Source organism: Panthera pardus, unplaced genomic scaffold (assembly GCF_024362965.1).
Source record: "Panthera pardus isolate Hobbes unplaced genomic scaffold, ASM2436296v1 HiC_scaffold_11, whole genome shotgun sequence".
Lineage (NCBI taxonomy): Eukaryota > Metazoa > Chordata > Mammalia > Carnivora > Felidae > Panthera > Panthera pardus.
The window spans coordinates 12940339-13082218 of NW_026526666.1; the positions used below are offsets into that span (position 1 = coordinate 12940339).

A 141880-nucleotide genomic window follows, 5' to 3' on the forward strand; every position below is an offset into this window, starting at 1 on the left:
GGAAGCAGGCTCCAGGCTCTGAGCCATCAGCCCAGAGCCCGACGCGGGGCTTGAATTCACGGACCGCGAGATGGTGACCTGAGCCGAAGTCGGACCGCCCAAACCGACTGAGCCACCCAGGGCGCCCCCCCCACCTCATTTTAAAGCATATGGTGTTCTCATGGCATTCGTTGTCCTTCTCCACTTCCTCCCATGGCACCTAAAACCAGCCCACATCTACACAGCCTGCACATATCCCGCGTCCCCACAGAACTCCGTGGCAGTGGAGGCTTCTGTACAGGGTGTTTACCGGAGGGACTCAATGCATGGAGCAGTGCTTCACACGCAGTACAGACTCAAAACACTTTTTTTTAATGTTTATTTATTTTGAGAGAGCATACGTGCAAGTGGGGGAGGGGCGGAGAGAGAGGGGGACAGAGGATCCCAAGTGGCGTGCAGAACTCACAAACCGTGAGATCATGACCTGAGCCGAAGTCGGATGCTCAACCGACAGAGCCACCCCGGTGCTCCATCGAAACGTATTTTTTAGTAAATAAGGTGACAATTCTAAACAGCCCTGGGTAAACCGAGCAGCCAGGGGTCAGTGAGCAAGCATTGCTGGGGTTTGGAGGGTTTGGGTGAGGTGGGCATCAGGTGTAGTAGGGGCTCTTCTCAGAGGAGGTGACATTTAAGCTGGTCTTGAAGGATGAAGAGCAGTTCACAGGTTGGAGAAAGTGGGCGGGGCTCCAGGCAAAGGAAGCAGCATGAGCAAAGGCCCAGAGGCTAGCCCTGCAGGGTGCACCCTGCAGGGTGCAGGTATGGCCTTGGCGGAAGGTCAGACCCTCCTGTTCTCAGCAGGGAGCTGCTGCAGGCCCTGGCCTGTAGGGGCGGGTGTGGGGAGTGGCCACAACCAGGGCTCCTGGGCAGTGGCCAGGCCACGTCCCTTTGCCTGCCCCAGGCTGTCCCTCACCCCCCTTCCCATTGCCCACTTCCTGCTCTTATAGTGTGTCTCCCTTGCCTCTCTTGCTGCCCTAGGGCTTCCTGACATGGGGCAAACTTCTACCCCCCCCCCCCCCCCCCCCCCCCCCCCCCCCCCCGCCTTCAGTTATAGCCTCCCCTTCTGCTGCTGCCAGCAAGAAACCAACTGCACAGCTCAGAAAACAATCCATCATTTTGTCATAACATTTCCATTTCAAAGACTTCCTTTCCAAGCTTCTCTCTGGCCAAAGCTTCCTCTCATTAGCATGAGAGGAACTGGCTTGGAACTGAGTGACAGGGGAGGGAGAAGGACAGAGGGCGGGGGGATGGGGCTGCGAGCTGAGGCCTCTGCCCCTGTGTATGCGGGGGGACAGGGAGGGGCGCTGGGCCAGCACGTGTGCCTGACTGTGTGCATCTGTGCGTGCGTGTGTGTGCGAGTGCGCACGCTCGCATCCTCCTGAACTTGTGTTTCCCCGCACTTGTGGTTCATGCTACCAGAGCCATAGATTCGCCCGCTCACGTCACACAGCATAAACCACCCTTGGGCGCTTGCTCAACCTCCAAGATGTGCCCGGCGCCCCCGCCCCGCCCCCTACCCCAGGCACGGAGGACTCAGAGAGGAAGGATGCCCATGCTGTCCACCAGACGCTCAGGCAGAGACCGATGTGTAAGCGAATAAATACGACAGGACAAATCTGTTGTAAAGATCCCCACTGAGCAATCAGGAAGCTAGAAGAGAAAGTCTGGCGGAGAGGGGTGTCACCCTTCCGGGGGACACTTAAGCTGCTCTGGAAGGATGAGGAGCAAGTCATAGGTCACAGAGAATGGAAAGGAGAAAAACTGGCAAAGGGACGGCAGGCACAAAGGCCCTGAGGCCAGCTCTGCAGGGGGTTAAGGTGTGGCTAAGGCGGCCAGACGGTGGCGGGGACGGGAGCAAACACTGAGGCTTCCCCCAGCTGCGGTCTCCCTGCCTTGGCTTTTTCCGTGAGCAGCCGGTGCCGGTGGGGGGAGCGGGGAGTGAGCAGCTGGCCCCGCGGGAACCTCCGCCCAGCATCACAGTTCCCCCACTGGCCTCCAGGTGGCCCCTCTTCACAAGCAAGTAGCAGTTGTGCTGACAGCCCTTCCAAGGCCCCTTCATCACCTGCAGACCCTCCCCCCACACCAGAGAGCGGGCCTGGTGCAGAGCCCAGTGTGGACCCCTCCAGCAGAACCTTAAAGCCCTGGAAGCAGCTGCAGCTGCCTTCTGCCCTTTCATTGTCCCAATGAAGGTGAGCCATTCCCCAGGGACAGCAAAGAAGGGGGAGCACTGGGGGCTCAGCAACAAGAAGGAGAAAATGCAGAGAGGGCCCGAGTGTGGTGGGTGGGTGGGTGGTTGCAAGGATCCGAGAGAAAAGGGGGAGACCAGCAGCGAGCAGTGCAACTCTTGAGGACCTTACTGATTGAATCATTCATTCATTCATTCATTCATTGATAATATTATTCGTATCAGCAACACTTGATGAAGGCATTCCATGGTTTAGGTACCCAAGATATCAAAATGAGAGACGCAGTGTCTGTCCTCAGGGAGCCCCCAGTCGGTGAGGGGGACAGATGGAAAACAAGTGTTAGAACGCTAAGCACTGTGCTAAGGAGAGCACGGGGCACAGGGGGGCGCACAGGAGGGAACCAACCCAGCCTGGTAAGAGCATCCTGGAAAGATTTGCACTCAGCTGAGGTTTGAAGGACAAGTGAAAACTGAACAAAGGGGTTGGAGGGCGGAGAACCTTTCCAGCAGGGTATTCTCTGCAGTGGGGAGAAACCCTAGGGAGGGACTGGCCACTAACCACCTAGGACAGGGACCGCCACCGGGGTCCAGTGGGCTAGGGTCAGCAGTGGGGGGCCATTCAGTCTAAGCCTCCCATTTATGAAAATCATCATGTGGAGACTTTCCACATGATCTCTCATGGAAGTCTGGATGTTTAAAATGCAGTTTGCTAAGTGTAAGCCATTAAAATATGACACAATTTTCGTGAGCTTGTTCGGGACTTTTTTTTAATCTACAAGAAGCCTAAAAATAATGAATGTGGCCCAGTTCTGTCTCATGCTTGGCAAACAGACAGTATTGGTCTTGGATGAGAAAAAGCGAGGCTTGGCAAAGTCGCCCAAAGCCAGAACTCACTCCTTGACGCCATGTTGTCCTCCCTGACCTTGTAGGAACCAACCACCAAGGCCCATCCTCTGTTCTTGAAGTCCTGGAATGTGTTCCCGTAGCCTCTGCCCCAACCCACCCCAGGCTCCTCGGCTCAGCTGGGGCTGCCGCCTGAGCCCTTCCTCCTCCACGTAGGCCCCCACAGCCCAATCCCGCTCCTTTTCCTGCCAGAAACCACTGGGTGCTTCCGGGGCCCCGTGCTGGCTGCTCCTCCACAGACCCACAAAGGCACTGGGGACAGCATTTCCACTGCCCTGGGTTCCTCATCTTCTTTGGCTTTGCATACAGCTGAGAAAGACCCCAAGAGATGGCCCCAGGGGAGCCTGTTAACAGGATCCTGTCTGCCAAGCCCCTCCCCCCACTCCTCTTCCTAAAGCACAGTCTCCTTTGTCCTTCGTGAAGCGTCCTGGCCAAATCCGTAGCATCGAGCTCTCCGAGACTGCTGCGTGACTCGCTCCTCAGCTGTCTGCAGGGCAAGTGTGGTCAGGATTAGGAGGGGCGGGGGCGGGACCTAGATGCTAACCCGGCCCCAGCTCCCTTTCCGTGCCTTCTGAGAGTTCAGCTACTTACAGGTGTGACTTGAAGCCCAGTCCCAAAATGGGGGCCCAGACTGGCTGTGGTTTAGAAAACAGAAGCCTGATCAATTATACTGCCTCCTGTTGGGAGGCTGCCAAGACAAGGGGCCCAAAGAAAAAGGAAGGAGGGTCGAGGGAGCAAATGTGTGCAGATCAGCAGAGCACTGTTGCAGGGGGCCCGTCAAGGGGCTCTGAGCACTGAAATCCCCCCAGGAAGCTTGTCTGCCTGACCCCCCTATGGTCTCAAGGTAGCATAAGTGAGAAAACCACTTAAATCCACCTGGATCCCTTTGTTCTAACCCTCTGGTATCTCTATTTTCCATGTGGCCTCTCTGTTTCCAGAAAGAAGCCTCAGGAACCTGGGAGCAGGAGTGGTCTGGCCACCGACTGCTGGGGTCTTGACTGAGCACTAGGGGGTCTTCACTCAGCTCTAGCGGTCAGCACTGAGCACTGGCGTGAGCTTTGACTGGCAGCCTCTGAGAGCCCTTGAACGTGGGTCTGTCCCAGGGATGGAGCCACTCTCCACGTGCTGGTGGGTCAGGTTCAGAGCCTCTAAGACTGAGGATGGGACTCTCAGCTGTGGTTCTTCCCCAAGGTTAATGGCAACCTCAGGACCTTCAGATCTTCCCACGTGCCTTCTGTCTACCCCACTGTCTTCTTCAAAACACCCCAAGGCCCTTTTCTTAATAGACTTAGAGCTTTTCTCTCCCTAGCCCCACACCCCAAGCCCTTGCTCCTCAGGGACCAGCTTCGTCCTGCAAAGGTCTCCCCTACTGTACCCTTTCCCCAGAAAGATCTAGAGTGAGAGAACAGAGAGGCAAGACGTGCCTTGGTTTTACCTGGCCTAAGCTTGAAGTGGCCAATTCCCTTGTGAAAGTCTCCACCCACCAACAGGGTCCTGAACCCTCCCCCCAGTCACGAAACCCCAATGCTGCCAGACGTACCACATGACAGTCACTCCCCACCCCCACAACGGCGCAGGGCTTTGGCCCCACAGAAGCCACACTTTGCAGCGATATGGTGTTTATTGAAAACCATCTGCCAGAAAACCTGGTCCGTATGTGTGCGTGTGTGCGTGTGTGTGTGTGCACATGCATGTGCGCTTAGGGAGTGCATGCGTGTTCCACGGTCGGCGGTGCAATCAGATGGCCTTGGCCAGCCCCACGCGGTTGTTGATCCTGTCAAAGACACTGTAATACTCCCGGATGAAGACATCTCCCAGGATCCACAGCGGGTCGTCGCCCTCACCCTGGAAACCGCTGGCGCAGAAGCCCAGATCCTGGGAAAGGCAAGGCTGAGATGAAGCTGGTCCGAACCACAGTCACCACATCCGATGGCAAGCCTCCCCCACCACACCCCACAATTACTCTCTCAGTTATTATTTCCTGTCATCCTTGAAATCACCCTCCGAGGCAAGCAGACAAGTATCAGACTCATCTCGCTCAACAAGGTGAAAAACCCGATACTCAGAAAATCAAGTGATGTAATGCAAGATCACTTGGGATGGTCCCCTGACCCCGCTCCTCCTCACTTGTCCTCTCCAGCCTCCAGCCCTCCTCTTAGCACCTACTGCCCTGAGGACCAGCCAGACCAGGCCGGGGGGGCCCCAAGGCCTTACTAGTTGTATATACTCAAGGCCAGGCCAAAGCTGAGGCCAGTGGGTCAGGGGGGGATAAGGGCTGGGTCCCCACAAAACCCAGGCTATCCACAAAAATCCTGGACAAAGCTCCAGAGCCCTGGGCTTAGAAGCTAGAACAGTGGATGGAGGTTCCCACGGAGAGCTGTGGTCCTGCCTACCCCACCCTCCCTCAAGCTGCTGGGCTCTGTCCACCCCATGTCTCCCAGGATGAGGCCATAACAGCCACACGTGAGGCCCAAGGACAACAGGGCCCCACTCAGAAAGGCCAGTTGATCTACATGTACCTCCCACACTCTCCATCTGGGCCACGCCACCAAAGAAGTTCACTGACTTGCCAGGAGAGAGAAGGGGTGCCAGGTGAACCCAGGCTTCCTCTCCTGAGACTCATACCTGGCTGGTGTAGGCAGAGGGGGGCAGTGGGTACTTCCTGCCGTTGATCTCAAAGACCACCATAGGCATGCTGCTCAGTTGCCCGCAGTTGATGTCAAACTAAAGACCAGAAGGAAGTCCTCTTAGATGGGCAAGGGATGTGATCTGGCTGGAAGAGGCAGAGGAGGGCCGAGGCACAGCCCCTTCTTCTGCACTGGAGCCAAGCGGTGGGGAGAGGCTTGCCCACCCAGAGGACTCTAGGGAGATTCTCTCTCAGGCCTCAAGAGTCACAATGACGAGGACCTGCTGTCAGTCAGTGCAGGGACAGACCCCAGCTTGAGACAGAGGGACTGGCCTCAGTGTTTCCCCTCCAGTCTCAGCCAGGACACTGGGAGCTCTTAGCTGTCAAGGAGGAAGCAGGGAGACCCGTGGGGTGGTGAAGGAACAAGGAGGTGCAGCAGAGCTCGGGGATGCACGGCCCTCCTGGAGACCCGGAGGCCAGACCTTGGCCGCTGCAGCTGCATGAGACGTGAGAGCCTCAACAGCTGTGGTGGGCGGAGCTGGAAGGCCATTGTGAAGGTGTTCGGAGAAATCCCAGCCCCCCGGGGGGAAATGGGTCTGGCCTCACCTGGCCAAACTCATCCTGGGTGGCTCCAATGGCCGTCTGGATGTTGAGGATGTCGCTGCTAGGCCCGACCAGCATGGAGGTGCCTGTGTCCAGGATGGCCTGGCAGCCACCATCACAGGCCACCACCACGCCATTGACCGTAACCCTGCAGAGCGGAAACAGGACAGCCTCGCAGCACGTCCAGCATCCAACCCTCCCTCCCCTGCCAGGATCCTCGGGCGGGGAACAAGCCCAAGCACCACTTCCAGAGCTCATAGAAAAGACCTGAAACCATTTTCTCCCAAGTCATTAGCTACATCAAGGCTGCCCCACCTTCTGTGGGACAGAAACGTCAAAAAATTGTAAAATCACATGGCAAGACTTTGGAGTCGGGGCGGAATGAGTCCTGCACAAGTCGCCTAAAGATCTGGTTTCAAATTTTCTCCCCACCATCCACCTGCTGCAAATCTTGTACAAGTCACCCAGCCTTCCTGAACTCGGGCTTCTCATCCACAGAATGGGGTCACAACCCCTCCTTCCTTGACTTCCTCAAGGGATGGTCACGAGGTTCAGACTTGAGGTCAGTAAATTATAAAATGAGGATTACTAATGGCACCACCTCATAGGGTTTTTGCCAGGAATAAACGAGACAGTCTTATTATCACTCATCCCAATGCCTAGCAGGTAGTAAGTGCTCAGTTAGTGCAGCACTCTTAAGAATGAAGCATCGGTGAATGTCCAGCATGCTCATCGGCAAAGGTCATTGGCCTTGGAAGCGTCTAATTCAGAACCTGTTGTGATGGTCTTACAAGCTACGGTGTGCGGGCCTTCTCAGAGCCTCCCGGGCTGATCCCCAGGCCCTCCCGTCCCCACACCTGGAGCCACCCCGTGGCTGGGGCCCAGGGCTGCCGCTCACTCACCTGTCCACGGTGAACTGCCAGTACTCCTGCACGGTCACGGGCACCCAGTGCAGGGGGCCTGTGTAGTAGGAGGGGTCGATGGCTCCCAGCGTGAGCATGCTCCCCGGGCCATTCCTGAAACCAAGGAAACTGGTGACGGGCCGCCGCATCCCCACCCAGGGGCAGATGCCACTGAGACCTGGCCCTCCTGTCCGCCCTGCCCTCGACTCCCACCTCCACCCCGAAGGCTTCAGACGCGTTCTCCCAGCCTCCCTGCTCTTCGGGGCTTTTCCCTGATAACAGCTGCAGCATCATCTCTCTGAGTTCTGTAGCCCCCCGGCTGAGGCAGCACCTGCCTCCCGAGGGGAGGTCAGGAAATGACCACCACACAGGTCACATGACCACTGGGCTCTGCTCAGGTCACCCTCAGGGGTCCCCCTGTGCCCACCCCCTGCCCCCAGGCCTTTGGCTACAAGTAGGAGAGAGAGTCTTCAACAAGGTCCCACATACTCCGGGGCTCTTCTCTCAGCCAGGAAACATGGGCACAATGCAGTGTCACTGAATTCCCCCTCTGCTACTTGTTTTTTTAATGTTTATTTATTTTTGACAGAAACAGAGACACAGGTATGACTTAGCCACCAGTTCCTGGGGTGATCGTCCCTCTCAGGCCTCGGTTTCCTTCATAGTGAAAGGAGAAGACTGGACTCCTTTGGAGCCTACTCTAAAAGTCTGTGGGGGTGCCTGGGTGGCTCAGTTGGTTGAGCATCCAACTTCAACTCAGGTCATGATCTCATCGTTCATGGGTTCAAGCCCGGCGTCAGGCTCTGTGCTGACAGCTTAGAGCCCGCAGCCTGCTTTGGATCCTGTGTCTCCCTCTCTCTCTGCCCCTCTTCCACTTGTGCTCTATCTGTCTCTCTGTCAAAAATAAACATTAAAAAATTTTTTTAATAAAATAAAAATAAATAGAAGTCTATGAATCTCAGTGACACCCACAATGATTATGGAGGCCTGGCTACTTTGGAAAAAAGATGTTAAATGCCCCCATGCAGGGGTGCCTGGGTGGCTCAGTCAGTTAAACGTCCAACTTTGACTCAGGTCATGATCTCACACTTTGTGAGCTCGAGCCCTGTGTCAGGCTCTGTGCTGACAGCTCAGAGCCTGGAGCCTGCTTCAGATTCTGTGTGTCCCTCTCTTCCCCTCCCCAACTCATGCTCTGTCTCTCTCTGTCTCAAAAATAAATAAATGTTAAAAAGAAAAACTGCCCTCGGGCAGAGATGGGGTCAGGCTTCGTTTTTTAAATGCCAGAAATCAAAGTCACATGTTGGTCCAATGGACTCTGTCTGTATCAATGGCTATGTGGGGGACTTTGGGACAAGAAGTTGGGTCTGCCTGGAAACAAGGAGAGGTTTTCTTGGATTCTGGACACCACCCTTGAGTTGCCGTGTCCCAGAGGGGTGGACATTCCTCAGCCAAGAGACCTTGCTGGGCTGTGGACGTCTGACCCTGCCTGGGGACAGCTCCTACCTGTCCAGGTAAACAGAGAACAGGTCTTTGGCCACCAGGTGCTTCTGCATCATATTGTCAAACACAGGCACTGAGTACTCGGACGCTAGAGAGGGGTAGGCCAGCCCCAGGATCCCATCGAACTCAGAGTAGGTAAAGACGTTGCCAGGTTCCTGGGTGCTCAGGCCCACAGTCTGCTGGGGGTCCACGATGGAGGAGACCTGTAAGAGAGGCAGAGTGACCTCCACCAAGGGCCCCTCAGCCAGAGGCAGGAAGATCCCAGGGCAAGTGGGTATCAGGATCAGCCTTGGGGCTCGCCCTCCCTCCTCCAGGTAATGTAGTTACTCGAGCAAAGAAAAGCCCTCCTTTCCCAGCTCTGCGCTGTGGTTTTGAGGGAATTGGTCCAATAAGCCAGGGACTGAGGAAGAGGCTCCGGGCCACTGCTCCCTGGTGCTGCTGACTCTTGGGGAGGCCTGAGCTGCGTGGGCACCTGTCCTGCCTACGGGAGAGGCTGAGGACAGGACCGTCAATGGAGAAGAGCCGTGTCTCCCTTTTGGCTCAAAGCAAAAGAGCCTTCAGCCAGACCCAGAAAGGACTCAAGGAAGATTGAGGTGAAAATCATGGAGGGATGCTGCTTAATCTTGGATAGTGGGTGAGGAAAGAGACAAGGAAGTTAATGTGTATTGTGCCCTTACTGTGTGCCCACCCCTGTGTCGAGTACTTTACAAGCCAAAAAGTGGCAACAGACAGGGGAACCCTTGTCCAGAGGGCACAGGTGCTCTCCTACGCGAAAGAGTATGCTGTTCCATGACACCTGGGCAGGGGATTCGTCCTCCAGGGCTACTGAGGGAGGCCAAGCCAAGGGCACCACTCAAAGATTGGGAGGCGGGGTTCTGACACTCAGCTCCCAGCTGTGTGACTTCGGGCAAGTTACTGACTCCTCTGAGCTTCCGCTTCCTCCTCTGAACAAGGGGATAATAGCACCTTCCTAAGAACGACATTTCCAGTGAAATCACACGGGCGACACTGAAGAGAGCTCAGTGCTGGCACAGGCTGGGGATCCTGGACCAATTATGGCAAGCATAGATGGAGAAGATTGGGAAGATGGAAAGTAGGCATGGAGAAGCCTCTCAAGAGGACTCTGGGGGTTGTCACGGGAAGGAGAGGAGGGAGGAGGGAAGGTCGAGCCACAGCAGCTGCTGGCTAAAATCCCTCTCAGATTTTAAATCCCCACCAGGCCACGGTTGGTGGGGGGGAGGACAGGATCCAAAGGGCCTCTCAGCCGCAGCTGGAGGGACAGCTCACCAGAGCCTGGGCGTCTAGGTGGTGAAGCGGCTGGTTGGGGAGGAAAGGTGAGTGCCTGCTGACCCAAAGCCCCACTCACAGTGACGGTATCGAGACCCAGAAAGCCCTGCATGCTGCCGGTGCCGTACTGGATGGACAGGGGCTCGTTCAGGTTCTGGAAGGTGGAGGACTTGGATGGGTCAAAGCGATGATGGTTTTCTGAAACAGACCCAGAGTTAGTGAGGCCCATAGAATCTTCTCACCAGTGGACGGTGTCAGCCAGGGCTGAGACCCTCACCAGGCCCTGTAAGAATATGGTCTAAATACTAACCATTCTCTCTGCTGAAAATAAGCACCCATTCTCTCTGGATCCCACTCAGTTTAGTAAAGAAAATTGTTCTTTGGTTCTCGACCCACCTCTCTGACCCCCGGTGCTACCCGTGTAGCTTCCAAACAAAACAGGAAAGCAAAAAGCCATCCCTGCGGTTTCCATGGACATTTTACTTTTTCCAGCTTTGGCATCTTAGGCAAGACTCTTTTCTTCTCTGAAATTTGGTTTCCTCCTCTGGTAAATGGAGGTAGAGAGGGCACCAATCTCCCAGGATTGTTGAAGGAATAAATTAATAGCATGTATTAGATGTTTACTCATCATCAACAGTAAGACCCTCTCACTTCATTCTCCAGGCACCCACCGGCATATAATAGCCCCATTTTATAGAAAGGAAAACCGAGGACCCAGAAGGGTCAGCAGCTTGCCTTGGCTCCTGATGGAGACTAAATAAATAAGTAAATAAATAGCCTAAGCTTCTCTAATTTCCAGCTGGTGCTTTACACATTAGACCCGTGATTTGCACACCTTCCCAATCCATGGCCCGGTGGGAAGGGCTGAGCCAGGAGATGGGGCACAACCGGGAGGCTGGGAACATCAGAGCAAGCTCTCCTGCACCCACGTTCCCCCTGCCCAGCACCTTGACCGTGGCTGGCAGAGGGGCCCTGGGGTCTGAGCCCGGAGAGGCGGGCCAGAAAGGGAGGTCACTTACTGCAGGCATAACTCTTGCAGTCGACAGAGGGCACCCAGAGGTCCGAGGAGCCGGTGTCAAACACCACGGTGAATTCCTGGGGCGGGGTCCCAATGTAGATCTTCCCAAAGTACTGACACTGGGGACAGACAGCACGGGGTCAGGGGTGGGGAGCACAGCATAGGGGTGAGCGTCGATGTTTGGCATCGAGAAAAGGGGGGAAGGGGGAATGAGGGTCCCTGGGGAGGATTCTTCACCTCCAGCCACCATGCTGGCTCCCACCTGAGCCGTGATCTCCTGGCCCCTCCCACAAGCCCCAGACATTAGATCAAAATGTGGGCCCTTCTTGGCAGGAAGACTGGGCCCTCCTGCCAGGGGCAGGGACATAAAGATGGGGCACCAGCGAGGTACGGACCCCCACGTCCCAACCCAAGCTGCCCCTGCCATGCCGCCTTGCCAGCCTCCCCATGAGTCAGAACTAGGGCCGGTGAGGAGGGTGGGGAGGGGGGGTGCCAGCGTGACCTAGATAAGGAAATGAGAGCACTGGAGACAAAAGGCTGTTTACTGCAGTGACAGATGACAGATGAGGAAGAGACAGGCTCCAGAAAGGAAGAGGGCACAAGGGGCGTACCTGTCACGTCCTAGGCGGTGGCACATGGGTACCAGTACCCCATCCCTGCCCAGCCCGGATGAAGTCATGGGTTTCCTAAGGCATGGGGGTGCACCTGGGAGCAGATTATGTGCCCCCAAGGGATGTTTTCTGCAGGTTGCCTGAGCTCAGACCCTTCCGGGGGTGACATTCAGAGCCCTGCCTTTGCCGGGTCCGCTGGCCCACCGCAGAGCTGACTGAGGGGCAGGGAGATGGCCTCCATAGCCCACAGGGCTCCATGATTCCTCGAAGTGGGAAACAGGCCGGGTCCGGGAGGGGGCGTCCATCACACTCTGTGAGAAGCATTACCGGAAGGTGGGCAGAGCCACTTACGTCCAAGAAGTTGGCCAAGGGCTCGTTGGGCACCTTGTCTAAGTTGGAGTACTTGTTTCTGATGCCATATGGGTGTTCCTTCAGAAAGTCCTCCAGCAGCCCGTGCTCTTTCAAGGCCTTCCTCAGTGATTTGCCCTTGTGCAGAGGGACCCTGAGGAGACGGGGGAGAATTCATGATGCCGGGGGGCATCTCCCCAGGGCTGCCTGGCCTCCCAGAAGGTGCCCAGAGGCTCTGGGTTCCGTAAGCTACTCCCCCACTTTCTTTTTTTATATCATAACTCAAAGTAAAAATTGTATTCTACATCAGTTCACAAATCAGCGCCTACCCTTACTAAATACAACGCACTCTGATATTCCCTGTTCCTTTCTCTTTTTTAATGCTGCCAGAGACTCAGTGAATGTATTTCATAACTTGCTAGTGAATACTGTAACTCCAAGGTGTGAGAGACCCAATATCATCCAGTCTCCAAATTCTTACTATCTACCTACCATGTGTCAGACATTGTATGGGGCACAGGGGTACAGTCTCTGCCCCCCACCGGGACATGCTGTCTAGAGAGGAAATGATGTCCCCCACACCCTGCTAAATTCCGTGAGAGTGCTCTGCCCTTGTGACCCCTATGACTGGCTCTCTGGGTGGCCTGAAGTGTGTGGAAAGTCTTTGAAGGGTCTCAGTACAGAGCGTGGACCTCAAGGGAGCTTCTGGAGTTTAGGGGTTGGATGTTGGAAGCAAACCAACAGAAGAGAGTCTGGAGGGGAAACATGAAGGAGGGTTCTAGACCCAGCTTTACAGGCTGTGGCACTTTGGGTCGCTCCCCAAAACCCTCTGAGTTTCAGCTCGGTCTCAGCATAAGGGGTGAACTCCTTCCTCTCTCCAGCCACTCTCCAGCCCTGCCTTTGGCCAACCGTAGCTTCACTCTCTGGCTCCCAGGTCCCCCCTCCAGTAGCTTGAAGGAATGGAGCCAGATGATCCCGGGGTCCCTCAGTTCTAAGGGCCATGCGGTCCTCCTCTGTGAGCCTCGTCCTCTGAAGGACGAGTGGCGACCACGGCCATGAAAGTGCTTTGAGAGTAATAAAATGGCAGCAGTCAAATAAAACAAAAAATGGGTTCTCTCATGTTGTTCACATCCCAAACGGATCCCATATGGAACAGGCCTGTGTGTGAATTATGGTCTCTCCTCTGGTGCCTCTCTTCCCCAGCCCTCATGTGTGAATTCCACCCAACGGAAATAAAAGGTCCTCGAGATTGTTTCTCAGCCTTTGTCTCTGATGATAGAAAAGGACGTAAGCCCAAAAGGAAGGAAGTTAGTCTGAGCTCCCAAGACCAAGCCCACAGCTGCCCTTTCCTGTGTCCCGATGTCTCCACTGAGCACTTGTGTCCAGCACGAGGTCCCAGAGAGCCTCCCTCTGAGGGACACCTGCAGCCCACTGCCCCACACAGAGACCAGGAAGCTCACCGTGGAAACCCCCACTCCCCCAGCGCTGCCCCTAGTTCCCGCACTGAGAGCCCCCCCACCCAATGCCTGGCACTCAAAAGAGCCTCACTTTCAAGGACCATGAGGAGCTCCGACTGGTCAAAGCCACCCTGACCCCTTTTTAGGGATCCAGCTTCCCAGGGATGGATTCAGGTTCCCCCAGTCCCGGGGCTCAACAGGGCTCAAACCTGGGATAAGGCTCAAACCAGAGATAGCATGATTTTGTGGTAAGAGTGCCAGTCTGCTTGGGACCAAGTCCTAGCTCCTCCCTTTGACCCTCACAGTCTTGAGTAGCTCAGGGGTCCTCCCTGAACAACAGCTTCCTCATCTGTAAAATGCAAATAATACTATCTACCTAATCCAGGAGGATTCGCGGTAGCAGAGGTAAATATCCAACCAAGTTTCTGGCACCTGGTAGCAAGCAGCTCAAGAAATATCAATCATGGGGCACCTGGCAGGCTCAGTCAGGAGAGTGTGTGACTCTTGGTCTCAGGGTCGTGAGTTTGAGCCCCCCATTGGGTGTCGAGATTACTTTTAAAAAATCGTTTCAGGGGCGCCTGGGTGGCTCAGTCGGTTAAGCGTCCGACTTCGGCTCAGGTCATGAACTCGCGGTCCATGAGTTCGAGCCTCGCGTCGGGCTCTGGGCTGATGGCTCGGAGCCTGGAGCCTGCTTCCGATTCTGCGTCTCCCTCTCTCTCTGCCCCTCCCCCGTTCATACTCTGTCTCTCTCTGTCTCAAAAATAAATAAACGTTAAAAAAAATTTTTTAAATAAAAAAAATTAAAAATCGTTTCAAAAAAAAGTCTCAAAAAAAAGAAATATCTGTTATAATTTTTGGAGGAGAATTTGGGAACTTCCACCACAGAGAGAACTTTATTTCGTTTAAGAAATGCATACATAGGGGCACCTGGGTGGCTCAGTCAGCTAAGCATCCGACTTCAGCTCAGGTCACGATCTCACAATTCGTGGGTTCGAGCCCCGCGTCGGGCTCTGTGCTGACAGCTCAGAGCCTGGAGACTGTTTCTGATTCTGTGTCTCCCTCTCTCTGCCCCCCCCCCCCCCCCGCCGTTCATGCTCTGTCTCTCTCTGTCTCAAAAATAAATAAACGTTAAAAAAAAAATTAAAAAAAAAAAGAAATGCATACATAGCTCTCATCACGCGCCAGACACCGTTCAAAGCATTTTACAAACACCAGCTCATATAGTCTGCATGCCAACCCTGTGAGATAGATGCTTTCTGTTACCCTCGTTTTATAGCAGGAGAGGAAACAGGGCGCAGAGAGTCAGGTTACTGATGGAGCTGGGGATCAACTCACAGGCAATTTGACTCCAGAAACCATCCCCTTAATCCCACAGGCTGTCCCCTCTGGGCCCTGGTCCTTGGCCACCGCACCCTGCAGTGGCGGGGCTCACTCAGAGGAAAGGATCCCAGATGCAAAGGCAAGACCAGTGGAGCGCTTCTCCTGGGAACCTGCAGCATTTCCTCAGAAGATTCCCCAGGGCAAGGAGGGGAAGCCCAGGAGAGACCCACCGGAGCAGATACACCTGACACCCTTCCCCCCACGTCCCCCTGGGGCCTGACACACACCTGGTGATCCCACTGCCCTGGGAGAGAGCCAGGACTGCAAGTAGCACCACGAGACACTTCATCCTGGACGGTGGGCTGGCCACTGCTCGAGCCGGTGCCCGTTCCCACAGCCTTTATAGAGTGAGCCCCGTCCCCTCCGGCTGGAGGCCCAGGCTGCGAAGATAACCCCCTGACTTCGGGCTGTTCCCCAAACACATTAAGACAGGACCCAGAGTACCTAACACCCACTCCGATAAGGGCCACGAATTCCACCACCGCAGGGACTTCAAAGTGGAAGTGTACACATGCTGGGGAATGTCCCAGAGGCCTCCCTGACCTGATTTCCCCTTCCACAAGGGACTTCTCAAGCGAACCCAGGCAGGGCCACCCCCGGAAACCTGTGTCGCCTTCCACCTTGAGGGCTGTAAAGAGGTCTCTTTTCAGCAACCCCCCTCCCCCTGTCCAAGCTGCCTCTCCTGCCTGGGCCTGACTTCACAGACAGCCAGCAGCCTGCTCTGCCCGGGATCCTCCGGCTCAGGCCTCCCAGCCCCGTGTTCCAGGGAGCATTCAGTGCACTGCCCAGGCAGGGATGCTCCTTCAGTTGGCCACCCCGGTCTAAGAGAGATGGCAGGACCAACACTCCTACACCGTCAGGGCCGTGGCCCCCGGTTCCATGCTGGAAGGGTGTTGGGAAGGGCGGGATAGGTGCCGGATCCCCTGAGCAATGGAGGGCTGGCGAGGGTGAACAGGGGAGGCAGGCATGTGCCGCGCACACACAGAGGGCGGAAAATGTGGCATGATGGTCAGGTTTAGGCAACAGGTTAGGCCGAGAGCCGGCACCCTCGTCCACACAAAGGTCTAGGAAGAGCTTCTCCGAAACACACATGTGGGGCTTTGTGATGAGTAGAGGGCCCCTGAGAGAGAATGAGGGCCAAAAGGAAAAAAAGACTCAGCCACAGAAGCGGTAGAGAAGACCACACCTTGGGACGAGGGGAGGCTATAAACTGGAAAGTCAGGATCAAGTCAGAATAAGGCAGGGGCTTTGGGGCCACGGGTTGGCAGGAGAGCATGGGGCCGGCCACCGACAGCCTTCAGGACAGACATCAGGGTAGCAAGGCAGGACTGGTGGGGGTGGACTAGAGAGGGCAGGCTGGGTATCCAAAGAGGCAGGCATGTCGTGGGCCCTGGACACAGGGGCACGCTGAGAGAGACAGGCCTGGAAGTTTCCTGCATTTGACATGAGGGCCTCAGGAGGCCCATCGACGGGGGACCTGAGTGCTTTATGGAAGGACTTAGGAAGACAGCCAGATGTGATCCCTCCTGTGAGATGCCACACCCAGCCATCTACGTCCTGCTCAGAAGGCCAGGACACTGCTGCCCCCGGTGCCCCAGGACATGGCCAGGAGCACATCTTCATGGCACCCTCCCACCCTGCCATTCCAAAAGCCAGGGAAACAGAAAGAAAAAAACACCACTCAATGGTACCGCGTGTTTCCTGTTTCTTCCCTGAAGACATTTGCCCTGCCAGGCCGGGGCCGTATGTCCTGCCCCAGTGGCCCTGCCTCCGAGTGGTCTTTCCTCCCTCACCCCAGCACGGAGCATGAGGCACAGAAGAGGCTCACTAAACGTTTGGTCAAGCAAATGAGTTAATGAATGGTCTTCCTACCCTTCTGGAGGCACCACAGGTCACATCTTTATTATGAGCTACAGATGAGGAGACAGAGACTCAGAGAGGTTGAGGGACTTGCTTGAACTGCCACAGATCCCTGGTCTGACACCCTACACACTGCCCCACAGGGCCCGGCAAGCTATGGCAATTTCATGAATTTGCAATATCCTGTCTGGACCGGCTCTGTTCCTAGCTTACTCCTGCTGACCACCGGATACCCCTTGGGACGGCCATGCCCGTGCGCATCCTCCGGGGCTGGGACCCTCCAGGGTCAACACCACCAAGTGGGAGCGTTGTAGCAACTCTGCTCCACGTCACCAGGAGCCCAGCCCAACCCAGAGGCAAACAGTCCTGGACAATGAGCCTGGGAAGTCAGGCTCAGCCATCCCTCCCATCGGAAGGTGACCCTCAAAGCCAAAAACTAAAGATCCCTTAGCACCGGTTGTTTCGTGTTTACTCACGAGATTGAGATCATTCTAACAGCATTCAAGTGCACTCTATCAGGAACGTTGCCCCAGATGGCACAGAGCGTTAGAACTGCTTATCCATGGGTGCAGGCCAAGAATTGCAAAAAGCTTTTAGAAAAACCATGATAAGATTTCATCACTGGCTACCCAGCACCAGGTGGGGACAACTCCCCTTCATCTAGATTTTTTTCTAAGTTCCTTATTAACTTTGAGAGAGAGAGAGCACACATAGGGGAGGAAGAGAGAGAGAGAATCCCAAGTAGGCTCCACACTGTGTGTCCGTACAGACCTGACACGGGGCTTGAACTCACAAACCATGAGATCATGACATGAGCCAAAATTAAGAGTCGGTTGCTTCACTGACTGAGCCACCCAGGCGCCCTCCACCTTGGTCTACATTCTTTGTGCCTGGCGACTAACCAACAAAAGTGGCTAAACAAAATCAGGGACTTGGGACAACCTGTCCTGGGTGCCCACCCTGTGATCTCCACTCAGACATAAGCAGCAACAAAGCCAGTCCAACTCATAACTTGAGAAGTTCTATGTGTGAACCATGGCCACTGAGATATGGAGCTGGTGTCATCTCCACGCCTGGGGATCCCACAGTCGGGTGGGGACGGATCGGATCCCATGTGCGACCCTTCTGTGATAAGCGGTATAGGAGGAAATCCAAAGGGACACACATCTCCCACTGCAAGGTGCCAGTTGACAAGGGAGCATGGCTTCTGGAAAGTGCATGTGTGACCATCCTGGGCTTCAGTCCTGGGTCTGTCACATGGTCCTGTGGCCTTGAGCAAGTTCCTTCATTTCTTGATGCCTCAGTTTCCTCTTCTGACACTGAGATGCTCATGTGAGGATCAAAGGACAGTCCAGTGCTACCATGTGTTAGGACCTCTATATATACGAGTCATAAATGACTGCAATTGCGTGACCTTGAATGTTCCACGTCATTCCCCAGCCTTGGTGATATGTGGGATTTACAAGCTCATGTTGCTGGTCTGAACCTCAGGTCTGTACAAAGCATCTGTTCATCTCCTGCTCTAGAAATCAACTGAATTTTGGCATTGACCCTCCAGGCCGGGGGCAAGTTAATCTTGGTCTTTTTGCATAGTGCCCCACAGATATGCTTCAACACACATGACTCTCCAGCAGACCAAGCTTTGGGGTGCGCTTGGTGATCTTTCCTTGCCCCTGCCTGGGACACTGTTGCCTCCATGCCTCACCTGGGCCAAACCACTCTTCTGGAAGCTACCTGGGTCATACTCCCCGAGAGAGGCCACACATTGACTCCTCTCTGGTCTTGCCACGCCCCCTGGGCCACCACTAGAAAGCAGGCCCCAGGTCCCTGCCACTGACGACCCACCTGTCTCCCTTGCCTCTACCTTCTACAACCTCTGAGGAACCCTGAGTTCTCTTACGGGCTTAGGCTTCAGGCAACAACATCCTGACCTGGAAATCCTACACATTGCCTTGGCTCTCCACCCTGCCTACATCTTCCTCGAGGCAAAAAAAAAAAAAAAAAAGTAGTGACGTCGCTTCTTTTCCTGAGGAAAAGAGAAAGGAGAAAATGAGAGAATTTTTTAAAAGCGTAAGTCAGGGGCGCCTGGGTGGCTCAGTCAATGAGGCATCTGACTTGGGCTCAGGTCATGATCTCACCATTCGTGGGCTTGAGCCCCTGTCGAGCTCTGTGCTGACAGCTCAGAGCCTTCAGCTGCTTCAGATTCTGTGTCTCCCTCTCTCTGCTCCTCCCTGGCTCATGCTCTGTCTCTCTCTCAAAAATAAATAAACATCAAAAAAAGTTTTTAATTTAAAATACATCCACCCATTTCACAGATGAATAAACAGGAGCTTAGAAAGCTCGACCGATCTTCCAAAGTCACTCAGCTATTAACAAGGGATCTGGGATCCAAACTTGGGTCTGTTTGGCTCTTGACCACACATCCTCTCAGCCTGACCACATGGCTCTCACAGCACCAAAATTCCAAACATCGGCAAAGACAGCCACTTTGTGCCCACACTTGACAAGCCTCAGGCTGAAGATGAAGAAGTCCTGGGGTCCTTCACACAGGACAGAGGAACAGCAAAGGCTCACCCAGGAGAGACCTTGAGAGGGCAGAGACCTGGAAAATGCATCAGAAAAAAAAAAAAAAGGTGGGGGTGGCACATGGGTGGCTCAGTCGGTTAAGCAGCCGACTCCTGATTTCAGCTCAGGTCATGATCTCTCATGGGATCATGGGATTGAGTCCCAGCTTGGGCTCTGTGCAGACAGCTTGGAGCCTGCTTGGGCTTCTCTCTCTCTCTCTCTCTCTCTCTCTCTCTCTCTCTCTCTCTGCCCCTCTCCTGCTCAAGCTCTAAATAAATAAATAGACATTAAAAAACAAGAAAATACATCAGAAGCCTACCCTGAACATTTGTAAAACTCCCTACGCTTCTCCCTTCTTGCCCCAGGTGACCTCTGTGAGTGATATACTGGCCTGTCCACCAGTCTGTCAGCAGAACTTTGTGGGGAGAACCGCTCCCAGCCTCCAAAAGATGCACCTCTATTTGTTGTGCAGTAAGTACCCTGAGGCCTGGAAACATCTGTCCAACGCATCGTGGAATTGCCAGGTCCTCTTGGGAGAAGGGCAGGGTGGGGGTCCTGCCCTGCCGACAGCAGAGCACATTATTAGTCACAGCAAACTGCCCTGGGGAAGCCCATCCAGCTCCGGAAGGGGACGAGGAGAAGGAGGGAGGAGTCGAGGCAAATCTCCAGAGCACTGATGCAGGACTCTGGGCACTTGGCCAAATCCGGTCTCTAGATCACTGTGTCACACATCTTGAGATCACGTTTTGCTTTACACATACAGATTTAAGGCATCACTAGACAGTTAGGGAGGAGGACGGGGTCAAAATTTCAAGCGATAGTATTGTAGTGATGTCAGTTTCACCAAGTTCACAGCTTTGATATTCGTACTGATTCGTATTTTAGCAATGATAAGAAAATGCCCTTGATTGTTGGACACACTGAAGTAAAGGAGTAGTGTGCCTCCCAAGTTCTAACAGGGTTTCTAAGAGACCAGAAAACATGCCGAGAGGGAGAAGAGAAGAAAGCAAAGGTGGAGAGGTATCAACGTATGAGGTGTCTGGGTAAAGGTGTGCAGGACTTCCTTGCACGGTTTCTGGGTGTTTGAAATTATTTCCAAATAAAGGGATTTTAAAGATCGAGGTAACGCAAGTTCTTCTTCAAAGAAATTCCGTATTTATGGATTTGATACATGCCGTCCAGTGTGTCCAGAGGAAGAGGATGGAAACCGAACAGCAACAGAGCCCGCGACTCGGGCAGCCCGGGGCCATGTGCCAGGGGAAGCCATTCAGCTGAGGCTACAGACAAGTGGGGGCCAGCTGGCCCTAAATCCCCTTCCGGGAAGGTGAAAAAAGGAAGAAAGTAGAACAGGAAAGAGGAAGGATGGGATAGGAAGATTCTCTGGTATGGCTCAGGTCATGATCTCATGGTAGCTCATGGGTTCGAGCCCCAAGTCGGGCCCCGTGCTGGCAGCAAGGGGCCTGTTTGGGATTCTCTCTTTCCCTCTTTCTGGGCCCCTCCCTCATGAGCATCGTCTCTCTCTCTCTCTCTCTCTCTCCTTCTCAAAATAAATAAATAACCTCAAAAAACCAAAAAAATCCTCTGGTAGAAATCAGGCCTCTTCCAACTCTGCCTGCCTTCCACACGGGGCCTACGTATCATGACCGGGCAAGGTGGTGCTCAAACGGGACATTGAAGATGGACATGGGGACACGAGGCCACTGCAGGACAATGAAACAGAATCACAGCGTCATGAATCTTGAGAATGTTTTGCTTCATAAATACAGTTTTAAGGAATCTCTAAATAGTTAGGAAGGAGGACCTGGTCCAAAATTTCAACTTCAAAAACTTCATGACCTTGGATTTGGCAATGATTGCTTGTAGACGACACCAAAAGCATAGGCAACAAAAGAAGGGAAATAGATACATTAGACTACATCAAAACTGAACACTTTTGCCCATCCAAGGACACTACAAGCAGGGTGGTAAATGCAACTTCTGGGATGGGGAAAAATACTTGCAAATCAAATATCTGATAAGGGGTTCATAACCAGAATATATAACAAAGAATTCCTACAATGCAACAACACACACACAAAACAAGTAACCCAATTACAAAAAGGGCAAAGGACTCACACAGACATTTCCTCAAAGAAGATGTACTAGGGGCGTCTGGGTGTCTCAGCTGGTTGAACATCCAACTCTTGATTTTGGCTCAGGTCATAATCTCATGGTTTGTGAGTTTCCACACCACGTTGGACTCTGTGCTGACATACAGAGCCTGGTTGGGATTCTCTCTCTCCCTCTCCCTATGCCCCTCCCCTGCTCCCTTTCCCTCTCTCAAAATAAACGAACATTTAACAAATTTTAAGAAGATGTACATTGGCCAACAAGCATATGAAAACATGTTCAACATCACGGATCGTTAGGAAAATGCAGGTCAAACTGCGATGAGGGATCAGCTCACACATAAAATTCACAGGGCACCTGGGTGGCTCAGTCAGTTAAGCATCTGACTCTTGATATAGGCTCAGGTCATGATCTCAAGGTCATGAGCTCAAGCCCTGTGCCAGGCTCCGTGCCGAGCATGGAGCCTGCTTGGGATTCTCTCTCTCTCTCTCTCTCTCTCTCTCTCTCTCTCTCTCTGTCTTTCTTCCTCTCTCTCTCTCTCTCCCCCTTCCCCACTTGCATGCTAGCTCTCTCTCCAAATAAATAAATAAACATTGTAAAAAATAAATTAAAATAAAATTTACTTATAAGTAAAAAGAAATACACTCTTATGAACCAAACATGAAATGTGATATATACATCTCTTTAAAACTCACTGGATGAGGAGCGCCTGGGTGGCTCAGTCAGTTAAGTGACTGACTTCGGCTCAGGTCATGATCTGTCAGTTTGTGAGTTCAAGCCCTGCATCGGACTCTGTGCTGACAGCTCAGAGCCTGGAGCCCCTTCGGATTCTGTGTCTCCCTCTCTCTCTGCCCCGCCCCTGCTGGCGCTCTGCTCTCTCTCTCTCTCTCTCTCTCTCTCTCTCTCCTTCAAAATGAATAAACATTAAAACTCATTGCATGCGAGATGGACAACTTTACCTGTCACATCCTCTCTTTGAGCATCTGGAAAACCAGCCCCTTCCTGGCATGGTTCTTCAAGTCCCTGCATCCTTGTAGAACGGGAAGAATGCGAGGCCTGAGCCACAGGGTTTTCAGAACTGGAGAACGTGGCCCTCAGTCCTTTCGGCCCACCGTGTACCAGGCGCCCCTGCTTCGCCTTTGTTTTGTGATCACCAACCTCACGGTCCTCATCAGTAAACATCTCCCACCTCGTAGGGTTTTTGTGATGACCACTGAAGCCCCGCGAAGTGCCTGGTAGACAGCAGGCACTCAGGAAATGCCAGCTCTTAGTATTATTCTGTTCTCCTCTAACACCACCAAAAGTATTCAGAGTCGGTAGTGTTACCCATATTTCACAAAGAAGAGAAATGGAGCTTAAAGGGATTAAGTCGCTCACCCAGCTCCTGCGTCAGAGCGGTGTTGCCAGGATTTTAATCCAGAACCGCTTTGATTCCAAAACCCGAGAGCCTTCTACTCCACCCTGCTTGGGCCTCATTTAACAGACGAGAAACCTGAGGTTCAGCGACACCGGCAAGGGGTCGGTGTCAGACGCCGATGGGCCAGGCGGGTAACTCAGAAGAGTATGGGAGACGGTGCAAAAAACTTCATCTGCTGGAGAGTCTACCAAATAAGCTCCGGTTTGTTTGTTTGTTTTTTTCTTTTTTTTTTTTTAATTTTTTTTTTAATATTTATTTATTTTTGAGAGAGACAGAGACAGAATGCGAGTGGGTTAGGGGCAGAGAGAGAAGGAGACACAGAATCAGAAGCAGGCTCCAGGCTCCGAGCCGTCAGCCCAGAGCCCGACGCTCGACTCACAAGTTTGAACTCACGAGCTGTGAGATCATGACCTGAGCCGAAGTCGGACGCTAAACCGACTGAACCACCCAGGCTCCCCAATAATCTCCGTTTTTACCACCCTGCGGGTTAGGCGTGTAACATGACAGGAGCCTGTGTGGCACTGAAGATTGTTTCAGAGTCTAATTTTTAAAGTAAATATCAAAACACGCAAAGAATTTAATTCCCTTCCAAAAACTTTTTTAAGCATGATGCATGCTAACGCTGTGCAGGCCAAAGTATTTGCAGGCCCGATGCAAGCCCCAGAGGCAGGTGGAGGCCCGGACGAGTGGTGGGCTCAGGTATGCCTAAACTACTGTCAACTGGGAACCCAATCCAGAGGCTCCAGAACTTTCCATTTTCCAAGAGACATGGAACATGCTGCTTTGGGGGGAAATATATCGATTATCAAGTAAGGGTAAGGCCTTGTTTCAACACCATGCAAAGGAAGACAGGTCTGCAAGCGAGCCCCTCTGTGTTGGTCTCTAGTATGAGCCAGTGTTTTCTCCAGCCTGGACCAGCCCAGAACTGGAGCCGGAGGCACAGAGGAAAGGGTGGGCAGAGGGAAGGAAGTGCCGGCTGCCGACCCTGACAGTCTCAGCCTAAAGGGGCAGGTCTACAAGGAAGTCTTTGTAGGTGTCACTTTTTTTTCAGGATGACTTTCTCTTCTGCCAGATCTTTGCCGGAAGCTACGCCCAAAGATTTTTCTGCAAGCCCTCCTCGACCATGGGAGGACCGCCCAACATCCAGCCACGTTAATTAAAGAGGAATTTTTCCCTCTGAGGTGAATGTGTGTTAAAAATATCAAATATTCATCACTGGCAACATTAATTTATAATAACGCTTGTCTCCCTCTCAACTTCCAAGCCCGGCATCTGGCCTGACGGCTTTGAAACTGACACCCGCTCCATCGCGGGAATTATAAATAGCCTGAGTCAAAATCTTCACCTTGAACTGAACAGACTGGCTCCATGGGGTGGTTTGCAGAACGAAGAGGGCTGCGGTGTGCAGTGAAGTCCTGGGTGGGTGTATTTGGGGTGGTGTTTAGATTTTTTTTTTTTTTGTAAGACCGTAATTGTGGATTGGGAGGCAGGGTGATGGAGGGGCATGGGTAAAGGCGGGGGGGTGGGGGGTCTGGCCTGCTTCCTGCCGGTTTGGGGGGATGTGTCGGCCTCACTCCCACCTGGCCCATTTCACGATCTGTCAGAGGCAGGAGTGGGCATGGCTGTTTCATTCCACCCCAAGTTCTCGGTCCAGTTTCCATAGTTGCCCTTTGAGGACTGATCGGGACAGGCACCATCTCTCCTGAAGGGGGAAGAACCCATGTTACGTAAACAGAAGAGAAATGCATCCCAGCCGACGGAGCACTTTCTGTCCACAAGCCCATGCCGTAATCACAGTTCACACTGACCGTGCATCCACTATGTGCTAGGTCCCCACAGCAACCCTGCAAAGTAAGTTCTAGCGGGGACGCTGTTTTACCCAGGAGGAAACTGAGGGTAGGGAAGCTGGTTCCCTGAGGTCATTCAGCTAGCAAGCGGTGGGCAGAGTCCAAGAAGAGTGAGTCGCTGGGGTCTCCTTGCTTAATCCCTTTCCAAGCATTCTTGATGCTGCAAAAACCCCGGCTTTCCAGGCCCCCTCTCTGGCAATTCCCATCCAGAGGCTCTGGGATGGGGCACAGGACGCTCGGTACCCACCAGATGCTGGCCACCACCATGGAAGGTACTCTTCGTGACAACCCTGTGAGGCAGCGAGAATTATTGTCCCCCCACATCACGTATGGAAACAGACCCTGGGAGCTGCCTGACCCCTCAGGTAGCTGAGCTGAGAATCTGCAGCCTGGCCCTAGTGCCACCAGGAGGGATCAGACCACCAGCTGGAAGGGCAGGGAGAGGACAGAGCACCTCGTGGAGGCAAGAAAGCAGGTGGGAGAAGGGGAGGGACGTGGCTGGGAAGGAGGGCAGGAGAGGCTGGGGACCCCACTCTGATTGTCCTCAGCGGCCCAAGGGCTCAGGGCATCTCCAGGGAAAGCCAGCAAAGCCCCTGCTGGCCTACCCGCTTTGCCATCAGGCTGTCTCCGCATGTCCTGCCAGCCCGGGTCTCCTAGGAGGGCAAAGGCCGTCCAGGGGCATGGTGACCATAGGCAGGCTTTCCAATGCACAGAGGCACCCACGGGCCCTACGGAGAGGGAGAAAATGAATATCCTGAGAGCAAACCACTGATAGTGCACCACTGAGTAATTTCACAGCAGCCCCTTGCCAGTTAGGGGCCGGGGGCCCATCTTGTCCACACAGGACTGCAGCAGGGAGCAAGAACCTTCTCGCCTGTCTTTCTCCAGCTGGGGCCTTGCCAGAATCCAGCTCCAGCACGTCCAGGGGTTCCCGAAGGATGAACGACGTTAGCAAAAAAGTGAAAAATAAATAAATTAAACTAAAAATGGACACAGGCCACAGCAGTGTGTTGAACTGGCTGCTTTATTGTGGCAAACGTGACATTACATTTGCTAGCAATTTCCTTATAGCATGCATCATCTATGTTTTCTAGCATTACCTAATTCTATAAATGTTCCTATGTGTAATCACCCTTTAGGGAATAACATGGTTATTTTCTCACAACGTTTCCTCCTGCCCTTTGCTTATTGATTAATTTCTTACATTATTTTCATTATGTATCTACGTTTATCTATAATCTAGAAAGCATTTGCTTTGCCGTTTTCATGAAGGTCATCTATCTCCCAACACCTCAAGTGGAACAATTGCAGGGACATGACCTCTTAGTTGTTTCCCTGAACCACTTGTGGCTTGAGGAACAAAAGTGTTCGCCTCGGTCCGAGGTGCCAGGAGTGGGCCAAGAGGGCCTTAGGAACCCACGCCTCATACATTCTCAGAGAGACAATGCACCTAGGAACTAATGAACCATTCTGTACTTTAACCGACTAGGTTCAATCATCATCTGGAATGCCTCCCGGGGGCCAAGGGGGCCTAGGGGTTGGAGTAACTTGTGCCCATAGGTACACTCCTTTGTTGCCAGAATGGGGCTTTCAGATCCATTTGTTCCTTCCTTGGCTGAGAAATATATGAAGCTCTCCTTCCTTCAGGTAGAAGAGTCTTTACAGGGGGTGGCAAGGGCTAAATGTAGGGCCGCACAATTTCCTTGCGGAAACTTATTTCTTTCCCCAATAGTTCTTTTCCCAGGGGGCCTGTCAAGGGCAATTCCCCAGGTACTTTATTAAGGCCAAATTACATAAAAGCGGGAGTACGAGAAGCTTCGCTGTCTATGGGCCACCCTGCTGTCCCGATCCGTCCACTGCCTGGGCCCTGCCATCAGGCTGGTTGGATAGCTCGGCTTCCAGCAGGGCCTGACTGCCTGGCAGGGACTGTGTCTTCCCCAGGGCTTAGTTCCCCCTGAGAACACTCCTGAGGTCTTCCCTCTGACCCTGCCTCACTGTGCCTGCACCTGGGTCTCTCCTCAGTGTCCCTTCTTGGACACTAACGTGATCCACCTGGCACAGTGCGCTCTCAAATGTTTGAGGGGTGCACCCGGGAGCAAGTGTGGGCTGCCTGCCCAAGGCGCTACTCACTAAAATACCTGCTCCCAGCACGTTCCGGAGTAGGGGACCCCTAGCCGAGGGCCGGGTCCCATTTTTCTGTTGCCTGACTCCTTAACACTCCCTCCAGACACGGAGCATCCCATTTGGTGGGTCAGATCCCTGTCCCTCCCTTTCCCAGCTGGGCCCCAGCTGGGGGCCTGGGAAGCACAGGAAGGACATGTGTTTGCCTTCTGGCTCGGGCCTCGGGGCACCGAGCACGTCTGCTCACCTGCAGGGTTTTCTAGCATCCAGATGTGGGTCCAGCTGTTGGCCTGGAAGTGAGCAGAAATTACAGCCCCTTAGAGGGGTCCCCTCTCTCTGTTCCACTGTCACCCCGTCTTCGTGTTCCTCTTCCTGTTTTGCCACGCTGATGATGGAGGTTTCCATGGGGGTAATAGTGCCCCCTTTGAAACCTAATTCTGGACAGATGCAGGAGCAGGCATAGCCACACACAACCCCTTTCCAGCCCCCTCCTATCTTGCTAGTCCTTGTTATTTGTTTTTAAAATTTTTTTTAAGTGTTTATTTATTTTTGAGAGAGAGACAGAGCACAAGCGGGGGAGGAGCAGAGAGAGAGGGAGACACAGAATCCGAAGCAGGCTCCAGGCTCCCAGTGTCAGCACAGAGCCCGACGCGGGACTCGAACTCACGAGCTGTGAGATCATGACCTGAGCTGAAGTCGGATGCCCAACTGACCGAGCCACCCAGGCGCCCCTCTTAGTTGTTGTTTTAACCTTAAGATCATACCCTAGCTTGACTGCAGCTTTTCCTAATGGAAACTAGCCTCTCTACCCCCTGGAAGGACAATCACAACTTCATTATACGACTAATTGATTTCCTCCAAAGGTTGGGGTTAGTCTCCAGGACTCAGCATTTTGACATCTTCCTTTGGGAAGCTTGGGAACTGCAAGTTTATGGGCAAATGACATTTCCCAGTACTGCCCGCCCCTGGGGGGCAGCCACCAGCTATGGTGATATCTGCCCAGTACCAGGCACAGACATGCTTTGGCAGGTTTAATCTGAACCCAATTTGAGAAGAGCCAGAATGGAATTCAGAGCCCACCCTCCTTATGCTCTAGGAAAAAAAGAGATTGAGTAGCACAGTATTAAGATCATAGCCCATATTGAGCAAACATTCATTTGGCTTTAAAACAGTGACTCATGTGTTTAAGCAAGCACATTAAGCAAGTGTATTAAGAGGCACTTAGATAAGATTTGCGTATCTATGTTCCCAAACGGAGCTGTTATTGAGCTCTGCCTCCATACACCTGTGCCTCTGAACTTCGTAATACTAACAGAACACGATCTGGACAAACTGCAATTTCTTCCTACCACGTTCCAATTCTGGGGAACATCCAGGAGATGCCTCCAGAGAACGTTGGCCTAGTGAGCCGGTTACAAGAGGGGCAGGCACTGGGCAGGGGGATCCCGGTGCTGACTGTCCGAGATGTTTTTATAAAGGAACAAAAGAGTGGGGTGCCTGGGTGACTCAGTCGGTTAAGCATCCGACTTGGTTTTGGCTCAGGTCATGATCTCATGGTTCATGGGTTTGAGCCCCGTGTCAGGCTCTGTGCTAACAGTGTGGAACCTGCTTGGGATTCTCTCTCTCCCTCTCTCTCTGCCCCTCACCCCCTCAAAAATACATAAATAAACATAAATAAACACCAACCCTAAAAGGCAGGTACTATTATTATCATTGCCATTTTACAGATGGGGACACAGGTCGTTACTGAAGTTTGGTAGCTTGCCCAAAGTCCCTAGCTAGTAAGTAGCCTGACCAGGGTTCAAACTCGCACAGTCTGCGCTATGAACCACTGTGCTGTGCTACTTGTCAGAGAACATAAGCAAGGTAACTTTGCTGCTAATTCCATGAGAAATGCCAACAGAGCAAAATGCAAAATGACAAGAAAATGTCAAGCCGCCATTCAACATGTTTGTTTACTTAGTCTTCAGGGCTTAGTTTTGTGACAGAATTTCACAGGCTCCTCCACGCCTTGTCTCTGTCAGAACTGTGCCCACGGCTTCTTACTCATCAGTGTTTCTCTCTGTTTAGACCCACTTAATCCTCCTCACGAGTCTTCAGCCCCAAAGTAAAGGTTCCCTTACTTTGTCCAGGAGTTTTCTCTTGCCTCGTACAAGCGGAGGTGCTGTGGTCACTCTGATCCCTTCTGAGGGCAACACTCAGGCTTTTCCTCCAAGGTACACTCATGTTTTCTTTTTTATGTTTTTGTTTTGTTTTTTTTTTTTACCTTTGAGAGAGACAGAGTGTGAGTGGGAAAAGTGCAGAGAGAGAGAGGGAGACACAGAATCCGAAGCAGGCTCCAAGCTCCATGCTATTAGCACAGAGCCCGACGCGGGGCTCGAACTCACCAACCGCCAGATCGTGACCTGAGCAGAAGTCGATGCTTAACCGACTGAGCCACCCAGGTGGCACCCAAAGTGCACTAATATTTAAATGAAACAAATGTCCCTGTGGTCCATGGGGCAACAAGACTTCCAAGTAGGTAGAGGCAAAGATAAGAAAGAATCTTCTGGACAGAGGGCCATAAACCGTGTCCCTCCTGTGGGCTGAACCAAATGGTCTTCTTGAGGCCCAACCCCTGCGCCCTCAGGCTTGTAGCTGGTTGCAGTCTCCACCAGGCCCTTTCTTTGTAAACTTTGAGAAGAAGTCCTCAGTGGCTGGCGAAAGGGGCCTCAAGAGAGCTGAGGGGGAAGCCTAATCTTTCCCCAACATGAAAATGAATAAAAGAGGGGCGCCTGGGTGGCTCTGTCGGTTAAGCGGCCAACTTCAGCTCAGGTCATGATCTCACGGTCCGTGAGTTCGAGCCCTGCGTCGGGCTCTGTGCTGACAGCTCAGAGCCTGGAGCCTGTTTCGGATTCTGTTTCTCCCTCTCTCTCTGACCCTCCCCCGTTCATGCTCTGTCTCTCTCTGTCTCAAAAATAAATAAACGTTAAAAAAAAAAAAAAAAAGAAAAGAAAATGAATAAAAGAAAGCTCCTTCAAAACAGAATCAGGGGCGCCTGGGTGAACCAGTAGGTTGGGCGTCCGACTTCAGCTCAGGTCATGATCTCAAAGTTCTCGAGTTCAAGCCTCACATCAGGCTCTGTGCTGACAGCTCGGAGCCTGGAGCCTGCTTCAGATTCTGTGTCTCCCCCTCTCTCTGCCCCTCTCCAGCTCATGCTCTGTCTGTCTATCTCTCCCTCTCAAAAATAAACATTAAAAATTTTTTAATAATATATTTTTTAAGTTTATTTATTTATTTTTGAGAGAGAGAGAGAGAGAGCATACGCAGGGGAAGGGTAGAGAGAGGGAGAGAGAGAATCCCAAGCAGGCTCCACACTGTCAGCACAGAGCCCAACACAGGGCTCAAACTCCAAAACCTTGAGATCATGACCTGAGCCAAAGTGAAGAGTTAGACGCTTAACCGACTGAGCCACCCAGGCTCCCTCGCACGGTATTTTCAAGGCCTGTCCGTGTTGTGACACGTAACACTACTTGGTTCCTGTTTATGGCTGGATAATACTCCGTTGGATGGGTACAGCATCTTTTATTTCCATTTGATGGAGGAAAGTTGCTTGTGGGAAGGTGGTTCTTCACTTTTCCTTCTAATTCCCCACGGGAAAGGGTGGAAGAGATCCCTACAGAAAGCGGGCCCCGGACCACCCATGCTCCCCTCCTCATCTGGTGGGATCCGAGTTTTGGGCACATTCCAGGTGAATTCTTCCAGGTTGACTCTTGGGCTGGTCCAAGGTCAGACACAGGGCAAATTTTCAAGTAGCAATTTCTCGCTCCCAGGGTTTATCACTGTCAAAGTTCTGGGAGAGCAAGAATGCCAAGGCCTTGGCCCCCCTCACCCCGCCCCCAACCAAAGCCATCCTGGGTAATGCACAATCGAAGTGCAACAGCGTGTTTGCTGTGCAAACTCTGCTCTGAGGCGGCTCCCCAGCCCTGAACCTCCGCTGAGCGACCTTTCTCTCTGGCCGAGGGGAGCTTCCTGCTTCCTCCTCGGGTCTCGCCTCTGCTCGGTGCTCCCCCCCTCCCCCGGAGCCTGGTGGCCAGAGTCTCCGAGATGGGAGAAGTGCATAGGAGAGGTAGGGATCCACACGCCCTCGTGTGCTTATTCTGTGTCCCCCAGCTGGAATCCTATCCAATCTACTATCTCGAGGTCATCGTTCAACCTTCAGACGGAGTAGGGCTTAGCAGCAGATTTCCAGGGAATCAAGCCTCTAGCATTTCAGGCCCTTGCCTGCCCTTGGAGGCTTGCCCTCTGCCCTCGGCTCAGTCTGTGTCTGGCCCTTCATCCCCCATGTGGAGGGCTCCCCGTGCTGGCCCGCCTGGCTTCCCTCAGGCCCTCCTCTTGCTCAGCTCAGCGAGAGCCTCGGACTGGTGACATCTCCCCTGCCAGGTCCCCTTCCTCTGCCCTACCTTCAACTACCATTCTCTTAGATGGGAGGGTCTTTTTTTGTTTTTCTTCCACCACGACAAAGTCCATCCAGCAGAAGTAGATGTAACTTGTGTAATTCGAGATTCTCACGCTCACAAACAAGGGCAGTTCTGCACTTTCCCACTGCTGCTCTGCCCTGGGGGGGCCCCTCCTGGACCCTCAGGGCTGCCATTGACTTTGTGTATGGCTCTCCCCATCTCCAGGGCCCCCGAGGCCCTTCCCCCGGTTAGGAAGAACCTGCAAGGAGACGGTGGGGTGAGCACTGGGGTGTGGGGACTCTGGGAGGAGAGGGTCTGTGGGAGGTGGCAGCTATAGAAGCCCACGTCCCAGAGACCCCTGAGACCCTCACCAGCCCGCCTCCCCCCAGGAAGTGCCGTCGCTGCTTTTCATTCATTCATTCGTTCGTTCATTCAGAAAATGTCTCTTGAGCACAGCTCTAGGCCGGGCACAAGACACAGGAAACAACCACGGTCTCTGTCCTCCAGCAGCTCATGGTCCTTTGTTTACCATACAACAAAGGGACCCCTTAGCTGATAAACTGGTAATGAATTAATTAGTTAATCCACCGGGGCTCTACTTCAGATGACCAGAAACTTCTCAATCCCCTGGGGGCCCTCTCTTCCAATCTGCCGAGGTGTCCCAGCATCCTCCCCATCCACAGCATGGATCCAGGCTTGGGTCTTGAAAGCCAGCCTGGCTGCCACATCCAGTGTCTCCACCCTGAAGATGTAGGGAGGGGTCTGGGCCACGCAGGCCCTCCCCCCCACGTCCTCCTCCAACTCCCTTCTGCCATCAGTGACAGGCCACAGTGTGGATGGCAGGAGGGCAAGGCCTTGTGTAATTTGGGTCTGGAGAGGAGCTGCCACGGGAGGCAGGTAGCTCACCAACATCCTTTGTCATGTACTCAGTATCCCCTGGTACTTGGGCTTGGTACCCTGGTACTGGGCTTGGTCTGTGATGAGAAGAACCCTGGCCCCCATACCCTGAAGCCAGCCCTGTGAGACAACAGTCTCTGGCCCCAGTGAGTGCAGGGGTCTGTGGCCGACAGGCTGTGAGGCAGGTGCATGCACCTGGCCGTGAGCTGGGTCCAGAGCCCTGCTCCTGCCCTCCTTCCACCTCACCTCCACCGGCAGGCCTGGGTCCTTCTCAGTCCCTGGGCCTCATGCCCCAGGGATGCAATCTGCTGCGTGTTGAGCACAGGAGTGGAGCTTAGGTCCTGGGAAGTGAGGCCACGGAGAGACAGGCTGGGGGAGAGGCCTCCGGAGAGGCCACCATCATCCGTCCTGTAGGTGCTCCGGCCCGGTTCCCACTACTCAACCCTGGGACACAAGCAGGACTCAGGCACTGCCCTTCCTTCTCTCTTGGGTAGAAGCTGACCTAGGCACGGGTGTCCCCTAACAGCAGGTGCCAACTCGGTGCCTGAGGTGTGTTTTTGTTCTGATGGATGCAATGGGGGCAGGGGTGCACTTGAGCGGCTCTTGAAGGAGATGTTGAAGTCACCAGACACCAGAGGAGAAGCGGAACATTCCCCATAGAGGAAGAGCCTGGGCAAAGACACACGTGGCATCTTCCACACACTGTGGGCAAGTCCTGAGGCCGGGAAGCCTGGTGGGGAGCATGGAAGAAGTAGAGAAAGAGTGGGCAGGTGCTTTTCGTTCCCTGCCAAGGTTTGGGCTTTCCCTTTTGGGGCCAAGAAGCGCTGTCGGGGAGCACAGACCAGGTAAATGTGCCGCCTAGAGAGATGACTGGTAGAGATGCCAGGGTGGATTTTACGTGGAAAACTGGAGGCAGAGAGAATAGGTTGGCAGCAGTTGCCATAGGCCATGCTGGGCAGGCTGATTGCTTAGACTTGGCCATGGCTGCAGGGAGAAAGGACAGGAGAAGAGAAAAAAAGTCTACATTGCTCTTGAGCTTCTGAATTTGATCCTGGGGGTGGTGGAAGCTGAGAACGTGGAGATTCGGTGGGGGGGGGGGGGGGGATGAGGCAACGCCTCCAGGGCTGTGTCCAGGAGCACAGGTGGGGGGCAGGAGCATCCCATCATCCTCTGGCCCCGCCCACCTCCGTGGTCCCACTCCGGGAGAAGCTGGGAGAGATGTCTCACTGGAAGACGACAGCAGCTTCTAGGAAAGAGGTATCTAGGTGGGACGGCACCCATAGGGACAACTAAGTATTTCTCCTGTGCTCCTTAGGGGGACAGATTTCTTTCCACAGGTGGAAGAATTGTCCCTCTAAGCCTCTGGTTGAATCTAACACTTGGGGACATCTGGGGAATCTGTTTTGAGAAGGGTGCATCTTGACCCTTCCATGCCATCCCCAGATTGGTCACTAGATGGCACCAGACTCCACCCGTCGGGAAGGAAGGGTCCCGAGATTGAGGGGAGGTAAGGCTGTCACTGAAGGGGCCAGAATCCTGAAGGGGTCTCCATTTCACCTAAACCTGGCCTAATTTGATTCTTCTGGAACACATCTTCGTTATGGATATATTATTCTCATAAGTAGATTCTTTTTATAATTATGAAGAACCTATTCCCGAATGTAAAGAATTCTCACAAATCCACTTTTCTTACCCCCTCCCACCTTCCCCTTTCTGCTCTTCAGTCTTTAGGGGGAAAATGCAGCAGGGAATTGGAGCAGAGGCCAATTATACATTCCTCAGCCTTCCGGTATAAAAAATGAGAATTGTTCCTGTTTGATTCACTGGGGTCTGCAGACCGGCCAGCTCCCTGGGGGGGGAGGGATGGGGCTACAGGTGGCGTCCCCCTCTCCACTGTGCTGAGACACGTGGCCGGCACCTCCCCCAGGCTGGCTCTGCCTGCAGGGGGCGCAGCAGGGTTGGGAAAGGCCCGGGACACCTGCACGACCGGCGGCAGCCATGGGCAGTATCTGGAGACCCACAGAAAAAGGATGGGCAGATTGGAACCCCGGACATGGACAGGAGCTCTATGTCCAGCATCTGAGCCTTGTCCAGAGACTGGGCAAGAGATTCATGGCTGCAGGAAGGGGCAAAAGTCAGCAAGAGCAGGCAACAAGGTCCGTCAAAGGAGCTGAAAACAAAACCTACGACCCCTAAGTGGGGCCCAGGCCTGGCCTGAGTGGCCTTGCAGTAAAGGCTGCGCTGAGCACCCCTGAGCAAGGCTCTCGCAGATCAAGCGTAAACGAGGGAGGGCGGGAGCCCCCAGGGCCTCAGGAACCTCAGGAACCTCAGGAACAATGCGTTTGGAGGCTTCTGGGAAACACAGGATACAACATACTTTCATCTTCCATTTTGCATTTTTTCTAGGCGAGGACTTGAGGTGAGGAGGGGCCATGGGGACAGCAACCTGGCACTTAGGGGATGCTCCGGGCCCTGGGTTCAGACACAGCCTCAGGGCCATCCTGATATGGACTTTTCACCCCACACGTGGGGGTCTGGTGGACACCAAGCGAAGGGGACTCAATTGCGGAAACGGGAGTTGTCCTGTCACAGTGGAGTCCCTACCCAGACACCGGCTCACGGCTCCCTGCCTGTCTCCAACCCAGCCACGCGCCTGAGTCACATACCTGAGCAGCACCTTCGCTGTGCACACTGCTTGTCACCCTTCATTCAAAAATACCCTGAATCTACTTTCTCAAAAAGATTGCCCTAGATGGGAGGACAGCAATGGCATCTTTCCCCACCTGGAAAAGGCCCAGTCCCGCCCCCCTCCCTGCCCCTGGGTCCCCATCCTGACACAGCAGAAACACCACAGCCGCTCGCCCCTTGTTCATGCTTTTATTCTGCAGCCTCGGGCATCACCACGCTGTCCTGGGTGGGCCTGGGGCAGAGTCCAGATGCTAGGGGCTTAGAGCGACTGTGTTTTAGATGACAATGGAGGCCAGTGACACAACTCCCAGACAGACAGCTTTGAACTTCAGGAAGCCCTCACTGTCTGGAGAAGACGCTGTCTCTGGGTGTGGTGCCTGTGCAGCCTGGGCCCGCAGTGGTGGTTGCACGCCTGTATCCAAAGTCAGTGTCCCTGCCTGCTGCCTCCCCACCCCCCACCTGACACCCCCACCCCCACCAGCTGGGCAGAAGCCCTTGGTTCTCAAGGTCACAGACATGCTCCCAGGGACCGATCCTTGGGAAGGAGCTGTTTGAGGTTACTCCCTAATTGCCTCCTAAAACGTCAATAGCTGATTAGATCAAATGGCCGCCGCTTGCATTTTAGAGCGAGGTAGTAGGAATTGGGGGCTTCCCTGCTTAACTGGTAAGGCGTGCTGGGAGGGGTTCGCAGGCCATGCAGCACTGGCCTGGTGGCTTCCCACGCCTGCCATGAGGTCACCGCCTACTGCGCCCCTGGAAGGGCTGACCTTGGGCCCGTGGCCTACAACCGAGGGGTTAGTCAGTCAAAGGAAGATGGCCGACTCCCGGGTTGACAGTCACAGGCCTCACAGAAAGGGCCTGAGGCTCAGGCCAGAGACGCAGAGCAGCGCACCCAAGGGGCTGTGCAGGTTCAGGCAGAGAGCACATGCGGGAGGAGGGACAGATGGGCCCGGGGAGGAGGACAAGTCACCTCTAAGGAGCAGACAGGTGAGTGAGGCAGGAGCTAAGGGAAAACAGTGTCCTTCCGATCACGTACAACCCCTCAGTCAGCCGTAACAGCTGCTGCCAGGACCACGGTCCTCGGCTGGGACGCCCTCGGGCCAGCCTGGCGGACCATGTGCGGGTGTCTGCATGAATGCACAGATGTAGGCTAGGAAGGAGGGATGGGGGGAGGCAGCTTGGGGCCTGGGGACTGGGGACGGGGTGGTGGGGGAGCTGGGCCATGTGGCAGAAATCAAAATCCATAAGAGACCCCCCACCCCCCCCCCCCACAGGCTGTTCTCATGCAGAGGCCCAGCGTGTGTGCCGACAACAGCCAGGCTCCTAAAAGTTGATGTTTTTCAAGTCCGTGGAGCAGCGGTACCTGCCGTCCGGGCACCTGGAGCACAGCAGGTTGGGCAGGCAGGGGCAGGTGTGGTGCTGGCGTTTTCTGAAGAAGGGGACCTGGAGAAAGAGGAGAAACACGATGACACCTTCACCATAAGGGAGGTGGGCTTCCCGCAGGGGCCCCGGCCAGCCCAGCCCTGCCCAGTGTCTCACCCCTCCACCCAGCACAACAATCACAGTTATTGCAGAGGAGGAAACTGAGGCAAGAGTGGCTGAGCGATATGCCAAGATCACACAGCTGATTTGGGGAGGAGTCAGGATTTGAACCCGGGCAATGTGGCCCTCGAGACGATGTAATCGGCCACAATACTGTGCTGTCCGCTCCAACCTTAAAGTCCCAGAGCTGCCTAGCCAAGTCCCCTCGCTGACCTGACACCCACGTGAATGCATGCACACCCACGTGAATGCGTGCACACACTGTCGTTGACTGAATCTCACTTACAGTTCACTTAGCGTGCGCTTGATGTTGGGTACTGGGGACGCAGCCGTGGACAGGACAGACACTGCCTCTGCCCCGTGACTCTCACCCAGAGGCTAGACCACTGAGGCTTCCTCAAGAGAGGGTGAATAGGAACGGTTGTGACCACAGACAGCGTCAGACTGCCCCTGGTTCCAATCCCAGGTCTGCCAACTTCCCAGCGGTGTGAAAACCGGCGAGTCCTTTAATCTTGGTGTCTCAAAAATGGGTGTTATTATCCTCAAAATGGGTTCATAATAGCACCTACCACAAATGGTTGTGAAGAGGTTTAAACTATATATTTGCAAAAGCAGGTAGTCTGAAAAGTGGCACGCGGTTATATTGTCACCGGTGTCCCTTTTGGGAACGGAGGTCTGCAGCCGAACCACCTGACACACCCTGACGCAGCAAGGACTGCTGTGCTGTCCCGAGGGTCTTGGCTCAGCTGCATCTCCCCCCCATTCCCCAAGCAGCTGCAATGGCGGGGTGGGGGGGGTGACTACAGGATGATGCTCTGACCCCAGAAGAAACCAGGGCTCCCGGTGTAGGCATATCCCCCAGGAGAGCACGAAGGACTCCTGAACCACAGGAAGCCGAGGAAGGTGACAGACACACGGGTCCCCGTACACACCTGTGGCTGCTCCCATACCTGGCCGTTCAGAAGCAAAGACCTCGTGGCCCTTCGATGCCCCCTGGGCTGGGAGCAGGGCGAGAGTCAGGTGCTTGGGGCCCCAAAGAGTGAGCGCCTCCTTAAAGTGTATGCGCTGGGCACGGGCCTTGCCTCACCCTAACCAGGCCTTGGATGGAAGGCCCTTCCATGAGTATTACTGCATATTCTTGAGGGAGGGGTCCAGGGGCACAGGCCATTCGGGATCCTTTGAGAATCTGAGTTCATATTCAGATCTGAAAGAGACTTCAGGGGTAATCATTCTACTCGCCTGGTTGTATACAGCGCCCGAGGCCCAGAGAAGTCCTGCTAATTGCCCAAGACCACACAGCAGAGGAGCAGCTGGGGTCCCAGCCCACAGATCTAACAGGCTGTGTGCTTAGTGCCCCCCTACTCTACCCCAGGCTTTCTCCAAAAAGCAAGGAGGCAGTGCCGAACACCCGTAAGATGATCCTAGAGTCAGTCTGAAAATCGGGGTCCAGTCCCAGCTGTGTCGCCGGCTCTCTGCCCTGAGCAAGTCTGTGCAGTACCTTTCGGCTGCCCGGGTGACACTCATCTCCTTCCCGCCCCAGCGGGGTGCACATCCGAAGCCCACGCAGCCACAGGCTGATGGCGCAGCAGGTGCCCGTCCCACACTGCACATCCCGCTCACAGGCCTGAGAGGGGAGACAGGAGTCGTTAGTGCCCATTAGCGCCCCTCAAGAGAAACCGGAAGGAAGAGGTACATCCGAAAACCCTGGTGGCCTCACACCTTGGGCAGCTCATTCTTGCTCCTGCTCCGCTCACGACAGGATGCTCAGGCCTCCGCGGGGCAGCAGAACTGCATCTGAGGACCACCACCCCCCCGAACCAAGCTCCACTGAGGCTGCCCAATAGGGGGGCAACTCTCCTGACAACCTTAGAAGTTAGGAGACATGGCCCTTCCAGCACTGGGAAATGCTCAAGGGACACGGGTGACATCAAATTAATTTGAATTCCCAAAGGCGGGAGGGGAATTGATGGCCCAAGCCCCTAGGTGGTCAGTGCTGAGTCTCCTGGGACCAGACTCTCCAACCTTGACCCCACACCCGGGGTTGGTGCTGGCCCCCACCTCGGCCCTCACCGGAATCCCCGCCTCAGCCGGGGGCAGGCACCCCCTGAGAAGCGGTGTCTCCCCCAGTGCTTCTCAGCAGGCCTCTATGAACCCCAGATAGGGATGGACCCCTCTGGGTTGGGCTCCAAACAGGAGCTGGGTGGCCTTGCCTGGTTTCTGGAAGTTGCCATTTGAAAAGAAGGCCACACAAGCCTGCTTGAAACAAAATCGACCTCTGAGCTGCTCCAGACTCAAGTGGGGCCACGATAGAGAAGCACCCAATCTTTCCACTTGCAGGAAAGCTTTGTGGCTTATCTGAGCTGAGATTCACAAGTGGGTTTTGGTTCACTCTTCTCCAACAGAAGGCCATGGGGCAGGCTCTCGCTGCCTGCCTGGGACCTGGCAGGAGCGGGAGGCTGCCCACTGGCTCAGCCCCAGGAAGGAAAGTGGGGGCGCAGGGTCTGCTTGTCACCCAGAAGAGGTGCAGGGGGCAGTCACCTGGCCATGCAGGTCTCCAGCCCAGCAAGGGTACATCTCGCACACTGACCAGGGTTGGGGCCAAGCAGGCCCTACCTGACTCTTCTCCCACAGAGTTGGGACATCATTGTCCCCACTCTGGCAGGAAGGACCATCCAAGCCCGAATTTGGGATGGTCACTATGCAGGGAGCAAGGCCATATGACGATGTCCTACCAGCCTCTTCTTGGGAGTCCCCCCAGGGCAGCCCCTGGGCATGGAGAATGGAGGGAAGTCCTGACCCCCTCAGCACTGGGTCCCACACTCTCCTGCACATGTCTGCCATGCATTTCCTTCCACCCTAGATTTCTCCCTCACTGTGCTTTTCAAAAGGTCCAGCTGAAGTGTTTGCTAGAAAGGCATTTTCCCACCGCCACTCGGCCAGATGTTGGAGCTCACACAGTGAGGTAACCTGGGCATCAGCGTGAACCCTCAGCCCCCATCCCTCTCGGTGGCTTCTGTCCCTCTTTCTCAGCCTCCCTGATGGTCAAGCTACACAGTAGGAAGATTCAGAGGCTGACATTCATTAGGTATAATTTTGCCCTAACAGTGTTATTCATGCTCCGGGTCTCAAAAGCATTGACTTGCCTTTAATATTTGTTCGTCTTTGAAACTCAGTCTTTTTCCTTTAAAAAGGAGAAGAAAGAAGTTTTCCTTTCTGTGAACATTAAAACTAATACGATTCCAGGAATTGTTTGGCATTTTTCTACGTTTTCATTCTCTATGTAAAAAGTTGAGGGACTTCGGAAAAAAATAATAAATTTCCCTCTTTTTTTTTTTTTTTCCTCTAGCGGCTTTTATCTGGAAAGCTCTCTGGTAAAGTATTACTCTCTGTTTTAGTAAGAATGGTCCCACCACTGTAACACATTTGAGGGTGGTTCCGGTTAAAGCCAAAATGCTACAAGAGAACCATAATCCGAGTGTTTTGAATTCTAAGACAGGCAGCGCCTGTGTGTGGCAAACGTCCCTTGGGAGACGAGATTTCTGCTTGGTACCCGATGCTCGTTTTTGGGTGCACCCAGCCAAATGTTCTTATCAGAACTGGGCACGGCTAAAATACATAAAAAATAAAGGGAAGAAAGAATTTCAAGGCAACCTTTCTTAAGAGTGGAAAAAGCAGAGGTTAAATGCCCCCAATGAAAGCTAATAAGGTCACTGCGTTCAATCAAGTCATCATGCTGTGTAAACTAAACTTGACATGTGGACCACATTGTATATGAAAACCAAAATTTTCACAAAAGATAAATCAAGGGGTGCTAACCCACTTTAGAGAGGAATTTCTTATTACACAATAGGAATCTTCATGTTACCAGAGGTCGAAACGTCAAAATGTTTGATGTTCTCTTAATGCAGTTGGAAATTAGATTTGGTTTACACACAGCTGCTCAAAAGTGGATCCCGTCTAGTGGAGTGAGGTCTAACTAATCCGAAAATCATGTGGAACACCTCTCTAAAATGCCGGCTGACGCCCCAGTTTTTTTGGCTTGCCCCCTGCATGGTCGCTGGCTCCCATCCCGTGCAGACCCTGACATCCCCCCCCAAACCCAGGGCGTAGAGGAAGTTGGACGACTTACCCCTGTGATCACGGCACAGTCCGACACAGTCACCAGAAGGAACATGATTGAGACTCGCATGGCCCCTTTCATGGTCACTTGGGGTGAAGGCACAACGCCTCCCGCTCCACTGCCTGTCGCTGGCTTCCACTCAGCCTCGTGTGCCAGCTGGGAAGGCCAGGCTGTCCGGCCCCCTCCCTCCTCCCAGATTTATACGGTCCGATCCAGGCTGCCTATGGGTGCCTGTCTCTGCTCTTCCCTTCCCCGTCACCAGTGCTATTCAGATGATCGCAGGGACTAACGTGAGACCTGAATCCCTGATGACATCAAATCACCATCAAAACCAATAAAAATGAACACATCGGGACGCTGACTGGCTCCAGCCCTGCCAGGAACACAAAGATGCAGTCATTTACATACATTTCCCTCCATAGTCTTCTCTGCCTCTGGGGCATCTTTCTCCTTTGCTCAGGGCAGGGGTGAGGCGGCTCTGGCAATGAATTAAGAGGTTTACAACATCACCATCTATCCTTCTCTGCTCCAAACCGTGCAACATGCGGGATCATCACAATTAAGCCAACAAGAATGATCTAGGCATTTACCATCGACTGTGTGTTCAACACTGAGTTGGTGGCCGAGAGGACACAAGTGGGTAAGGGAGTGTCCCTGTTCCTCTAGGTGAAAATTCCAATAGGGAGAAATGAGACAGTAAGAGAGCAAGGCCAGGTTTGTGGGGTTGATGTCTCTGAGAGGCACACCTAAGGAATTGTTCTCTAAGAAGCTCAGGAGAAACACCGAGTGTCACCTGTACAGGAATCAAAGGGCAGAAGATGAGCTCGTGCCCAGATCTCTGTAGAGAAGCATGCTTGGGCCGGGGTGCAGCTAACAGGGGCCAGGAGCCTCACTGCTGCCTTCCTGGTTTGGGGATGAACATGACAGTGGGTGAGCAAACATGTTGGGTTCAGGTGCCAGCTTTGTGGGACGCTGACTTCAGGCACGGGCCCTCCTGCTAGGAGAGGAAGCCCTGGTCCCAGACTTCTCACCGCAGCCAACCCAGAGAGAGCTCCCGGAATCCTGTACCAGACAATCTGCTTCTCTCTGCAAGGATAAAAGCTATTGCTTCCAAGGTAAGCTTTGCAATATGTTAATAGATGTTACACACACCAATAAATAAATACAAGATGTCTACAGTCAATGCTTTGGGAAACACTGATTACAGAAGTTCAACCAGGATTTTTACTGCGGGACTTTTCAGAGCCTTTCTTAGGCCACCAAGCAGGAAATGTAATTTGCAGTATTTTCCAAACGGAGTCACCCATCGAATGGCTTTTTTCTCGGAGTGTCTCAGGAAAATAGGGTTTTCACATAAAAACACTGGCAGGCACTTAAAAGTGCAGAGAGAGGTGAGCTAGCACAGAAGCTAAGAGTTAGACCCCAGAGACAAGACATTTTGACCTCTGGTCCCAGACGGCTCATTAGTTTTATGACCCTGAGAATATGGTCAGTCTCTCTAAACCTCAGTTTTCTCATCTCTAGCATGGTGGTGATAGTACCACTCACATTATGGGGTTTTGTGAATATTCATCCATTTATTTATTCATTGGCTCTATATTTATTCACATTGAAGGTACGGCTCTTGGTGCTGGAAATAAAGCAGTGAACAAAGCAGGGTCCCTGCTCTCATGGAGCTTTGCTTTTAGTGCGGAGATCAGTAATAAACAACCAAACAAATAGATTAATAATAAAATGGCTAAGGGTGCTGAGTTCTATTAGAAAGGAACAGAAGTCAGCAGAGCTTAACGAGTGATATTTGGGATGGGGCGAGTGTCTCTCTGAAGAGACGCTACAGAAGGCCTAATAAAGTGAAGGGGTGCTCTGGGCAGGGCCCGGGGGGAAGAACCAGTACAAAGGCCCTGCGGCAGGGCCTTCTTGTCCAGTTCCGGAGCAGCAAGGAGGGTGATGATCAGGGGAAGCGGGGAGAGGGGTGCAGCTGGAACAGGAGCCTTGCAGGACGTGGTGTGGGCCTGACGGCAAGTGTGCCTGGGTCTTTGGGGAGGGACAGGATGTGATTTCTACTGTGAAAGGATCTCTCTGGCTGCATATGGGAGATTAAATGAGATGGCGGGTGTGACAGGCTTATCACTACGCCTGGTACAGAGTAGCGTTTGCTAACTATTAGCAATTTCTATCATTAAAAAAATGGGCCTATCTGCCTTAATACAAAGTTCTCCTGTGAGAAAAGAATCAAAACAATGAACCTGGAGGGCATCTGGGTGGCTCAGTCAGTTGAGAGGACTCTTGATTTTGGCTCAGTTCATGATCCGTCCTAGTTCATGATCAGGGTCGTAGGATCGAACCCCGAGTCAGGCCCCACACCGAGCGTGGAGCCTGCTTGGGATTCTCTCTCCCTCTGCCCCTACCCCCACCATGCTCACATGTACACTGTCTCTCTCTCTCTGTCTCTCTGAAGAAGAAAAAAAAAAAAAAACCTGGGGGGACCTGGGTGGCTCAGTCAGTTAAGCGTCCGACTCCTGATTTTGGCTCAGGTCATGATCTCTTGCTTCGTGAGATCGAACCTCGTGTTGGGCTGTGTGCTGACAGCACAGAGCCTGCTTGGGTTTCTCTCTCTCCCTCTCTCTATGCCCCCCTCCCACGAGCATGCAAGCTTTCTCTCTCTCTCTCTCTCTCTCTCTCTCTCTCAAAATAAATAAACTTTAAAAAATTGAGAACCCGTACAGTCCGCCAGTACACTGTGGCACTGAGTCAGGTGCACAACCAGAGAACAGAAAGACCACCCAGCCCGTCAAGACACTCACCCGGAGAAAGAAAGCAGGATCGTGCCGGGTGCTGGAGGGGTTCCTGAAAGAGTCCTGTGGGCTCTGGGTGCCCCGTACAGATGCCCCCTCACACGGGCCGCCTTCCACGAGACGATGGTGGATGGGGGCTGACCACCCCCATCCCGCGCCCGCCTCCCATGCTCACTCCCTTCCTTCGGCACAAAACTAATTACCCCACACAGCGGGTGAAGCATGATACTGAGAAATACTGTTGCAAACAAAACAAGCAACACTGCTTGAAAACATTTTGTTCACCTTGAACAGCGGGCACTTGAGGAAAAGCCAGCTTAATTAGAGAAGGTGAGGGATACATGGTGACCTTGCTGGAAATGCCAGAAGAGGCTTTGGGGAGCTTTCGGGGCTCTTTACCCGATAACTCGATTAGGCAAACACTCGCTGAGCGCCTCCCACATGTCAGGCCCAGGAATTCCTGGTTGCTGGCTCTGATTTCTCTGGGCCTTAGAGCTCCTCCTATTCCTGTGTACAGGTGGATTTCAGCGGTGTTCTTGACACGTTTTAGCCAGATAAGGGTTACTTTGGCTGACAGAGGGAGCACAGAAGAAAGAGCAGGAAGCCGGGAGGCCCTGAACTAGGCAGGCAGGCACCCCAGGAGACAAAGGCGACGCGAGAAAAACGGGGTGACAAGCTCTAACAATGAACTTGCCTCCCCCAGGGAGAAGAAAGCTGGCAAGCTGTGCGGCGGGGCCAGAGAGGGTGAGGCAGGTGGGCGGGGGCAGCCCACTGCTGAGCGACTGTAGGAGAGGGTCCCACGCCAGGTACCTCGTGACTGGGGCCTGGCCCTGCTTCTCGCTCTAGCGGATGCCAGTGTCACCATTTTCCGTACCGTGTGTACAGCTGTGCGTGTGTGGGTGTGTGTGCGCGTGGTGAATACGGGCCGCTCTCTGGACCGAGGTCAGTGCTGAGCTGGCACCCTCCCCTGAGGTGCTTTACCTCCATCCTTAAATTGATCTGACTCCAAGGGCACCAGTGTTCCCTTCCAGCTCCACCGTGAGGTCCTTGTCCCACAAACTACAAAGCAGTGCGTGTCCCAGGGCCTCGCTGGCTGCCCCCACCTGAGTGGGATGGAACGTGATCACTATTATCAGTTCATTGCCTACGGACTAAATGAGAATTGGCTCTGGGTCATTTAAGAACAATAGGAAGGAAGAAATCAACAATGGAATCCCGAGCCCTGGGGCCAGGGCTTCTGAACCTTGGGTCACAGCCTCCCAAGGAGTTCCTGAACAGAATTCAGAGGACCTCTAACTGAACGTTAATGTTTTCTTCGTTTTCTTCGGTGCTCACTGCAAGCCACAAGCACACAGGTATCAGTAAAAACTGGGTCCTCGTCACCAAAAGAAGTTGCAGATGTTTTCATATCCTATCAGCCTCGTGGCAAACAGCTCGAAAGATTTCTACGCATCACCGTGTTGAAGTCATGGGAGTTACTGGGCCCACTGCAAGGCTGTGTCACTTGAGGCATTAAGAAAGAAACACACGTCACATGTCACAGCTTTGTTTTTAACATAAGGCTCGATAGCTATATTTTAATGCAATTGATTTCCTTTATAATCTTACATACTTTATTTTATGTATTTAAAAACACAGGGCACCCAGGTGGCTCAGTCGCTTAAGTGTCCAACTCTGGATTTCAGCTTTGGTCGCAATCTCACGGTTTCGTGAGTTCGAGCCCCGAGTCGGGCTCTGTGCTGACAGTGTGGAGCCTGCTTGGGATTCTCTCTCTCTCTACCCCTCCCCCGCTCGCACTGTCTCTGTCTCTCTCAAAATGAATAAACTTAAATAATGAAAACATTCTCCTGAGCAGGGATCATGGACCCCAGTGGAACCCATGGTAGAAAAATAGCTAAGAATCCCTGAGGCAGAGTGAAGACACAGAGAAAAAAGAGAAGACCCAGGTGAGTGAGGTGTAAGGTCATAGTCCAAAGAGAGAACCATAAACTGGACACATTTGAGGAAAAGAATGTCGAGAAGGAGGAGGAGGGGTGCGGGGAGGGGAAGGACCAGAAGCAGCAGCTAGAATAGGCCCCACGGTGCTGTCACTGGGGTCAGACAGAGCAACAGGTCTAAGACAGTAGGGCTATGTCCACACTGAGGGATCACAGGGAGAATGGCTTCTAATCTGGATCCAGGTGGACTCAATCCCTGCTCCCTGTGCCTCCCCAACCCATATACAACTTATGCCCCTGTCTACCTCATCTTCAGAACACTTTGGATTAAAAACAGAAACAGGGGCACCTGGGTGGCTCAGTTGGTTGAGCATCCGACCTCGGCTCAGGTCATGATCTCGCTATTTGTGGGTTCCAGCCCTGCATCGGACTCTGGGCTGACAGCTCAGAGCCTGGAGCCTGCTTCAGATTCTGTGCGTCCCTCTCTCTCTGCCCCTCCCTTGCTCACGCTGTCTCTCTCTCTCTCTCTCTCTTAAAAAAAAAAAAAAAATTTTTCTTTTAAAAAAACAAAAACAGAGAAAAAACAAAAACAAGGACCCAGGTTCCCATCAGGCTTTAAAACCTCAGTCCACACTCAAGTTACTTTAATCCCAACTGTCCAACTGAGTTTCCAATGCTGGCAAGACCTCTTTGTTCTACAAGTTGAAGATGTGACTTAAAGAGAAGACACCATTGCAATAGTGCCAGAGACCCTCAAGTACCTAAGAATATGCGCCCTAACAACCTGGGTGCGTTAACCCGAGGTCATCCTGACACCGTCCACATGCAGGCTCCGCTCACGGCAGCTGCTTGCACCCAGCCTGGAACGCGGCCCCGCTCTCTCCTTCAGCTGTACCTATTCCTTCTCTTCCCTCCACTGTCAGTCTCTAGAAGGATAGGCTACCTTCCTTTTCCCCTACCACCTCCGCAACCCTCTCCAGCCTTGCTTCTGGTCTCACCGACCAGTGACCCTGTCCTTCTAAACGCCAAGCACAAGGCATCATTTCTTTTTTTTAAAGGTTTTTATTTCTTTATTTTGAGGTGGGGGAGAGGGAGGAGCAGAGAGAGAGAGAGAGAGAGAGGGAGAGAGAGCAAGCGTGAGTGGGGGAGGGGCAAAGAGAGAGAATCCCAAGCAGGCTCCACACTGTCAGCACAGAGCCCAACATGGGGCTCCAACTCATGAACCGTGAGATCATGAGCTGAGCGGAAATCAAGAGTCAGAGGCTTAACCGACTGAGCCCCCAAGGTGTCATTTTCAACTCTGTCTCAAGTGAATTTTTGCAGCCTTTGACGCAGTAACTACTCCCTCTTTAGATTCTTCTTTCTTATTTTCCTGACACTGTTTTCTCTATCTTCCCTACCCTCTTCCTTCAGAGGTTCCTCTGCTCCTTCCATCCCTTAAACTGTTCCCTGGGGTCACATTTAATAACCTCCTAGGCCTCCACACCCACCCGGAATGCACCTGCCGGCCACCGAAGTGCTTATGATCCCGACCTGTGTCCCCACCCCCGGGGCCCCAGTCTCATCCCTACGGCCAATGGCCCCAAAGCCTTTGATACCGTGAGACCCATTGGAACCCCATGTCACAGGCCCCTGTCCACAGGCCCCCAGCTCCTCTTGCTCACCCTCGCCCCTAAGCCCACTGGTACTGCCCAGGGTTCTCAGTTACAAGGAACAGAATCCCGCGTGGCCAGCTTCAGCAGAAAGGGAATTTATTAATTGCTGGGTGTGTTGAGAAACAGGTTGGGGCTGAGCGCCCAAGAACAAGTCGCAGAGCCACACCACAGAACTGCCTAATGGGGGAGGGTGCCTGCCAAAGCCAGATGTGCGGGGGCCCTCCAGGCCACACCTGGAACATCCTTCTTCACACCGCCTGGTTCCCGAGGGAGGCACACATGGGCCTTCTGACTGCAGAGCCCGGTCTTCCCTGCACCCTGCACCCCCCGCAAGGACACGTGTGGGGAAGGGCCTGACTCGTAACTGAAGACACAGTGCTCAGAGCTCTCCACAGTGTCCTGCTGCCCCGTTCTTCCTCCTGTGTCCCCCACTCAGTTAATGGCACCACAAGACACTCAGCAGCCCATCCAGGAGTTTCCTGGTTCCCTGAAATTCTCTGTTTTCATGAGTCCTGGAATCCTGTCACCTGTGCCTGCCCCCAACTCACGTGCACCTTCCCCCCACCCCCCACCTTCCGTCTTCACCACCACTGTCCATTACCATCTTCCCGACCTGCCCCCTCCGGGCTTACCCCTCTCCAACCAGCTTCCACACAACCCAGACATCTGCCGTGCTTGTGATCATCCGCTTGGAGATCAAAAGTTCCTCGAGGACTCCTCACCGACCTCTGACCTCCGGATCAAACTCAAACCCTCAGGCTGTTGTCCAAGGATCAACGGTGGAATGACCCGCCCTGCTCTCCTTCACCTCCCAGCATCCGACCACACACACTCACCTCTCCAGCGATGCAGAACTGCTCACAGCCCCTCCCTGGGCCAGTCTGCATCGTCCCCCAACACCTTCCACGTGCCATCCCCTTCCCTCTGGCCTGGGTGATGAAGCCCTACCTTTCCATCCAAGTCCAGCCACTTCCTGATGGTGCGAACTTGGACAAGTTACCACACCTCTGCGGCCTTGGTTTTCTCTTCTGAAAAATGAGAATGATATCCTCCTGGCAGGTGCGTGTAAAAAGTACACAAGGAAACTCTGCACAGTGTTTAGACATTGCAGTGAGTTCAAAGGTGCCCCCCCCAAAAGATGCACCCTTATCCCCTCATTCTAACCTGTGGATGTTACCTTTGCAGATGTAACTAAGGGAAGGATCCTGACACAACATCATCCCAGGTTACCAGTGGGATTGCCAAATGTCCTGATAAGGAAGAGCCCAGGGGAAGATGGAGACAGATGTGGGGGCGATGCCACCACCAGCCCAGGAATGCCAGGAGCTGCCCGAAGCTGAAAGAAGCAAGGGTAGATTCTCCCCAGAGCCTTTGAGGGAGCAGAGCCCTGACATCACCTTGATTTCCAACTTCCAGCCTCCAGAACGGCGAAAGAATCCATTTCTGTGGTTTGAAGCCACCGAGTTGGTGACAGCTTGCCGGACAGCCACGGGAACTAGCACAGACACGCAGAAACCATCTCTCCTCCTCCCCCTCCGTCCTCACCCCTGCCAGCAGGGGCCCCACCAGGGAGGCTACGGGCCTGGGGACCAGGGACGCCAGGCCCCACCCAGCCAGCGGCACATCGAAACCCCGTCTCCTTTACAATCACTGCAGAGAAGGCCTCTCTGAAAAGCAAAGTCTGAACACAGACATTTGCACCACCCCTCACGCCAGGAAGGGAACAGCCCAAAGTTGCAGAGCTAGTAAACGTACGGGACGGGCTTCACCACTCAAGGGCAGGGCAAGGTGATTAGTTCCCATTAATCTTAGCTTCTTGAAAACTCCCCAGAAAAGTACAGCATTTGCTTGTTTGCCTGCTTGCTTGCTTGTTACGTTTGTGGTTATTATTACTATGATTTTTAGTAATCTCTACACCCAACGTGGGACTTGAACTCATGACCCCGAGATCAAGAGTCGCATGCTCTTCCGACTGAGCCAGCCAGGCGCCCTCTTTGTTGGTTTCTTAACTTCTTCAAAGAGATGCTTGAACACTCTTCCCCCCTGTGGACGTCTGTGGGCCCTATAGCAACTGGTTATTTTGACTGAGCTTTTCTATCATGTTTCCTAAGGGTCTACATAAGGAACTTAAAGTCCCGGACATTGTAAGGACATTGGTGTCACTGTCCAGGGTTATGATAGGCCAGGGCTGGCCGAGGGGATTCTGCAGGAAGCCAGCTGTAGGCAAGACGGGGTTTTCTTTCCCCAGCTCTCTGGTACCCACTGCGGGGAGACCTCTTGGTATCTTCATCCTCAAGTTTTAGTCCTGAGACAGCTTGGTCCCTCCCTACCGGCTCACTTCTCAGAGAAGTTGCTAAGCCCAGAAACATTATGGAATTGTCCGAGGTCACACAGCTAGATGGTGGCGGGGCCCAAACTCCACCCAGCTGTAATAGAGGAGGAGGAGGGGCACAGAATGAAGAAGGCTGATTTTTAAATCCTAACTCAGCCGGAGTCCCTTACTCCTCCCCTCCCGTGTTTTTGGGAGGACCCAAGGAGAGGGGTGTGCTGCCACACCTTGTGAGCTGGGATGTCTTTCACAGAAGCGGAACACGGTCCTCAGCCCCATGGGAGCCCTCATCATTTGTTCTATCGGTGAAAAGGGAAGTAACAGAATCATCTTCTGAGGTGAAAAGGGAAGTAACAGAATCATCTTCTGAGGTCCTGGGGGTGGGACTCTTGTTAAAGATAATCCGTGGCAGTCTAAGCAGAGCTCTGAAGGGAGGCAGTCAGGCAAGACCTCATCATAAGCAAGCACTTCCTCAGTGTCTGGCCGGGCACAGGATGGGGCTCACTCAGGAACTGCCAGGCTGGCTGAGCGGGCAATAAGGATTGAAGGAGCCCAAGAGGATGTTAATAAAATCCACAGTCTCCTCCCCTCATCCCTCCTCCTACCAACCCCCTCCCCACTTCCACTCTGGGGTATCTCCCACACCCTCCCCACCCCAGAGCCAGGCTGGTTATTGCTCCCCAGCCCAGCCCCCGTCCCTGCCCCTGGGTGAGGATCCCCACAGAGAGAATCTGGGGCACAGGAGGGAAAGGACAGTCGGGGGCCTCGAGCCCAGAGACATGGAGCTTTTTGAATATGGCCCAACTGAGGAGAAAGCCCGGAATCGCCTCTCTCTTGGACTATGTTCCCAACCCGTGGGGTCGAGGTTGAGTTTGGGGGTTAGTCAGGAAGATTGACAGGACAATTTCCTGCCCACTTGACTCACCAGCCCTCAGGTCCTACCCCAAGGGCCAGCCTGCTAGTCTCCTGACTACCTTCTTCCCTAGACAGTCCCCAGTTGTCCTCTCTTGCATCACACCGTCACCCACCAAATTCCAGACCCTCCAGCCCCCAGTGGCAGAATCCCAGAGCCCTCACCGTCCCCCTACTTCACCACACGCCCATTTCAGCCAAAGAGTGGGTGGGCTGCCTTAGGGCAGGTGTTGAAATGGCAAACAAGCATGTGAGGGAGAGCTGAAGGGGCTCAGCCTGAAGACACAGGCGTGATGGCAATCTTCACTCGTGAGGATCCATTACTGAGCGGCCCTTCTGCGTCATCCGACTTCATTCTTACAACAGTCGCGGGGAGATATCATCACCCCATCTTACAGATAAGGAAGTGGGGCCCCATAAATACCCAAGGTCAGACAGATGGTAGGCACAGGGCTAGAATCCAACCCCAGATCTGACTTTAAGCACCTGCTCCTAACCACCACGCCACACTGCCTCTAACATATGAGAAAGGCCATGGGAAGGAAGACGGGGCAAGCTTGCTCTGGGTTGCTTCAGAGACAAAGGCAAGATTAAAGTGTGGAAGTTACAGGAAATGAGATTTCAGCCCAGCCCAAGGAAGTCTATCCCAGCAGAGAAGGGAAAGGGCTGCCAGAGAGTCTCTGGTTGCTAGACGCCTCGTGGCTTGCCGTCTGGCGGTAAGGTCATCGAGGTGATCCTTGCCTTTGGTGCCTTTTAAGATCCTAAGACACTGAGTATACAAACAGACAATGACCAGGCCATATATAAAAACAGAAGTCTGACCCACAATCTGCAGGAACCATACCACGAAACCTGCCCCTTATCTAAGGTAACTGGCCGGGGAAGCCAGCCTGCCAGAAGTCAGATTGCTACCTCTAGCAACAATCCGGGAAGCCAAACAATAACCCCTATAAACAGCCAGCCCCAAAGAGCCAAGACTTGCTTAACAACGGACCGCCCCCCCCCCCCCATTTTTGTCCCTACTAACAGCTAGGACCAACCAGAAAGAATTAAGGAAGCACCCATCACATAGGATGCCCGCTTCTAGTTGGCCCACCCACAGCCTCCCCACACAAGAGCGTCCAGGCAGGACACATCTGAAACCGCCCCCTCCCCCCACCCCTTCCCCCACCGGAGAGCCTGCCCCCTCCTCTGCCTGCCTTTCCGTGTCCTCCAAAACTGCCGGTGGCTGACCCCCCTGCTACAGCAAACTCTGAAAACGGGCTTTGCTTCTCTGGTTTGGTCTTTGTTTATTCCCACGGTCTTTTCAAGCGCCGAGTAAAATGAACGTGTGTGTGTGTGTGAGAGACAGACAGACAGACAGACGGTGATTTTATGCCTGTGTCAGATCACGTGCATCCATGTGTATAAACCCCCTGTGTTACTGTCACTTGTGGACCCTGGGCTCAGGCCCCAGCTCATTATCTCCCTGGATCTTGGATAAGTCCCTCGTAGAAGGCACCACTGGGGCCCTGTGACGACACATCCCCGGGACCCATACTCATTTCAGGGGCAGATGAGGTGGAAAGTTCCACAGGAGCTCAGATTTACCTGTGCTGACCAGGTCTACCTACAGAAGGCCACTTCCTTGCACCTGAGGCCCCAAGGTCTTCTCAGCACAGCAGGAGATCAACCTACAAGCACAGGGAGTTAATCCCCACCCCACCTTGGGGGACCTGTCAACCAGGGGGACTAGGAGCCAGTGGGAAAATGCTCCAACCTAGAAGACCCTGGAAGAATCTAGCCGCCTACCTCAAAAACACATTCTGTATTAGCATTCCTTCACTCTCTCTCTCTCTCTCTCTCTCTCTCTCTCGCCTTCCTTTCCCCCTTCCTCCTTCCTGTTTTCTGAATCGCCTTCCAAATAAAACAGCAGCCACCAAGACTTTGCCTCAGGGGAGCCCAAGCCCACAGTGTCACTTGCCATCTTAGGACTCCACTTCCCTCCTGTACAAAATCCAGAGGTTCTCAGAAGCTGCGTCTCAGGGACTGTCCTGGGAGGAAAGGGACCTCCCCCAGCCAGTAAGGCCCAGCAAAGAGCTCCCCTCCCCCAACCCTGTCTAACAGAGCACCTTCATTTTCTGCTGGCTTGTCTACTGGGGTTCCCTGTGAACTCACTCTTTCAGAGGACTCATCCTTTGACATGTTAGAAGACCACTAGCCTTGAACATTCCCTCCCAGCCCTGGAGGTAGTCCCAGGAAAGAGAGTTCCATCCTTCAGCCACACCTGCTAAGGTAGCACCTCTAGTCTGAGGTGACATTACTCAGACATCCTCTCCAAGGACACACACAGAGCCTCTGCCTGTGTCTTCACAAAGTCACATCAAAACGAAGCACAGGGTTACTATATGCCCTTGGCTGGATATTTCCAATAAGTTTCTGGACTTTCCTATCTGGGATGGATTTCTTCTCCTTGTAAGAAGATCCCTCAGGCACCAGAAACTTCTCTGGCTCATTAGCTCATTGGTTCCCCCTATAAATGTCAGAGCCGCCTCGTCTCTGGGAGCACAGTGATGTCTTTGAAGTGGCCACGGCCATAACCAGGCCTGGTGCTGACTCGCCGATGGCAGGACTGGGAGGGTTTGGGGACAGTTGGACATCAGCCTCCTCACAGACTAATTACTCTCAGTGTAGAAGTAATCTCACAAGATGCCTCGGAGTTGGGGAGCAAAGAGGGCAATTGCTAAAAGGCAGAGACCCAAAAACCGGGAAGCTTATGGTGGGCAGGACCCCATTCCCTGAGCAGCTGGGAGAGATTTCTTCACTCTGGGGCTTGTCAGAGCAGGATTCTCAGGAGAGGAAAAGTCAAGGGTCGGTATTCCCAGCCAGTTCCCATCTGGTCTGGTCTACACAAGCTTCTGTGCAGGTAGAGTTGGACCTTGAGCCAAAAGACATTGCATAATGTCCTCTCACACAATTGCCCCAACAGCCCCACCAGGTGGCTTTGCCATTATGCCCATTTTACAGATGAGAAAACCACAGCTCAGAGTTTTTGTCCAAGGACACAAAATTAGGGATTCAAATCCAGGTCTGTGACTCCAAAGCTCTTTCTTCACGGCCACTCAAGCCACGGCTGGAACGTGCCTCTCAGCTCAGAGAAAGGGCTTGGCTCTGACTAGGGTCTCGGGAGCAGTTGCCCAGCCTCTGATTCCATCAACGTGCTGAGATAATGCAAGTGGGAGGGTTCTGGAACTCATAAACCTGCCATAAAAATGCAATCTCTGCCATAAAGGCCAGAATAATATAGTTCTAACTTAGACTAATGGGGAGTTAACTCGTTACATTGTAAGGGGAGTCTCCTTAGAGAGCTGAGGGTCATTTGCAGCTTGTACCTTCCAAATCCATTAGCTCATTGGGTTTTCACAGCAACCCAGTAAGTGGATAGGAGCCGTGAGGACCATTTTGTGTATGTATGTATGTATGTATGTATGTACGTACGTACTTTTTTTTTTTTTGAGAGAAAGAGAGAGAGAGAGAACACACAAGTGGGAGAGGGGTAGAAGGAGAATGAGAGAGAGAATTTCAAGCAGGTTCCACACCTAGCACAGTGCCCAATGCGGGGCTCGATCTTACGACTTCAAGATCATGACCTGAGCCCAAATCAAGAGTCTGACGCTTAACCGACTGAGCTACCCAGGAGCCCCTGTATTTATTTATTTTTAAAGTCTATTTTTTTAAAGTAATTTCTACACCCAACGTGGGCCTCGAACTCATTACCCTGAGATCAAGAGTCGCGCGTTCTGGGGCGCCTGGGTGGCTCAGTTGGTTAAGCATCTGACTTCGGCTCAGGTCATGATCTCACCGTTCCCAAGTTCGAGCCCCACGTCAGCTCTGTGCTGACAGCTCAGCGCCTGGAGCCTGTTTCAGGCTCTGTGTCTCCCTCTCTCTCTCTGCCCTTGCCCCACTTGTGCTCTGTCTCTCTCTCTCTCTCCCTTTCTCTCTCTCTCAAAAACAAACATTAAAAAAAAAAAAAAGAGTCACATGTTCCACCATCTGAGCCAACCAGGCACTCCCATGAGGCCCATTTTAGAGATGGGGAAATGGAGGCTCAAGGGGGTAATATTATTTGCCCAACGTCAGTGACCAGACCAAGCTTAAATCCCAAGGCCAGTCTCAACGGCCTGGAGATCATCAATCCAATTTGAATTCTCAGCCAATATTTAAAAATCAAGAGACTTTACAGAGAAATCCTGTTCCTGGTGTCTGTGAAAAGTCAGACAGTCTGGCTTCACTTGGGCCCACGTCCCACATGGGCACAGTTAGCAGGAGCCGAATGGTGGCTGTCTCTTCAGACAGACCATGTGAGTGCTGGGGGTGACTGGGGGTTACTCTCCTGGGTTCAACCCGTAGGGTTCAAGTTTCCCTCCCAGCTCTGTCCCCATCTGTCAGTGTGATCTGGAGAAAATTACTGCCCTTCCCTGGGCCTCAGCTGCCCCTTCCATAAAATGAGGGGGTGAGGACGGCATTCAGTGGCGTTGGAGGCCCCTTCCAGCTCCAGGAGTCAATGCCTAATGCCAGGCTCCAGGCAGGGGAGCGGAGAGCTATAGAAAGCAGAGGGCTCTGCTTCCGGAAAGCGTGTCAGTTGTCTTTTGCCGCATAACAGGTCATGTAGGTAAGGTCTCCAAAGAAAGTAGGAATGGGGCCAATACAGCCAAGTGAGGCCCATAACCACACACGACTGCTGGGGGCCGGGGTGCAGCTGGGGGCGGATCGTCTTCCCGCCCCTAGGGACAGCACCTCCTCAGTATGCTGATGCCATCCCTCTCTCCCTGTCTCCCTGTCTCCCTGTCTCCCTGTCTCCCTCCCTCTCTCTCCCTCTCACCAGAAGTGCATCCCATCACTAACATTTTAATTTTCCAATCTGACAAGACAGGCCTCCTGACAGCCCAGGATCCAGTCTTTGCTGATGGAGCTACGTCTCTAACTAGAACCTCAATGATTTGTAACCTCCAAAAACATACTCCAGATAAGGGAGGCCGAGGACCAGAAGGACTAGGAGATACACGGAAAATGAAAGATGGGCGGTGGAGGGACTCCCAGCCTGGTTACTCACCCATAACAGTATTTCTTGAGCACCTACTGTGTGTGTCAGGCACCATCCCCAGTAACTTCATAAAGTAGATATTCTTTTGGAAAGAACGGTACAGAGTAGCAGAATGGTCGTAAGCTTAGAAATCAGCTTTTTGGGGGCGCCTGGGTGGCTCAGTCGGTTGAGCGTCTGACTACGGCTCAGGTCAGGATCTCGCGGTCTGTGAGTTCGAGCCCCGCGTCGGGCTCTGTGCTGGCAGTGCAGAGCCTGCTTGGGATTCTCTGTCTCCCTTTCTCTCTGCCCCTGCCCCACTCGTGTTCTCTCTCTCTCTCTCTCTCTCAAAAATAAATAAATAAACATTTAAAAAATTGTTTAAAAAGATAAAAATCATTAGAATACTAATTATGCTAAGTATTCTGTGAAATGCTTCTTTTAGCACAGCTTTTTAAAAAAGTTTTTAGGGGCGCCTGGGTGGCTCAGTCGGTTAAGCGTCCGACTTGGGCTCAGGTCATGATCTCGCGGTCCGTGAGTTCGAGCCCGGCATCGGGCTCTGTGCTGACAGCTCAGAGCCTGGAGCCTGTTTCAGATTCTGTGTTTCCCTCTCTCTCTGACCCTCCCCCGTTCATGCTGTCTCTCTCTGTCTCAAAAATAAATAAATGTTTAAAAAGTTTTTATATATTTATTTTGAGAGAGAGAGAGAACATGCACGAAAGTGGGAGAGGAGCAGAGAGAGAATCCCAGGCAGGCTCTGCACCGTCAGAGCCCGGTGCGGGGCTCGAACTCACAAAGCATGAGATCATGACCTGAACTGAAGTCGGACGCTTAACTGACTGAACCAGCCAGGTGCCCTTGAGTACAGCCTTTGTACTTGCAAATGGGAGCAAAATCCCAGCCCACCAAGCTGCCGGGGCATAGCCCAGGTCCCCGGTGAGGACGGGGTCACTCTGCGTGCTAACCTCTGAAAACTAGCCCAGGCCCCTTCAGCTCTGGGAAACACACAGACAGTTCCTCTTCTCTTACTAGGAACTGTCCACCTGGAAAGCGAATACAAGTGCCCCCCTGCCATCTCTGTGCTCTGCTACTACAAACCCAAAGGTTTAACCAGGGGACCGTGGTCTGTGGGTTGCTGCAAGGAAGCGAAATGTTTGCCGGTGCCTGGAAAAGAGCAGCAAAGCCTCTGAGCCCCAAAATCCCTGAGCAGGATGAGCCTTGTAAACACTTGGGAAGAAACTCAGGTTGGTGTGAGCACCGCGTGGCTGGGGCATCAAAGCAGACGGCTGCCCGAGCTGCCTGCCCACGCAGCAGGGCAGGACATCACGCCAGGGGCTCGCTGACAAGAAGGGGGCGTTGTTCCTACCCAGTGTTGATGGAACAAGGCAATAAACAGAAGCTCTATGGGAACGGGCAGCCAAAGCTTCCTATTGGGGGATAAATCTGAGCCGGACAGTTCCCCACTAAGTCAGCCGCATCCTCCTGGAGAGCCCCCAGGAGCCCCTGGCCCAGCTGAGGGCCTGCCTCACTCTCCCCTCATTAAAAAATAATCCTTCCATTTCTGAAGCTTCAGAGAGAGTCGGTGGGTGATTGGTTTAATATCAGTCTTTAGGGGCGCCTGGGTGGCTCAGTCGGTTGAGCGTCCGACTTCAGCTCAGGTCATGATCTCATGCTTTGTGAGTTCGAGCCCCGCACCGGGCTCTGTACTGATGGCTCGGAGCCTGGAGCCTGCTTCGGATTCTGTGTCTCCATCTCTCTCTGCCCCTCCCCCACTTGTGCTCTGTCTCTCTGTCTCTCAAAAATAAATAAATGTAAAAAAAATTAATATCAGTCGTTAACACATGTTCTTTTATGCATAATATTTCATTAAAATAAATACAAACAATTAAATTAAAAACCATTCTCTTGGTGGCAGATTGGGGACCTTCTTCAGCAAAGGGACTTTTTCTACTTCTACTTTCTACTTTTCCCCCCATGTAAGATTTAGCTACTGGAATATCTTTGCCTGAGGAGCAAGAGGAGCCGGGTAGACAGAGAGGCATGGCTGGATTCTTCAAGGTAGGAGGGTCTCAGGAAGCACGGCCAGCCAGGGTCAACCGCATACCATGGGACAGCTGCATGGCACCAGGGACAGGGCTCTGCCCCTCCTGCCTTGGGGAAGGAGGGTTCCCCAGCCCCCATTACAAGCTGCCCTGCCTGGAGGTGGGAAGCTCCCCGAGAATGGACTGGAAACAGGCGGGAGCACTGCTGTGTGGCAGTGTGAGCAGACACGTGCCTAGTCTTATACCCAAAAATGGAAAAGACTTCCTGGCTGTCTTTAGCTCAATTTCCTCCATCTACCTCCATCCCTCCCAGCCACCACCTGCCCTCACTCTTGCAGCAAAAGCAAACCAGCTTGAGGCCCTCCTAAGTATTCTATTCAGTGGGACCTCAGCATACAATTCCTGCCTCTGATGATAAACTAATTCAGGAAAGGTGGAGGCCAGTTCTGGTCGGTCATAATGGCTTCAAAGAGAAATGTACTGAGACTGAGCCTAAGCTAGCTCTGGGTTTGTGGGAAAGGGTGCCAACATCGATTGGTGATGTCTGCCATGGGTACAGGTTGGGGAAATACTGGCACTCGTGCCATGTATTTTCTAACCAGGGGATCCTACTCGGAAATAATCCTTTTATACTAGAAAATACTCGGGAGATGACAGCCACAGGCTCAGAGTCAAAGGGGTGTCCACTCCCGGTGAGAGAACCCAGTTATGCTTTTGCCTCTGATTACAGAAATGAATTCCGGTGATGCCTTCAGCCTCTGGCACGAGTCACCAGGTTGGAACCAGAATTCTTCCTTCAAGAGCTATGGATTGTTGGTGTTGGGAAAGGGCCCCTGACTCATTTATGCTCGTGGAATAAACTGCTCTATTTCTTTTCTTACCCTTTTGGTAAAGACCAGGGCTGAGCCCTGGAAACTGCCTCCTGGGATACCAGTCTTTTCTAGGGAGGCCACCCACCCTGGCCATGCTGAGCAGAGGCTATGATGCATACACATAGGCCACGATCACTCCTACAGGCTCAGGGATTGCCCCCAAACGATGAGACGCTCGTCACTTTTCCTCAGTTCATGTTTATCCTCTCAAAATGGTTCTCGTCAACTCAGAGGAAAATAAGACCTAGCACCTTCAGGCCTCAAGGTCTCAAGGTCAGTTGTTCAGGTCTCAAGGTCAGTAGTGCCTGCCATACCCATGCAAGTTCACTTTGAGAATTCTTTTCCAAAGGTCAGTAACTGATTCCCTTCAGGAAGCAGGGACTGGAGTGGCTGCAAAGGCTCTGCCATCCTAACTGGAAGGTGCCTCACCCTCCCCATAAAGCCCTCTGGTTCTAAATTGACTGCAGAGGAGGAAGGGGCCACACTGTCTTTGGGAGTGTCCTTCTGGAAGGGCACTCTATCATGGATGAGTGGTTTCTCTCTCTCCCTCTCTCACTCTTTTTCTTTCTCTCAGATGGGCTTTGAGCAAGATAACAGCCCCATCTAACAAACCCCGAATAGACTTTGGTAGATTCACAGACAGGGTGTGTGTTACGTGCAAAGCAAGTGGGTACAAACCAGCTCAGTGTCTGGAAGGAGCTTCAGTGTCCCCCTAGGGTACAGCCCGGAAAGGAGGAATGTGACCAGACACAGAAAACAAAGTTGGGCAGGATGTGCCTTGGACAGAAGTTAACGAGCGTGGGGCCGAAATGTTAATATTATATTGCTAAATGAAAAAAGCTGGAAACAAAAAATAATGTTCTGCGTAAGTCCATTTTGCACGTGTGTGGGCAGTGGGGACCGTGTGGGCACGCACATACACACCAAGAAAAAGACGGTCGGAAAGGAACTAAAATGTGAGAATTTCATCCTGGCAAGGAAGAATTGCTAATGACGTTGAGTTTGGTTTTATTTGTTTGTTGTTGGTCTTGGTGGTTCTTTTGTCTTCATTCATTTCCATTTCTAAGTTCTCTGCTGGAGCATGTCTTCCTTTTGTAATAGAAAATGAAGTAAATGTTTCTTTACAATAATTATAAAGGGTGGAAAAGGGAAAATATAAAAGAACAGAGGAGTATTGGGACTATGGAGAACTATGCTCAGATCCTCATTCTGCCCCTATTTAGCTGATGTCCTTGTTTCTCTTCTTTGGGTCCCTGTTTCCTCTCCCTAACTCACCTCCCCGGTACATGCTTAGACAGAGAGGGCAGGGCTGTTGTTTTCATGGTGCTTGGTCTTTATTTGCAGAATAAGGGTGCTCAGCGGTCAGTGAAAGTTGGTTATGGGGCTAGGGAGGGATTTTTGGTTTCCTCTACAGAGACGGAGGTCTAGAGAGGGCAGAGGAAAGGCAGCCTGGGGAACCCAGGAAGTGGTCCAGATGGGAGGCGCCCACACTCGCCATCCAGTGCCCCTCAGCACCTCCAACCCAGGCATAGGAAGTGCAGAACACCGAGGACCACTGGGACTCCCGTCAGCGAGACTCCAGCCCCATCCATGGCCATGACTAATGTCAGGTGACACTCAAGAGTCCGGGACACCATCTCTAAACAGACACGTTCCTTCCGAACCAGTGCGTGTGTGTTTGCAAGTGGGAGGCCAAGCCAGGCTGGGCAGGGCAGATGGATGAATCTGCCAGCAAGTTGGTGAGGCCTACAGCCAAGAAGAGTGGCTGAGCCACGATGACAGTGGCACACAGGACACAGGGGGATGCCAGGATAGGGCCGAGCATGGCTCCAAAGGCCTTTGAGAATGCCATCAGAAAACCAGTGGCAACACTCAGTGGCCCAGGAGGGCTTGCCAGAAGAAGCAATCCGGGCTCCATTCTGCCATGTAAATCTAGCTCCAAAGCACTTAGGTTAATTTCAGCAAGAAATCCCCAGAGCTCCCAACTGAGCACATAATTTCCCCCTTTTTGTGCTGTGAGGAGGGCGGTGAAGAGAGGGGGAGAGAGAGAGGGAGACAGAATTTCCGAAAGGACCTCTGTGCTGACAGCAGCGAGCCCCAGGCGGGGCTTGAACTCACAAACCGCGAGATCATGACCCGAGCCGAAGTCAGACGTTCAACCGACTGAGCCACCCAGGCACCCCCAGAATTTCACCTTCTTAATGGATCACCCCACATCCTCCTCCTGGATTAAGAAAAATAAGAAAAGGAACAGCCAGAATTTCTCAAGAAATTAATTGAAAACAGCATTAAGCAACTCATGAATACGTAATAAGACAGTAATTACTCCTTTCTCAATGGAGGCTGCGTACTTTCCCCCTGGGGCCTGCTCACCCAGGGGCCCTGGCTTCTGGGATAAGGCCTTCCTGCCACCCCCCGAACAGCAGCTATTCCCTCCCTAGCAAAACAATCCTTGTCTGCCTCCCAGCCTAGGGGCCTGGGCCACAGACATCACCTCCATCATGGGTGGCTCTTCCAAGAAAAACAAGAAAAAACTGCCCCTGGGTGTGGCATGCACCTGAAAAGAGGCTCTTTCATGCATTGGTTGTATTTTTCATTTGTGTGTTTGCAGGGGTAACTCCTTTTTTAGTGTGGATGACAGACCAAACTAGAATCCAAACATCTTAGGGCTGGAAGGAAAGTCAGAGAGCAGACAGCACCCCCCACCCCTACCCCGTGCCCAGCACAGCACCCGGGACTTCAGGGCAATCATTTGGTGGGTGGGAACATCAGGGCCCCGGGGAAATCACAGGACTGGTCATGGTCACAGACACAATGACAGGCCAGGTCCGCTGCTCCCCCGCTGGCTCTACCACATTGCTTTCTTCAGTTCTGTTCAATAAACCAGAGAGAAGTGAAAGAGGCAACAATGAATAAGACAGAGCCCCTGCCCTCAAGGGACTGGTGGGAAAAACAAGGATATAAAGGACCGTGATGTTAGAAAAATAATAAAACCTACAAATAAGGCCACAAGAGGACACTATGTCCTCCGAACATCATTCACTCATTGTTTCACACGCCCACCCAAGGATTACTCAATTACCGAGGGGAATGTATTTCTGTTTGACTTGGCTGTTTACCACTAAGGGCTCAAACTCTGTGAAATTACATATTGACTTGTAGATCGTGTCCAGTAAATATATAAATAATTTCAGGGCGCCTGGCTGGCTCTGTCGGAAGAGCATGTGACTCTTGATCTCGGGGTCGTAAGTTCAAAGCTCACGTTGGGCGTAGAGATTACTTTTAAAAATTAACTTAGGGGCGCCTGGGTTGAGTGTCCGACTTCAGCTCAGGTCATGATCTCACAGTTCGTGGGCTTGAGCCCTGCATCAGGCTCTGTGCTGACAGTTCAGAGCCTGGATCCAGCTTCAGATTCTGTCTCCTTCTCTCTCTGCCCCTCCCTCACTTGCTCTCTCTCTCTCTCTCTCTCTCTCTCAAAAATAAATAAACATTCCATCAACTGATGAATGGATAAAGAAGTTGTGGTTTATATACACAATGGAGTATTACGTGGCAATGAGAAAGAATGAAATATGGCCCTTTGTAGCAACATGGATGGAACTGGAGAGTGTGATGCTAAGTGAAATAAGTCATACAGAGAAGGACAGATTCCATATGTTTTCACTCTTATGTGGATCCTGAGAAACTTAACAGAAACTCATGGCAGAAGGGAAGGGGAAAAAAAACAAAACAACAAAGAGGTTAGAGTGGGAGAGAGCCAAAGCACAAGAGACTCTTAAAAACAGAATAAACTGAGGGCTGATGGGGGGAGGGAGGGAGGGGAGGGTGGGTGATGGGTATTGAGGAGGGCACCTTTTGGGATGAGCACTGGGTGTTGTATGGAAACCAATTTGACAATAAACTTCATATATTGAAATAAATAAATAAATAAACATTAAAAATTTTTAAATTAACTTACTATATATATATATATATATATATATATAAAATTTCTATCAAATAGAAAAGATAACACCAAACATTGATTTTATAATTGGCCTATAGAACATCAACCAGTTTTGTTTTATTTTTTAATCGTGGTAAAGTATACATAATATAAAATTTTACCATCTCGGGGCACCTGGCTGGCTCAGCTGGTTGAGACTCTGACTCTTGATTTCAACTCAGGTCATGATCTCACAGTCCTTGGGCTCAAGCCCCATGTCAGTCTCCACGCTGTCGACGCAGAGCCTGCTTGGAATTCTCTCTCTCCCTCTCTCTCGGTCCCTGCCTCCCTTAAAAATAAATAAATAAACGTTTAAAAAAAATTTTTTTTTTAAACGTTTATTTATTTTTGAGACAGAGAGAGACAGAGCATGAATGCAGGAGGGTCAGAGAGAGAGGGGGAGACACAGAATCTGAAACAGTCTCCAGGCTCTGCACTGTCAGCACAGAGCCCGACGCGGGGCTTGAACTCATGGACGTGAGATCATGACCTGGGCCAAAGTCGGACGCTTAACCGACTGAGCCACCCAGGCGCCCCAATAAATAAACGTTTAAAAAATAAAAAATAAATAAAATTTTACCGTCTTACCAATGCTCAAGTGTACATTTCTGCAGCATTGGCCATTCACACCGTTGTGCAACCGTCACCACCGTCCATCCCCAGAACTTTTCATCCTGCAAAACCAAAACTCTGTGCCCATTCAACAATAGCTCCCCATTCGTCCCTCCCCCGGGGCCTGGCAATCACATTCCACTGTCTGTCTGCGTCAATGTGACTACTGTAGCACCTCAGAGAAGAGGAAGCCTCTGGATTTGTCTTCTGGCGGCTATCTTATTTCACTCGGCACAATGGCTTCGAGGTTCATCCATGTGGTGGCGTGTGTTGGAATTTCTTCCCTTTTTAAAGCTGAATGATATTCCATGTATTCACAGACCACACTGTGCTTATCCGTCCACCTGTCAACGGACACTTGAGCTGCTTCCTCGTTTTGGCTATCGGGAATCATTCTGTGAACCTGCGTGTGCAGACGTCTCTTGAGCCCCTGCTTTCAGTGCTTGTGGATATATACCCAGAAGTGGGCTTGCTGGATCATGTAATAATTCTCTGTTTAATCCTTGAGGAACTACCATACTGTTTTCCTTAGTGGCTGCACCCATTTTACATTCTCGCCAACAGTGCACGAGGGTTCCAATTTCTCCTGATTCTTGCCAATACTTGTTATTTTGGGGGTGGGGTTTTTTTTTCAGTGTTTTTGGGTCCTAATGAGTGCAAGGTAGTATCTCGCCGCGGTTTTGATTTGCATTTCTCTACCAATCAGTGATGTCGAGCATCTTTTCGTGTGCTTTTTGGCCATTGGCACATCTTCTTTGGAGAAATGTCTATGCAAGTTGTCAGCTGATTTTTAAAATCAGGTTGTTTGGTTTGTTGATGTTGACTTGTAGGAGTTCTCTTATATATTCTGGATATTAACACCTTACCAGGTACATGATTTGCAAATGCTTTCTCCCTTCCCACAAGCTGTCTTTTCACTTTGTTGATAGTGTCCTTTGATGCACAAAAGTTTTTCATGTTGATGTACTGTAATTTATCTATTTTTTTCTTTGTTTCCTGCACATTTGGTGTCAAGTCCAAGAAATCATCGCCAGATGAAATGTCATGAAGTTTTTCCCTCGTTTTCTTCTTTTTTTTTTTTTTATTATTTAAAAAAAAAATTTTTTTTTAATGTTTATTTATTTTTGAGACAGAGAGAGACAGAGCATGAATGGGGGAGGGGCAGAGAGAGAGGGAGACACAGAATCGGAAGCAGGCTCCAGGCTCTGAGCCATCAGCCCAGAGCCTGACACGGGGCTCGAACTCACGAACCATGAGATCGTGACCTGAGCTGAAGTCGGACGCTCAACCGACTGAGCCACCCAGGTGCCCCTCCCTCGTTTTCTTCTAAGAGTCTTTGGTTTTAGCTTTTACATGTTAGGTCTTTGAGCCGTTTTGAGTTAATTTTTGTGTATTGCGTAAGGTGAGAATCCAATTTCAGTCTTTTGCATGTGGACATTTGGTTTTCCCGACACCATTTGTTGAAAAGACTGTGGAATGGTTTTGGCACTGTTGTCAAAAATCATTTGAAGGCGGCTGGGTGGCTCAGTCAGTTAAGCATCTGACTTCGGCTCAGATCATGATCTCACAGTTCATGAGTTCGGGTCCCATATCAGGTGAGTTTGATCCCCGCTTTTGGTGAGCCCTGCTTCTCTCTCTCTCTCTCTCTCTGCCCCTTGCTCACTTGTGCTCTCTCTCTCTCTCTCTCTCTCTCTCTCTCAAAAGAAAAATCATTTCAGTACATATGTGAGGGCAACCAGCTTTGTTTTCAACCTAGAAATTTTACCCAAACATTTCCTTTTAAGTACTTATAAATACCCAGTTCCTCAAGATGCTCTTCGAACCAGCTTTGCCACCTTACTGCTTCCCTCATTCGTGAGTTACTAAATCTTTGACACAAGCCCAGTCCATAGTTTGTGAGAGCCATGGTTTTAAACGTGGCACATCATGCTTTGACAGTAACACACGAAGTGCTCTGAGTATCTGGGCGAAGGTCACTTCTGGCTGGGGGGGCTCAAAAACCTTTTCACTTTTGAGATCAGCCTTGTGATTAATGGGTGGAGTTTTGGTAGGTGGAGATGGAAATCTGTGGCAGACATTAAAGGCCCCAGCGACAGCAGGAAGGGTACTTTCCTTCCTGTCTCCTTCCCTTCTGGTGTGCCCCAGACAGCAAAATCTAATGGCCAACACAGATGTGATAGTTTCACCCAAGAAAGCCTAGGAAAAAAGCCCCTTGCCTCTCTCATACGTTGTTTCTCCTCACAGCCCTTCCTGAGGGGTCCCTGTCACTGCTCCAGGGTCGTGCAGCACTTCCCAAGCCCCAGCTTGCACCTCACCCCCTTCCCCTACCCCACAAGAGGCTAGAAAGTTCCTGGGCCTTTCCGTCAACACTTGGGATTCATCTCTGATACCGCCTTCACTGGGGAACCGCATTTCCTGGCTGTCTCAATCCTTCCACACGGGCCTCCGTGAAATATCTCCCTGACAGACTCTAAATGTCACCAGCATCAATCACGGGGATAAACAGCAAACAAGACCGAGACCGGGCAGCCATCTCTGTCGGACCCAAAGTGGCGTTGATTAGAAAACTGACTTCTGGCCGCAAAATGAGACCTGCAGTCCTCCGGTGACCTCTGCTCTGGCAGCAAGTGTCTCAGTGCAGGGCTGGTGGTGAGACCCCCCCCCACCCCCCCCGTCAGGGCTCTTCACTCGGCAGGTGCTTCTGCCCCTGGTCCTGCCCCTGGTGGAGGGGAGGGGGCAATATTTAATGCCGACATGTGTGTTTTCTGAGGATCTCAGGTGTGCATGTCCCTTTTTGGGTTTTGGAGATCACATTGCTCTAGTCCCCAGGCCATCTCAATCCAGACTTCCTAGCCGACGGTCATGGCCTTTCCTGGGGCTCTCGGCGGCCACAGCAGCCTGCACCGGCCGGACACTCTGGATGCCCCAGCTTCTGAGCAGCTGAGAGACCGTCGCTGACCTCACCTCTTCTCTCCTCCAGGGAGCCTCGTCCAGGGCAGTAACCAAGAGGAGCCTCAGCACAGCCTGAGCCCCGCATGCTGCTGAGTCCACGGCCCCAGCTGGCGCATTCCTCCACCTGTCCTCCAGCTGCCCAGACGCCCTGACCGAGGCCTCCGGGCGGTCCAGGCCCTCAGCCGTGGCACCGCCACTGCTAGTAAAGGCCATCCCCCCCCTTGGGGTCAGCAGGGCTCCCTAAGGGGCTGACCGAGGAAGGAGTGAGTGGAGTGGACAGAAGCACAGCAGTCTGGGAGCAGGATTGTCTGCACTACCTTCAGGCTGAGAGCTGCACGTACTGTGTGTGGTTGAGGGCAGGGTCGGGGACAGACAGGCTGCCCCTGACCCACCTTCACTAGCTGAGCAACCCTGGGCGAGTCACTCCACCTGTCTAAGCCTCAGTTTCCACATCCGTAAAATGGTGCTGATGATAACACCTCATAAAGCTGCTGGAGAGTAAGAACAAACACTTAGTACAGCACTCGGCAATAATCCCCAGCAAATGTGAACCATTTCTTGGCGGTCAAGGGTGGACTTTGCCTTGTTTGTGTGGTCGTGTGGACAGAAGGCACGTAAAGTCTTAGGGAAAGGACAAGGAAAAAGGCCAGAGAACTTGCTGCTCATTTCCCTAGACATTCTCCTTGCTGATCGATGTTTCCACCAACTCATAAAGGAGGTTAGACCTAATTTCATATTCGCTTGTCCAGAGGGTGATAAACTGTTATCCCCTTAAAGTAATCCACACTGCTTTCAGATGGGCCCTTCTCCGCCTTGACAGATGGGATTATGTTCATCTCGCTTCCCCTTTAGCGATTGAAAAGATCAATGAGACATTAGTCTCCTTGCTTTTCGCTTTCTCCTGGGGGAAAATGCTGATGGTCCAGAATTAATGTGGCAATTGATTTACCATGTGGTGTCCAAAGGCACGCAGACAAACTCTCCCACCGCTGGGAAGGGAGGGGGGAAAGGCAGACTTTGGCCACTTTATGAGACTGGCTCGGGGGCCTGTGTTGTCTAACCTAGCGGAGAAAATAGTTGCAGCGGGACTGATTGATCTGGGACCTACATCCTGGCGACTGGCTGGCCCTAGCCTTGGAAGCCATGGACACCTTCAAGTTCTATGACCTTGACAAGTTCATGACCTCTCCAGACTTCAGTTACTTCATCCACAGAATGGGGATACGGCTCCCTCAAGGATGGCTGTGGGATTAAAATGAATGTGAACAGATGTGCTTTGTAAGTGTTAGTTTCTCATCTTGAAGTGCCAGAGTAAAGGCAATGTTCTTGAATGAGAAACTGACCGAGTTCACAGGCGTTATAACCGAGGCTTAGAAAGATGAAATCCGTGACGGTCGGTAAGTTAGGAAGACCATCTACCATCTTCACTGATGACACTATTGAAACCTAAGATTACCACCCTTTGCACTGGCTCGTTAAGAGTTCGAATAACGCACAAATGAAGGGGTGGAGAGGGTCAGCTTCCTCTGAGATTCCCAGACGCATTCCTTCTCTAATAGAACAGACATTTACTGCACACCTTCTGTGGGCCAGACACCCTTCTAGGGACCATGGAGTGCAAGGACCACACGCTCAAGTTTTGAAGACTTGCTAAAGCTAGGCCAGGCGAGTGATCCAGGCTTCCTCGCTTACATTTACCTACACAGGACTGTGATTCAGAGGCTCCGGGAAAATTCCACTGGGCTGGCAAGGGTGGCCACAGAGGGGTGGCTTGGGGGACAGCATGGTCGTCCGGCTAGGTTCCTGACGCAGAAGTGGTGCTGGTGTGGCCAAGTAATGGGGCACAGGCAGGCCAGCGGCAGGGCCGGAGGGGCGTTTTCCTCACTTAGGGCTTGGAGCTTTGTCCGTTTGAGGCTTAGACTGACCTTGCCAGCCCCTCAGTCCCACGAGCTTCCCAACGTCATTTTTTTTAAGTCTATTTATTTATTTTGAAAGACAGAGAGAGACAGCACAAGTGGGGGAGGGGCAGAGAGGGGCGTAGGGAGAGAGAGAATCCCAGACAGGGATCAGTGCAGAGCCCGATGCAGAGCTCGAACCCACAGACCATCAGATCATGACCTGAGCCCGAGCCGAAGTCAGATGCTTAACCCACTGAGGCACCCAGGTGTCCCTCCCCCCTCCACACGTCATTTTAAAACTTCCTTTCCTACTCCATAAGTCAGCTCCTTCTGCTGGTAACTACAAACCCTGAATGACACCCTAGTTTAAATTTGCCCCAGCTGTCATTTCTGGAGGCCCCAGCAACAACAAGGGCTCTCCTTTGTCCAGTGCCTTCGATGGTATGAGGGACTGTGGTCAGGGCTCCACATCCATTGTCCCCCAGGACTCCCACACCACCATGCTGGGGTAGGTGCTATTCCTATCTTCACTGATTGTGGGGAAGAGTGGGGATATCAAGGCATGAGAAGACTTGTCCAAGGTCTTCCAAGAGGGTAACTCAATGTCGGGATAGTAGATAAGCCTTGAAGCCACATGTGGGTTCCACAGTAGAGGGTGGTGGTCCAGTAGAAAGCTGCTCACGCTGCTCTCCTTGGCGGGATGGGGGGGGGGGGGGAGGGAACTAGGTAGGGGGGAACCGTCTCTTCACAACGTTCTCTTCTCTGAAGTGAGGACCAGCCACACCTCACTAAGCTCATAGATGGCGAAATAAATACACAAAGCCACCATCCAAGAAGGCATTTTTCCACAACAGTGGGCCTTCTCACAAGATTATTGACGATGGGACATATTGTTACCCCACAAGCACGTTCTCTGAAACCCACCCGGGGCTAAGGGGATGCATGCCAGGAAGACAGTGATATATGGTAAAAGAAGCCAGAAGCCTGAGTCGGACTAAAAGCCTCAGTGAGCAGGCCTGCATTGCAAATCCATTTGAATACAGGTAATTTCTTTTCCTTTCATTTTCACGTCCTTATTTCATTTACACAATTCCAAGGCTGATAAATCTTGACATTAAGCCTGGTTTGATGTGTGGTACAGACAGTCTAATTAAGGATAAGATATTTTATCAGCTCCTCTAAACTTTCTTTTCTCTGGTCTACAATTTTTTATACTGTAAAAAAAAATTTTTTTTTATTCATAAGAGCCTCATTCCCATTTGTCATGGCTGCATTAACTGGGCATCTAATGAAGGCTTGGATATGGAAGTCTGCACCTCATTTATCCTCAATAGCAAAACTGATAAAGCACCAGGAAAATAGCTTCCTAAGCTGGCACTTCTTTAACCCACCCTGAGTCGCCTAAATATATATTTTGCTTGTGTCTTCCAGGATTGAGACTCGGCTGTAAACTTTGGGAGACGGTGACCAATCTCAGCTTCCAACCATCGACAGTCCATACATGCCCTACCCCCCTGCCCAACTCATTGTTTGGAGAGGCTTGGATTAGAGTGGCCAGGAGCCTATTCTTGTGTTCATCCCCTCTACACACACTTCTTGAGCACCAGGGATAGAAAACAGACTCAAGAAGGTCACGGTCAAATGGTCATGGGTCAAATGGATGGAGCTAGTGGCCAAGACCACTCTTGGCCAATGTCCAATGTAAGAGAAATAGCCAAATATCAAGGTTGGAAGCAAGCTGGAAGGACTACCTTTTAGCCTCTGGTAGGGTAATCTCAACCAGTTTTTCTAGTAAGGGCTGCCATACATCTGAGCTATCACAACATTGACTTTGACTTGTAGACACTATCGATATATGAATATATTGGTTTCCCAGGGCTGTCATAACAAAGTGCCACAAACTGAGGGCTTAAGCAACAGAAATTTACTGTCTCACAGTTCTGGAAGCTAGCTGTGCAAAGTCAAAGTGTCAGGAGGCCTGGTTCCTTTTGACAGCTGTGAGGAAGGGCTCTGTCCCAGGCCTCTCAGTGGTCTTCTCCCTGTATCCCCCTGTATCATTGCCCCCCAACTGGGAGTGTCTCTGTGTCCAAATTTCCCATTATGAGGACACCTGTCATATTGGATTACAGACCACTGTAATGACCTAATTTTAAGCATTATCCCGGGAAGGCCTTATTTCCAATAAAGTCACATTCTGAAGTACTGGGTGCTAGGACTTCGACACATGAATTTTGGGAAGACACAGGTCAACCTATAACAATGAACATCTCTGCAGCTGGTTTAACCAAAGATCTAAAACAGCCTCCCGCAGCACAACACAGAGCACTGCGTGGAAGGTTATGAACCTGGAGTTCAAGGTCCAAATTAGCCACTCCCCCTCTCTGAGCCTCAGATTTCTTCTCCAGAGAGCGGGAGATCTGGACTGGGCCTCCAAAGCTCACCTTTCTAGGACTGCGGCGCTGTTGAATTGAGGGAAGTCGAGGCCGTACTGGAGGGAAGTCCACGGTGAGGTTCGGCTACTTCCAAGCAAGGTGATCTTGAGCCAGTATTGACCCCTGAGCCTCAGGGGGCTTTTTAACCGTAAAGTGGAGACAGAGATCAGAGCTCCATCAGAAAGGCTGTAAGAACTGTGCGATGGAATATTGGTCAGCCACGAAAAAGCGTGAAATTCTGCTGTTTGCCACGACATGGATGGAACTAGAGAGTATTATGCTAAGCAAAATAAGTCAGAGAAACGCAAATACTATATGATGCCACTCACAGGTGGAATGTAAGAAACAAAACCAATGAGCAAAGGGGAGAAAGTGAGAGAGGGCAAGAAACAAATCAAGAAACAGACTCCTACCTATAGACAACAAACTGATGGCTACCAGAGGGGAAGCGGGCGGGGGGATGGGTGAGATAGGGGATAAGGATTAAGGAGCACGCTTGTCATGATGAGTGCTGGGTGATGTTGAGTCACTATACTGTACCCTAACATTACACTCCATGTTAACTCCGTGGAATTAAAAAGAAATTTAAAAATACAGATAAATCGTCTATTAAAACCAAAACCAAAACCAGAAAAGGTTGTGAGGACCAATAAGGCCTGACATATACGAACTGTTAATGGCATTACCACTGTTAGTTGTGGCGGTCAAGCTTTGGATCTAGGACTCAGCTCTACGGTGTCCACTATCCAAAGGCAGGTGGACCCGGTGTCCTATCCAGTGGCTCCCATGGAGCCAGGGCTCTCAGTGGCAGGGCCCTTACGAACCCTGTGACAAGCTTTCCCCGTCTGCACCTTATCCAAACCCTATCCCATTCTATTTAGCTCATTCACATTCATGTCATTAGGGTTAGGGCTAGGATTTCAGACAATTTTTCTTTTTTCTGTATTTTATAATTTTTATACCATACAAAAGTGTAATAAAACATATTCGGTGGGGGCGCCTGGGTGGCTCAGTCAGTTAAGCGTCCGACTTCGGCTCAGGTCATGATCTCACGGTCCGTGAGTTCGGGCCCCACGTCGGACTCTGTGCTGACAGCTCGGAGCCTGGAGCCTACTTCAGATTCTGTGTCTCCCTCTCTGACCCTCCCCCATTCGTGCTCTGTCTCTCTCTGTCTCAAAAATAAATAAACATTTTTAAAAAATTAAAAAAAAAAACATATTCGGTGGATCCGGGGTAGCTTAGTCGGTTAGGCGCCCCACTCTCAATTTTGGCTCGGGTCATGATCTCACGGTCCATGAGTTCAAGCACTGCGTCCAGCTCTGTGCTGGCTGTGCGGAGCCTTCTTGGGATTCTCTCTGTGTGCCTCTCCCCAACCCCCTCTCAAAATAAATAAATAAACTTATTTAATTTATCTTAATCTTTATTTTTTTAATGTTTTTATTTATGTTTGACAGAGAGAGAGAGACAGACAGAGCACAAGTGGCAGAGGGGCAGAGAGAGAGAGAGACAGAATCTGAAGCAGGCTCCAGGCTCTGAGCTGTCAGCACAGAGCCTGATGCGGGGCTAGAACTCATGAACCACGAGATCACCACCTGAGCTGAAGTCTGATGCTTTACCAACTGAGCCACCCAGGCGCCCCATCTTAATCTTTATTTTTGAGAGAGAGACAGAGTGCAAGCGGGGAAGGGAGACAGAGAGAGGGAGACACAGAATCCGAAGCAGGCTTCAGGCTCTCTGAGCTGTTAACACAGAGCCTGACTCGGGGCTTGAACCCACGAACTGTGAGACCATGACCTGAGCTGATGTCAGACGCTTCACCAACTGAGCCACCCAGGCGCCCCAATAAACTTTTTTAAAAATTAAAAAAATATATATTCAACTATTGCATTTAACACAGCTCTAGAGCAGCTGTATAAATCCAGCCCTGTGACCTCACTCCCCTATGAACACTAGACTGCTTAAGGCACATCTCACCGTTTGGCTCTTACCTTATTTTCTCATGTGTGTCCTCACCTAGATTGTAAACAACCTGAGGAAACAAACAGGGCTTCTTACTCAGATCTGGCAGAGCTTATCTTTTGACGCCCACAATGCACCAGCTCCTCTTACATAAAGCGTCTAATACAATCCTCTCCACAACCTAACAAGGCAGGTAATGTACTGTCACATCACAAATGAGCCCCTAAAGCACAGAGGTCACACAGGTAGGCAGTGGTCAAGCCAGGATTCAATTCAACCTCTGTCCGTCTCCAAAAGATAATGCTATTCTCACCAAACTGTACCAGCTCAGAGATTTGCGGATCCCTTTCCTTCACCTGAGATCCTCCAGCCTGAGAAGGGTTTTCCATGGCCATGGTGCCCCCTAGTGGCACGTGAGGGCCCATTCCCCAGCCAGGTTTCAGGCTCACTCCACTGCAGGCCTGTGCCGCTAAGCACTTGACAGAGCGAGGAATAGGGCTGGCCCTGGGGTAGCACAGCCCTGTGCACCCAAGGGAGAGCAAGACCCTCTACCAGAGCTGCACTTCTTAAATGGACCCCCCAGGAAGACTCTGCTCCCGACAGCTCAAGGAAGAGATACCGAGATCTCTGGGGCCAACAGCAATGTCTGGTTCTCCCAACTATGCCTCTCATCTCCCAACTTCCCAGTCAGGACATGTGGGCATGGGCATTCTCTGCTGGACCCTCTTAGGACTTTTATTTTCCCAGAGCATATTTTAGGAGAGGAGAAAGAAGAGAATAAATATGGCTAGAGTTCAAGACTTAAAAGGTTCTGGGGCGCCAGGGTGGCTTAGTCGGCTGACCAGCCGACTCTTGATTTCAGCTCAGGTCATGATCTCATGGCTCGTGGGATCTAGCCCCGAGTTGGGCCCTGCACTGACATCACAGAGCCTGTTTGGGATTCTCTGCCCTACCCCGGCTCACACGCGTACTCTCTCAAAATAAATAAATAAACATTAAAAAAAAAAGACTTAAAGCTGCTGCTTCTTCTTCTTCTTCTTCTTCTTCTTCTTCTTCTTCTTCTTCTTCTTCTTCTTTTAGTAATTTTTACACTTAATGTGGGGCCCAAACTCACAATCCCAAGATCAAGAGTTCCATGCTTCTCCAACTGAACCAGCCAGGTGGCCCAGGACTTAAAGATTCTTAACATTACACAGAGTTCCTTTTCCAAAAGACCCATCAAGATTCTTCAATAAACATTAAAAAAAAAAAAATTTTTTTTAATGTTTATTTTTGAGAGAGGGAGAGAGAAAGAAAGCAAGAGAGGGAGAGGGGCAGAGAGGGAGGAAGACAGAGGATCTGAAGCAGGCTCTGCACTGACAGCAGAGAGCCTAGTGCAGGGCTCAAACCCACAAACCGTGAGGTTACGACCTGAGCCAAAGTGGAACGCTTAACCGACTAAGCCAGCCAGGCACTTCTCTTTAATAAATATAGAATCCTTATTGTGCTTTGCAATGCTCAAGATGCAGAAATGGAGAAGATATTTCTGTCTTTGAAAATAAACTTACAAAAAAATTACAATGCAATGAGGCAAGTACTTGAATATGGGCCTTTCCCTGTCACCCCAGAAATGGATATCAGCACTCAAAGCTGAGAAAAAGCATCATCAAATACCCCACCAACTGAAGAAAGTAGAAAACAATGAGGAGTCAGGCACTCCTCCAAACTTCTCACCAACCGGAGCACTTTCCCAGCCTACCTACACAAGCCACCCGCTCCTTCTGCCTACCTCGCAGGGGCAGGGGCGAGCAGGGGGATGGTGTAGTCTGCCCTCCCACCTCTGGTGTGGCAAGGACATGGTGGACCAGCAGTCATCCTCTCCCTCCTTGCTCATTTTCCCTTCAGAGGCGTTTCCCACAGCCTAAAAAGCAATCACCAGCTTTTCTGGGAATGCTTTAATCATCGATCTGGCTTTGAGACAATCTGAGATACCCTGGAGCTGCATAAACCAATATGGTAGCCATTAGCCACACGTGGGTATTGAATATTTGAAATGTGGCCAATAGGAACTGAAATGTGCTGTGAAAAATATACACCGGAGTTTGAAGACTTGGTACAGAGGGAGCAAATGTAAAATATCTCATTAATATTTTTAAATTGATTATATGTTGAAATGACAATGCTTTGGGCATAATTATCTGGATAAAATATACTCTTAAAATTAATTTCACCTGTTTTACTTTTTTAGTGTGGCTAGACCTTTGAAAATAACAAATGTGGTTCACGTTATATCTCTATAGGATGGCTCCGCCCCGGGAGTTACAAAACCAGAGCTGAGGAGCCCTGCCTAGTCCAGCAAAGTTTTATAACGCATGGAACCATAGGGGGCGCTAACGCAGAACAAAGCTTCCCCCGCGGGACTCCAGAGGGAAGCAGGCTGGCTTCTTACATTTTTTTAATGCTATCGTTTAAAGGTAGTTTTAAGCTCTAAAATTTCAATGGCTCATACTGTATTAACATAAGTAATTTCTCTAGGCAGAAGTCCGAAACTCCTGAATTACAACATTCAAGACTAGAATTTTAAGGAAGCTGCAAGTTTCACTATCACAGCTAGGGACATATCCTTTAACCCAGTAATTCCATTCTAGTAATTTATCATAAGGAAAATTTTAAAGTGCACAAACATTCAGCTACAAGATACTCACCCAGAATTTGTAATACACCCCCCATCCTGCCAAATCGATAAGCAAACTGGACATTAATAAGTGATTAGTTAAATCAATTATGGTACAGCTACAATGTGGAATGTTTTGGAACTATTACGATGAATGTAAATGAGTACTTACTTGATGTGGAAAGACATTTATGCTAAATTCTGTGAAAAAGGCCAGCTACAGAACTGCATGTCCAGTATGTGTGTCAATTTTGCCTTAAAAAGAAATAAATAAATAAAAGTATACATTTGCAGACAATGGGCTCAAAGGATATTCTCCAAGGACTTTTAAGTCTTCTCTGGACAAACTATGGGTGGCTTTCTTTCCTTATTTAAAAACTGCTTTTTAAAAGTTATTTTTAAGCATCCCTACTCTGTCTTCTTTACAAGTGACACCTTCTTTCCCCAACTTTCCTGAGCCCTCACCAAAGAAGAACCAACAATCAATGACTTTGTTAAAATCCCGACACTTCCCAATATGTAGCTTGGAGTTTTAACCGCGTTCCAGGTGGTCTTCTAGCCCCTGTGTGCACATCTTCTCCCCGACACACCTGGGCAGCTCGGCACCAGGGTCCTGAGTCTCTCTTCTCTGTCTCTGCCACACCGCCTGGATCAGACCCTGCCTGACCCCGCTGGGCTGTTGTAAAACGCAAGATCTGGCCTGAAGGTTTCGGAATCGGTTGAATGGGAATCCAAAGGTTGACACCGCTGAGACAAAGTGCCAGGCCGGGAACCAAGAACTCGGCGGCCCAGCTGCACACCTCTCCCCCGAAGGGGAGAACGCGGCGCCGCCAGCTCGTGGCTCTGAAGGTAGCAGGGGCGGAACGAACTCCCCCGAACACAACGAGGAGTTTGCGCGGCGAAGTTTGTCCCTCTGGAGGCGCCGTCCCTGTCTGAGCTCGGTTCATGTCACGTGAGCGAGACGCGCTCCGGGCCAGGGGCGCCGAAGGACGCGACGAGCTGCGGGTTCCCCAGCTGCGCGGACGGCGGGCGAGATGGAGGCGACCTTGGAGCAGCACTTGGAGGACACGTGAGTAGTACGGCCTCTTGGCTGACCTGAGGTCGCGGCGGGGGACTTGAGCGGGACAAAGGGTGCGCGCTCCGGGTGCGGGCCTGGCGTGTTGGGGATCCTCTGGCCGCGGGGCGAGGCTGTGAGCCCTGTCCCGGGACCGCGGAGTGGAGGGGGTGGCCCGGAATTAAAATCCCGCGAGGGCTCCGCACCCTCCGTCCCAGAGCTAGTCTCCGCGGCCCAAAGCCAAGGCCAGAACCGCCCGTCGTGTTGCAGTTGTCTGTATGGGCAGGGTCGTTCTTCAGGAGTTTTCAGAAATGGGTTCATTTGGGGGAAGGTCGTACCAGGGGTGCAAAGCGAGCCCTGCAATGTAAATACAAACACACACGTATCTCCTTCCGTGTGTAACCGACCAGTTACTTGGCGCTTGAGAAAATGAAAGACATCTCTTAAATTTTCGAACGAGTACTCTCCACGTAATAAGCAATTGGGAAACTATGAGGGGTGCCGGGGTAGCTCAATCGGTTAAGCATAGGACTTCCGCTCTGGTCATGATGTCTCGGTTCAAGGATTCCAGCGGCGGGTTTGGCACTGTGCTGTCACAGAGCCTGGAGCCTGCTTGGGGTTGTGTCCCCCTCTCTGCCCCCGTTCCCCATTCGTGCTCTGTCTCCTCTCTTTAAAAAAATGAATCAACGTTTAAAAAAAAAAAAAAAAAGAACCAGAGAAGCATGAGGAGGCGTACAGGGAAACAGCTCCCTCCCACCAATGCGCCTCAGTGTCTCCCATTTCCCCTCCTGGAGACAACCAGCCTTACTTTTTGTGCATTTTTAATGCGACAAAATACTGATATTGCAATATTTGCAGTCTTCCAAAGCTCAGCGGTACCCAACACAATCTTTTCTCCCGGCAGACATAAATCGGTTTAGCTATTAAGTTTAAATAAATTCATTGTAATTCAGTTTTTCTCGGGGGTAGGGGAGTGGGTGATAATGAAAAAAGATTGAGAAACACTGGTTTAAAGCCCAGCAATGCCTGGTGCATAGAAAAACCTAAATGTGTTGTTGTAATTATTTAAATTCATTTTCTGACATCATCTGCTTCGTTCCCTGGGTGTTCCTGGAATTTTAGAATGAAGAATCCATCCATTGTAGGAGTCCTGTGCACAGATTCACAAGGACTTAACCTGGGCTGTAAGTATCTTGACTGTCAACCCTTTGTTGGATTGCATAGCATCTGATACTGATTCGGAGCCTAGTGTGCTGTTCTCCTGTTTTTACTTCCTGTTATCCTGCCACTGGATACTTTTGTGAGAGTACAGTTTTATCTCCAAACAAGATTAGAAAATTAAAATCTTTCAATTGGTATTTATGAAGGTAGAAATGTGCCTTGCAGTTCTACTGCTACAAAGTTGTTTCTGCTAAAATAGTATTCAAATGATTTTAAATTGGGTCTGGAAAGGACTTCACATAATAGCAGCAGGAATCATTTATTTAATGTGTGTGGACTGCTAGGCTTTGTATATACATTGTCTCTAATTTTCACAGTAACCCAGCAAGATGGATGTTGCTGGGGTGTTTTAGTTCACCTACACTTAACAGTAAGAGAGTAGGCAATAAAAACAGGGGTTTCGGAGTTCGACACACTTGGGATCAACCCCCTGTACTTCCCTTTGCTAGCAATGTGAACTAGGACCAAAAATAGCCTTTCTGAGCCTCAGTTTCTTTACTAGGTAATGGTTGGTTGTTTGGTTGGTTGGTTTTATAGATTTATTTTCAAAGGGCAAAAACACTTAAGCAATTTAAATGCAAGTTTAAACAGAATTACTCTGTCAAAGCCAGCAATAACGCCAAAACACATTCTCACTTCCAGACACTCACCAGTATCTTCCTTGTCTTCTCTCATTGAAGAAAGGGGGTCTGATATTTTATTCATATACATCCTCCTTATCTGCATTGTAATCTACAATTTCTTGTGGATGCATTACCTTCTCCGTATCTGTATCAGGAATTTCAGCCCAAAGTCATCCTCCATGTCCATGATAGTCTCTACTTGGTCCAAACGGTCTAAACTGTTTGGTCTTTTCATTAAATGGGAATTTATTTAGAGCTTTTGTGGGTCAATTTTATCCTTAAGTTTTAAGCCATAAAGAATATGGTCCTTGATTCACTCTAATGTTAAAGGAGGCATGTCATTATACTGGCAGCCCACTTGGGTAACTGTACCCGGAAACTGCCTGAGCAGCCAGGCCTTGGCCAGGGTGGGGGCCTTGGGCAGGGAAGATCAAGGGCAGTTGGCCAACGTGCATGGAAAGGACACCGAGCTGCCATGGCTGTGCCGACCCAGCATCTCTTTACTGGGCTGTTGTCTAATAATGACAATAATTACAGGATTGCATTTATTGAGCTCTTACTGTGTGCCAGGCATCATTCTAAGTGCTCTACACATTCTGAGACATTTGATGCTCATAACAACCCTGTGAAGTAGATAAAGAAATCACAGGTTGAGTAACTTGCCTAAGGTCATGCAGCTAGGGTTGAGCTAGGATTTGAGTCTTGCTCCAAAATCTCTTAGTCACAGTGCTAGAAGATTATGTAATACGTGTAAAACACTCAGCACAGAACTCAGACATAATGCTCAATAAATGTAAGAGTTACAGATGAGGAGATAAACCCTGAAAAGTAAGTATCTAAAGCATTCAAATAATTCATGTCAGAACTCGTAAACCAAGGACTCCTGACTCCTTACTCCTCTTTACTGCAGGAATTTTTAAAGCTCTAAATTTTTGCTGGGAGTGTAATTGAAAGAGGGCATCTGCGTAACTCAGATTTCACACAGCTCATTAACTTGGGAGGAAAAAGACAGGTTTATTCAGGTGCTTGCTGATGAGAAGGCTCAAGTTCAGGTGTGGAAATCTAAAATGAAATAAGTTCCTTCAGGAAACCTTCAAGGCCCGAAAGACTGCACTGTCTGTCCAGCCAGTGTTTTATGTAACAAGAGTAAATCCACCAACGCCAAAGTGGCATATGCCTGTTACCTGACAGTTTCAGGCTTGAGCTTGTGTTGCCTTTATATGTGGAAATATACTGTGAACTTAGTAACTACTTTTTGTATCTGATACCCAAGGTTTAATTATCTACCGGCTGAAACAAACATTAGCAAAAAGCCAGGTAGGTTGATATTTGAAAGCAGCCAGCTTATTCTAGTAGAAATAACTGCTCATAGAATATTCACGTATACTGTCAAGGTGATCTTATAGCTGAACTCCTGAATAAAGGCTTTTGAATCCTTAGAGGTTGAGCTCGGTGAAAGGAAATCAGATTTCCCATGAGGAATTAATTAGTTTCAACAAGTCTCTTGCCCTTGCTGACTGCTTTTTGTCAACTTCACCTCTGAATTTCTTGTTGGTTTCAGTAAGGTTCTTGTAAAATGATTTTATGCCTTTCAGATTGACTTAAATTTACAGCTTCCTTATACGCTTGAGAAGGTGGTTAGAGATGGTGATGAGAGTGACTGAAAATTGAGTGTCAGGGCTTTATTGATTTCAGAACTGTTGTCTGGTTTTCTCATTTCTGGAACCAGCTGAGTGGCAGGGCAATAGTATTTCATGTCAGTACCTAACCTAAAAGACCGTGAACTGAGCCGCCTTTTTGTGACTACATCCTGAGAGATCATATTATAGCTCTGTCCTCCTTTTTGGACAGTCAGGTGACATGATTACATCTCTGTCTTCCAGGCCGTGGGACCCTGTCAGATGAGCACGCTGGGGTGATATCTGTTCTAGCCCAGCAAGCAGCCAAGCTAACCTCAGACCCCACTGATATTCCTGTGGTGTGTCTGGAGTCAGATAATGGGTGAGTAGATGTTAACAGTTCCTCTTCTTTTTAATCAGAAAAACCCCTAGGAAACTTGCGTGGGGCCTGCTCTGTGTTATTAGTGATGCTGCATTCAGAGAACTTGGAGGAAGGTTCTTTACCCTTTGGACCACAGGAGGAAATAGACTGATCTCTGAAGCTAATGTGCTTTCAGACCACAATGACATGTAAATGAAGAGTAAAAATTGTCATGAACTATCAGTCTATAAAGAAAAAGAAAGTCATAAGTAGCATAAAGACCAATCAAAGAACAGAAACTACTTCTGTAGTAATAGAAACACTAAAGATCTTCCAAGTGAGCATCCTCAGAATAATAGTAACAAAAGCAGAATACAGAACCATGCACAGTATGATCACAGTTTTGTAAAAAGAGGGGGAAAAAATGCATGTGTAATATACATGGAGATTTAAAAAACAGAACACATTAGTAGTGGTTTTCTCTGAGTGGTAGGATTATAGGATTCATTTTCATATTTTATACTGTTCTGTATTTCCCATATGTTTTCTTGCGTTCATATATTGCTTTCATACATAGAAAAATGATGCATAATATTTTTTTAGTTGTGTCCTAAACCAAATAGCATCTTTAGTCTTCAACAGACTCGCACTTGTAACATTTTACTATCTTCTGCTTTGCCTTTTAGGAACATTATGATCCAGAAACACGACAGCATCACGGTGGCAGTGCACAAGATGGCCTCGTGACATCTCATATCAGTTCCCCAGCCGCCTGTCATAGGCGCTAGATCCTACCTATGTTAATTATCTTGTAGGACTAGGGAAGCCCCAGTAGTTAGGCCATTTATTTAGTGTATATTGGGCACTTTTCTGTCCATTTTAGAGTGAGTTGCTTTTTGACACTCAATGGGCTGACTTCTCAAAATATTAAGAAAGGATCATGTTTTGAAGCAGCAGGTCCAGGTCACTTTGTACATAGAATTTTGTTCAATAAATCTGGTCAACGGAAAGTGTGGATCTTTTCTGGGTTCCTTAAATTCTTAGCAAGTGTTTATTTCAATTATCAGAGTATAGTCTTTTTCTAAAGTCTTTGCTCCAAAGTACTCTCTTCTGTTTCAGAAGCTTCCCGAAATACATATATTCTCTCACAAGTGTCTGTGGATATTAAAAGCAAATTAAGCCTATTTCCACCCCATAATAATAACAACACAATAGCTAATAGCATTGAGTACTTCTAGTATATATGGGGAAGTCCTTTAATTCTCACTGATAACCCAGATGCTATGTTCCGTTAGCTGCCCCAGTTTGCATGTGTCTTAACAAAGGCTAAGGGGTTAGCAGAATAGCCATTTGGACTTAAGACCAACTCAGGGGCACCTGGCTGGGTCGGTCAGTGGAGCCTGTGACTCTTGATCTCGGGGTTGTGGGCTCAAGCCCTACATTGGGTATAGAGTTTACTTAAAAGTAAAATCTTGAGTGGCACCTGGGTGGCTCCGTCAGTTGAGCGTCTGACTTCTGATTTCGGCTCAGGTCATGATTTTCTGGTTCATGGGTTTGAGCTCTATGTCAAGCTCTGCACTGACTGCAAGGAGCCTGCTTAGGAGTCTCTGTCTCCCTCTCTCTGCCCTTCCCCAGCTCATGTGCTCACTCTTTCAAAGTAAATGAACATTAAAATAAAATTATGTTTAAAAAAATAAAATCTGGGGCACCTGGGTGGCTCCATCAGGCGTCCGACTTCAGCTCAGGTCATGATCTCACAGTTCGTGAGTTCAAGCCTCATGTCAGGCTCTGTGCTGACCTCGGAGCCTGGAGCCTGCTTCGGATTCTGTCTCCCTCTCTCTGCCCCCTCCCCTGCTCGCACTCTGTCTCTATCTCTCTCAAAAATAAACATTAAAGTTAAAAAAATAAAAAAATCTTAGGGTCACCTGAGTGGCTCAGTCATTTTAAGCGGTTTTTTGTTTGTCTGAAGATCCATAAAAACTATACTGAGAAGAGAGGAAACGGGACAGAAATAGAGCAGGGCACAAAGAGAACTTTAATGTTATCTGTAACATTTTATTTAAAAAAGTATTTCCAGAAATATGGAAAATATGAAAAGCCTACGTATATTGAATCTGAGTGGTAGACACATAAGTTTCCACAATACTGTTCTCTCCAATCTTCTAGATGTAATGTTTCATTATTTTCAAAAGTGAAGGAAGGTAATCTAAAACTATAAAGATATAGGGGTGCCTGGGTAGCTCAGTCGGTTAAGCGTCTGACTTTGGCTCAGGTCATGATCTCACAATTTGTGTTTGGGCCCTGTGTCAGGCTCTGTGCTGACAGCTCAGAGCCTGGAACCTGCTTTGGATTCTGTGTCTCCCTCTCTCTGTTCCTCCTCTGCTCATGCTCTGTCTCTCTCTCTCTCTCTCAAAAATAAACATTAAAAAAAAATTAAGAAATAAAATCTTAAAAGACTGCAACTAAGAGGCTGTACTCTGAACACCCAGACCACTATAAAAATTGGCATGTTTGGCCAGAAAAAAATTCTACCATCTGAACATATAAGACATTTTCTTTAACCTTTATAGTTCTCAATAAAAGAATGGTGCACAAGCAGGCACAGATGAACTCATCTTGTTGAATTTGAATGCAGCTCCTGGTACTCTTTAGCAATTTAATATGTGCGGGGTTTTTTCGTGTTTATTTTTGAGAGAAAGAGAGTGTGAGTGGGGAAGGGGCAGAGAGGGACAGGATCTGAAGCAGGCTCTGAGCTGACAGCAGCAAGCCCAATGTGGGGCTCAAGCTCACAAACCGTGAGATCGTGGCCTGAGGCGAAATTGGACATTCGACTGACCGAGCCACCCAGGCGCCCCCGGGAATTTCACATTTGACAATATAAAAAAAATCTCCAGGATATTATTATTACTGATTCAAGAATGTCAACATCTACAAATCCATGAGGATACAAAGATTTTGCATAAGACCTGGTTCCAGCCTTTGAGCGCGTACTTCGATAGAAGGGGATGTGCATGTATGTTGTCTTCCCTGTACTTCACCCAAACTTGGCACGTGGTGTATATGTTTGCTTTGTTATATATTAAAATATGTTTGTGTGTTATGTTTGCCTGTCTTGACTGCCGTTGCATAGGTTTTGAGGGCAGGAACTTTGTCTTATTCACACAAGGGTATTCCAAGTACTTAGAACAGTAGTAGGACCCAGTAGGCACTGAATACCTGCCGGATAGAAGTTCACGTAACTAATACAAGGGAGTTTTGTGGTGTGACCTAGGCCTTTCCGGGCAGAGAGAGTGGCAACAGCAAACACCGGTGATAAACCAAGAGGAATATGTATGTAATACTGAATGCTTTAGTTTGGTCTGTGAGGCAGGAGGCAAGAAAGCTGGCAGGTAGGGGGGCCACCTCAAGGAATTTGCTTTCTAAGGGTCCTGGGCCTTATCCTGTTAACAGAATGGAGTTTGGAATACGTGAGCATCAAATTTGAGCTTAAACACTAATCTGACAAGGTAGACCAAACATGCTTTTTTCAGGCAGAAAAACTTCCTCTTACTTATGTATAGATGTCCAGTTCTCAGCCCCAAGTGACAAGAGCCAGCCTTTAAGTTTTGGCTACGTAGTAGACCCAAGCTAAACAATTTACGTGCATTTAGCTCATTTAATCCTCTTACAGGGTATTATCCCTGTTTCAGAGAGGAAGAAATAGGCTCAGCAAGATAAAGGAGCTCAGGATCAAATATGAGAGACAATTTAAAAAACAAATTGGCAGGAAGGGAACAGAAGAGAATTAAGAATTAAAGATAATTGAATTGTCGAATCTAGAGAGCCAGGGTGCCTTGGAAAGAAGCAGTCAGCTCAGAGGGAAGGACTACAGAGCAAAGATGGCTGGGTTTGATTTTAGATAGGTTGAATTTCTGACAGGACGTGCTGGTGGTAATGCTCAATAACAAACATGCACTAGGGGCTTTGTGGCAGGCACACCACTGAACTTAGAACAAAGTCTGGAGAAGATATTTGCAAACCACATATCAGATAAAGGGCTAGTATCCAAAATCTACAGAGAACTTACCAAACTCAACACCCGAAAAACAAATAAGCCGGTGAAGAAATGAGCAAAAGACACGAATAGACACTTCTCCAAAGAAGACATCCAGATGGCCAACCAACACATGAAAAAATGCTCAACATCACTCATCATCAGGGAAATACAAATCAAAACCACAATGAGATACCACCTGACACCTGTCAGAATGGCTAACATTAACAAGTCAGGCAACAACAGATGTCAGCAAGGATGCGGAGAAGAGGATCTTTTTTGCACTGTTGGTGGGAATGCAAACTGGTGCAGTCACTCTGGAAAACAGTATGAAGGTTCCTCAAAAAATTAAAAATAGAACTACCCTACGACCCAGCAATTGCACTACTAGGTATTTATCCAAGGGATAGAGGTGTGCTGTTTCAAGGGGCACATGTACCCCCATGTTTATAGCAGCAATATCAACGATAGCCAAAGTATGGAAAGAGCCCAAATGTCCATCGGTGGATGAATGGATAAAGAAGATGTGGTATATATATACAATGGAGTATTACTCGGCAATCAAAACGAATGAAATCTTGCCATTTGCAACTACGTGGATGGAACTGGAGGGTATTATGCTAAGCAAAATTAGAGAAAGACAAATAAATAGCATATGACTTCACTCATATGAGGACTTTAAGGTACAAAACAGATGAACATAAGGGAAGGGAAGCAAAAATAATATAAAAACAGGGAGGGGGACAAAACATAAGAGATTCTTAAATATAGAGAACAGAGAGTTACCAGAGGGTTTGTGGGGGGAGGGGGAATGGGCTAAATGGGTAAGAGACTTAAGGAATCTACTCCTGAAATCATTGTTGCACCATGTGCTAACTAACTTGGATGTAAATTATAAAAAATAAATAAATTACAGAAAGCATTTGCTCAAAAAAATAAAATAAAATAAAGACAACACAGTGTTAACAGTCAAAAAAAAAAAAAAAAAAAAAAAGAACAAAGTCTGAAATTGTTACCCTGGTCTCCCAAGCCTGCATGATCCAGCCCTGTCCACCTCTTACGCCTCATCCCAGGCCGCTCTCTGCCCACACATATCCCCTCTGTCTAGCAAGGGCCTGGCACGAAGGAGGCAACTTTGTTGAATGAAATTAATAAGTGAACATACTTTCCCATTTAATCCTCCTAACAACCTTCGAGTAGGTCCCAGTGCACCCAATTTTGCTGATGAAACAAGTGCCACCAAGGGCTCTGGGCTGGACATGGCTGATTTTCTCGTCTGTACAGAGCAGAAACTAAGGAGGACTGTGGGTGTGCATACACGTATATCTCCTATGGTTCTATACATCTCCTACTGGTTCTGCTTCTTATACTACACACACACACACACACACACACACACACACACACTATATATATATATATATATATATAACGAAAATATACTATATAACTGTATAAGAATATATATCTATATTGTTAGTCCTCACAAAAAATTTGCAAAGTAGGATTAGCCACATTTTACAGGTTTGAAAACAGACTCAGGGTAACTTGTCCAGAGTCTCCAGGCTTAAAAAAGAGCAAAGTTGAGAGGCGCCTGAGTCAGTTAAGTGTCCAACTCTTGGTTTCAGCTCAGGTCATGATCTAACAGCTCATGAGTTCGAGCCCCGCGTCGGACTCTGCACTGACAGCAGGGAGCCTGCTTGGGATTGTCTCTACTTCTCCCTCTGCCCCTCCCCCCACTAAAAAATTAAAAAAACAAACAAACAAACAAAAAACCCAGCAAGGTTGAGATTCTAACCAAGTCTGTGTCCCACTACACCTGAAATGTACGTGTTCCGAGTGGTTCATCCCTGAGGACTCCCAGCATCCAGGAGTGACTAACTTCAAATCTGACCTCCAGCCCTCAGCATCAGAACTCTCTATGAATACAAAGGTTAGCTGGGGACGCCTGGGCGGCTCAGTCAGTTAAGCGTCCAACTTTGGTGCAGGTCATGATTTTGTGTTCGTGAGTTAGAGCCCCACATTGGTTTTTTTGCTGTCAATGTGGAGGCTGCTTTGGATCCTCTGTCTCCCTCTCTCTTTGCCCCTCCCCCGCTCATGTTTCTCTCTCTCTAAAATAAATATTAACAAAATAATAATAAAAGGCTAGCTAGCCTCATGCTGCAATCAGAATCATAGACAGCCTTGCTTTAAAAGAGCAACAAGTGCTCTCAGCTACAGCTTAGGCTGTTGCTGTGTAACAGAAGTCCCTAGACTTTCTTGCTAAAGTGGTTTTAGATAATAGAATTGCTTGAGATTACTTGTGGCTGAACAAGGAGGAGGCTCTACTATAGCAAGTATCTCCTGCTATAACCTGGATCGACACCCGGTCTTACAACAAATAGAAGAAATTCACAGGCCTCTTGGCTAAAGCCAACAGGACACCATTAGACTGAGGGGGCTCAAATGCCTGGGCAGCCTACATAAGTAAACCCAAATCTAAGCCTGTACATGCCTGAAGGTTATGAAGTTGTAATTTAAGGACAATCACGGCCAACTAGGCTTTAAGCTATATCCAATCAATAGTTTCCTGGCTTCTGCCTTTTCTCTATAAAAGTCTTTTCCGGAATTCCTGTTGGCAGAGTGCTCGTAACTACTTCAGGTTTGGTGCTGCTGCCTGATTCAAGTCAATTTTTGCCCAGACTCTTACAGTTTATCGCTTAACACTATGCTGAAGGCAGAGGTTGGGGCCCCAGAACTCTGGTACCTGTGCTTTCGCTGCTCCTCTGGGACCTCCCAGAGGAGGTCATGCTTATTTTACAGAAAACATACATGTCTCCCAGAGTTTGGAGAGGTTTCCTGGCTAGAAATGGCAGTCTTCAGTAAGTTCTGTCTATTTGGGTGACCTCTTGTGTACTCACTAGAGTCTACTTAGCAATCTGGAGTTGAAGTCCCATTTCAATTGCTTTTTAAAAAATTTTTTAAAAATTTTTATTTATTTTTGAGAGACAGAGTGAGACAGAGCGCGAGCAGGGGAGGGGCAGAGAGAGAGACAGAGCGAGACAGAGAGAGACAGAGGGAGACACAGAATCTGAAGCAGACTCCAGGCTCCAAGCCATCAGCACAGAGCCGGATACAGGGTTTGAACCCACATAACTGCGAGATCATGACCTGAGCTGAAGTCAGACGCTTAACTGACTGAGCCACCCAGGCACCCCTCAATTGCTTTTTTAATTCTTGATAACCTTAAATCCAAACACCTCGCATGGAAAGTATATACTTGCAATTTTAATGAAATCTTTCTTCTTGCACTTGGGAAATGGTTTCATTTCCTAGAAAATTACTGGGATAATTCAGTTTTCTTATCCCGTTTCCTTCCTCTGTTCCATCCTCCACATCAAAAAATAAAATATAATAAAAAAAGTCAACAGAAAATTGTCTCTCATCTCCCCAGCACCAATGTTCTAGGTTTTAAACCATAGGTATTTTAGACCAAAGTCTGTTTTTCTTGTATCATGTGGAAAATCTGCACATATTTATGTATCTTCTTTTAAAATTGTTTTTAAATGTTTATTTATTTTTGAGAGAGAGAGAGACAGACAGACAGACAGACAGCACACAAGCAAGGGAGGGGCAGAGAGAGAGAGGGAGACACAGAATCCGAAGCAGGCTCCAGGCTCTGAGCTGTCAGCACAGAGCCTCCTCCACTTTTTTTTTAAAGTAAGGGGCTTCTCAGGCTCTTAAAACCAAACTCTACAATACTTTTTGATTAAAGTGCTAGCAGAAGCACAGCTTAGTGGTTTGGGAAGATGCCCTGTAAGTGTTAACAAAGGAAAAGATCATGCAGTTATGTGGTGCTGGTGCTAAGGATCCAATAAACCTTCAGGAGGGGGCAAAAACCCTAAAAGGAGAAGGTGAAGGCTTTTCAGACAGTTGTTTGTTGTTACTAACAATGTTTCTAATTGTTAGCGTGTTGTACTTACTAACATCTTAACAAGCATATTTTAATAAACATCTGTGGGACTAATTTTTTTGGAGTATTGGTGGGGAGGGGGGACACTTGTTCTTTTACAACAAGGCTTCTATGATCTGATCACAGGATGAGATGAGGCTAGCTAGCCTTTTTTATTATTTTTTAAATATTTACTTTTGAGAGAGAGACAGAGAGAGAATGTGAGTGGGGGAGGGGCCAGGAGAGAGGGAGACAGAGGATCCAAAGCAACAAAGAGCCCACTGTGGGGCTCAAACTCATGAACCATAAGATCATGACCTGAGTCGAAGTCAGACACTCAACCCACTAAGCCACCCAGGCGCCCCTAGCTAGCCTTTGTATTGATAGAGATCTTTGTATTGATGAGGGCTGGAGGTCAAATTTGAAGTGTGGCAGAATAGTCAGTCACTCATGGAGGCTGGGAAGGCTGCACAGTCCTCACGGAAGATCCACTAGGAACATGTGCATCACACAGGGAGCTCTCAGATGTAGTGGGAAACACGGACTTGGTTAGAATCTAACTGTAGATTCACTAATAGTTGCCAGAATAACTGAGCATTGTCTTCCTGTGCATTAACATAGAGAAAAAAGCAAGTAGAGAAAAGGCAAAAAGAATAAAGGTTTCATATTGAAGATGTATTTCTCAATCCATGATCTAAGGAAAGCTGTCCACCTAAGGATGCTATCTCCCTCTAGGAGAAAACTCCTCAGCCAATTTTAATTTTAGACCTCCAGCTGGTATGCTGTCCCAAAGTCTGGAGGAGCCCTTTTTAATTGGAGATGTGGACCCAGGGTTCAAGTCCCTGAAATTTGGCTGCCAAATTTGGGTAGTAAGTTGGACCTGGTATGGTCCTTTCCCTCTTTCCAAGGTGGTTCAAGGGCCTTATTTGTTCTTAGTGATTTTAAATCAGAAGAATGGGTGAAAGTTAGAAATGTTTCATAGCCAGATATCTGAGATTACTAGAAGAATTCAGGATCCAGTCTGGTTTACAGGTGTGTAGCAAAACCTCAAAGACAATGAACAGCACTAGAATTTGATATCTGTTGGGGTGGAAGAATTTACTATGCCCTTCAGGGTCCTTCTAGCTAGACTAAGGGAAAAAAGGACATAAGATTAACAGGAGAAAATTAAATTTAGCTTCGTAAGTACAGAGAATCTGCACAGACGTGAAATTGCAAAGACAGTGAAACAACGCGATGCTAATATGAGTTAAGGAGAGGGGCAGGGGTCAAAGGATACAAAAGGGAGAAAGACCATTAGCAGGAATGTGAGAGATGTTTGGAAAACAACAGTTGCCCAATTATGCAGATAAGTTTCTTAGGGAAAGAGGAATCTGTTAATAGGGCTCTTCCTGATAGAAGGAGGCGGTTGACGGAGAGGTAAAGACCTTTTCCTGAATCTGCTGACTTTTGATTGGTTTTAACTCAAAATAAAGTTCATACCAAAATGGTTCATCTTGGGGTGGCCTGCCCTTGGCACCTATGGGTTCATGGGTCAACTGTAATTTGTTTGCAAAATAAGTCCAGTCTCATTAAATTTGGCCCAATTAATTACATAGGTGCACTAAGAACAGTGATTGACTATACAGGCTCCTATTTATTTATTTATTTATTTATTTATTTATTTATTTGTAAATTTTATCTAAATCCAAGTTAGGTACCATAGAGTGTAAGAATGGTTTCAGGAGTAGAATTTAATGATTCATCACTTACAAAAAGCACCCAATGCTCATCCCAACAAGTGCCCTCCCTAATGCCCATCACCCATTTAGCCCATCCCCCCACCCAACACGCCTAGGCTCTTTTCTGCTTTGCTGGAAGTTTTTATAAGGAATATTAGATTGGATTTTAAAGCCTCTCCAGGTCAAGGAAAAGAAGCAGCCAAGTCAAGGGCTTACCATCAGACTTCAGATTTGGCTTAACACCTCTCTTCTTGAGGTCCCCAAGATATCCTGAGGTTCCTGGGTCTGCTACAAAGCGACCTTCCTGACTCACCTGGTAAGGCTGTTGAGAATCCTGAAAACAGGGTATTAGGCCAGTTTTTCCAAAGTGCTTTATTGGTTCCATAAAGTCAACTTTACTTCCTTAAAACAATCTGGTCATATGTGTTATTTTATGCATATAATTTTACGTACATATTTTATGCCTGTGCTCAAACATGACATTCAAGTCAAAGCATTGTTAATACAACCAATGTTTTCAATCCTGTCCTGTTATAAGGGCAGCTTGTTATTGACCTTTAGGCAAGTAACTATATTGTCATGAAAATAAGACTACTCAACACATTTCTATATTCTGGAGGGATCAGGTAGGGAGAAACAATAAATGTTTCAATTGTTTACAAAGGTATTAGTTTACTCAATTGCCTTAAATCATTAATAACTTAAAAGAAAAAAGTTTCCAGGGTACCTGGGTGGCTCAGTTAAGCATCCAACTCTTGGTTTCAGCTCAGATCATGATCTCATAGTTCGTGGGCTTGAGCCCCACATTGGGCTCAGAGCTGACAGCGCAGAGCCTGCTTGGGATTCTCTCTCTCTCTCTCTCTCTCTCTCTCTCTTTCTCCCTTTCTCTGCTCCTCCCCAGCTTGTGCACACATGCTATCACTCTCTCTCTCTCTCTCTCAAAATAAATAAAAAGAGAGAGGGAGAAAGGTTTCCTTAAGTCTGGAAAACAAAACATTAAGGAACCAATAATGTTTCCAAGAAAAAGTTGTAAAAAGAGAAAAATTATAATCATCTTTGTAAATTCATTTAATCCTCTCTTTGAATACAGTGAGAGGGAAAGCCGGCAAGAGCAGATAAAGGAGGCCAGCCAGTCCTAGGCCAGATATTCCCCTTGCATGCTTTTCCCTTCTGTGATCTTGCTTGCCTCGTGCATCAGCCAACTGCCTGCCTAGCTCAACTGATAGTGCCCCCCCCCCCCCCCACCAATGTTTCCAAGTACCCAGAAGCTAGCCAGGCATAAAAGGCGGCTAGCACCAGGGCTCATGGCTCAGCCTTTGGAGGTGACTCCGCTGGGCTGGCACCAGTGCGAAATAAACACTGATTCCCCGAGTGTGTGTCACTTGTCTGTTCCTAGGTGCTGAGTATTTGCTATAACACAGTTTTGTAAATTCTTACCCGGCTCAATTTTATGATCTTAAAGTTATCAGAAACTTGTGTTCTAGAGTACATGTCAGAGTCCTTTCCATGTATCTCTCTAAAGATGAAGCACTCTCGCAAAGGCATCATAATAAAACAATAACGGTGGCAAGAAGACTTAGGGGGAGATTTGTCCTTCATGCCTTTCTTTATCTAAAAAATTCATTCTACTTTCCTTACCTACTTTTCATACACAGTTGTTTCCTTTCACCCTTATTATTTCTAAATAGTTTTAATTACATATACTAATTAGAATCCTTAACCCTTAGAATCCTTTTTTTTTTTTTTTTAACATTTATTTATTTTTGAGACAGAGAGAGACAGAGCATGAGCAGAGGAGGGTCAGAGAGAGAGGCAGACACAGAATCCGAAACAGGCTCCAGGCTCTGAGCTGTCAGCCCAGAGCCCGATGCGGGGCTCGAACTCACGGACCGTGAGATCATGACCTGAGCCGAAGTCAGACGCCCAACCGACTGAGCCACCCAGGCGCCCTAACCCTTAGAATCCTTAATTTCTTATGGAAACAGAGAAGTAAGCGATTGTGAACTGTTACACTAGCGTTCTGTGGATTGGCAAATTATAATGCATCTCATAATTTCCATATCCTTCCTCTTAGTAAATCTTCCAGTGAGGCACAAAACGCACTTACCAGTAGACTCAAATATCTTTAGTTCCTCTGTATAAAAAGCCAAATGTAAATAAACTTGTGTTCAATAATTAATATTGTAGTATTTTATTTGGAAATGATGTAGATATTCAGTGACTACCCATCACTTAACCCAACTTAGTCACCCAGGTTCCAAGTGTCACCCAGTTTCCAAGTAGCTTGCCACACACCCCTCCCCCTTCCTCCCTTCCTTCCTTTTTGCTTTTTGTCCTTCTGATAAGAATTACTTCCTTGAAGCCTGCATTTCAAAGAAATGGCTCTGGGTGCCTAGAGAACAGGAGTATAACATTTACATCTCAAAGGCACAGAGAAAGGATATAAATTCCACCAAGAAAGACTTTTATTCCCTAAATCCAGGTGTTTTACAGTATCTGCAGGCTTTTTGAGATGAGTAGGAGAGGTTTGGGGATTGGTAAAATGGATAGTGGGCTTTGAACTGTTTCTAGAGCCCCAATTCTGTTCTTGTAAAAACCTAGATTTTTCAGAGAGTACAGTTGTTTTTAATTCCTCAAAGAACTGGGTTGCAACCTGAATGATGAGAGGCTGACACTCCACCTACAATCTTCAATTTGCTTCTTTGTATCAGGGGGATCTCAACTAAGATGGAAATTAAAAGATCCCCATGTTCTAGATTTCGAGCTGTGTGCCTTTATGACTTAGTAAAACCTTCCACCTTGGTTTGGGAATGTTTTTCTTTCCTTTATGGGCACACAGTTTCACTTTAGGGGAAAAGGCCTTTTTAAAAAGTTCCTAATCAGGCTCTGAATATCAGCTTCCAGTATGGCCAACTTCTAACCACAGAACCGGTTAAAAATCCTTTCAGATGACTTATTAACACTTGTTATCTGGACAAACAGTAAATATTTTTCTTTTTCTTTTAAACCAAAGGTATCCCTATTGACGAGGAGGCGTGGGGGCAGGCTGAGGGGCAAAGCATAAGCTAGGACACCCCATCCCCCCAGACGGGACATGTAGGATATTCCTTGGACACTCCCAGCAACCCCAAAGTGGGAAAGGACAAAATACAAATGGTCAGACTGAAGAGTCTCCACCAGTTTACCAGAAAAAGGCAATCCCATCATAGCCTAATGTCCAGGAACTCCCTACTGTCTTAATGTTAATGCTTTGCTACAGGGAAAAACAACCTTAGCCTGACAATAGCTAGGCCTCCAGTAAGTCTTTATGCAAGTGAAAGTCTCTTTGGAAACCCCCTCTTGACTTTATCTCCCCCGAGTTCATAAGACACAAAACGGTCACCCCACACACTTGCAGTGCAGCTCTTCCCACCCATGGGTCCAGTCCCCGTGCTTTAATAAAATCGCCTTTTTGTACCAAAGATGTCTTCAAGAATTCTTTCTTGGTCGTCGGCTCTGGACCCCAGGAACCCCACCATCACCCTAAAGCTTCATCACTATCAAATGACTCAACACCCAAACTAACAAACCTTTTATGACTTAACCATGGACAGAAGAGGCGTCCCCAAAGAAGGTGCAAGAGACAATACCTCCCAAGATCTAGAGTTAGTCCCAAGGAGAACAAAAAGGAAGACTTAAGACAATCTCCCTGAAAGCTGGCAGTGTCTGGTAGGACACTAGCTGCAAATGGGGTACAACCCACATTTCTGTCCAGCCATAGTTTCAGGGCCCCCAACCCAACAGTTGAGCTACCTGCACTTTGCAAGAATAACCTGTGTGCCCAGTCAGAGAAGCCAAGCCAAGTTCTCAGGACACAAGATGAGACAAAGGGGAAAGTGGTAACTATCTCCAGGAAAGAAAGGATAACCAACAAATATCCAAACATAAATTCACGAGCCACAATTTAAAGATCTAATTCTTGCAAATGTTCTTCTCCTATTAATCTGAATTTGGAAAGGAAGAGACAGCACGAAAGTTTACTTTCCAGAGAGCCCGGGTGGCTTAGTCCGTTAAGCGTCTGACTTTGGTTTGGGCCATGATCTCTTGGTTCATGGGATCGAGCCCTGTGTGGGGCTCTGCACTGACAGTGCAGTGCCTGTGTGGAATTCTCTCTCTCCTTCTCTCTTTCTGAAAATGGAGAAGGAGGAGAAGAGGAAGGAGAAGAGAGGAGGAGGAGGAGGAGGAGGAGAAAAGGAGAAAAGGAGAAGAAAGAAGAAAGTTTACTTTTGCGTTTTCAACCAAGGACCACAAAGATCCAGGAGAGTGAACTTTGATGTGAATTCTCACCCTTTGCTGGCTTCTGCCAGTTTTCCCAGGATCCCATCTACAGGCTCTGGAGTGACTGGGGTGTTCCTGGAGGTCTCATGCTGGTGACCAGAAATTGTAGAGGAGGAGAAATGGTTTCCCCCTACCTTTTATAGTGAGTGCTTGGCTAAGACCCATTTTTCTCTGGGGAACCTCATAAGTGGATACATTTACTGAGTTAAAAGTTCCCCACTGTGCCCACTATCATTCAAGATCACTTCTGGGAAGGTTAACCTGTTTGTTCAGCCTTAAAACAGTATTTTGTTCACCTGATGCCTCATCCTGGGCCCAGACCAGTTGAAGTTGGACCTAGCCTGTCCCCAGACCCGAGACAGTTTTTAAGTTGAACCCAGTCCGTTTTCTGGACCGTGTCCTTAAAAAGAAATGCTCAAATAAAGTTTGACAGTTTACAACGCAAAGGCTGTGAAGCTAGAATCCAAGAGGGACTTTGCCTACAACCTGTGACCTGCTGAGGTGACAAGAAAGCCTCAAGCTCAGTGGGCCCCGTGGGCACCTGCACCTGGTTACTGGTTGCTCCTGGGGAGTACTCAGGGGTCTCCTTCCTTTTTTCCCTTTTCTGATACCAGAACTGCTCAAAGATAAACTGAAGCATATTAAAAATGTTAAGAATTTAGGGGCACCTGGGTGGCTCAGTCGGTTCAGCGTCCGACTTCAGCTCAGGTCATGATGTCACAGTTCGTGAGTTCGAGCCCTGGGTCGGGCTCTGTGCTGACAGCTCAGAGCCTGGAGCCTGCTTGGGATTCTGTGTCTGCCTCTCTGCCCCTCCCCTGCTTCTGCTCTGTCTCTCTCTCTCTCTCAAAAGTAAACATTAAAACAAAATTTTTAAGAAGTGTTGAGTTTATTTCAACACAAACCAATTCACATCAGGCAGTGTCAAATCAGAAGCGATTAGCAGCACTCTCTCGAAAGTCCAGGGAGATGCTTTTCTAGAGAAAAGGGTGGATGCAAAGCAAGGTTTTGTTTGGTTGGTTTTTTTGTTCATTTGTTTTCTTAGGTAGTTTATTTAGGGGCACATAGGTGCCCCTTGCTTACAGAAACCACCTTGACATTAGAGTCCCCTCAGTGTAACAGCTTCCTTGCTTGGACAACAGTTACCAAAAGAATTTTCTACTCGGTTTACTCTGATGCTTGCTTCTGAGTGGATGGTGAAAACTTCTTTCTGAGTCTAGATGATTGGAGGGAGGGCCTGGGTTAATGTCAGTCAAATCACAGTGTTTCCTCCTCCTCCCCTTAGGAAGTAAAGTCCACTCAACCTCACAGACTTAGAAGGCTCGCTTGTTTTTGCTGTGCAGCGGAATGAAATGCCTTTAAAAAAAAAAACAGTGACTTTCTGAAAACTCGTAGACTTTCTTTTCCTTCCCAGATTGCCTCATCTGGATTCCTTTGCTGAACACCACATCAAAGGTAAAACAAAAAACGAGATTGTGTGTTGGGGTGGGTTTTCTATAATGTTTTGAGGGACTGGCATCTCCCCATTCCCCACCCCCCATCCCCCCTGCCTGCTCACCAGGTCATTCCACATGTGCTGGCAGCTGACTGTTTTTTCCAGAAAGCAAGAGCCTGCCTGCCAATCCGACAGTGGGAAATAAAGAAAGCTGTGTCCCTTCCTCAGAACATTTACCTTTCTCTTTGCTATTTATCTTTCTCTCTCTCTCTCTCTATACACACACACACACACACACACACACATATATATATATATATATAATTTTTTTTAACTGAAGCTTTTGTGAGAAAACAGCAGACTCTATGATACTTTACTCCTGAGTGCTTTCTAGCAGGCACCTCCTAAGATCAAGAACATTCATTCTCTCGCAGAACCATAAGATCACCATCACACTTAAGAGATTTTTTAAGTTTATTTATTTTGAGAGAGAGAAAGCATGAGAAGGGGAGAGGCAGAGAAAGGACCCCAAGCAGGCTTGATATCACGGTTCATGAGCTCACGTCCTGAGCCGAAATCAAGAGGAGTCAGACTTTAACCTACTGAACCACCCAGGCGCCCCTCATACTCAAGAGATTTAGCCCTGTCGACTGTAAAGTCCGTAAACAAGTGACCTCCCAAACACTCTTCCGGCCTTTTTTCTGGTCCAGGATTCATTTGAGGAACAGTCATTGCGGTTTGCTGGCACGTCTATTTAGTCCCTGAGAGTATTTTCATTTCAGCAATTGCTTTGCAAAGAGAATTCCCGAACCCAAGGGTACCCGTCCGTTTCTTGTTTCTCTAAAGAGGACCAGAGAATAACACAGAGCTTCCCCTAGGATGTGGCTCACAGGCCAAGGGGGAGAACAGCCACAGAGGACAGTGCTATGAGCGGGCCACCCTACAACCAGTGAGGTCAGCCTTTGCAGATAACTTCTTTGCAATTCCTCCCTGAGATAAACTGAGTGGTGGAAGAGAGATCTCTGTGGTGACTTTGATGTCCCTCAAATCGCGGCCTTTCATTGGCTTTTTCTCCCCTCTCCCATGGTTCTGCCTGGATTGTGACCATGGAATAAACAGGGATAAGGAGATATTACAGTCCGGCAGACTTGGTAGGTAACTAAGGGCACATGCCAAGAGAACTGCCAAAGCCATCTGGGCTTGCCAGGTGAAGCTAGGCAGCAGGCCTCTAGAAAGATCTCCAAAGATGGTACAAAGTCCGGTTTGCATTTTTGAGGCCGAGATCAGGGAATTTACACACAATTTAGAAATGAGGACATCATCCGTCTTTAAAGGGGGGGGCTAAAAGAAATTACGAGTGGTTCTGTATCACGGAGAAAAATAAAGTTTACGAGTTTAGATCAGTTTCTTGTCAACTGAATCAACTGCCTTGGATTTGTCACAGAGACCGACCATCATGCGGTGGAGGGCAGGGAAGGCCCGGCCTTACACTAAAGCCCTGGATGGAGGTTGGGGATGGATGGTTGTATTTCATTTCTTCCTGGTAAGAATTTACTTTCCCCTTTCCTATCGCTCGAAAGAGAGCTCTCGGGAGAAAGGCTCAGAGCAAAGCTAGGAACTGCCAACAGCTGCCAAAGTCAGCAGCCCACACCGAACCTGGGAGAAAGGTGAAAACGGTCCCCTTGAGTGAAGGCCCAAGTGTCCCCCTCCAGTCTCCTCCTCACTATCATCCCGAAGCCCAGAGTGCCCTAGCCACCATCCTCAGCTCTGCCCTGGCCACATGTGCAACCATACAGTTAAGCACCCCGGAAGTAGCACTGGAAGGCGCCAAAAAGTGCTACTGGGATGGGTTCCCAGCTCCGCCCAGCACACACGTGGCAGCAACCTCCCTCTCCCCTAGGGGACGGGGACATTTCCTCTCTGTTCCACCCGCTGTCTGCTTCACAACCCGTCCCCACAACCATAACTTATGAGGCCCAGTGTATATTTCTTTTCTTTTTTTTATGTTTGTTTTGATTGAGAGAGAGCAAAGCTTGAGGGCACACACGTGTGGATGCATGTGGGGGAGGGGCAGAGAGAGAGCATGAGAGAGAGAACCCCAAGCAGGCTCCACGCTGTCAGCTCGGATGCGGGGCTCCATGTCACAGGAACCATGAGGTCACGCATGGCCTGAGCCGAAATCGAGTCGGATACTTAACCAACTGAGCCACCCAGGCACCCCCCAATGTTTATTTCTGGCATGTCTGGAAAAGGAGAAGATGGAGATTCTGAAACTAGAGCTTGATTTATGTCCTTCATCTGTAAGCAACTGGACTAGGCACTCTTTTTTAATGAACTGATCCTCCCAGAAGCTCTTCAGGTTGTCGTGAGACTGGCGGTCTCATTCTAGAACATGCAAGGGCGCCATTCCAGCTGTGGCCCAAACAAGCCTGTGACGGCGGTGCCAGCCCCACAGTTCCTCATCAGTGCTCCCAAATGCTCAGATTAACTGAGCATTAACTCTCAGATGTGCTCACAGAGATATCCTTTCCTTCCTGACCCTCCTCCCCTACTTAGCCCTACAGGAAGCAGCTCACAAAGATGGGAGCGCGGGTCCTGGTGACCGCTAATAATTGTGCAGACCACAATGGGGTAACTAAGAACTCTGTAAGCAGGACGATGGGAAACTATCAGGCCTCCTCCTTAGTGACAGAGGGCAAAAGAGGGGCACAGGACCTCAGCCAGAAGTTATGTAATACAGATCTCCTAACTGGAGGACTATTTGTTAAACATTAGCTTCATTACCAAAGAATGTGGACTTTTTTTTTTTTCCCTCCCCAAAATGGTATTAATGAGAAAATGAAGGATGTCCTAGTGCGAGAGCCGTCCCTGTGGCTGGGCCACCTCCGCAAATCACAGGCTTTGCAGAACTGGCCTTGCTGGTGAGGATCTCCAGATCTCCCACCTTTCTCCCCAGTGATGAGCCCTACTTTTTCCTACGTTATCCTCTGAGGACAGAAGCGACTTGACCAATTTAGTTGCCGGTAAGAAAACCGTCTAATAAGCAGATAATTAAGGTCCCACTTTTCTGTGTGACATCACTTATAAAAGCACAAAAAAATATACCGAGTCCTCAAATGTTAACAATTAACTCCAGCTAACTAGCTGCAGTGGTGTACATAGATGCTTAAAGGAGTGTGTGGTTTGGGGTCTGCATGAGTTACAAGTATACTTTTCTACAATAGATGAATTCCTGGAAAGGGGAGTGAGACATCCAGTAACTGGTAGCTATTAATCAGTTGAACATATGGCTAGTGCAACGGAGAAACTATATTTTGGGAGTTTCACTGTAGTTTAAAACGTGAAACTCAACTGAAACAAAGTAAGGTGCCAAAGTGCAAAATGCATTCATACAAACACCCTCAGGAACACATTCAAATCAAGTGCAAACTCCATACCCCTTTTCCAAGTCCTCCCACCCCGGGCCTTTAGTGTCCCCTGCATGCACACTTAATTTGGAAAAGGAAGCTCCAATATATTTTGACGTATTAATTAGCACCCAATTAAAATTGCATTAAAATTAATTTAGTATTAAACAGCCACATGTGACTAGTGGCTGTATGAGAATAGTTGTATAGTCTATCCTGTGACCTATTATAAATGTTTTCAGATTATCAACCTAAGAATTATGTGTTTTAACCAGCTAATAAAAGAGTGGTACAGAAAGGCCCTTGAGATGAGTTTAAAAACTCAAGTGCACAGGGGCATCTGGCTGGCTCAGTCAGTAGAGCATGTGACTCTTGATCTTGGGATCATGAGTTCAAACCCCATACTGGGTGTAGAGCTTACTTTATTTTTTTAAATGTTTATTTATTTTTGAGACAGAGGGAGCAGGGAGGGGCAGAGAATCCCAAGCAGGCTCCACGCTGTCAGCACAGAGCCTGATGTAGGGCTTGAACCCACAGAACTAGAGATCATGCCCTGAGCTGCAATCCCCACTTGCCTATGCACACACTCCCTCTCCCTCAAAAATAAACAAAACAGAAAAATCCAGTAACAAAATATTCTTTGGGAGTGCTCTACTTTAACAAGGACACATTCTCGAGATGCCCCGGCTCAGTGGGTGGAGTGTGTGGCTCTTGATCTTGGGGTTGAGTTTGAGTCCCATGTTGGGTGTAGAGATTAAAATTTTTTTTAAATCTTAAAAAAATAAAATTAAGGACTCATCCTAACGAACTTGCCAGACTTTGTAACTATATATTTGCATGACTTTTTTTCTGTATTCAGTCTGTCTGGCTGGACTGAATGTCCCATGAGGGCAGGGGCCATGTCTGTTTGGTCACCACCGTATACTCACTACTGTAAGCCCAGCCCCTCATAAACAGCCTCGAATATAGTAAGCATTCAAAAAATACCTGTCAGTGGATGGGTAAGACAGATGGAGGGATTGATGGACACACTTATGAATTAACCAGGTGATGAATAATGAGATTGGAGAGATGAGCAGGGGCCTTGTAGGGCATATTAAAAACACTGTTTTTTGTTGTTTTTTTTTTCCATCTTGAGGCTGAGGAGCTAATGAAAAAAAAAAGCAAGGGAAATGATGGGATCAGATGTGCCTTTTAGGAAAATAGCTCTGCCTACAGGGTGGATGATGGTGGGGGAGAGGCCTGGAAGCAGGGAGATCCACTGGAATGATGCTGTAATAACCTGGGTGAGAAAAAAAGGCCCTAAATTAAGGCAACAGCAATGAGGACGGATGAACTAGAGATCTGTGCAATATTGAGAAGACAGACTGATAGGACTTGGATGGTAACTGAATGTCAGAAAGAGAGGGAGTCAGAGTGCTGGGCTGGTGGCTTGGGCAACTTGGAGAAGGACAGGTGTCACTCACTGAGCTGGAGGACACAAGGGAAGGACATGTGAGGATGCTTGCATCGCTTCATCCTGGACAGTCTGAGGGACATGTGATGTAACCACTAATGTGTTCAGCAGCCCACGTGCATGTGGAGCACAGGATCTCCACACAGAAATCTGGGAGTCATCGGCATACGTTGGCTGGCTTGTGCCAACGGGCAGGGGGTGCAAAATGGCCAGGGAGCGGGAAGAAGAGCAACTTGGCAGAAGCCTGGGAAAAATCGATGTCAGAGGGTGGGTGGAGAATAGCCCAGAGGAAAGTGAGAAGCGTCGATGCAGAAGCAGAGGCAGAAATGTCCAGGAGGTAGGAGTGATGAACAGGTGCTGCCGTGAGGTCAGATGCCACAGAAATGACAGGTCATTAGGTCAGTGACAAGGAAGACTCCGGTAGCCTCGCTAAGAATCGGTAGCCAGTGGCAGGATGTGAGGAAGTGGAGAGAGCCTAGCAGACTCTCCTCTGAAGCTTGTGCAGGCCAGGAAGGAAGGAAGAGCTGGGGTGATAACAGAGAGGGACCCAGGGTAGAAGGAAGTGGTTATTAAACAGTAATTACCCCATCATTTCCGACAAAGCCTGATACTCTCTATTCAAAAGGGGCCACTGTGGCTGATCCAGTGCCCTCTCCCAATACAATACTCTAGTCAGATGGACCTGGTGAGGGAGCTCTCACTGCGTGCGCACTGGGGTTGGGGGTGCTCTTAAAGATACAAAGAAAATGAGGGGACTGGGTCAGTCACAGGAGAATTTCTAGGAGCTTTTATTGGGGGGCAAGCCCATTCACAGTGTCTGAGGTGGACTCTGGGCCAGGCCTGAAACCCACCCGACGCTGGTGGAGAGCCTGGGACAGCATAGTAGAACCTAGCCTGCTCGGATAATGAAGGGAAAATCCAGACCTTGGGAAAAAGAGTTTTGAGATAGGAGTCAAGAGAAACAAAGTTGGAAAGTTACAAGTTAAGGGAGGGAGGGAGGGAGGCAGGGCACATGCAAAGGCTGTGGCCTTGGCTTTCTTGACACACAGTGAAAACGCAGAGCCAGTTATGAGACAAGTCCTACCCACCCACTGCTGCTACGCCCACACATCAAGGACAGACCAGAGAGGAAAGGTCCTGTACTGGGGGACAAGAAGCTAGCCAAATTCAGGTGGCTAAGAGCAGACGTCAGCACCCGTGTAGATGCCAGCCCAGGACCCGGGTCCACAGAAAAAGAGGAAGGGCATTGTACAGAATGTGCCTCACCGTGGTGTTCCTTGCTCACGAGATGATGCAATCACCACTCTGCACTTCGAAATGAGAAAAACAAGTCTAGGCCACCCAAGGCTTGCTCTTGTTCTCTAGCCTCGTTTCCTGATAGAAGCACCTTTGAGGAATATTAGGATTACAAATGGCCTGAATGAGGCCCTGATCACATGTCTTTTCCACTTGTGAAGGTACGGCCCAGGTGTCCATGGCACTGTTCACTCCGAATAAGGGGGATTTTGTGGCTACTATCAACTCAGAATGGGAAAAATACACTAAGGAACCGTCTTCTCACCGTGCCCAACTTTTTGCAACACAACCTTGGAACACTACCGATTCTTAGCTCCTTAGTCCACACAAGAAATAATCCTCGTCTGAAACAAGGGTCGAGTGAAGGGGATAGAGGGGGAAGGTCTTATTTGGCATGTACTAGCTGAGGGAAAGAGATGCCTAAGAGGAGGCAGGTGAGTGGGTGGTACCAATGAAAAGAGGAGGCGTGGGATAAGGGAGAGGAGTTCAGTTTTGGATGAGTTGATCTGGGTTAGATACAGTTGGCTACGCAAGATAACAGAATCACAGCTAACAGCTTGAGCATTAAATGCTATAAAGAACCCGAATTTTCTCAATCTTCCCGCTCTCTGAGCAAGGTAACATTTCCTTTCTCCCGGCTTTACAAAAGAGAACGCTGAAATTCTGTGAAGCGGTTTGCCCAAGGTCACATCCCTAACTGGAAGTGGAGCCAGGATTCAGGCCAACAGAGGCTGACTGCAGGAGAGTGCTCACACTTATTACACTCAGAAACCCTGAGTGACCGGCTGTCGGTGGAGTGGGCACAGTGAGATGAGGGCAGAGCGACAGGGGGTGATACTTGCCACGTGGACAGAGCTAAGTGGAATTAGCGGGCTCTGTGGTTCTTAAGTGATGCCAGGCTGAGAGCAGAGAGCTGAGAAAGTGGCCTTGAAAAGTCAAGGCCACCGACAAAAAAGAAAGTGGAAGCAAGGAAGCCCCTGGAGGCAGTGGATACACATGCTCGGCTCTGAGAGGCTGCAGACCCTGGCCGAGTGGCTTCCCTTCCAGTTCTCCCTCCTGACCACTGATCTTCAACTGCCCCCAAACTAATCAGAATTCTCAGAAACCAATGTTAAGAGGCCACAGAAAGAAAACTTGACCTCAAAAGGAACATTCCTCCTAGTAGAAGGGAGAAGGGTGGTGTGGGCAAGGAGGGTTAGGTGGGACAATAGAAAAGGATGGGGCACATGACCAACCGTAAGTAAGGTGACCCTCCAACCTGTTAACCCTTGCTGCTCTGGCATAAATTAGTAGTGCTGTTTTCCACTCTCAAGTGTTTCTATTTGGATGATAAAGTGAATGGTAACCCTACTTGTCAAGTGAGGAAGGGTTCTCGGTTTAAGCAAAGTTAAGGCAGAGCTAATCTAAGAACCAATGGGAACAATTCTTCATCTCTTGGACCAATGTGCTTCTCTCACGAAGGTAACTGTAATTAGCGGTCTTTAACAGATTTTTTTTTTTTTTAATTTTTACTTATTTAAGTAATCTCTACACCCAACATGAGGCTCAAACGACCTTGAGATCAAGAGTCACTGCTCCTCCAGCTGAGCTGGCCAGGTGCCCCTAACAGATGGTACCCCAATAGGATGGTAGAGTGGTTGGTCTGGAGTCAGTCTATCTGGGTTCAAATCTCACCTTCAGCATCCCTATCTTGAGCAACTTTTAATCTCTCTGAACTTCACATTCCAAAAAACCATCTATTCCATAGCCTTGTAATGAGGATTAAATGAGAGACTTTTGCATAAAGTAGTTCGACACTCCGTGGGGATGGCCGCCCCCACAAAATATAATAAAATGAGGAAGCCTCAAACAAATTGGTAAATCCTGGTGAGCTGGGGGTGGTGGTGGTGGGGGGAGGGGTTATCAACATGAGCAGCTGTGACCTTCTCTGTAATGGCTCACTCATACCGAACTTTGGTCTGCTTTGATTTAGGTAAATGTGTTTGTGATGGGAATGACCAAGACGTTTGCAATTTTCTTTGTGGTTTTCCAAGAAGAATTTGAAAGCAGCTCAAGGCAAACTGGCTGGATTGGATCCATCATGTCATCAATTAGTTATTCTGCAGGTATAAAGCTGGCCATAAGCTTGCCGTCCAAGGAAAAGAACCACATAGGGAAATTCCAAGAAGACTCATCTGTCAGTCATTTAAGATTGAAGCTTGCTAAAACTCAAATTCATTAACAGGCAAGACTGAGAAAAGTTCAGGGCCTGCAGTGTTGAGCCTCTCCCTGGCAAAATCAGAAAAATTAAGATTCAAAGAAAGTTGAAGAATTCAACTATTTACTTCCATGATTCAATTTTTCATGCCTTGTTTCTTTCCACAGTGCCTTAACATCGGTTCAGTGAGCCAGTCTCTCTGGGAAATCAGGCCATGAAGTTGTGGGCCCATCACCTAAGCACACTTAAAACAACACAGAGAACCAATTCCTCTTTCTTTGCTTCTATTTGGGGCTAAAACATGGTAGAGTGGATTAATGATTGAACCCTGTTCTAGTCCTGAGTCACCAGATGCAATCCCATTTTGTGTTACTGTTGTTAGGTTTTATTTATTTACGTCATCTCTACACCCAACACAGCGTTCAAACTCAAGATCCTGAAATCGGGTCGCATGCTCTTCCGAATGAGCCTGTCAAGCGCCCCTCAGGTTGCGGTTTTATAATGCATTTTCAAACCAGCTTATTTACAATTCTCTTTAAAGCAAAACAACTCTTCTTCCAAAAAGCAAAACAGAATATTAAGAAACCCAATCCAGACACCTTTCTAAAGGATACACAATACTCCCAAGTCCTTTTCCTTCGGTTGCTTTAAATTGTGCATCAGGAACGCCAAAGCACTTACCCAGTATTTGCCTTTCTTCCTTTTTCCGAGGACCTCTGGTTGCCATGATTTGTGACATAACCGGAGAGAAGACTGCCTCCATTCTCGGGGCTCTCCTTGTTACTGGTGGATATCTGATCAGCAGCTGGGCCACTAGCATTCCCTTTCTTTGTGTGACTATGGGACTTTTACCTGGTGAGTCCATTGTAAAAACCAGACTATGCAAGATGGAACTTTACCGTCTCGTCCATGGGGCCCAAAGGCCTCCTTCTACATCTCAGGTCAGGGAGAAGAGATCATCTGGTACCAAGTCACTTCATGTGATTCCACACTATTGGTTTTTTGTTTTTGTTTTTGTTTTTTAGGTTTGGGTGCTGCTTTCTTGTACCAAACAGCTGCTGTGGTAACTACCAAATACTTCAAAAGACGACTGGCTCTTTCTACAGCTATTGCCCGTTCTGGGATGGGACTCACATTTCTGTTAGCACCTTTAACAAAAGTCCTGATAGATCTGTATGACTGGACAGGTGAGTCATTCTGTTTCTAAACTATCAACTCTGTAAGATTTAATGTTTAGCTTTCCCCCCCGCCCCCACCCCCCACTCTGATGAGTGCAAGTGAAGGATTTTTGAGCCGGGGAGGAAATAAGCATGATTTCTAAAGCAGACATGTTCCTCCTCTTCCCTGGAGAACACAAAGCAGAAGAGGTACTGAACGATTTGCGGGTTCTGCCAGCTGCCACGAGCAACTCTGAGTTCAGCAAAGGGAGGGCACTCTGTGCAGCTGGGGAAACACCTTGCAGGGAAAGTGATACTCCTGGGGACCCGAGGACTCCCTCCTCCTCTTTCACCATGAAAGCATTCTCTTGGTACATCTTCCCTTAAGACAAATCTGCATTTAAAACTGCCTCCCCCATCCAGCTCACCAAAACAGACAAAAAAAAAAAAAAAAAAAAAAAGCAAAAACAAAAACAAAAACCGGGGGGGGGGGGGGGGGTAAAAACAGCATTATGTTCCTTAATTCATAGCCTTTTATACAGCGTCGACTATAGAGTTTTCACAAATGAACACCATTTGACCACAATTTTCTTTGTGCCTACGCTAAAACATTTAAGGATTAAAATCATCTTAAAGTACTAGAAAAACATACGTGTTATCTATGGGTAGAAGTACATATGTAGGAATATACACAAGCCTATTTCTACCTGCAGAGCATTCTTGTTGACTCTTTCCTTTCCCAAGTGAAAACCCACCGGTGGCCTCACGGTACACAGAACGAGCTGGCAAATCCATAAGCCAAGACGGCCGAACCTACAGCCAATTCCATCTCTGGAAGTACGAGGCACAGCCCACAGCTTTGGTCAGGCCATGCTGAGACCAAGCAACTACTCAGCTGCCAAGGCGAGACTGGCATCTGTCTTCTTTCAAGGAAATTTAAAAAGTCATGAGATGAGAGGCTTGCCCCTTAATGCTGTATTCTCTATCCCTAAATCTATATCCCTACTTCAGGATATCCTGAATCGCTATTTAAAACACACTGTAATTCTCTAACATTTCAAATATCCACCCCCCCCCCCACCTTAACACATATACCGCATGCTCCCCACCCAAACCTCTTCTTTTTTCCTCTTACACAAACAACACTCTCTCCTTCCACGCCATCTCCTGGTGCAGCTTTCTGGTTTTCTATTTTCAAAGGATGCCCTGTTTCCACAAGGATACAGTGGTGTGCAGGGCTAAAAATGAAGTCAACAGATTTAAATACTTCAGTTAAGTTTAGGGGACAAAGTAGTGTCTTCAGGAATTATTGCACTATGACAGAATACATTTAGTGGTGGGGCCCCTTCTGAGCCTAAGAACACAGAGTACTGTGAAATGAGAGGGGTAATATTTAACTTAACTTCTCACTCTCTCTCTCCCCTGTTTAGGTGCCCTTATACTACTTGGAGCACTTACACTGAATTTGGTGCCTTCCAGTATGCTCTTAAGACCCATCCATATTGCAAGCGAGAACAATTCTGATGTTAAAAATAGAGGTAGCCGCTTGTCTACAAGTAACCCAGGGGCAGTGTGTGCGACAGAAACGTCATCCTGCAATGAGACACAAGAGGTCACCACCATCAGGGACAGTGCTATGCAGAAGGCTGGACAACCTGGTCCAAGTTTAATAGTGTCACAAAATAAAAGCAAAGAGTTCAACAATGGGCCTGATGGAAACCGTGTGTTCCTAATAACCAATGAAGACGGTTATGAGAAAGAGGCTATTTCACGGAGCTGTAAGCAAAACTTCGACATTTCCCTTTTTAAAAATCCCTTCTTCTACATATTTACCTGGTCTTTCCTCCTCAGTCAGTTGGCATATTTCATCCCTACTTTTCACCTGGTAGCCAGAGCCAAAACACTGGGGATTGACTTCATGGATGCCACCTTCCTCGTTTCGGTAGCTGGTAAGGAAGCTTTACTTTAACCTCAAACTCAAAAGGAACTTAATTTTACAAAAAGTTACCGATTTTATTTATAAACTAAACAATGGTTTTTAAAGGAGTTGTGGGAGGGCCAGGGAAAAAGAAGTCTTTGGAGGCTGGTGGGAGCACCTGGCGTATCCCTCCACAGACCTGTCACTGTACCTTACACACAGGCTCCCTATAACAGACAGTGGCCCCCAAGCAAGGCTTGTTCATTTTTTTTGTTTTTGAGGGTTGTTTTTTTTTATGTTTATGTTTGAGAGACAGAGTGCGAGCGGGCGAGGGGCAGAGAGAGAGGGAGACACAGAATTGGAAGCAGGCTCCAGGCTTTGAGCTGTCAGCACAGAGCCTGATGCGGGGCTCGAACTCACGAACTGCGAGATCATGACCTGAGATGAAGTCGGACGCTTAACCAACTGGGCCACCCAGGCGCCCCCGTTAAATAATTGTTGGATAAATACTCGGTTTTAAAAAGCTGGTGCCCAGTGGCAACAGCCACTCCAGGAAGCAGGAAAACCACAGGCAGCCAGCATAGGACACAGGTTGGTTCTGGAGTTAGGCTTCCTGGGTTCAGGGTTTTGCTCTGTATTTCCTACCTGTACAACCTTCAGCAAGTTAGTCGTGTTCCCTGTGCCTCAATTTCCTCATCTGTAATACAGTGATAACAGTACCTATCCTCATAAGGTTACCAGGATTGAACAAACAATGCATGTAGCATCTGGAATAGTTCCTGGCCCATTGTAAGCATTCAATAATGTTCTATCAGTATGTGTAGCTAAGAACTTTTTCCCTTGAACTCACAGTAAGACAGATAAATATGTTTCTCAAGGCTAGTCACTAATGGGCTGGCTGATATTTAAAAAAAATTTGAGGGGCGTCTCTGGGTGGTTCAGTCGGTTGAGCATCCGACTTTTGCTCGGGTCATGGTCTTGCAGCCTGTGGGTTCAAGCCCCGCACTGGGCTCAAGCCCCGCGCTGGCAGTGCGGAGCCTGCTGGGGATTCTCTACCTCCCTCTCCGTGCCTCTCCCACTCATGCGCTCTCTCAAAGTAAATAAATAAACTTAAAAATTTTTAAATAAATTTGAATGTTAAATTAAAAATGAAAACAATTGGGGCGCCTGGGTGGCTCAGTCGGTTAAGCGACCAACTTTGGTTCAGGTCATGATCTCACAGTTCCTGAGTTTGAGCCCCGTGTCGGGCTCTGTGCTGGCAGCTCAGAGCCTGGAGCCTGCTTCAGATTCTGTGTCTCCCTGTCTCTCTGCCTCACCCCTGCTCACACTCTCTGTCAAAAATAAACATTAAAAAAAATGAAAACAATCATTTTAGTGTGTATTCATAAAAATGTAAGAAAACAAAATGCTTTCTTCAAAAGAGATGGGTCCTCTCAAAGGACCAAATAGAGAACTTAAGAAAATGAAAAGGAATGACATGGAACTGGATTGTTCTAAGCATCTGGAAATTCTAAGTAGCTCAATATTAACTTTTCTCTTGCAAATTTCTTGAAAAGACTGCTTACCAAGTCCTTACAAAACTGACCATACCCCATTTCCAACTGCAAAGATACCTCACTTCAGTCAACTAAAGCTTGTGTACACATGAAAAAGATACAAAGCTGAACTGCCTTTTTTCACTAAAATGCCTGGCAGTCATCAATTCAGATCAGTTTAGGGCTATGCAACAAGACCAAAGAACCTAACATAAAGTTTCCATAGGTACCCTAGGAAATAACTGTAAGAACAGAAATGGAATAATAGGATGCATTTTCTGTCCCGCTCCCCCTTTTTTTGTAGAACAATTCATGTCTAAAACCATAGGAAGAATTACAAGTACCAAACAACGGTAGCTTATGCTACTCTTAGTGAAAATCTTTCATTATTTAACTGCTACATTAGCTTATAATCGATAAAAACTAAGAATCGTCTATTATCATGCTACTGAATGGAAACTGTGGTTCTTAAATTTTATTCAAGATACACCATAGCTCCAATGTTCAAAATGACCACGCACTTCCAGATTTCCTAATTCCAACATAATAACCTTCAGAGGAGGAATTAATTACCAAACCCTCATACACAATCATAATAAAGAGTCCCAACATCTATTTTTTTTTTCAACATAAGACTTTATTATTTATAGTCTCCAGTCTTCCACCATATGACTTCCCCAGCACACTGACCAGAGAGTCTAGCAGTCTTTTAGAAAATTCACTCCCTCACTTGCAGGACCTCTCTGAGGAAGGCCTCCTGAGCAAATGGTCCTCTGTAAGCAGGGATTCCCAGTCAGGAGGTACGAGCTTTCCAAATGCAATCAGGAAAAAAAATACCTGAAGGGTCTTCCACCCAACTCTGAAGGAGCCTTTTCGGTATTTTATTAGATGTATTTGGAACAGGTACAGTAATGATAGAATCTGTCGACAGACAAATGAGACCATTTTTCTGTCATATGTCCTAGCCTCAGGACGAAGCCATATTACTTTTAGGAAAGGAGGTCTAATGCAGCTACACTTCTCAAAGGGGCTAGGCAAATGGAATTAGGATTTCATAAGGTCTTTCAATGCTGTTCCAGGCATCACTGAGACAGTCAGTCAAATAGTCTCCGGATGGGTTGCTGATCAAGACTGGATCAAGAAGTATCATTACCACAAGTCTTACCTCATCCTCTGCGGTTTCACTAACCTGCTTGCTCCTCTGGCCACCACATTTCCACTACTTATGACCTATGCCATCTTCTTTGCCGTTTTTGCTGGTGTTACCTGGCAACGGTACTTCCTGTACTGGTGAGCAGACACACTCATTAACACTGTTAAAGCATTCAGTAAAAACAAGCATTAATGATAACCTCCCCAAAGAGAATAGGTATTTTGTGGTAATTTTATAATTTAAAAAAAAAAAAAAAATCATACGCAAGGCTGAAGAAACCCTGCAGCTAGCTATATATCCTGCCCAGTGATTCATCTTACCTTTGGGGGAAGGGATGACGAGAGAATTACCTACATGGGACAAAAAAGAAATGAAAGCAAAAAAAGGATCAGTAGGATTCCACTTTGCTTCTCAGTGTCCCAGCGTGTTAGGTCTGTGTTTACTGCTTCCCTAGGCTCTGGAAATTTCGTTGGCTCCTTCTAAGACACCATCTTGAAGAGTTCCCTGAGAAAAACCTGAGGCTTCCTGACCAGTGTGACTTCTCTCTTGTTAAGACAAGTTCTGTGTACTTTAACAGGGACATTGTTTAACCACTCTCTATTTTTACCTCAAGCTGACATGAAGTCTTGGTCCCAAAAGGAATCGAAATTGTTCTTCTTGGAATCCCATGGATTCTTCTCAGAACTAGGTCCCGAATCTACTGCAACAGAATCCCAGGGAAACTTCTGGCCTGATATCAATATTAACATAAGGGCTGTAGGATATTATACTTATTCAAGAACCAAGCCTTCTAAAGCTGAAGTCAACCTGGGAAAACTGACTTCTTACAAACCAATGACTGGTATTTAGCCATAGGTGGATTCAGGAATACCCCTATCTGCTTAGAATGTAAATACCATTTCCTAACAGAGAAGAGCTGTGACAGGAAATAAAGGTGCATCTGAGTCACCTCAAAGATCACAATGAAAACACTGCCTGCCTAGCACACGACTCTTCCCTGTTTGCCTCAGCTTTTCTATAATGTCAAGGCAAAAAGCCATCCAAATCACCTTGGAAATCAACTGTTCATAGCATTTGCCCCTTTGTAGCCATAGTCTCCATAGAATTTCACCCTCAGTATGGCTAACACTGGATTCTTATCCCTACAGGTTGATCTGTCTGGGAGTTCTAGAATACACAGGTTCCTGGGACTTGCCGCTTTCTTTGCTGGGATGGCTGTCCTTTCTGGACCACCTATAGCAGGTAACAGCTTAGCTATATTCTGAGCAAACTTCAACAGCAATGAAAGAAAATGCTGACCCAAATGGTGACATGCAATGAATGGCAACATCAGGTTAAAAAACTGATGCTACCTCTGCTGTTCCTATACTAACTCTCACACTCCCATCACCAATCCAGAAGGATCTGAGGATTAATGCAACAGATAAGAACAGATTAATTAAGCAGTTTCTGACATTATCTTGGGAGTCTTAGAGCAAGGATTATGTGCTATGTTTACCTGCCTGGGGAGATAATCCAGATTTTTAGAAGATTCTCAAAGACCTATGATGCCTTAAAACAAACAAACAAACAAACAAACAAACAAACCACTAGCATCTTCTATCTGAGCAGGAGTCAATATGGAGCTCGAAGGTGGCAAGCGTGCCCCTTTTGCTCTTCAGATGGAGCATACATACAGTTGTCCAGGGCTTCTCAGCATCTCTTATTTTCCAAGAGGGATGATGGAGGCCCTTCATATTCTATCTGTACCAAACGCAGGAGGATACTTGGCCTACAGGCCAGAATCCCTGTGGAGAGGAGGTGGTGGGGCCACTGGTGAATATTAAATGCAAGTGCAGGAAAAATTTGGGAGTTCTGATGATTTCAGTTAAAGACCGAATTATTATTTTATATGCACTTTTAACCCAAATGGACATTTTGTCCATTGCTTGCTGACCATCTAATCCAAGACTATCAAAAGACTACTCAGAAATACTTCTAGGGAACAGACTTAAACTTTAGTATTTTACAGACTACAGGTTCTCAACATGCTTAAATGTACAAATTACTACAGCATTTCCAATTATCCACAGACAGGAATTCAGCTTCCTTTTACCTCCTTCAGTCCTGAAGTGAAATAGAAAAAAGACAGGATCGGGGCGCCTGGGTGGCGCAGTCGGTTAAGCGTCCGGCTTCAGCCAGGTCACGATCTCGCGGTCCGTGAGTTCGAGCCCCGCGTCAGGCTCTGGGCTGATGGCTCGGAGCCTGGAGCCTGTTTCCGATTCTGTGTCTCCCTCTCTCTCTGCCCCTCCCCCGTTCATGCTCTGTCTCTCTCTGTCCCAAAAATAAATAAAAAACGTTGAAAAAAAAAATTTTTTAAAAAAAAGAAAAAAGACAGGATCTTGCCTCACTATGATTTTTTTAAAAACTAAGTTTTATAATGATATTACTTAGGTTTGCACCTAAATGTTAAGACCTGGAATTGGCAAATATCAAAAGGAAAAAATAGTATTAATAACAAAAAATTATTAACGGAAGAAAAAAAAATGCACCATAGTCGGAGGTTCAATTTAGGTGTACCTAAAGGAAAAGTTTATACAAATATACAACCAACTCCTATTTGCATTTTTGAGCACACCTCTGCCCATGTGGTCTAGCTCAGTCTTTACCTCACACCTGGAAAGCAAGCTCGAATTTTAAAGTCAGGCTCAGAACTGTGACATAGGGACCAGTATCAAAAGACTAAACACCAGAGATGCTTAGCAGAGCAGCTCCATGGATAGTGTGCAGGTCAGCAAGCTAGAAAAAATGAAGCTCAAATATAGCTCACCGATGCACTTTTTTCAATCTTGACCCTTCTTCACAGGCCATCTCAGTGACACCTTAAGACTTTCCAAGCCTTTTGGGCCCAAAGTATAAGAGGTAACAGATAACCGGGCACAGAGTATCTTACTCAAATGATAAAGGGATGTAACATGTTTAGAGATTTCATGTTTTATATGTTTTTGTACACATCTTAAAATGTTTAAAGAGTTCAATACACAATGCGGTGCCTGGGTGACTCAGTCGGTTAAGTGTCTGACTTCAGCTCAAGTCCTGATCTCATGGTTCATGAGTTCAAGCCCTGCATCAGGCACTCTGCTGTCAACACAGAGCCCACTTTGGATCCTCTGTCCCCCTCTCTCACTGCCCTCACTCCCCGGCTTGCTCTCTCACTCAAAAACAAACATTAAAAAAAAAAAGTTCAATTCATGAGAAGGCAAGGCAAGTTTTGTGAGGAGTTATTACTTGAAAGGGAAAAGTTATAGATATGTATGTGGGTTTTGAAATCAAATTGTATGGTCATGACCTTTAAAATTTTTTTAATGAAAAAGAACAGACTACAACAGAACAGATTAAAAAACAGTGTGCATCACTTTATTTTAAACTTTTAGTTCATACACACACACACACACACACACACACACACACACCATATAAAATATAGGTGATGTAAAACACATTTTTTACTATCAATGAGTCAAAAAAAATTTACAAGCCTTTTATTACCCAATGTCCATAATACCCTAGCACTATATGTGAGGAAAAGGACAGCTCATGAAAGAATTTTTACCCACTAATTCAGAAAATATTATTTAGGCAATCATAATTTTTTTTATAAGTTCTACAAGATAGTCAAAGAAATCGATAAGGCTGTTGCTGACAGCTTATATACAGATTTTTAAATCTGGGAGCTGCTCACAGTATCTTAAACAAGATTATTATTATTATAATTAATACAAAATCCAGTCAAACTTCCTTCTCTGTAACATGATCTCTCACTGACTATACTATGCCAACTAAGCATCTTGTTAAAGGCAGAAACTTCAGTTAAGTCTTTATTCCTGTAAGTCACTCCTCTGTGGAACGACAAGAGGATTTTACAAAAGCCATTAGACTTGTTCCTAACTTCTGAGTCCAGCACAAGGACCATAGAAAGAACAGAAATGCTGATTTACATACAGATTTTCTTAGCTCTCAACAGGTGTGGGCCGTTGCACTGTTGCCTGCAACTTTAACTAAATCACAAGGCTTACTGGTTATAAAGTATTAAATTCTCAACCAAACTTAGATTCTCAGAACTGTAGGAGATTCTCATTTTGTACTTACCCAGATCTGTTATTATCAAATTGCAAAAGTTGAAATTCCTATAAAAGATTACAGGCATTTTAAAATTAGGAAGCTAGCAAACAGTAAAACTTTTCACAATAATCCTTAGTCAAAACACTAGTTAAAAACCGTAACATCAACTATATGAACAATATTTTCTCCCTCCTGTATGGAAATGAAAGAGAAAAACAAGTTCGTCCGACAGAACACATTTTAAAAATTCAAGGAAAGAAAATAAAAGCATAAGAAACCCATAGAAATCATATGACTGAGTTAAAAAAATACTTTTCTTTTAATAAATGTAAATGGAGCCTATGGGCAAGAATACTATTTACAGACCTTCATTAACTCTGAATATGCGAAGAAACATAGTAGCAACAAAATCTGTACCATCTCCCATGAAAATAACTGACAGGGACTGAAATGGATCAAAGTTAAAAAACACGCTCCCCCCCCCCCACACACTTCTTCCGCCCCACACCCTCTTCTATTCCTTTTTAATACTCAGTTGACAAATTCAATGTTAGTTTAATAATATGATCTGCTTCAGACTAGGACAGTATTAGGGTCGCTCCAGGTTTCCTGACCTTGGCACAGGCCAACTAACCCTGCTCCTCCAAACCCCACAATTACCTGTTGGTAAACAGTATCCAGAACTACAAGTTGGCCCAGACAGAAGTTTTGGAAGGTTGTGGAAAAGTAAAAAGTACTGGTATTTTGAAACCTTATTGTATTTCTAGTAGATCCCTGTTAACAAAATGAACCTGCAAAAAGTAATACAAATACAAAGATCAATCACTGAGCAAAGCATATAATCATATTCTCCAACGTACAAGCAGGAACGTGAAATTTTTCATCTTGTATCAGGCATTGGACCTGTGAGCTCAAAAATGCTAAAGGCTCGGGGAGCCTGGGTGGCTCAGTCGGTTAAGCGTCCGACTTTGGCTCAGGTCATGATCTCACGATCCGTGAGTTCGAGCCCCGTGTCGGGCTCTGTGCTGACAGCTAAGAGCCTGGAGCCTGTTTCAGATTCTGTGTCTCCCTCTCTCTCTGCCCCTCCCCTGTTCATGCTCTGTCTCTCTCTGTCTCAAAAATAAATAAACGTTAAAAAAAAATTTTTTTTTTTAAAAATGCTAAAGGCTCAATTTCACTTCAAAATAAAACCACCAAGGGCCCATATTAGCTGCCTATAAAATAAAACTGAATGCAGTTCCCTTCTCTTCCACATGCCCCCCACTGCCACCTGATGAATCCCTCTATTATGCTAATATACATATTTTTTGTATATTTAAACCAATCACAAATATCTGAGAAGTCCTTCAAACATCATAATTATTTGATTATAGCTTAGTACTCGTTCAATAATTATCAAGCAACTTATTAGCATAGCCCTCTCCTAGCTATGCTAGGAGGAACACAAAGCTATGGGGAACACAAAGAAAACAAAAATTCTCTTGGGGCGTCTAGCTGGCTCAGTGGATACAGCCTGCGACCCTGATCTCAGAGTTGTAGGTTCGAGCCCCACGTTGGGTGTAGAGATTATTTAAAAACAAAATCTTAAAAAAACAAAAAAACAAAAAAACCCCAGAAAAAGCTATTCCCTTAATGTTCTTCCACAACATATGGGGTCACGGTATAGCCATCACTCTGTCACATATACTTCCAGAACTTAATACTCAGGACAAGAGTCGAGAACCTCTAAAACTAAGAATTATTAGAATGTACATTCTTTCTCTACTTCATTAATTGAAAATTTGATTAAGTCACTATTACTTGGTTATAGTGCAAATTGGTTAACTCTTGTTTTCTTACCTTTGAATGAAGACATCCTGAGCTGTGTTATAATAAAAATGACCTTAAAAAATACTGAAGCTTCACTCAATTAAGTAGGTATTTCACAAGTGATTTTTTCGACAAACTCAAAGAAAGTCACTTCTAACGCCAAACAGCTCTAAGTTGGTTGTACCCCAGAGTAAGTTAAAGTTAAGTAGTTCCTAACGGAGCAGTACATTTCTCTCCTGCTTTTGTCAACCTCACGCCTCATCAGAGAGGCCATGGAGGGAAACTGGTAATTTGATACTAACTCTTCATCTGTGTTTTATAAGAACAGACAGTGGCTAAAATGGAAATTCATTCATCTAAGCTTGTCTCTGTGCCATTAACACAGATAAGTTCATTTCCTCATGAAATGGCACTTCCTATTTCTAGCCTATCCTCATTTCAGATATAACATGAAACAAATATTCCACCTGTTCCTCACTCCACCTTTCATCAACCATGCCCTCTACAGATTTATCATCTTGGCCTATAGTTGAGAATTTCTCTATGGCCTGAAATTTTATTTGGAAAACAAATAAAATGACTCCACTTTTTGATGTGCTGTAAATCCACTCTGCAGGTTAGGGTAGGTGGGGACAAGTAAGAAGGCAGAGCAAAGTTCTCTGTCCTCTAAACCCGGAGGAACATATTATTCCCTGAAGAAGCAAAAGAAAGTAATGTAAATCATTATTTATTCAGTGATTATTTTCCTCACAAACAATAAAGCCCCCAAGAATTGTATTTGGATTCAGTGTTCCTAAGATTGACGAATCCCTACAAAAACATCGCAAATAAATTCCAAATAGCTCACTACTCTGGTTTAAAAAGAGGGGATGGGTGGGGTAGTCTTTCCTTCACAAATATATTCCTTTACAGGGCCAAAAAAAAAAAAAAATCAAGCTTCAAAATCCTAACACAGAGCATAATCCTTTTAATGAAACTCATAGCATAGAGCAAATACGTAAAGCACTGCCAGTAAATCTTACTGCAAACTTCTATCAAGGGGGCCTTGAGAGAGCTCCTGTCTTCAAAGGCAGTGAGGTTTAAATTTGCTAAACCGTTTCCCAAGACTTTTCCCATCATGGCACATATAGAAAATGTTTATAACAGTACGCCCGGGGCGCCTGGGTGGCTCAGTCGGTTAAGCAGCCGACTTCGGCTCAGGTCATGATCTCGCGGTCCGTGGGTTTGAGCCCCGCGTCGGGCTCTGTGCTGACAGCTCAGAGCCTGGAGCCTGTTTCAGATTCTGTGTCTCCCTCTCTCTGACCCTTCCCCGTTCATGCTCTGTCTCTCTCTGTCTCAAAAGTAAATAAAATGTTAAAAAAAAAAAAATTATAACAGTACGCCCTAAGTAAAATGACAAGGCAGCTAATAGCCAGCAGTGGCTCCAGTGACTCCAGGGAGGACAAAAGATCATTGTACATTGGAAGTCTGCCACTATGCTGTAGCCCAACAGCTAGAAGTTCTGGTTCAAAACCCTCAAGTCACTCATGGAACTCTCAACCACTAATTTGAACCAGCATCAAGGAACTTGGGAATTAAGGGCCTTCTGGGTGTATTTCAAGTTTTAACAAGATGACCAATAATAAACTTACAACAGTAATCCTAATAAAGAGGATTCATAACTCGGTTCAACAATCAAGTTCTGAGCTATCAGAGGTACTTTTTAGACAGGATGGTAAACTCATTTTTAAACACGTATGGCTTTACCCATAAAATGATGAATAGTTTAAAAGTGTTGACATTAAAAAAATAAATTTACAACCCTCTATTAAATATCAAGTTTCATATTGACTATAAAAAAACTAGTTTGCAGAACTGTTTACGGAAGCTGAGCTCTACCTTCTTAGTTGTTTTCAATTATCACAAGAAATATCGTTAGACATTCCTGCTTAAAATAAGGGTTATAGCCATAGCCACATGAAAATAATATGGACTATAATTTTATTGTGCATGAGAATCAACTGGGTGCCACCCATGACGAATTATGCTTAAGGAAAGCCAATGAATCTGCACGATTAACATGCATCTCAGGTGAATTCGAGGCAGGTAGTCCAGAAACACCGAAGAAATGCTTACAGGGCACTTCTTGGGTCTTAGGCAGTCGGTACCAGCTGCCAGGGTACTCCTCCTCCTGAGTGTTGGCTACATATGGTAATACTCAGCATGGAGCGGACACTTAGATGGACACACGCTCTCCTGGATTATGGCTGGTACATCATCTCATTTTTCTCTCTCATCCACAATGCTTTTGCTGTCCACAAAGCAGCCTAGTCTTTTGAATGTCAACTTAGGTGTTTACATATAAAACGATTAGAATACGATGGGTTCTGAATTACCAACAGTCATTTATTTTTTTTAATGTGTATTTATTTTGAGAGGGGGAGGAGGGGCAGAGAGAGACAGGGAGAGAGAGAATCCCAAGCAGGCTCCGTGCTGTCAGCACGAAGCCCATGTGGGGCTCAATCCCAGGATCGTGACCCAAGCAGAAATCAGGAGTCAGACACTTAACTGACCGAGTCACCCAGGCGCCCCAACATTCTAACTTTAAATGTATTTTTATATGTGAAATGAAAGGCTTATTACCAGTTTTCTGGGATTTATAAAGACAACCACCATCACCACCCATTTTCACTATTTTCAGCTATGCCCTCCTGACTTTTTAGCAGCACTATCCACTTCCTTGTCTAAAAACTACTAGTCTTTTCTGGAGCATTTCTTCTAATGTCCCTATCTTATACTTCGCAGGCTATGTATATACTGGTAAATCTGCTGTACTGGTGGGACTAAGCAAGAATGACAAGGGATAGGAAAGGGTCTGGGTACTTTCTACACCTCCTCCTTTCTAGAAATTTGAGCGACTGGTCACCTACCTATTTCTCTCTTAGATATCTAAAGGTCAATCACAACCCACATAACACAAAGACTTGTCTTACTCCATTTCTCTCAACGCTTAACTCTAAGAAACATTTAAATGAGGTTACTGATCCAACAAGGAGTCAATAGGTAAAAAGCAAGCTAAGGTTAGCTGAATTTAAGAGGCTATAAAACATTCCATTCATTCATTATATCAGTTAACAGGAAACATAAAGCTAATGAAGCAAACAAAAAATTATCTATATCAAAACCAAAGTAAAAAACAAACGACAGGAGATAAAGACATATACAATTAGGCCAAAAAAAGAAAAGGGTATATCCTAACATTCAGTGAGAAACCATGTTCCAAAATGAAAATCAGGGATGTCTGGCTGGCTCGGTCAGTACAGCATCTGACTCTTGATCTCAGGGCTGTGAGTTCAAGCCCCATGTTGCACATGGAGCCTACTTAATAAAATAATACGTAAGCCCTATGAGGGCAGATATTTTCATCTGGCATATAGCACCACAACTTCTTCAATAAATGATCAGAATAATAACTTTAACTTTTTAAGGTTTTTTAGGATTAAAAGCCAATTTGCATCTACAAACATAATACGCATATAGTATCTTAGAAAAGAAGTTCTCAGGGTGCCTGGGTGGCTCAGTCAGTTGGGCGTCCGACTTCAGCTCAGGTCATGATCTTGTGGTTTGTGAGTTCAAGCCCCGCATCAGGCTCTGCGCTGACAGCTCAGAGCCTGGAGCCTGCTTCAGATTCTGTGTCTCCCTATCTCTCGGCCCCTCCCCTGCACATGCTCTGTCTCTCAATAATAAATAAACATTAAAATTTTTTTTTAACAACAACAACAAAAAAATTAGAAAAGAAGTTCTCAGAGTGTGGTCAGTGGACACCCAGAGGTCCTGAGACCTTTAGGATGGCTAGGAAGTCAAAACTATCATAACAATACTAACACATTATTTGCCTTTCCATAGGGCTGACTTTTATAACAATGTTTGAAGGCCACACACAAACATTCTTGCCTTGCACATTCTTTGCCACCATACACAGTTTTTAAGAAAAGTGTTTCAGGGCACCTGGTGGCTCAGTCCGTTAAGCATCTCCCTCTTGATTTCAGCTCAGGTCATGATCTCATGGTTCATGAGTTTGAGCCCCACATCAGGGTCTGCACTGGCAGTGAGGAGCGTGCTTGAGATTCTTTCTCTCCCCTTCTCTCTACCTCTCCCGTGCTCACAGGCATGCATGCTCTCTCTCAAAATAAATAAATAGACATTAAAAAAGGAATTAAAAAAAAGAAAGTGTTTCGTTTAAAAATGGCACATAATAGTATGTGCCATTAGCCAAATGGTGGACCCACCCATTCTTGATTAAAGAGCATTTTGATTCAGGGGGATTTACAGTCATCATTTAACCCACTTGACTAAATAGTCACTTCCTTTTCATATGCTCTCACAGCCTCCTGAGCCTTCCCTTCATAGCCCTGATGGCATGTGTAACTCACGTGGTTAATACCCAACTCCCCACTAAACTGTACAGTCTGAGGGCAGGAACCATGTCTGTTTTGGCTTAATATCATTACCTTCTTCAACAACTGTTGGGAACATAGTAATTATTGAAATGTTTGTTCAGTGAGGGGAAAAAAGATAATCAATTCTCTCACTTTTTTCTTCAGGAAACAGTAGCAATTCACAATTGTTTTCTTTGTAAGAACAGTGACCTTCGAATAAGATTCATCATAAAATCAAACTGTAGGCATCCCTGAGTTTTCCTAATTTCCACTGTAAGACAAGATGAGTTCTGACTCCACAATGGCTTTCTTCCCACAGGGTTAAACCCCTAACTCAAGTGGAACAGATTTAACTTCATCAATTCAAAATACCAGGCAAGCAGCCTGACTTTCTGTTGGGTCACGATACCTACAAGTACAGGAGGCTTCTTCCCTCAACGAGCAGTATATGGCTGAGAATTACTAACTGAAAGGTTTGCTAAAAGAGATCATTCCTTCCTTCCAGGCTGGTTATATGATTACACCCAGACCTACACTGGCTCCTTCTACTTCTCTGGCACATGTTATCTCCTCTCTTCGGTCTCCTTTTTCTTTGTACCCTTGGCTGAGAGGTGGAAAAAACAGAGCCTGACCAGGAAGAGAAAGGACTGCAATGAAGCGAGAGCTTAACAAAACAAAATCTAAACAAAGAAGTCACTGGAACAGCAGCTTGGAAGAAAACAGTTTCCGGGGCACCTGGTGGCTCAGTCGGTTAAGTGTCCAACTCTGGCTCAGGTAATGATCTCACAGTTCGTGAGTTCCAGCCCCGCGTCAGGCTCTGTGCTGACAGCTTGGAGCCTGGAACCTGTTCAGATTCCGTGTCTCCCTCTGTCCCTCCTCTGCTCATGCTCTCTCTCAAAATATATAAACATACATTTAAAAAATTAAAAAAAATAGTCTATATGGAAAAATCATTAAAAAATAAGTTTCCTCATTTATAAAATGAGAAGGCAAACCAGACAGTTTTTAAGGTTCCTTTTTGCTTCAGCATTCTGAGCAATGTCTAACTGCTAGTAAGAGTAATAAACACTTAAACTAAGTCCTTTATTAGTATTTAATCAAATAGGCTAAACTCTTCATCAGTCAAAACAACTACCTTACGTATTAAATAAAAATCAGAATGTACTGTAATAATAAATTGACCAAACTCTCAACTGTGTCATGGTAATTCAGTCACTAAAATATGTAAAGATGAAAAACCACTCTTGTTAGCTTAACAAAGTGTTAAATGTAGGAGTGCCTGCGTGGCTCAGCTGGTTGGGCATCCGACTTCGGCTCCGGTCATGATTCTGCGATTCTGCTGTTTGTAGGTTCAAGCCCCGCATCGGGCTCTGTGCTGATGGCTCAAAGCCTGGAGCCTGTTTCGGATTCTGTGTCTCCCTCTCTCTCTGCTCCTCCCCCACTCCTGCTCTGTCTCTTTCTGTCTCTCAAAAATAAATAAACGTTAAAAAAAAAAAGTATTGGGGCGCCTGGGTGGCTCAGTCGGTTAAGCGTCCGACTTCGGCTCAGGTCATGATCTCGCGGTCTGTGGGTTCGAGCCCCACGTCGGGCTCTGTACTGACAGCTCAGAGCCTGGAGCCGGTTTCAGATTCTGTGCCTCCCTCTCTCTCTGACCCTCCCCTGTTCATGCTCTCTCTCTGTCTCAAAAATAAATAAACATTAAAAAAAAAATTTTTTTTAAAGTATTAAATGTAGCTACTGGTTGACTATGACTCTGAAATCTGAATGAATATTAAAACTTTATTTAGTGATTAGAATTGTATAACCCCCCCCCCAAAAGTTTATTTCTCCTTATTGACTAGAAGTAATCTTTGTTTTCATTATGTTTCCTAAATTTTCTGTGATGAATGTATATTGCTATGTAATAAAAAACAGAATTGCTAAAAACCTCCTTTATGTCAAAATCATTTGAATAGCATTCCTGCCTTTCCAAACAATATTACCTTTCACTACATCTAACTATCTAAAATATTCAAGGTAAATGATCTAGATGTGTCTTCAGAACTACAAGTTTTATATAATGGTTGAATAGGTAGCTTTTACTGGAAGATAGACTTAAACTAAAAGATGTTTCTTAAATATGGAATAAATATGTTACCTAGGTAATAACATTATTCAGACTAAGCAATACATGTGAATAGAGAGCCCCTCATTATTTGGGTGATTTTAAGAGGAAACAAAAAATCCTCGAGTTCTCTGTAACACTAAGCTCCCTTATAATCTCTTTCAGAACACTCTTGAAAACTATTGTTATTAAAAATAATAATTAAAATTAAACAAAATAATTAAAATTAATTAATCTAAACTTCCATTCACCTCTGCTTTAAAATATTATTTAATATTAATAATCATTTTAAACAACTGCATCACTATAGAGAAAAAGACTAAACTGAAACCCTGGCTTTGACTCTAAAATACCATACCCTCTCAACTCCCTGTGTAGGCTTCTGTGCAAGCTTTGCATAGTCTCACCCTTCTCAACCTGACTCACTCAAAGACCACCTCCTCCAGAGACCTCCCCTAGCAGGAAGTCATTCTCTGGTCTGAATCCCAACTTTTTTTTTTTTTTTTTGAGAGAGAGAGAGAGAGAGAGAGAGCGCGTGTGAGCCCGCACAAGCAGAGGAAGAGCAGGGACAGAGGGAGCTCCACATTGTCAGAGCAGAGCCCGACGCAGGGCTGGAACCCAAGAACCGTGAGATGATGACCTGAGCTGACGTCACACACTTAATTGACTGAGCCACCCAGGTGTCCCCCCATCTACCTTTTAACAGAGTACTACATGAGCTTACATGTCGCTCCACCATTAAATCTGCAAGATCAACAAGTTGGATGGTGTTCTACTGATCTTTGTATGCCCAGCATAAACTTTGGAACCAAATTAATCTGGGTTCAAATCTCAGTTATCTTAAAAACAGTAGTTAGTCCTATTTAAAACCTAGGTTTTAGGAGCACCTGGGTGGCTTGGTCGGTGAAGCATCCCTTCAGCTCAAGTCATGAGCTCACGGTTCGTGCCCCATGTCTGCTTGGGATTCTCTTTCTCCCTCTCTCTCTCTCTCTGCCCCTCCCCTTGCTCTGTCTCTCTCTCTCAAAATAAATGAATAAACTTAAAAAAAATTTTTTTAAAAACCTAGGTTTTATATTTATTTTTTTAAATTTATTTTATTTATCTTTTTAATGTTTTTATTTATTTTTGCGACAGAGAGAGAGAAAGAGAGCATGAGCAAGGGAGGGACAGAGAAAGAGCAAGACACAGAATCTGAAGCAGGCTCCAGGCTCCGAGCTGTCAGCACAGAGCCTGACGCAGGGCTCGAACTCACAGACCGTGAGATCATGACCTGAGCCGAAGTCGGACGCTCAACCGACTGAGCCACCCAGACGCCCCTAGGTTTTACATTTAGACATAAATGTCTAACATTATCTTTCTATTTAGACATAAGACAGTATGAAAAAAACAAACACCACCCCGCTTACACACACAAACAGCAAAAACAGTTAATAAATTCCCACTCTTGTTGCCTGCTGCCATATGACCTCATGAAGGTTATCAACCTGGGTGCCACTTTTATCCTCCATACATGAGGTTAACAGCACTAACCCACCTCACAGATACACTCTAAGGCCTAAATGAAAATACACCTGTACTAAGCAAAATAACCCTCATACACAGTAGCCGCAAATTTCCTTTCTTCTTTCTACATCCAAACAGAAGCTAAATAAATCAGTGATTTATTAGGCACCACTCTCATCCATCCCCCTTTCCTTGTAAGCAATAATTTTCTCAAAAGAGACTTTACTTAGGACAATGAGATTCCTTCCTCCTATGAAAGCAGACTGTACATTTTAAGTAGAACCAACTGAAGAATTCCAAGTTGAATACCGACTTGAACAAACTTTATGAATCTTATGCAACAGAGCAACTCTTCACCCTGCTCAAACCTGGGTGGTGTGCAGGGGTGCCTAGGTGGCTCAGTCAGTAAAGCGTCCGACTTTGGCTCGGGTCATGATCTCGCGGTTTGTGAGTTCCAGCTCCGCGTCGGGCTCTACGCTGAGCTCAAAGCCTGGAACCTGCTTTGGATTCTCTATCTTCCCCTCTCTCTGCCCCTCCCATGCTCATGCTCTGTCTCTCAATAATAAGTAAAAACGTTAAGAAAAAAAATTTTAAACCTGGGTGGTGTGGATTAAAAAGTCTGATTTCCTAGGCTACAAGACGTTAAAGACAGCTATAATTAATGTAGTCCTTGTTTTAACAACTAACTTATGATGTTCCTATTCATTTATTACTTTTCTTGGACAATATTCTAAGATGTCACCACGTCTCTTAAGAATCCGTAACCTAGAAATACTACTATCCCAGAGTTTCAAGAAAAGCAAAAACAGTTCACTGGTCTTCTTTCCCCTTCCCCCTCAAGAGATCCCTAGGAGACAAAGAGGAAACAAATATTAAATTAGGATACACAGCTGTGTGTGTGGAGTGGTAGGGTGGTGAACAACTTTATTTCAACATCCAATGTATACTACTTACTGGGTGAGGCACATTTTATATATTATCATATTTAATCTTCACCACCTTTAGAAGCAGATACTAGGATGCCCATCTTACCAATCAGTAAGGCTTAAAGTCAAATTAAGCACCCAGTAAACACTGGAGTCACAATTCAAACACAGACTGACCAGAAACCCTACACTTTCCTCTTTATTTTTATTTATTTATTTTTTTAACATTTATTTATTTTTGAGACAGGGAGAGACAGCATGAACAGGGGAGGGTCAGAGAGAGAGGGAGACACAGAATCCGAAACAGGCTCCAGGCTCTGAGCTGTCAGCACAGAGCCCGACGCGGGGCTCGAACTCACGGACCGTGACATCATGACCTGAGCTGAAGTCGGACGCCCAACCGACTGAGCCACCCAGGCGCCCCATACACTTTCCTCTTTAGATCACCCTGACTTCTTAGCAGTACACAAGATCATGAAGTTAATTTAACTGAAAGCAGTTCTCTTATAATAAATTTGTTCTAACTCAAATCGGCATAAAATGTTATCATACCTCGACTGAAATGGAAAGGAGAATGCAAAGTACCTAAGAACCAGAACAAATTAAAGCCACAAAAGACAATTTGCTACGGTGCAGTAAAAATGTAGTTGTTATGATAATTAACATTTTTAGGTCTTCTAATATTCACCGAATCTTAAGCAAAGAAGGTAATGCCTGAGTATAGGCCACCTGTAGTTTCTCGATACTAAAATATTAGTCGCCATGTTCATAAATTGTAAGCCTTGACATATATATAGATTTTTTTATTTAGTAGAGCTATGACAACTTGAACATAAAAGTTCAGTGTACTTTCCTCTCAGCTACATATTGGTTTAAAACTGTTAAGATACCACCTCTTGCAGCTCTTACTCTTAAGAAATGCCATGCTAACATTGTAAAAGAAGGAATTTTCTACATATGTTCATCACTAAGGACGATTTCTAATACTAAAACTCTAGTCACGGTACCTTTAACTTTTTAAAGTTCTCTCCTACCTAATACCTCATTATCATCGAGTCAAGCCTTTAAGGAAGTTGGGTAGGTATTATTATTCCTATTTTATACTGAAGGAACAAAAAGCAAATTAAGACCAAGTAGGGGCGCCTACTTGGGTGGCTCAGGTGGTTAAGCACCCGACTTCAGCTCAGGTCATGATCTCACAGTTTGTGAGTTCAAGCCCCACATCGGGCTCTGTGCTGACAGCTCGGAGCCTGGAGCCTGCTTCAGATTCTGTGTCTCCCTCTCTCTCTGCCCCTAACCCACTTGCATTCTGTCTCTGTCTCTCTCAAATATAAATAAACATTAAAAAAAATTTAAAAAGAAAATTAAGACCAAGTTATTTGCCTGAAGTTACATAGTCCTTCACAGGCCAACTCTGAAACCTAATTACCAGTGTTGATGAGATCATGGTCCCTGGCTTTCCTTCTTTAAGGATCCTCTGGAGGTTATGGGGCACCTGGGTGGTTCAGTCAGTTAAGCATCCGACTTCGGCTCAGGTCATGATCTCACAGTTCGTGAGTTCAAGCCCCGCGTTGGACTCTGTGCTGTCAGCTCAGAGCCTGGAGCCTGCTTCGGATTCCCTCACCATTCTCCACCCATTCTCTGTTTCTCTTTCTCAAAAATAAACAAACATTAGGGGTGTCTGGGTGGCTTAGTCGGTTGGGTGTCCAACTTCTGCTCAGGTCCTGAGCTCACAGTTTCTGGGTTTGGGCCCCACATAAGGCTGCTTGGGATTCTGTGCTCCCCCCCCTCCCCTGTTCATGCTCTGTCTCTCTCTCTCTCAAAAAATAAACATTGAAAAAAAAAAAAAGGGATTCTCTGGAGGTTAAAATTTAATAAAAGCTACAACTAAACTTAAATGAACCAAAATGATAATTTTGTGATATTTTTCAAATAATCTAGGTATATTAATATATAGGACGCTATGTTTACAAAAATTAGTTTACTTAATGAACTTGTCCAGTTGTAAAATCAACTATTTCCATGAGAAAAAAAACACACCATGTATTAATATTTTAGTTATTTTTAAGCAAGACATAATACAAAACATGGACAACGGTTTGTCTGAAATCTTCAATATAAAACCAAAGCCCAAAACTTTCTAAAAACCTTAAGTGTGTTTCTCTTATGCCAAAACCAACTGGTAGGAGGCTTTGTCTACATATCTGCCTAGTTATTTCTCACAAATATCTACCCAATTGTCTCAGATTTATGCCTAAGATATTAACATATACACAAATGCAAAATAACAAAAGTGGTTGGAATCAACTTCTAAATAAATCAGTTAAAATTCATGTTTTATTTCTGAGAGGTAAGCTGCCATTACCTGGGATCACTGAGGCAAATGACAACCATTTCTTAAAGAAAAAAAAAAGAACCTAATCCATGGCAACATTCCAACAGAAGCTAATATATTGTGAAATCTCCTCTATGCATAATAATGATGAATAGTAAGTTAGTGAGGCCTTTTTAGGGATACAGAGAATAAACTAAGACAGGGTAACCAACTGTCTGGGTTTGGCTGGAAATGAGGGAGGTTCCTGGGTCACGGGACTTTCAGTTTTAAAACCAGGATGAGTTGGCCACCTTTACTAAGGGGTAAAGAACACATCTGGATGTTTATATGGTTGATAGCACACAGCTAAAACCTGAAGTTTTTTTCCTAGCCGCCCTCTCCCCGTCCCCCCAAAATCACAAATTCAATTCTATTTTTACCTCATTCAAGCCCCAGCGAGCAAACAGAAACACGATACACATTAGTAGTTAAAGAAGGGAGGCGTACATTTTTCATGAGAATCTACTCTCGGCCATGAACCGACCAGGGACTTGGAAGTGAGAGAAGACTTCCAGCTTTCACTTCTACAATTTTCACAGAACTGACGATTTGAGCTGAAATCAAGCCAAGAGGTCCCACTCTTTGCTACGTGTCAACCAACATCGTTGCTGTTTTAGCAGGGAAGAGAAGTCTACCCCTTAAGAGAAATATGTCAGGACCAAGGAAATGAGATAGATACGTTTTAAAGGGCAAGAGCCAATACTGCCTTCTTTCCAATATCTCAAAGCTAGTCCGAGTTTAGTATACATTATCTACATACACCAACCTGTAGATCGGAGTGTATCACACTTGATTACACAATTTCAAGCCTAAATGCCCCAGCTGTGTAGCACAGCCCTCTGAAGCCATAGCAGTAAGATGACTCACCAACTGGCAGGTGTCTTAGGGTCTACAAATAATGGATGTCTGCCTGGATGAGAACAAATGTATGTGCCCAACAGACGACCTCATCCTGCTTGGCAAAGAGAGGAGAGAAACTAAAAAACTGGTCAATAGTACTGTACTTGTTTTATAACGGAAAAAACCAGACTTAGCTCAAAAGAAGAGACTTGTAATTCATGCAGACTTTTAAAACGTCCTCTGTACATACTTTATATTCCAAAATTTTCACTTACCAGAAAGGTACAATAGAATAAGATCTAAGAGGATAAAAATCAGCTTTATAACCCCCAAATTAGAAACAAGTGAAAGTGAGAATTATCAGACTGAGTTCACTGTTTCAAGAAATGTGAAGTCAGAGTCACCAGAAAAATAAATCCATATTTAAACCCTCCTACTATATTTAATGACCTGATGTCAGTTTCCACTCAAGTGAAAATTAGTAGCTCATGTTTGAGTTCTAGTTCACTGATGTAGGTCTTTATGTGGAAACTGACACCATGCCAGTTAATAAGATATGGGTTTATAAATATGGAGTTTGAAAGAAACTTACCCTTTCCCTTTGTGCAGCTCTGACTTCCAACCCAGTTTCTATAGAAACAGGAGGACAAGTGCCAGTGCCAGAAGTCTGCCAATTAGAACTCATCTTTTAGTTGCTGAATAATAAAGCCGTATCCCAAAGTCGGCTATAGGTTTTTGATTGTCAGTAGTTCCTAAAAAGAAACCCAGGAGGAAAAAAAGACGTTTAACCAATTATTGTACTTAGAAATGCTCCCTCCTTTAAACTTGGCTATTAAAAAAAGCAGAGGAGGCTGATCCAATACCATATATGTTTAAAAACATTATTTATTAGAGCTTCAGACACTTCTAAACTTAAGGAGCACCAACAGAAGAAAAGGTGTCTTGGTGAATGTTTTTTTAGAATCTTCTATCATAAAAATCTACACATTAAAAATCATTCCTGTATCAAAATTGATATATTGCAATTTAGAGTATTCTCTGAACATTCATACCAGGCCATTCCCTGTAATATATGAATCTTAATATTTATTGTGTTATTTATCACCGTGATTAATATGAATTAGAGCTTGATTCTTGTTGCTATGTGAGGACAACCAATTTATGAAGTTACTATCACACTACAATTAAAAAAACAAAGGCAATCAGAATTTACTCTCAATCCTGTCCATATCCATTCCCCTAGAAAGATCTAAACCTACTTCTACCAAATATTCTAACGTGTGGGGCACCTATCAGCAAACAGTGTCTCAAGTATCCTCACCATTATCTGTAAAAAATAACACAATGAAAAAATATCTCACAATGAAGAGTGGACTAGAACGGAACAGGAAGGAAGAAAAAAAACACATAAGCGTAACAAAATAAGCAAGAGCCAACCGAGACAGGCAATAGCAACCCCTCCCCATCTAGGTGACAGAAACCTCTGGTAATTTTCTGTCACCAGAAGCTCACTACCTAAGAACTCTTTGTTCCTACTTGTTGGAAATATTTTCTAAATGCTTTAAAGTGAATGTCACTGACTAGTGAAATCTGAAAATCTTATGTATGAGGTATAAGATTCTAAACATCCATTTTTATTACAGAGAATATGTATGTATCTACATCTTAAGCAGCTTTTCTTGAACTTTAAAGTACATACGAATTACCTAGGGTTCTCATCCCATGCAATGGGTCAGGGTGAGACCCTGTAATTCTTTATACTTCTAACGAGTTTCCAGGTGATGCTAACGGCTGCTGGTCCGAGGTCCACACTATCAATAGTAAGGCTACACTCTGAAAGTTTTGGGTTTTGATTTTCAAACAGTGCTTAAGAGGTTCATTGTACGTGTTTGTACGTATGCTTATGACCTGTCTCTAGAGCAACAGATCTTAACCCTGGCTACACATTAGAATCATTTGGGGCACTTAAAACAAAAATATAATACCGGGACCTTGGCAGAATCCCACTCCACCTAGATCAATGTAAATGAATCTGAGAGAGGAATTTCCAGGTTATTAGTATCAAGAAGTTCCTTAGATGATACTAATGTACAGCCAGGTTTGAAACCTCTGCTGTAGAATGCAGAAAAATTCCAGTCAAGGAGTCTTTGTTTACCGAAGTATTTCTGATATAAAGAATATACACAAACTAGATGCCTATCCTGGAAGCAAGGTAAAACTACTGACAGTCAATTTCTATATGCTAACATACAAATTTTACGGAACACCAATTTCCCCAATATGCATTAAAATATGTAACTAAAAATATGTATGTACATAGCACCTGAGAGTGTTAATTTTTCCTGTAATGATAGTTCTACTCTGGACATACATGTAATAACGTGCTTATGCACTCAACTTTTTCATTAAGTCCTTCTTTTGAGAAAAGAACTGTCGGTCACCTGAGAAAGGTCATATACCAATTCAGCACTTAAAACCTGAATACACATTTATACCTGGTTTGCACAGGGTGACAGCCATTCCACAAGAAGACCCACTAAATCGCTATTTAGCATGGAAGTCTGGATTGATACCACTAGAAAGCTTGCAAGTTATGAAATATAGAAAGCATAGTCAGGGTGTTATACCAGAAACTATACATGACCACAGTGGAAACTCTCCTGACAATAGCAGAAAGAATAAAAAAAGACACGTTGAGAAAATAAGGATGGACTAGGAAGAAGACTGCCCTCAAATCTCAGGGTGGCCAGCAATTATGAGCCTGAGAAGAGATAAATCTCTACTATGCTTATTTAAATAAAAGAACACTGCTGAATCTCTGAGCAAGGACAGTTTCAGTCTTAAAGTGAATCTGAAATGCTAATGTATCTTTGGAGGAAATATCTTGGACTTGTAAATAGTTGAAAGATTTCCTATTTTGAATTACTTATATGTTTGTCTTCAATTGGCGTAGCGAATTAATTCTTCAAATACTTGGGTACCTATTGTATGTATACATACCAGGCATTATTCTAGATTTTGGGACTAGGTGAAGGATAGTTGTGTTACTTTCCTGAGACTGGTAGTCAAATCTTGATCAAGTCACATCACTCTGCTTCCTTGAAACTTTCAATGGCTTTCTACTACATTCAGCATTTGTCCTTGGCAACTGGCCCTGACTTACACTTCACTATCTCCCTTCTTCCATTAGAATGTCAGCTCCATGAGAAAAATTTGTTTTCTTTACCAATATACTCCCAAGATCTACAATAACTCCTGGTACAGAACAGATACCTAAATATTTGAAGAATTAGCCATACTAACTGAAGACAAACCCAGTTTAGATAATGCAAAATAGGAAATCTTTCAACCATTTAGAAATCAAAGATACACTCAACTTTATCTATAATTCCATTCTGTCTCAATCCTGTTAGTAACCTAGTTAGGAGGTAGCAGATACAGGTGTGGTTCATTCATGGAAAGCAACTTGCACATGTACATGCACGTATATATTCATATCGTAGAGTCACTTTCAATTTTAATTTCAGACAGACTACAGTCACGTTATTTTTAGATTAACATCTGAAAACTCAAGAATATCCCAATCAGTTCCTGGCTCTGTATCCAACAACCAACTCACAAAACTTTTCTGGTATCCCTTTAGCATTTCATAAACTGAACAGTGGCCCTTCTCACAGACTGTTATGAGGCAAAATTACATACTAAGCTGGATTGAATTCCTTGGAGAAATAATTACAGGACTATAAAACTGTGACTTAAGTGACAATTTTCAGTGATAAATTCCATGGCATTTGCAGTTTCACTCTGCTTGTCTCTGTAACAGCTTTGAATTTATCTTCTGCAAATTCCTTCTTTCAGCCTCAGAGACAGAAAGGACATTATTCTGGCTCTTTCAGCTGGGATTCTTTTCCACACCGTCTCCCCTTCCCATGCATTACTCCAAGTTTATACGTCAGCACTCTACTCTCTGGGGGCCAGTGATGCTCAACACGTGGCCAACGACCACGGACTACATCAGAATTACCTGGGAAGCCTGTAGAGGAACAAAGACTCCAGGGCCGTGCCAGCCCGAACAAATCCCAGAGTGCCTGGAGTTGGAGCCAAGGGCCTGCATGTTTCCCAAGAACCACAAATGTTGATACACTCTACAGTTTGAAACCCGCCCAGACATCTTCTCAAGTTTGCAGCTTTACCCATCCCAGCCTCCAGAAAAAAGTAGCAAGGCAGGTATGGCAAGACGGCGACCAAGAACCCTAGCTGGGACCAAGGCCTGGCTAGAACCCTGGCTCCATCAACCACTAGCTGTCAGAGTATGGTCTGTGGTGAGACTTACAGGAGACAATGTGTGCACAGGACCTGGCAGAATGTTTGGCTTAAAGTGGGTATTTAACAAATGACTGCTATTATTAGTACCGTCACTTTCTGTCAACATGCCTCAACCTGATTATGCGTCCTCACTTCCCACCTTGCTCAAACTGCCTTGCGCTTCAGGATTCCCTATTTCTGTTGTTCCAACCATTTTACAAGTTGCCCAGGCTTCAGCCTGCTCAACTTTTCCAGTGATCAACCAGCTGTTACAGTATTCATGCTTGTCTGCCTGACATCTCAAGCCCTACCTCCCTCACCATGCCACATCCTTCTCCAACTAACAAAATTATTTTGTAAAGTTTTTCTTCACGATCGCAGCTTCAAGTAACCTGTTCATGTGCTCATCCATACACCCTTATCTCCTATAAAAATCCATTGGCAATTAATCAAATACTGGCCTGTGACAGCTCTTCTGTAATTGTCTTAAACTGTGAACTTCTCCCCTGATATTTCACCATTTACTTGTTTTTATATTGTAATTACAGTATAAGCTGCTAACACAGGTAGAGACTATTTGATACTTTCATCTATATGCTCAGCACTTTACTTATTAATATGCGGTCAGCATTCAAATGATTATACAGAAACTCTACTTGAATGCTTAATTCTAAGCGTTTGAGTAGAAGAAGCATGTTAAGTAATTTGACCTCAAGGTCAAAATCTTTTCTTGGCTGCTAAGGACAATCTTGTCTGAGGTTTGGAGGAATTCTGTTATACAACGAATTGCTTAAGGAGAGGAAACTGGAATGGGAGGGAGATGGAGGTAGTGGTCAGATAAGCCATAATCAGATATCCTATTGGAAAAAGAAAACTAGATGCTGCCACGAGCCATAAGCATTAAATTTACCACCTCAGATAAACAGCCTGTAAACAATAATGTGACTTAAGCTACAGAAGTGGCACTTTATAAAACCTAAGTTGTTATTACTAAAGTCACAGTACTCCCTATTTTCAATTTTAATACAGCCAGGCTTTTCAAAATGAGCACAAGTCAATTCAGAGGTGTTACTGGAATTATTTCCTTTACAGTAGAATCCTAAATTTAGACCATATGGAAGACACTGCAAAAGCACACAAATAATTCAAAAGGGCAGGTCTCAATTTATAAAACCAGAACTCTAGATCTAACACTCAGCCCAATTAATTTTTCGTTCACGGTGCAGCTAGAAACAAAATGATTTCATGCGTAGTTTCAAAAGACTGTCATGCTGTGTACCTTCCCATTTTACATGATATGATCTCATATACAAATAAACAAATGTTCTATTTGTAACATATCTTCTTGTTCTTGAGATGAAACCCAAGACCTTAGAAAGATAACCAAACATGCAGAAAGAGTATTAACATAATCTTCCTTAAACCATTACAGTGACTTAAAATACTTGTTTGCTAGTTGGAAAAACTACTTAATGGGCTTTCAGTATGGACTAGCCAGAGGAAGAAAATACACTGGAAATTGACATTTTCGAGAGGTATAAAACATCTGAAGAAATATAGGTGGGACTATTTAGCAAAGCTTTAGATGACAGCCAACTCATAAGCAAATGTTGTAAATGACACACTGAGAAACTGAAAAACAAAAACAAACACCCACTGTACCTCACTTTTCCCCTTTGGAAAGAGAAAACAAGAATTTCATGAAGAGCAAAATCCTATTCAAAATTTCAACACCACTTAAAATAAAGGAAACCTAGTTGTATTATACATTAAAAAAGTCGTGCTCGTGTTAAGTTGCCAAAGCCTGACACTTGATTAATGTTGGGGGCGTGAGAGATTGGAAGGGCTCGAAAGGCTGGTAGGACTAAATGGACAATGAAAATGGGAAGAGCAGACAAAAGCTGGATTTCTCATAACATTGCCTAGTCACTTCCCACAAACTGTAGTTATTTTTATAATTTAATCTCATTGGAAGACAAGGAAAAAACTAACCATTTTGGCTAAAATATCTATCATTCCAGTCTGATGGTACTTTTCTTCTCTCTCGCGCACGCACTCCCTCTCTCTCTCTCTCTCTCCCTCTATGCTGACCTGGAGGTTTAGAATCAGTGTTTGTAATGGCAACATTTTATAGCAGTTAAGTTCTCCCAGTACCATGAAATCACCACAAAGGGTGAAGGCCGTGGTTAATAGAAAACATCAAAACTTTAAAGGACATCAAGGCTGTAAATCCCATCCCAAATCCATAACCAGGATTTTACTATTTTGGCTCCCACATGAAAAAAATTTTTCAAATGCAAATTAAGAAAAAAAAATACACACACACACACACACACACACACCAAGTAGCACAAAAGCTCCCCCTGGGATTTTGCAAACACAACACACTTGGGTGAGGGGAGAGAGCTAGTAAAGGCAGCAAAGTGCCTAAAGACTTGCAATCAGAGAAACAATACCCCAACCAGCCAAAGCCCTCACCCTATTCATCAAATGCATTTTTGACCTCTAAAAACCCTCTTACCTGTTTACAAGAGTTTACACAGCTGTTTGCCACTGGAACACCACCTTGCAGAGTATAACCGTGGCATCCTTTGTTGATAATCACCTGTTGCCTAAGTAAGCATCATCCCGCATGGAGACAGACAGCACTAGGGCTCTTCCATCCGAGGTTAAAATTCAAAACAAGCCCAACAAGCCTGCATTTCAAGGTGGTCTTCGTCTGCAACTAGTTAAGTTTAAAACTGGCAAACGACAATGGCGTCTGAAGCCCACGGTGCAGCACTGCTGGCTTCCTCTTGAACTCCAGCGTTGTCACTGTGCACCGAAGTCTCCTGCTGCAAACAGGGGAGTTGTTCTCCTGTACTGGGAACAGCTTCCAAAGCTCAGGAGCCCCTGTACAGGATAACGCAGGAACTAAAGGCAAACACTTTTTCCTCCTTAAGGACGCCTCCATTTTTTCCTCACACTCTGTACTACCAACCGAAGTGACTGGGCCTGAGTGTGCGTTCGTACCTACGAAACCGTCACGGTGCATGCACATCCAAGGCATGTAGAACCACAGGTCAAATAAGGCACAGATACCGAGTAACGGTTCTAATTACAAACGCTAGCTCTCAGGAACTCTTCATCCATTCAGCACTAAACCCATCACTGCATAACTCTGGGAAGAAGCCCCTGGAGACGGAGGAGCTTCTCCAATGTGTCAGGAAAGGCTTTATTAACATCATCATTAACATTTAAAAAGCAAACGGAGCATTTCTCCTTCTTTTGGCAATTTGGTGCAAATGTTAAGTGCAAGATAAAGCAATCTCAAACTTTTCTTCAAATTAAAAATGAAACTAAGGCCAAACGTGATGGGTGAACAAAATAAATCAAAACTTAAATTTCAGCAACTCCGGCTCTTCAAACCAGCAAAGCCCCCGACTCGTGCATTGTGGTGAGGCTTACGGTGCTTGCCCCGGCTTCTTGCGTGCCAGCAAACAGCACCATTTCCTCATCAAGTTGAGGACCGAGAAGCAAATGATCCCCTTCGCTGCAAACAAAGGGGGTCACAGTAACACTAGTGATCCTTCAGAATTGACACACCGTGATAGTCAAAATGATGGTCTCCCTGCTTCTTGCTCAAGACATACAAGATCTGAGCAGCAGCAAGAACCCCCTCAGCTGCAAACAAAGGGGTCAAAGGTTTGCCGTCAATTCACTTCCAGGCAGAAAAACATTTTCCTCAAAAGAAACAATTTATTTAGAATAAAACAAAAGCAGCTCAACTGTGAGCGCACGTTTGAGTGACAGCTACTTTTAAGCTGTGTGAGCCATAAAAAGGGTTTTTCTTTACTTTTCCAGAAATCTTGTGTACACAGCACAAAGCAAGAGGTCATTTTTTTTCCACTTAAAACACCGGCATTGGCATCACAATAGCAGATACACAACTTTAAGCTGCCATTTTAGTAAAATGCACAAATACTAAACAGATTAGCTTTCTTCCATCAAGAGGCCCATGTAAACTCCACATAAGCCATAACTTCTCTTCAAAAAGGTCCATTAGAGCTTTGAATTCCATATCTTCAATCCGCAGTTCACCAGTTTTGCTTGCGGGGGGGGAAAAAAAGGTTATTCAGTACAAATGTTTACAATATTAAAAATATATATATTTCCCCTATGCCATTATAGATGAACATAACATTAACAAGACCTTCCTTGGATAATCCAGCTTGACTTCAAAAAGCACCAATAATACCCACTGGCACATACCTTGAATGAGTTTACCGTATGAATAGACAAATAACAAGTAGAACAACAGGGTGGACTTTTTTAAGGACTGCCACTGAGCGAAGATTACAGGACTGAAAATACCCCTTGTACTCATGTAACTGAGTAAAACATATCAAACAAATTCAGAAAGACAGGAAGTTTACAATCAATTTATGATCAATATATTCTAAGTAGAACTTAAAAAATGAAACTAAAAAAAAGGTGGAGTCAAACTTTTACCCCCTCTGTTTTCGTTCTGTAATTTATATGGAACAATACAGAACTATTCTGTTGCTATAGAAAGGGGTCAAGATACAAAGCCATTTAAAAATCCACCTTCATCTGGGTTACCAAAGACAGCCGCTGTTATTTTAAGAAAACACTCGTACAGACAATTGCTAAACACCCAAAGAACGCTTTAGGACTTTTACTTTTCAACTCTGTTTAAACCACACGTATAAAACTTTTTACTCAGCTAGACAGTTCACTGTGGTTACCTGAAATCATTGTCTCCCTTTAGGGACATCACTAGAAGCAGACTGCTAATGGGGCCAACTCCACCCCACTTCTCTTCTTGTCCTCATACCTAACTGCTATCTCAAAACCAAACACTGTGGCAGAAACAGAAAAAAACATCCAGAAGTTCTCTCCCAAACTTTTCACATAAAAAGGTCATTAAGGCCCTCTTCTCAAGAGGAGATCCTAATTCTATCACCACAGAGGTTTCGGTGAATGGTCCCTGTATGGACCCAAATTGCAGTTCAAGCTGAATTTGCATAATGAGCAATTTCACGGTCTAAAAAAAGTGGATTTCAAATTTTAAAAAACAAAACAAATATGGCCAGTGAAAACCTGCTCATAACATTTCAAAATAAATCCAAACAGTGTTTGACTCTGAAAGCAACAAACACACACCTTATTTTTCTTACTGTACCTCAAGTGATCTGAGTTAAGGGCCAGAGTATGTGACCTTCAAAATGTAACAAAAGCTTATACCGGCCAGAGGATGGACATTTTAAGACGTAATCCTTAAAGGGAAAACTCTATCTACACAGTCAATGTAGACACACATGTAAAACCAGGAATTTAAATTTTTGTGTGGAAAACGCTTAATAGGAATCCCAGTTACAACTAACAAAATAACAGTAAAAAATTGGCCAGGAGCTGAATGCTTGCTTAATTTTCCATAAACTTTGGAGTTGTGGATCTCAAGTCTTAATTAGCTTGATGTTTTTCACCAGTAATACTTAATATGTCATTATATAATATACTGAAGAAATTTTCTTTGCATTCATTTGAGCTGAGTTCCAGAAAAATCAACCAAACGAGTATTTTTTTTTTTTTTAAAGTAAAAGAAACAAGTGGTTGTTATAAAGAACATCCAATATTGAGATTATGAAATTCTGGCTAACGAGAATTAGAACCAGATAGCTTTAGACTCTTGCTTTTCATTCTATTCTGAAGGCTTAAATAGTTTAACAATATTAGGAACCTACGCAGCGGAATGGGCAACACAAATTAAGAGATTCATCTGGACGATGGCACTCTGTAAGTAAGCACCAAACTAAACATAATTAGTTATTTCTAATACATACATTTAGAAATGGTATCAAGCCATTGTTTCAAAAAACTGAAGCACAAATTGCCCAGACCTAACAAAAACCACCATGTCAGATAAAGATTCAAACAAACATGGAGCAAAAACCACAGTACTCTTCGGTTGGTTGTCACATCAACTAAAAAAAAAAAAAAAAAAAAAAAAAAAGAGGAAAAAAAAGGGGAAAGAAAGAAAAAAAAGAAAAAGGGGAAAAAAACCCCCACACTTTAGATTAGAGTAAAATTATATGTCGTGGACTTCACTCTCTAAAAGAGCAAAATCATTTGTCCAGCTTTCTTATCAAAAGATATTTAAAAGTTAATGGTTAGTGAGAGTATTTAAACTGGAAAAATGTATCTAACCAAACTGTACTTTGACCCCACGTACGCAGACTGCAAACTCACGTTACTTTCGGAACAGTGTCTCCTCCATATTAGTGTGGCAAGTACAGGTTTTTAAAAGCAAAAAGCACCAGGTCTTAACTTGTAGGATCTCAGGTATTTTCCCTACAAGCACACCAAGGACCTTTGTGCTCACAGCCTAGTACCTTCCTTCTATCACAATGGCTAGTTTTTCCAGTTTAAAAACAACAAAAACCCTAGAAAAACCTCCACACTTAAAAAGAAAGTTTATAAATGCATAGTGAAAACCAAAAAGGATGACACAGCAGTGATGAGGATTTCATGCTGACATGCATTAGACACCTGTCATAACGGAAAATAAACAAATTACATGACATTTCCCTGGGTTATTATTGGTGCTATTTCAAAACTACCAGCTTTGATAACAGAAAGAAAACAGTTGGGTTCTGCCAGGCTTTCTATAAGTCACTTTCACAGAATAGAAACATGACCATGATCCAAAAGGTCCTAGAGTTTCTAATCATAATTAAATATCAAGGGCCTTACCTAAAGTCCTCAGCATTTAAATCAAGGGGGAAAACATACTTACTAATGACCTGAGAAACTAGGGGTGAGGACAGGGATAAAGAAACAAGACAAAAAAAAGAAAATCATCCATTACTGTTATGCAGCAAAAGCCCTTGTTAAGAACCAGAAATCACTACAACCTTCAGCTTTGGAATAAAAAAAACCAAACTGTGAGGTTGGGTTAAATTATTTGGTTGGATTAAATTATTTTGTATTAATTCCAGGTGTCTGGGAAATACAACAATAAAAAGGGGTTTTCCTACACTGACATTTCAGTTCTCTGTGGTTGGACACCAGTGAAAAAGACATTCAAAACATTTTCAATAATGTAATGCCATCGCTACTGCTTATAAATGAAAATAAAAATACAGGCAAAATTTAAAAAGAGCGTGTCAAAGGCATTTCACGATGACTTAAAAAATTTCTGTGATCCAGATATGGCTAATTAATGCCCACTAAAACAAAAGCTGACTTATGAGCCTGCAGACAACTCTTCTTTCTATTATTGAAATCAGAAATTTGCATGGATACAAAAACAAAAACTCATCTTTGATGAAAAACACTTAAGTTTTGAAATACGCACAATTAAATTAGAACTGTACCTGCTATACCTCTCTGAAAGTCAGTAAAAACACCACCACACACCAATAACTAACCAAAGAATTCTGATTTTAAAAACACCTACCCACTTCTTGCATACTAGCATAAGACATATATGGTTTGTAACCTACTCCTCAATTTTTACTGAACAGTTACAGCTACAAACCAAAAGTGCATATACGGGATACAGAACTTAACTAATGATAAAAATGTGTTAGAGCAGACACTTGGGGAATGAACCGTGTATTTTAAGAGAAATACTCAAATACCTGATTAAAATAATTACATTGCTATACAATTTACCAGTTTGTACTTTGAAGATTCCTGATCAAATTTCAGCCATACAAACAACACTTCTGGTATAGGAACTATTAACCTAAATACCAATTCAAGCCATTTTTAGGTATATATTATCATCTTTATATAGTCAAGTGGGCTCTTCTCCAAATCCCAACTTTTCAAAATTTTGGGCTTGTAACTCTGAGGATTTTTTTTTAAGCTCAAGGTTAAAAAAGAAAAAAAAAAAGAAAATGAAGAAAAAGAGGAAAAAAAGTTACTCCTAAGAGTGGGAACTCCTAATTAAAGTAAACCCATCTGCTTGCTACCTTCAGGGCATCCCTTTCGCTTAAAATTATAGCTAAACTGTCCTGACTTCTATTTTAAAGGTTTATAAAAATATAAAAAAGAGAAAAGCTACAACTAAACAACTAATTCAAAAGAAAATTTCATCTGATGCTGTATCCCATTATACATCACAAAACAGGAACCATGTCAAAGTAGTAAATACAAGTTACACATGGACTTTAGGACGCACCACGGACAATGATCATGACCAGGTAATCTTCTTCAGATTTGGCCAGTGCCTTGGCAGGGGAATCCAGGAACTGCTGGGAGAACTCACAGGGTGGAAAAGCGTGAAGGACTCCGGTGTTTTCCTTGTCTTTATTGCCCCCCACAGGGAGGCTTATCACCCCAGCGGCCTGCTTTTGCTTTAAATAGGACACAAGGTTCCTAAGTGGCCTCTGGGTAGAGGTGGCAGTGTCTGATGTGGCTGAGGAAGAGGAGGACCTGCTGTCAGAATTTCCAGGCACAGCCAGAAGAATGGCATAACCATTGGGCCCTGCCACTTTGATGCGTCGAGTTACTTCATCCAACTTGGGCTGGTCCAAACGAAGACGCTGAGTGATCTTGAGCTGGGCTACTTTGCCTCCAGTTGAGCCCTCCACAAGAAGACTGCTAGCCACCTGGAGGTCACCCTGCAACAGATGCATGTTGGAAGGAAAGTTGCTGTTCTTCAACAGAAGCATGCCCTGCCAGGCCAAACAGAGTTTGGGAGAGGCTGCGGCTGCAGGGGCTGTCCCACCATCCTGTTTCTGGGAAGGGGACTTCAACTTCGAGGAAGCAGTGCTGGTGCTGGGTGCACTCCCATCAGACCGGTCTTCTTTTTTCAGAGGGCTTTTTCCCTCGGTGGGAGCAGCTGTCCGGTGCTTCCTATCCCGTTCAGCTGATGCAGAGTTTTTACGGTCCCGCTTGTCACCCTGGCTCTTCTCCAAACTACCTCGTCTGTCTCTGACCGGAGAGGGCCTTTCCAAGAGAAGAAGACGGGAAGATCGATCATTGTCACTGTTGTAGCGATCCCGGCTACTGCTCAATTCTGGACTGCGGTCGGGAGAAGGAGCACAGTGACGCTTTCGGGGACGGTCACTCTCAGGGGACCTCTCCAGGTGCCGGCCCCCGCTCTCCTCAGGTGGCCTTCGCTTCCTAGGCTGGTCTCTGCTGCTGGGCAGATCTCGATCACCTCTGTCCCGGTCCAAGGACCAGCCATCTCGCCTGCGATCCAGGCTATCCAGTGGCTCATAGGCAGGCACAGCAGTAGCTGCAGTCCGAGTGCTGCGTTCGCGGACTGGGGGCGGGGGTGGCACCCAATCAGAATCAGGATAAAGGTCTCTATCACGATCTCTGTATAGCAAGGGTGGTGTCCTATCCCGAGCACCCCTCAAAGGGTCAGGTGCCCGATGTCCAAAAGCATCCGTCACCAATTCATAATGAGTCAAAGGCAGAGGCTGCAGATATTGCTGCTGGTATCGATGCTCTGTGTCTGCAAAGTCTACTCTAAGGCGTCGATCTGGGCCCCCAAGTGGGAAGCCACGCATGTGGGTCCAGGCAGCATGAGCTGCATCTAGGCTTTCGTACTGGATATACGCCCAACTATCACCTTTGCGGTAGTCTATGGTGCGGATGGTGCCAAATCGGTCAAACTCTCGAGCCAAGGCAGCAAGAGGCACCCAAGGTCCCAGACCACCCACCCAGAGGCGGGTGGTGGGTGTAGCTTTCCCATAACCAATTTTGATAGGATTCCGAATTATAATTTTGCCAGACATTGCTAGTTTGGCCCGGTGAGACATGTCTAGGTTCTCAAACTTGAGAAAACCATAGGTACTGGTCTGGCCCCGAGACGGCCTCTTGATGTCTACTTCTGTGATGACTCCAAAGCGGTCAAAAGCCCTTCTTAGATCACTCTCTGTCACAGTGATGTCTAGGTTGCCCAAGAAAAGCGTCCGGTTAGCTCGCTGATCATCCTCGGGTGAGATCTCATCCACTTCTCTGAAAGGAGCAGCACCTGCTCCAGCTCCCACCCTCGGCTCAAGACTGTAAGCTGGGCGCACTCTTTCATAAAACGGGTAGTCTCGCTCTCTCTCCAGCTCACGGGGCAATGGTGGCGGAGGTGGAGGGGGCAGGCGGCCAAGGGCCAACTGCTGCAACCGGTAGTCTCTGTATCCCAGGGCTGCGCCACCAGGGGAAAGCGATCTCTGGCCTCCACCTCCTCCAGGGGGGTGCCGGTGACCACCTACAGAGGCCCCGACCACGCTGGCAGACGGAGGATAAGTATCTTTGTCTAAAGGGGAGCGGCTGCGGCGCCGGCTCACATACACTGCTTCTATCTTCAGCGGCCGGTCATAGAGCACTAGGCGGCCTCTGGCATGCTTGGCCGCCCGCGCGTCCTCTGGCCGCCGGAAGTTCACAAAGGCTACTCGCTCATCCCCGCTGCCGGAACCCGAGAGATGACTGATTTTGACACTTACATCACCGAAGCGTTTGAACTCGTGAAACAATCCGTCCTCCACCGCTTCGTCACTCA

At 47.2% G+C, this 141880-nt stretch overlaps 5 protein-coding genes and 1 long non-coding RNA gene across 7 annotated transcripts in view; 2 read left to right on the forward strand and 4 right to left on the reverse strand.

Moving 5' to 3' along the window:
- Positions 1 to 4726: 4726 nt before the first annotated feature.
- On the reverse strand, positions 4727 to 22698 carry LOC109272185 (chymosin-like). 2 transcript variants are annotated; one of them, XM_053891353.1, is made up of 9 exons: positions 22350 to 22698; positions 12023 to 12173; positions 11062 to 11179; positions 10122 to 10240; positions 8759 to 8958; positions 7256 to 7369; positions 6357 to 6501; positions 5750 to 5848; positions 4727 to 4999 (listed from the first exon to the last, which is right to left on the reverse strand). In XM_053891353.1, exons 1-9 carry the CDS (start codon positions 22397 to 22399, stop codon positions 4862 to 4864), a joined length of 1134 nt encoding a protein of 377 aa, XP_053747328.1. In that variant the 5' UTR covers positions 22400 to 22698; the 3' UTR covers positions 4727 to 4861. The 2 variants fall into 2 exon arrangements, with proteins under 2 accessions (XP_053747328.1, XP_019313599.2); XM_019458054.2 differs by lacking the exon at positions 22350 to 22698 and adding an exon at positions 15084 to 15152.
- A 12271-nt stretch (positions 22699 to 34969) lies between these two features.
- Positions 34970 to 43165, reverse strand: PROK1 (prokineticin 1). Its single transcript, XM_053891358.1, has 3 exons — positions 40471 to 43165; positions 37840 to 37965; positions 34970 to 36242 (listed from the first exon to the last, which is right to left on the reverse strand). Exons 1-3 carry the CDS (start codon positions 40540 to 40542, stop codon positions 36123 to 36125), a joined length of 318 nt encoding a protein of 105 aa, XP_053747333.1. The 5' UTR covers positions 40543 to 43165; the 3' UTR covers positions 34970 to 36122.
- A 2776-nt stretch (positions 43166 to 45941) lies between these two features.
- LOC109272022 (uncharacterized) lies at positions 45942 to 49149 on the reverse strand. Its single transcript, XR_002082216.2, has 3 exons — positions 48246 to 49149; positions 48026 to 48098; positions 45942 to 47876 (listed from the first exon to the last, which is right to left on the reverse strand). It is a non-coding gene; the product is annotated as an uncharacterized LOC109272022 (long non-coding RNA).
- A 26339-nt stretch (positions 49150 to 75488) lies between these two features.
- LAMTOR5 (late endosomal/lysosomal adaptor, MAPK and MTOR activator 5) lies at positions 75489 to 80441 on the forward strand. The gene is made up of 4 exons (XM_019457797.2): positions 75489 to 75622; positions 76730 to 76791; positions 79335 to 79452; positions 80118 to 80441. The coding sequence occupies exons 1-4, from the start codon at positions 75588 to 75590 to the stop codon at positions 80176 to 80178; spliced, it is 276 nt and encodes a 91-aa protein (XP_019313342.1). The 5' UTR covers positions 75489 to 75587; the 3' UTR covers positions 80179 to 80441.
- A 14266-nt stretch (positions 80442 to 94707) lies between these two features.
- Positions 94708 to 120808, forward strand: SLC16A4 (solute carrier family 16 member 4). The gene is given in 10 exon segments (XM_019457796.2): positions 94708 to 94885; positions 96310 to 96408; positions 102997 to 103129; positions 103933 to 104076; positions 104247 to 104408; positions 105809 to 106327; positions 108911 to 109090; positions 109093 to 109121; positions 110133 to 110226; positions 119818 to 120808. Coding segments are annotated over 9 exon segments (1512 nt in total). The 5' UTR covers positions 94708 to 94885; positions 96310 to 96321; the 3' UTR covers positions 119982 to 120808.
- A 14274-nt stretch (positions 120809 to 135082) lies between these two features.
- Positions 135083 to 141880, reverse strand: part of RBM15 (RNA binding motif protein 15) — an 8107-nt gene continuing 1309 nt past the window's right edge. Inside the window, exons 1-2 of the mRNA XM_019457793.2 lie at positions 139556 to 141880; positions 135083 to 135452 (exon numbers count right to left, since the gene is read on the reverse strand). The exon at positions 139556 to 141880 is cut by the window's right edge and continues 1309 nt beyond it. Of these exons, the coding sequence (XP_019313338.1) occupies positions 135406 to 135452; positions 139556 to 141880 (2372 nt within the window). The 3' untranslated portion in view covers positions 135083 to 135405. The remainder of the gene's footprint in view (positions 135453 to 139555) is intronic.

Coding starts and splice junctions, on each gene's coding strand:
- LOC109272185 (XM_019458054.2), bottom strand. CDS start 15,145: ATGAAGTGTCTCGTGGTGCTACTTGCAGTCCTGGCTCTCTCCCAGGGC. Junction 10,241..11,061: donor CTGCAAGAGTTATGCCTGCA/GTAAGTGACCTC, acceptor GGTCTGTTTCAG/AAAACCATCATCGCTTTGAC. Junction 7,370..8,758: donor TTCTCTGTTTACCTGGACAG/GTAGGAGCTGTC, acceptor CCTTGGTTTCAG/GAATGGCCCGGGGAGCATGC.
- LAMTOR5 (XM_019457797.2), top strand. CDS start 75,588: ATGGAGGCGACCTTGGAGCAGCACTTGGAGGACAC. Junction 76,792..79,334: donor ACAAGGACTTAACCTGGGCT/GTAAGTATCTTG, acceptor TCTGTCTTCCAG/GCCGTGGGACCCTGTCAGAT. Junction 79,453..80,117: donor TGTCTGGAGTCAGATAATGG/GTGAGTAGATGT, acceptor TTTGCCTTTTAG/GAACATTATGATCCAGAAAC.
- PROK1 (XM_053891358.1), bottom strand. CDS start 40,542: ATGAAAGGGGCCATGCGAGTCTCAATCATGTTCCTTCTGGTGACTGTG. Junction 37,966..40,470: donor ACTGTGCCGTGATCACAGGG/GTAAGTCGTCCA, acceptor CTCCCCTCTCAG/GCCTGTGAGCGGGATGTGCA. Junction 36,243..37,839: donor GTCACCCGGGCAGCCGAAAG/GTACTGCACAGA, acceptor CTCTTTCTCCAG/GTCCCCTTCTTCAGAAAACG.